Here is a 144,179-nt window from a genome sequence, read left to right on the forward strand (position 1 = left end):
CTGTCTCTCCCCCGATTTTACGAAATGGAACCCGTCCCCAGGCTCTCACCCACAGTACACCCTATACTGCTTCCTCCCACAGAGGTCGACGGTAGCTAAAGCACGGTTTCTCTACCGTGTTGTTTCTCCGAGTTACAACGCTAGCGATTAGACTTCCATGCAAAAGTGGGGCCGCAGTGCTAACTTCATGAAACAAGTGGGGAGGCGTGTCCTCCCTTCTCCCGGGGCCTGAGTCTCACACGGAAAATGGTTGGGGACTCCATTGCACTTCTCTCACGCAGGCACACAGCAAAATGCTTCCAGCCTCAGGAATGCCTATGTTCGCTGAAGCAGGAATTCTCTACAGAGTTGTTCCTTCGACTTAGGTGCTTGGCTTTAGGCCTGCAGGCACACCCGGGGCAACTGCACTAGCCTCGTAAACACGAGGTGAGTTGACAGCTGCCTTCTGCACTGGCCTGTCTCTCCCTCGATTTTACCTATGGAACCTGTCCCCAGGCTCTCACCCACAGTGCAGCGTAAACTGCTTTCTCACACAGAGAGGTCGACGGTAGCTAAAGCACGCTTTCTCTGCACTGTTGTTTCTTCGAGTTTGAACGCTAGCGATGAGACTTCCAGGCAAAAGTGGGGCCGCAGTGCTAGCTTGACGAAACACATGGCGAGTCGTGTTCTGCCTTCTGCTGGGGCCTGAGTCTCACTCGCAAAAAGCTTTGGACTCCCTTGCAGGGCTCTCACGCACGCACACAACAAAACGCTTCCCCACCCTCTGGAGTGGCTGTTTTAGCTGAAGCATGGATTCTCTCCCAAGGTTTTCCTTCGAGTTAGGTGGTTGTCTTTAAGCCTGCACGCACACCCGGGGCAACGGTACTAGCCCCATAACCATGGTGTGAGCGGAGAGCTGCCTTGTGTACCGGCCTGTCCCTCCCCCGATTTTCCGAAATGGAACCCGTCCTCAGGCTCTCACCCACAGTACACCCTAAACCGCTTCCTCCCACACAGAGGTCGACGGTACCTAAAGCACGGGTTCTCTAGTGTTGTTTCTCCGAGTTAGAACGCTAGCGATTAGACTTCCATGCAAAAGTGGGGCCGCAGTGCTAGCTTCATGAAACAAGTGGGGAGTCGTGTTCTGCTTTCCTCCGGGGCCTGAGTCTCACACAGAAAATGGTTTGGGACTCAGCTGCAGGGCGCTCACCCTTGCACGCAGCAAAATGCGTCCACCCTCAGGCATGGCTCTTTTAGCCGAAGCAGGAGTTCTCTAAAGAGTTGTTCCCTTGAGTTAGGTGGTTGGCTTTAGGCCTGCAGGCACCCCCGGGGCAAGGGTACTAGCATCAGAAACAAGAGGTGAGTTTAGAGCTCCCTTCCACACCGGCCCGTTTCTCACTCCATTTCACGTATGGGACCCTTTCCCGGTCTCTCCTACAGGAGCACTGTAAAATTCCTCCGACTTCAGGAACGGCAATGTTACCTAAAGGGCAGTAAGTATACACCATGGCTTCGTGGCCTTAGTAGCCTGGTAGGCGAATGAGCTGCAGCTGGGATTCTTTACAGGCTTGTTCCTTCCAAGGCAGTGTTGAGCACGGAGCATTCCAAGCACACATGGAGCAGTAGTGTTAGCTTCAGGTAGCAAGAGCTGAGTCCAGAGGTGCCTTCTGCCCGGAACGGTTTCTCCCTCGGTTTCACGTATGGAAACCGTTCCCCAGGCTCTCACCCACGGTACCCTGTATACTGCTTCCTCCGCCTGGAGGTCGACAGTAACTAAAGCACGATTTCTCTACACTGTTGTTTCTTTGAGTTAGAACGCTAGTGATGAGACTTCCATGCAAAAGTGGGGCCGCAGTGCTAGCTTGATGAAACACAGGGGGAGTCGTGTTCTGCCTTCTGCTGGGGCCTGAGTCTCACTCGCAAAAAGCTTTGGACTCCCTTGCAGGGCTCTCATGCACGCACACAACAAAATGCTTCCACCCTCAGGAGCGGCTGTTTTAGCTGAAGCATGGATTCTCCACCGAGTTTTTCCTTCGAGTTAGGCGGTTTTCATTAAGCCTGCACACACACCCGGGGCAACGGTACTAGCCCCATAGCCATGGTGTGAGTTGAGAGCTGCCTTCTCTCCGGCCTGTCTCTCCCTCGATTTTACGAAACGGAACCCGTCCCCAGGCTCTCACCCACAGTACACCCTAAACTGCTTCCTCCCACACAGAGGTCGTCGGTAGCTAAAGCACGGTTTCTCTTCAGTGTTGTTTCTCCGAGGTAGAACGCTTGCTATTAATGTCCACCATAGCCAAACTGTGGAAAGAGCCAAGATGTCCATCAACAGATGAATGGATAAAGAAGTTTGGTATATATATATGTGTGTGTATATATATATATATATATATATATATATATACACACAAAGGAATATTATGCAGCCATCAAAAGGAATGAGATCTTGCCATTTGCAACGACGTGGATGGAACTGGAGGGTATTATGCTGAGCGAAATAAGTCAAACAGAGAAAGACATGTATCATATGACCTCACTGATATGAGGAATTCTTAAACTCAGGAAACAACCTGAGGGTTGCTGGAGTGGGGGGTGGTGTGGGAGGGATGGGGTGACTGGGTGATGGACACTGGGGAGGGTATGTGTTCTGGTAAGCGCTGTGAATTGTGCAAGACTGTTGAATCTCAGATCTGTACCTCTGAAAGAAATAATGCAATATATGTTAAGAAAGAAAAAAAGAAGAAGAAGAATGTAGCAGGAGGGGAAGAATGAAGGGGGAGAAATCGGAGGGGGAGAAGAACCATGAGAGACGATGGACTCTGAAAAACAAACTGAGGGTTCTAGAGGGGAGGGGGGTGGGAGGATGGGTTAGCCTGGTGATGGGTATTGAGGAGGGCACGTTCTGCGTGGAGCACTGGGTGTTATGCACAAACAATGAATCATGGAACACTATATCTAAAACTACCGATGTAATGTATGGGGATTAACATAACAATAAAAAAATTTAATAAAAAAAAAAAAAAGAACGCTTGCTATTAGACTTCCATGCAAAAGTGGGGCCGCAGTGCTAGCCTCAGGAAACAAGTGGGGAGTCGTGTTCTGCCTTCTGCCGGGGCCTGAGTCCCACACGGAAAATGGTTGTGGACTCACTTGCAGTGCGCTCACGCATGCACACAGCAAAATGCGTCCACCCTCCGGCATGGCTACTTTAGCCGAAGCAGGAATTCTCTACAGAGTTGTTCCTTTGAGTTAGGTGGTTGGCTTTAGGCCTGCAGGCACACCCGGGGCAAGGGTACCAGCCTCATCAACAAGAGGTGAGTTGAGAGCTGCCTTCCGCTCCGGCCTGTTTCTCACTCCATTTCACGTATGGGACCCTTTCCCCGGGCTCTCAACCACGAGCACTGTCAAATTCCCCTGGCTTCAGGAACGGCAATGTTAACTAAAGCGCAGTAACTCTATAGCATTGATTCTTGGTGTTAGTAGCCTGGTAACTAGGCATCCAGGCACACAGGGTACAGCAGTGCTAATCTCCTCAAACAAGAGGTGAGTCCACAGCAGCCTTCCTTACAGGCCTGCTTCTCACTCCGAGTTACGTTTAGGTTCCATTTCTCATGCTCTCACAAAAACACACAATAGATGAAGTGCACGCTCAGGAAGGGCGATCTTTGCTGAGGCACGGGTCCTCTGCGCTTTTGTTCCTTTGCGTTGGGTGGATGGCACTTAGGACTACACGCACACACGGGAGAGCCGATCTAGTTTCCCGAAACAAGAGTTGAGTCGATAGCTGCCTCCTGCCCATGCTTATTTCTCCCTCGGAATTCTGCTGGGACTCATTCCCCAGGTTTGCACTCAAGCAGAGTTGAAAATGCTGCCACCCTGTGGAGAGGCGAATGAGCTGAAGCTGGGATTCTTGACCGGCTTCTTTCTGCCAAATCAGTGTGGAGCACTTGGCATTCCTATGCACACACGGAGCGGTAGTGTTAGCTTCAGGTAACAAGAGCTGAGTCGAGAGGTGCCTTCTGGCCCGGACTTCTTCTCCCTCGGTCTCACGTAAGGAACCCGTTCCCCAGGCTCTCACCCACGGTAGCCTGGAAACTGCTTCCTCCCTCAGAGACGTGGATGGTAGCTAAAGCACGGTTTCTCTACCGTGTTGTTTCTCCGAGTTAGAACGCTAGCGATTAGACTTCCATGCGAAAGTGGGGCCGCAGTGCTAGCTTGATGAAACACATGGCGAGTCGTGTTCTGCCTTCTGCTGGGGCCTGAGTCTCACTCGCAAAAAGCTTTGGACTCCCTTGCAGGGCTCTCACGCACGCACACAACAAAACGCTTCCCCACCCTCTGGAGTGGCTGTTTTAGCTGAAGCATGGATTCTCTCCCAAGTTTTTCCTTCGAGTTAGGTGGTTGTCTTTAAGCCTGCACGCACAGCCGGGGTAACGGTACTAGCCCCATAGCCATGGTATGAGTGGAGGGCTGCCTTGTGTACCGGCCTGTCTCTCCCCCGATTTTACGAAATGGAACCCGTCCCCAGGCTCTCACCCACAGTACACCCTATACTGCTTCCTCCCACAGAGGTCGACGGTAGCTAAAGCACGGTTTCTCTACCGTGTTGTTTCTCCGAGTTACAACGCTAGCGATTAGACTTCCATGCAAAAGTGGGGCCGCAGTGCTAACTTCATGAAACAAGTGGGGAGGCGTGTCCTCCCTTCTCCCGGGGCCTGAGTCTCACACGGAAAATGGTTGGGGACTCCATTGCACTTCTCTCACGCAGGCACACAGCAAAATGCTTCCAGCCTCAGGAATGCCTATGTTCGCTGAAGCAGGAATTCTCTACAGAGTTGTTCCTTCGACTTAGGTGCTTGGCTTTAGGCCTGCAGGCACACCCGGGGCAACTGCACTAGCCTCGTAAACACGAGGTGAGTTGACAGCTGCCTTCTGCACTGGCCTGTCTCTCCCTCGATTTTACCTATGGAACCTGTCCCCAGGCTCTCACCCACAGTGCAGCGTAAACTGCTTTCTCACACAGAGAGGTCGACGGTAGCTAAAGCACGCTTTCTCTGCACTGTTGTTTCTTCGAGTTTGAACGCTAGCGATGAGACTTCCAGGCAAAAGTGGGGCCGCAGTGCTAGCTTGACGAAACACATGGCGAGTCGTGTTCTGCCTTCTGCTGGGGCCTGAGTCTCACTCGCAAAAAGCTTTGGACTCCCTTGCAGGGCTCTCACGCACGCACACAACAAAATGCTTCCCCACCCTCTGGAGTGGCTGTTTTAGCTGAAGCATGGATTCTCTCCCAAGGTTTTCCTTCGAGTGAGGTGGTTGTCTTTAAGCCTGCACGCACACCCGGGGCAACGGTACTAGCCCCATAACCATGGTGTGAGCGGAGAGCTGCCTTGTGTACCGGCCTGTCCCTCCCCCGATTTTCCGAAATGGAACCCGTCCTCAGGCTCTCACCCACAGTACACCCTAAACCGCTTCCTCCCACACAGAGGTCGACGGTACCTAAAGCACGGGTTCTCTAGTGTTGTTTCTCCGAGTTAGAACGCTAGCGATTAGACTTCCATGCAAAAGTGGGGCCGCAGTGATAGCTTCATGAAACAAGTGGGGAGTCGTGTTCTGCTTTCCTCCGGGGCCTGAGTCTCACACAGAAAATGGTTTGGGACTCAGCTGCAGGGCGCTCACCCTTGCACACAGCAAAATGCGTCCACCCTCAGGCATGGCTCTTTTAGCCGAAGCAGGAGTTCTCTAAAGAGTTGTTCCCTTGAGTTAGGTGGTTGGCTTTAGGCCTGCAGGCACCCCCGGGGCAAGGGTACTAGCATCAGAAACAAGAGGTGAGTTTAGAGCTCCCTTCCACACCGGCCCGTTTCTCACTCCATTTCACGTATGGGACCCTTTCCCGGTCTCTCCTACAGGAGCAGTGTAAAAGTCCTCCGACTTCAGGAACGGCAATGTTACCTAAAGGGCAGTAAGTATACACCATGGCTTCGTGGCCTTAGTAGCCTGGTAGGCGAATGAGCTGCAGCTGGGATTCTTTACAGGCTTGTTCCTTCCAAGGCAGTGTTGAGCACGGAGCATTCCAAGCACACATGGAGCAGTAGTGTTAGCTTCAGGTAGCAAGAGCTGAGTCCAGAGGTGCCTTCTGCCCGGAACGGTTTCTCCCTCGGTTTCACGTATGGAAACCGTTCCCCAGGCTCTCACCCACGGTACCCTGTATACTGCTTCCTCCGCCTGGAGGTCGACAGTAACTAAAGCACGATTTCTCTACACTGTTGTTTCTTTGAGTTAGAACGCTAGTGATGAGACTTCCATGCAAAAGTGGGGCCGCAGTGCTAGCTTGATGAAACACAGGGGGAGTCGTGTTCTGCCTTCTGCTGGGGCCTGAGTCTCACTCGCAAAAAGCTTTGGACTCCCTTGCAGGGCTCTCATGCACGCACACAACAAAATGCTTCCACCCTCAGGAGCGGCTGTTTTAGCTGAAGCATGGATTCTCCACCGAGTTTTTCCTTCGAGTTAGGCGGTTTTCATTAAGCCTGCACACACACCCGGGGCAACGGTACTAGCCCCATAGCCATGGTGTGAGTTGAGAGCTGCCTTCTCTCCGGCCTGTCTCTCCCTCGATTTTACGAAACGGAACCCGTCCCCAGGCTCTCACCCACAGTACACCCTAAACTGCTTCCTCCCACACAGAGGTCGTCGGTAGCTAAAGCACGGTTTCTCTTCAGTGTTGTTTCTCCGAGGTAGAACGCTTGCTATTAATGTCCACCATAGCCAAACTGTGGAAAGAGCCAAGATGTCCATCAACAGATGAATGGATAAAGAAGTTTGGTATATATATATATATATATATATATATATATATATATATATATATATACAATGGATTATTATGCAGCCATCAAAAGGAATGAGATCTTGCCATTTGCAACGACGTGGATGGAACTGGAGGGTATTATGCTGAGCGAAATAAGTCAAACAGAGAAAGACATGTATCATATGACCTCACTGATATGAGGAATTCTTAATCTCAGGAAACAAACTGAGGGCTGCTGGAGTGGGGGGTGGGGTGGGAGGGATGGGGTGACTGGGTGATGGACACTGGGGAGGGTATGTGTTCTGGTAAGCGCTGTGAATTGTGCAAGACTGTTGAATCTCAGATCTGTACCTCTGAAAGAAATAATGCAATATATGTTAAGAAAGAAAAAAAGAAGAAGAAGAATGTAGCAGGAGGGGAAGAATGAAGGGGGAGAAATCGGAGGGGGAGAAGAACCATGAGAGACGATGGACTCTGAAAAACAAACTGAGGGTTCTAGAGGGGAGGGGGGTGGGAGGATGGGTTAGCCTGGTGATGGGTATTGAGGAGGGCACGTTCTGCATGGAGCACTGGGTGTTATGCACAAACAATGAATCATGGAACACTATATCTAAAACTACCGATGTAATGTATGGGGATTAACATAACAATAAAAAAATTTAATAAAAAAAAAAAAAGAACGCTTGCTATTAGACTTCCATGCAAAAGTGGGGCCGCAGTGCTAGCCTCAGGAAACAAGTGGGGAGTCGTGTTCTGCCTTCTGCCGGGGCCTGAGTCCCACACGGAAAATGGTTGTGGACTCACTTGCAGTGCGCTCACGCATGCACACAGCAAAATGCGTCCACCCTCCGGCATGGCTACTTTAGCCGAAGCAGGAATTCTCTACAGAGTTGTTCCTTTGAGTTAGGTGGTTGGCTTTAGGCCTGCAGGCACACCCGGGGCAAGGGTACCAGCCTCATCAACAAGAGGTGAGTTGAGAGCTGCCTTCCGCTCCGGCCTGTTTCTCACTCCATTTCACGTATGGGACCCTTTCCCCGGGCTCTCAACCACGAGCACTGTCAAATTCCCCTGGCTTCAGGAACGGCAATGTTAACTAAAGCGCAGTAACTCTATAGCATTGATTCTTGGTGTTAGTAGCCTGGTAACTAGGCATCCAGGCACACAGGGTACAGCAGTGCTAATCTCCTCAAACAAGAGGTGAGTCCACAGCAGCCTTCCTTACAGGCCTGCTTCTCACTCCGAGTTACGTTTAGGTTCCATTTCTCATGCTCTCACAAAAACACACAATAGATGAAGTGCACGCTCAGGAAGGGCGATCTTTGCTGAGGCACGGGTCCTCTGCGCTTTTGTTCCTTTGCGTTGGGTGGATGGCACTTAGGACTACACGCACACACGGGAGAGCCGATCTAGTTTCCCGAAACAAGAGTTGAGTCGATAGCTGCCTCCTGCCCATGCTTATTTCTCCCTCGGAATTCTGCTGGGACTCATTCCCCAGGTTTGCACTCAAGCAGAGTTGAAAATGCTGCCACCCTGTGGAGAGGCGAATGAGCTGAAGCTGGGATTCTTGACCGGCTTCTTTCTGCCAAATCAGTGTGGAGCACTTGGCATTCCTATGCACACACGGAGCGGTAGTGTTAGCTTCAGGTAACAAGAGCTGAGTCGAGAGGTGCCTTCTGGCCCGGACTTCTTCTCCCTCGGTCTCACGTAAGGAACCCGTTCCCCAGGCTCTCACCCACGGTAGCCTGGAAACTGCTTCCTCCCTCAGAGACGTGGATGGTAGCTAAAGCACGGTTTCTCTACCGTGTTGTTTCTCCGAGTTAGAACGCTAGCGATTAGACTTCCATGCGAAAGTGGGGCCGCAGTGCTAGCTTGATGAAACACATGGCGAGTCGTGTTCTGCCTTCTGCTGGGGCCTGAGTCTCACTCGCAAAAAGCTTTGGACTCCCTTGCAGGGCTCTCACGCACGCACACAACAAAACGCTTCCCCACCCTCTGGAGTGGCTGTTTTAGCTGAAGCATGGATTCTCTCCCAAGTTTTTCCTTCGAGTTAGGTGGTTGTCTTTAAGCCTGCACGCACACCCGGGGTAACGGTACTAGCCCCATAGCCATGGTATGAGTGGAGGGCTGCCTTGTGTACCGGCCTGTCTCTCCCCCGATTTTACGAAATGGAACCCGTCCCCAGGCTCTCACCCACAGTACACCCTATACTGCTTCCTCCCACAGAGGTCGACGGTAGCTAAAGCACGGTTTCTCTACCGTGTTGTTTCTCCGAGTTACAACGCTAGTGATTAGACTTCCATGCAAAAGTGGGGCCGCAGTGCTAACTTCATGAAACAAGTGGGGAGGCGTGTCCTCCCTTCTCCCGGGGCCTGAGTCTCACACGGAAAATGGTTGGGGACTCCATTGCACTTCTCTCACGCAGGCACACAGCAAAATGCTTCCAGCCTCAGGAATGCCTATGTTCGCTGAAGCAGGAATTCTCTACAGAGTTGTTCCTTCGACTTAGGTGCTTGGCTTTAGGCCTGCAGGCACACCCGGGGCAACTGCACTAGCCTCGTAAACACGAGGTGAGTTGACAGCTGCCTTCTGCACTGGCCTGTCTCTCCCTCGATTTTACCTATGGAACCTGTCCCCAGGCTCTCACCCACAGTGCAGCGTAAACTGCTTTCTCACACAGAGAGGTCGACGGTAGCTAAAGCACGCTTTCTCTGCACTGTTGTTTCTTCGAGTTTGAACGCTAGCGATGAGACTTCCAGGCAAAAGTGGGGCCGCAGTGCTAGCTTGACGAAACACATGGCGAGTCGTGTTCTGCCTTCTGCTGGGGCCTGAGTCTCACTCGCAAAAAGCTTTGGACTCCCTTGCAGGGCTCTCACGCACGCACACAACAAAATGCTTCCCCACCCTCTGGAGTGGCTGTTTTAGCTGAAGCATGGATTCTCTCCCAAGGTTTTCCTTCGAGTTAGGTGGTTGTCTTTAAGCCTGCACGCACACCCGGGGCAACGGTACTAGCCCCATAACCATGGTGTGAGCGGAGAGCTGCCTTGTGTACCGGCCTGTCCCTCCCCCGATTTTCCGAAATGGAACCCGTCCTCAGGCTCTCACCCACAGTACACCCTAAACCGCTTCCTCCCACACAGAGGTCGACGGTACCTAAAGCACGGGTTCTCTAGTGTTGTTTCTCCGAGTTAGAACGCTAGCGATTAGACTTCCATGCAAAAGTGGGGCCGCAGTGCTAGCTTCATGAAACAAGTGGGGAGTCGTGTTCTGCTTTCCTCCGGGGCCTGAGTCTCACACAGAAAATGGTTTGGGACTCAGCTGCAGGGCGCTCACCCTTGCACACAGCAAAATGCGTCCACCCTCAGGCATGGCTCTTTTAGCCGAAGCAGGAGTTCTCTAAAGAGTTGTTCCCTTGAGTTAGGTGGTTGGCTTTAGGCCTGCAGGCACCCCCGGGGCAAGGGTACTAGCATCAGAAACAAGAGGTGAGTTTAGAGCTCCCTTCCACACCGGACCGTTTCTCACTCCATTTCACGTATGGGACCCTTTCCCGGTCTCTCCTACAGGAGCACTGTAAAATTCCTCCGACTTCAGGAACGGCAATGTTACCTAAAGGGCAGTAAGTACACACCATGGCTTCGTGGCCTTAGTAGCCTGGTAGGCGAATGAGCTGCAGCTGGGATTCTTTACAGGCTTGTTCCTTCCAAGGCAGTGTTGAGCACGGAGCATTCCAAGCACACATGGAGCAGTAGTGTTAGCTTCAGGTAGCAAGAGCTGAGTCCAGAGGTGCCTTCTGCCCGGAACGGTTTCTCCCTCGGTTTCACGTATGGAAACCGTTCCCCAGGCTCTCACCCACGGTACCCTGTATACTGCTTCCTCCGCCTGGAGGTCGACAGTAACTAAAGCACGATTTCTCTACACTGTTGTTTCTTTGAGTTAGAACGCTAGTGATGAGACTTCCATGCAAAAGTGGGGCCGCAGTGCTAGCTTGATGAAACACAGGGGGAGTCGTGTTCTGCCTTCTGCTGGGGCCTGAGTCTCACTCGCAAAAAGCTTTGGACTCCCTTGCAGGGCTCTCATGCACGCACACAACAAAATGCTTCCACCCTCAGGAGCGGCTGTTTTAGCTGAAGCATGGATTCTCCACCGAGTTTTTCCTTCGAGTTAGGCGGTTTTCATTAAGCCTGCACACACACCCGGGGCAACGGTACTAGCCCCATAGCCATGGTGTGAGTTGAGAGCTGCCTTCTCTCCGGCCTGTCTCTCCCTCGATTTTACGAAACGGAACCCGTCCCCAGGCTCTCACCCACAGTACACCCTAAACTGCTTCCTCCCACACAGAGGTCGTCGGTAGCTAAAGCACGGTTTCTCTTCAGTGTTGTTTCTCCGAGGTAGAACGCTTGCTATTAATGTCCACCATAGCCAAACTGTGGAAAGAGCCAAGATGTCCATCAACAGATGAATGGATAAAGAAGTTTGGTATATATATATGTGTGTGTATATATATATATATATATATATATATATATATACACAAAGGAATATTATGCAGCCATCAAAAGGAATGAGATCTTGCCATTTGCAACGACGTGGATGGAACTGGAGGGTATTATGCTGAGCGAAATAAGTCAAACAGAGAAAGACATGTATCATATGACCTCACTGATATGAGGAATTCTTAAACTCAGGAAACAACCTGAGGGTTGCTGGAGTGGGGGGTGGGGTGGGAGGGATGGGGTGACTGGGTGATGGACACTGGGGAGGGTATGTGTTCTGGTAAGCGCTGTGAATTGTGCAAGACTGTTGAATCTCAGATCTGTACCTCTGAAAGAAATAATGCAATATATGTTAAGAAAGAAAAAAAGAAGAAGAAGAATGTAGCAGGAGGGGAAGAATGAAGGGGGAGAAATCGGAGGGGGAGAAGAACCATGAGAGACGATGGACTCTGAAAAACAAACTGAGGGTTCTAGAGGGGAGGGGGGTGGGAGGATGGGTTAGCCTGGTGATGGGTATTGAGGAGGGCACGTTCTGCATGGAGCACTGGGTGTTATGCACAAACAATGAATCATGGAACACTATATCTAAAACTACCGATGTAATGTATGGGGATTAACATAACAATAAAAAAATTTAATAAAAAAAAAAAAAAGAACGCTTGCTATTAGACTTCCATGCAAAAGTGGGGCCGCAGTGCTAGCCTCAGGAAACAAGTGGGGAGTCGTGTTCTGCCTTCTGCCGGGGCCTGAGTCCCACACGGAAAATGGTTGTGGACTCACTTGCAGTGCGCTCACGCATGCACACAGCAAAATGCGTGCACCCTCCGGCATGGCTACTTTAGCCGAAGCAGGAATTCTCTACAGAGTTGTTCCTTTGAGTTAGGTGGTTGGCTTTAGGCCTGCAGGCACACCCGGGGCAAGGGTACCAGCCTCATCAACAAGAGGTGAGTTGAGAGCTGCCTTCCGCTCCGGCCTGTTTCTCACTCCATTTCACGTATGGGACCCTTTCCCCGGGCTCTCAACCACGAGCACTGTCAAATTCCCCTGGCTTCAGGAACGGCAATGTTAACTAAAGCGCAGTAACTCTATAGCATTGATTCTTGGTGTTAGTAGCCTGGTAACTAGGCATCCAGGCACACAGGGTACAGCAGTGCTAATCTCCTCAAACAAGAGGTGAGTCCACAGCAGCCTTCCTTACAGGCCTGCTTCTCACTCCGAGTTACGTTTAGGTTCCATTTCTCATGCTCTCACAAAAACACACAATAGATGAAGTGCACGCTCAGGAAGGGCGATCTTTGCTGAGGCACGGGTCCTCTGCGCTTTTGTTCCTTTGCGTTGGGTGGATGGCACTTAGGACTACACGCACACACGGGAGAGCCGATCTAGTTTCCCGAAACAAGAGTTGAGTCGATAGCTGCCTCCTGCCCATGCTTATTTCTCCCTCGGAATTCTGCTGGGACTCATTCCCCAGGTTTGCACTCAAGCAGAGTTGAAAATGCTGCCACCCTGTGGAGAGGCGAATGAGCTGAAGCTGGGATTCTTGACCGGCTTCTTTCTGCCAAATCAGTGTGGAGCACTTGGCATTCCTATGCACACACGGAGCGGTAGTGTTAGCTTCAGGTAACAAGAGCTGAGTCGAGAGGTGCCTTCTGGCCCGGACTTCTTCTCCCTCGGTCTCACGTAAGGAACCCGTTCCCCAGGCTCTCACCCACGGTAGCCTGGAAACTGCTTCCTCCCTCAGAGACGTGGATGGTAGCTAAAGCACGGTTTCTCTACCGTGTTGTTTCTCCGAGTTAGAACGCTAGCGATTAGACTTCCATGCGAAAGTGGGGCCGCAGTGCTAGCTTGATGAAACACATGGCGAGTCGTGTTCTGCCTTCTGCTGGGGCCTGAGTCTCACTCGCAAAAAGCTTTGGACTCCCTTGCAGGGCTCTCACGCACGCACACAACAAAACGCTTCCCCACCCTCTGGAGTGGCTGTTTTAGCTGAAGCATGGATTCTCTCCCAAGTTTTTCCTTCGAGTTAGGTGGTTGTCTTTAAGCCTGCACGCACACCCGGGGTAACGGTACTAGCCCCATAGCCATGGTATGAGTGGAGGGCTGCCTTGTGTACCGGCCTGTCTCTCCCCCGATTTTACGAAATGGAACCCGTCCCCAGGCTCTCACCCACAGTACACCCTATACTGCTTCCTCCCACAGAGGTCGACGGTAGCTAAAGCACGGTTTCTCTACCGTGTTGTTTCTCCGAGTTACAACGCTAGCGATTAGACTTCCATGCAAAAGTGGGGCCGCAGTGCTAACTTCATGAAACAAGTGGGGAGGCGTGTCCTCCCTTCTCCCGGGGCCTGAGTCTCACACGGAAAATGGTTGGGGACTCCATTGCACTTCTCTCACGCAGGCACACAGCAAAATGCTTCCAGCCTCAGGAATGCCTATGTTCGCTGAAGCAGGAATTCTCTACAGAGTTGTTCCTTCGACTTAGGTGCTTGGCTTTAGGCCTGCAGGCACACCCGGGGCAACTGCACTAGCCTCGTAAACACGAGGTGAGTTGACAGCTGCCTTCTGCACTGGCCTGTCTCTCCCTCGATTTTACCTATGGAACCTGTCCCCAGGCTCTCACCCACAGTGCAGCGTAAACTGCTTTCTCACACAGAGAGGTCGACGGTAGCTAAAGCACGCTTTCTCTGCACTGTTGTTTCTTCGAGTTTGAACGCTAGCGATGAGACTTCCAGGCAAAAGTGGGGCCGCAGTGCTAGCTTGACGAAACACATGGCGAGTCGTGTTCTGCCTTCTGCTGGGGCCTGAGTCTCACTCGCAAAAAGCTTTGGACTCCCTTGCAGGGCTCTCACGCACGCACACAACAAAATGCTTCCCCACCCTCTGGAGTGGCTGTTTTAGCTGAAGCATGGATTCTCTCCCAAGGTTTTCCTTCGAGTGAGGTGGTTGTCTTTAAGCCTGCACGCACACCCGGGGCAACGGTACTAGCCCCATAACCATGGTGTGAGCGGAGAGCTGCCTTGTGTACCGGCCTGTCCCTCCCCCGATTTTCCGAAATGGAACCCGTCCTCAGGCTCTCACCCACAGTACACCCTAAACCGCTTCCTCCCACACAGAGGTCGACGGTACCTAAAGCACGGGTTCTCTAGTGTTGTTTCTCCGAGTTAGAACGCTAGCGATTAGACTTCCATGCAAAAGTGGGGCCGCAGTGCTAGCTTCATGAAACAAGTGGGGAGTCGTGTTCTGCTTTCCTCCGGGGCCTGAGTCTCACACAGAAAATGGTTTGGGACTCAGCTGCAGGGCGCTCACCCTTGCACACAGCAAAATGCGTCCACCCTCAGGCATGGCTCTTTTAGCCGAAGCAGGAGTTCTCTAAAGAGTTGTTCCCTTGAGTTAGGTGGTTGGCTTTAGGCCTGCAGGCACCCCCGGGGCAAGGGTACTAGCATCAGAAACAAGAGGTGAGTTTAGAGCTCCCTTCCACACCGGCCCGTTTCTCACTCCATTTCACGTATGGGACCCTTTCCCGGTCTCTCCTACAGGAGCAGTGTAAAAGTCCTCCGACTTCAGGAACGGCAATGTTACCTAAAGGGCAGTAAGTATACACCATGGCTTCGTGGCCTTAGTAGCCTGGTAGGCGAATGAGCTGCAGCTGGGATTCTTTACAGGCTTGTTCCTTCCAAGGCAGTGTTGAGCACGGAGCATTCCAAGCACACATGGAGCAGTAGTGTTAGCTTCAGGTAGCAAGAGCTGAGTCCAGAGGTGCCTTCTGCCCGGAACGGTTTCTCCCTCGGTTTCACGTATGGAAACCGTTCCCCAGGCTCTCACCCACGGTACCCTGTATACTGCTTCCTCCGCCTGGAGGTCGACAGTAACTAAAGCACGATTTCTCTACACTGTTGTTTCTTTGAGTTAGAACGCTAGTGATGAGACTTCCATGCAAAAGTGGGGCCGCAGTGCTAGCTTGATGAAACACAGGGGGAGTCGTGTTCTGCCTTCTGCTGGGGCCTGAGTCTCACTCGCAAAAAGCTTTGGACTCCCTTGCAGGGCTCTCATGCACGCACACAACAAAATGCTTCCACCCTCAGGAGCGGCTGTTTTAGCTGAAGCATGGATTCTCCACCGAGTTTTTCCTTCGAGTTAGGCGGTTTTCATTAAGCCTGCACACACACCCGGGGCAACGGTACTAGCCCCATAGCCATGGTGTGAGTTGAGAGCTGCCTTCTCTCCGGCCTGTCTCTCCCTCGATTTTACGAAACGGAACCCGTCCCCAGGCTCTCACCCACAGTACACCCTAAACTGCTTCCTCCCACACAGAGGTCGTCGGTAGCTAAAGCACGGTTTCTCTTCAGTGTTGTTTCTCCGAGGTAGAACGCTTGCTATTAATGTCCACCATAGCCAAACTGTGGAAAGAGCCAAGATGTCCATCAACAGATGAATGGATAAAGAAGTTTGGTATATATATATATGTGTGTATATATATATATATATATATATATATATATATATATATATACACAAAGGAATATTATGCAGCCATCAAAAGGAATGAGATCTTGCCATTTGCAACGACGTGGATGGAACTGGAGGGTATTATGCTGAGCGAAATAAGTCAAACAGAGAAAGACATGTATCATATGACCTCACTGATATGAGGAATTCTTAAACTCAGGAAACAAACTAAGGGCTGCTGGAGTGGGGGGTGGGGTGGGAGGGATGGGGTGACTGGGTGATGGACACTGGGGAGGGTATGTGTTCTGGTAAGCGCTGTGAATTGTGCAAGACTGTTGAATCTCAGATCTGTACCTCTGAAAGAAATAATGCAATATATGTTAAGAAAGAAAAAAAGAAGAAGAAGAATGTAGCAGGAGGGGAAGAATGAAGGGGGAGAAATCGGAGGGGGAGAAGAACCATGAGAGACGATGGACTCTGAAAAACAAACTGAGGGTTCTAGAGGGGAGGGGGGTGGGAGGATGGGTTAGCCTGGTGATGGGTATTGAGGAGGGCACGTTCTGCATGGAGCACTGGGTGTTATGCACAAACAATGAATCATGGAACACTATATCTAAAACTACCGATGTAATGTATGGGGATTAACATAACAATAAAAAAATTTAATAAAAAAAAAAAAAGAACGCTTGCTATTAGACTTCCATGCAAAAGTGGGGCCGCACTGCTAGCCTCAGGAAACAAGTGGGGAGTTGTGTTCTGCCTTCTGCCGGGGCCTGAGTCCCACACGGAAAATGGTTGTGGACTCACTTGCAGTGCGCTCACGCATGCACACAGCAAAATGCGTCCACCCTCCGGCATGGCTACTTTAGCCGAAGCAGGAATTCTCTACAGAGTTGTTCCTTTGAGTTAGGTGGTTGGCTTTAGGCCTGCAGGCACACCCGGGGCAAGGGTACCAGCCTCATCAACAAGAGGTGAGTTGAGAGCTGCCTTCCGCTCCGGCCTGTTTCTCACTCCATTTCACGTATGGGACCCTTTCCCCGGGCTCTCAACCACGAGCACTGTCAAATTCCCCTGGCTTCAGGAACGGCAATGTTAACTAAAGCGCAGTAACTCTATAGCATTGATTCTTGGTGTTAGTAGCCTGGTAACTAGGCATCCAGGCACACAGGGTACAGCAGTGCTAATCTCCTCAAACAAGAGGTGAGTCCACAGCAGCCTTCCTTACAGGCCTGCTTCTCACTCCGAGTTACGTTTAGGTTCCATTTCTCATGCTGTCACAAAAACACACAATAGATGAAGTGCACGCTCAGGAAGGGCGATCTTTGCTGAGGCACGGGTCCTCTGCGCTTTTGTTCCTTTGCGTTGGGTGGATGGCACTTAGGACTACACGCACACACGGGAGAGCCGATCTAGTTTCCCGAAACAAGAGTTGAGTCGATAGCTGCCTCCTGCCCATGCTTATTTCTCCCTCGGAATTCTGCTGGGACTCATTCCCCAGGTTTGCACTCAAGCAGAGTTGAAAATGCTGCCACCCTGTGGAGAGGCGAATGAGCTGAAGCTGGGATTCTTGACCGGCTTCTTTCTGCCAAATCAGTGTGGAGCACTTGGCATTCCTATGCACACACGGAGCGGTAGTGTTAGCTTCAGGTAACAAGAGCTGAGTCGAGAGGTGCCTTCTGGCCCGGACTTCTTCTCCCTCGGTCTCACGTAAGGAACCCGTTCCCCAGGCTCTCACCCACGGTAGCCTGGAAACTGCTTCCTCCCTCAGAGACGTGGATGGTAGCTAAAGCACGGTTTCTCTACCGTGTTGTTTCTCCGAGTTAGAACGCTAGCGATTAGACTTCCATGCGAAAGTGGGGCCGCAGTGCTAGCTTGATGAAACACATGGCGAGTCGTGTTCTGCCTTCTGCTGGGGCCTGAGTCTCACTCGCAAAAAGCTTTGGACTCCCTTGCAGGGCTCTCACGCACGCACACAACAAAACGCTTCCCCACCCTCTGGAGTGGCTGTTTTAGCTGAAGCATGGATTCTCTCCCAAGTTTTTCCTTCGAGTTAGGTGGTTGTCTTTAAGCCTGCACGCACACCCGGGGTAACGGTACTAGCCCCATAGCCATGGTATGAGTGGAGGGCTGCCTTGTGTACCGGCCTGTCTCTCCCCCGATTTTACGAAATGGAACCCGTCCCCAGGCTCTCACCCACAGTACACCCTATACTGCTTCCTCCCACAGAGGTCGACGGTAGCTAAAGCACGGTTTCTCTACCGTGTTGTTTCTCCGAGTTACAACGCTAGCGATTAGACTTCCATGCAAAAGTGGGGCCGCAGTGCTAACTTCATGAAACAAGTGGGGAGGCGTGTCCTCCCTTCTCCCGGGGCCTGAGTCTCACACGGAAAATGGTTGGGGACTCCATTGCACTTCTCTCACGCAGGCACACAGCAAAATGCTTCCAGCCTCAGGAATGCCTATGTTCGCTGAAGCAGGAATTCTCTACAGAGTTGTTCCTTCGACTTAGGTGCTTGGCTTTAGGCCTGCAGGCACACCCGGGGCAACTGCACTAGCCTCGTAAACACGAGGTGAGTTGACAGCTGCCTTCTGCACTGGCCTGTCTCTCCCTCGATTTTACCTATGGAACCTGTCCCCAGGCTCTCACCCACAGTGCAGCGTAAACTGCTTTCTCACACAGAGAAGTCGACGGTAGCTAAAGCACGCTTTCTCTGCACTGTTGTTTCTTCGAGTTTGAACGCTAGCGATGAGACTTCCAGGCAAAAGTGGGGCCGCAGTGCTAGCTTGACGAAACACATGGCGAGTCGTGTTCTGCCTTCTGCTGGGGCCTGAGTCTCACTCGCAAAAAGCTTTGGACTCCCTTGCAGGGCTCTCACGCACGCACACAACAAAATGCTTCCCCACCCTCTGGAGTGGCTGTTTTAGCTGAAGCATGGATTCTCTCCCAAGGTTTTCCTTCGAGTTAGGTGGTTGTCTTTAAGCCTGCACGCACACCCGGGGCAACGGTACTAGCCCCATAACCATGGTGTGAGCGGAGAGCTGCCTTGTGTACCGGCCTGTCCCTCCCCCGATTTTCCGAAATGGAACCCGTCCTCAGGCTCTCACCCACAGTACACCCTAAACCGCTTCCTCCCACACAGAGGTCGACGGTACCTAAAGCACGGGTTCTCTAGTGTTGTTTCTCCGAGTTAGAACGCTAGCGATTAGACTTCCATGCAAAAGTGGGGCCGCAGTGCTAGCTTCATGAAACAAGTGGGGAGTCGTGTTCTGCTTTCCTCCGGGGCCTGAGTCTCACACAGAAAATGGTTTGGGACTCAGCTGCAGGGCGCTCACCCTTGCACACAGCAAAATGCGTCCACCCTCAGGCATGGCTCTTTTAGCCGAAGCAGGAATTCTCTAAAGAGTTGTTCCCTTGAGTTAGGTGGTTGGCTTTAGGCCTGCAGGCACCCCCGGGGCAAGGGTACTAGCATCAGAAACAAGAGGTGAGTTTAGAGCTCCCTTCCACACCGGACCGTTTCTCACTCCATTTCACGTATGGGACCCTTTCCCGGTCTCTCCTACAGGAGCACGGTAAAATTCCTCCGACTTCAGGAACGGCAATGTTACCTAAAGTGCAGTAACTATACACCATGGCTTCGTGGCCTTAGTAGCCTGGTAGGCGAATGAGCTGCAGCTGGGATTCTTTACAGGCTTGTTCCTTCCAAGGCTGTGTTGAGCACGGAGCATTCCAAGCACACATGGAGCAGTAGTGTTAGCTTCAGGTAGCAAGAGCTGAGTCCAGAGGTGCCTTCTGCCCGGAACGGTTTCTCCCTCGGTTTCACGTATGGAAACCGTTCCCCAGGCTCTCACCCACGGTACCCTGTATACTGCTTCCTCCGCCTGGAGGTCGACAGTAACTAAAGCACGATTTCTCTACACTGTTGTTTCTTTGAGTTAGAACGCTAGTGATGAGACTTCCATGCAAAAGTGGGGCCGCAGTGCTAGCTTGATGAAACACAGGGGGAGTCGTGTTCTGCCTTCTGCTGGGGCCTGAGTCTCACTCGCAAAAAGCTTTGGACTCCCTTGCAGGGCTCTCATGCACGCACACAACAAAATGCTTCCACCCTCAGGAGCGGCTGTTTTAGCTGAAGCATGGATTCTCCACCGAGTTTTTCCTTCGAGTTAGGCGGTTTTCATTAAGCCTGCACACACACCCGGGGCAACGGTACTAGCCCCATAGCCATGGTGTGAGTTGAGAGCTGCCTTCTCTCCGGCCTGTCTCTCCCTCGATTTTACGAAACGGAACCCGTCCCCAGGCTCTCACCCACAGTACACCCTAAACTGCTTCCTCCCACACAGAGGTCGTCGGTAGCTAAAGCACGGTTTCTCTTCAGTGTTGTTTCTCCGAGGTAGAACGCTTGCTATTAATGAACACCATAGCCAAACTGTGGAAAGAGCCAAGATGTCCATCAACAGATGAATGGATAAAGAAGTTTGGTATATATATATATATATATATATATATATATATATATATATATACACAATGGAATATTATGCAGCCATCAAAAGGAATGAGATCTTGCCATTTGCAACGACGTGGATGGAACTGGAGGGTATTATGCTGAGCGAAATAAGTCAAACAGAGAAAGACATGTATCATATGACCTCACTGATATGAGGAATTCTTAAACTCAGGAAACAAACTGAGGGTTGCTGGAGTGGGGGGTGGGGTGGGAGGGATGGGGTGACTGGGTGATGGACACTGGGGAGGGTATGTGTTCTGGTAAGCGCTGTGAATTGTGCAAGACTGTTGAATCTCAGATCTGTACCTCTGAAAGAAATAATGCAATATATGTTAAGAAAGAAAAAAAGAAGAAGAAGAATGTAGCAGGAGGGGAAGAAGGAAGGGGGAGAAATCGGAGGGGGAGAAGAACCATGAGAGACGATGGACTCTGAAAAACAAACTGAGGGTTCTAGAGGGGAGGGGGGTGGGAGGATGGGTTAGCCTGGTGATGGGTATTGAGGAGGGCACGTTCTGCGTGGAGCACTGGGTGTTATGCGCAAACAATGAATCATGGAACACTATATCTAAAACTACCGATGTAATGCATGGGGATTAACATAACAATAAAAAAATTTAATAAAAAAAAAAAAAGAACGCTTGCTATTAGACTTCCATGCAAAAGTGGGGTCGCAGTGCTAGCCTCAGGAAACAAGTGGGGAGTCGTGTTCTGCCTTCTGCCGGGGCCTGAGTCCCACACGGAAAATGGTTGTGGACTCACTTGCAGTGCGCTCACGCATGCACACAGCAAAATGCGTCCACCCTCCGGCATGTCTACTTTAGCCGAAGCAGGAATTCTCTACAGAGTTGTTCCTTTGAGTTAGGTGGTTGGCTTTAGGCCTGCAGGCACACCCGGGGCAAGGGTACCAGCCTCATCAACAAGAGGTGAGTTGAGAGCTGCCTTCCGCTCCGGCCTGTTTCTCACTCCATTTCACGTATGGGACCCTTTCCCCGGGCTCTCATCCACGAGCACTGTCAAATTCCCCTGGCTTCAGGAACGGCAATGTTAACTAAAGCGCAGTAACTCTATAGCATTGATTCTTGGTGTTAGTAGCCTGGTAACTAGGCATCCAGGCACACAGGGTACAGCAGTGCTAATCTCCTCAAACAAGAGGTGAGTCCACAGCAGCCTTCCTTACAGGCCTGCTTCTCACTCCGAGTTACGTTTAGGTTCCATTTCTCATGCTGTCACAAAAACACACAATAGATGAAGTGCACGCTCAGGAAGGGCGATCTTTGCTGAGGCACGGGTCCTCTGCGCTTTTGTTCCTTTGCGTTGGGTGGATGGCACTTAGGACTACACGCACACACGGGAGAGCCGATCTAGTTTCCCGAAACAAGAGTTGAGTCGATAGCTGCCTCCTGCCCATGCTTATTTCTCCCTCGGAATTCTGCTGGGACTCATTCCCCAGGTTTGCACTCAAGCAGAGTTGAAAATGCTGCCACCCTGTGGAGAGGCGAATGAGCTGAAGCTGGGATTCTTGACCGGCTTCTTTCTGCCAAATCAGTGTGGAGCACGTGGCATTCCTATGCACACACGGAGCGGTAGTGTTAGCTTCAGGTAACAAGAGCTGAGTCGAGAGGTGCCTTCTGGCCCGGACTTCTGCTCCCTCGGTCTCACGTGAGGAACCCGTTCCCCAGGCTCTCACCCACGGTAGCCTGGAAACTGCTTCCTCCCTCAGAGACGTGGATGGTAGCTAAAGCACGGTTTCTCTACCGTGTTGTTTCTTCGAGTTAGAACGCTAGCGATTAGACTTCCATGCGAAAGTGGGGCCGCAGTGCTAGCTTGAGGAAACACATGGCGAGTCGTGTTCTGCCTTCTGCTGGGGCCTGAGTCTCACTCGCAAAAAGCTTTGGACTCCCTTGCAGGGCTCTCACGCACGCACACAACAAAACGCTTCCCCACCCTCTGGAGTGGCTGTTTTAGCTGAAGCATGGATTCTCTCCCAAGTTTTTCCTTCGAGTTAGGTGGTTGTCTTTAAGCCTGCACGCACACCCGGGGTAACGGTACTAGCCCCATAGCCATGGTATGAGTGGAGGGCTGCCTTGTGTACCGGCCTGTCTCTCCCCCGATTTTACGAAATGGAACCCGTCCCCAGGCTCTCACCCACAGTACACCCTATACTGCTTCCTCCCACAGAGGTCGACGGTAGCTAAAGCACGGTTTCTCTACCGTGTTGTTTCTCCGAGTTACAACGCTAGCGATTAGACTTCCATGCAAAAGTGGGGCCGCAGTGCTAACTTCATGAAACAAGTGGGGAGGCGTGTCCTCCCTTCTCCCGGGGCCTGAGTCTCACACGGAAAATGGTTGGGGACTCCATTGCACTTCTCTCACGCAGGCACACAGCAAAATGCTTCCAGCCTCAGGAATGCCTATGTTCGCTGAAGCAGGAATTCTCTACAGAGTTGTTCCTTCGACTTAGGTGCTTGGCTTTAGGCCTGCAGGCACACCCGGGGCAACTGCACTAGCCTCGTAAACACGAGGTGAGTTGACAGCTGCCTTCTGCACTGGCCTGTCTCTCCCTCGATTTTACCTATGGAACCTGTCCCCAGGCTCTCACCCACAGTGCAGCGTAAACTGCTTTCTCACACAGAGAGGTCGACGGTAGCTAAAGCACGCTTTCTCTACACTGTTGTTTCTTCGAGTTTGAACGCTAGCGATTAGACTTCCAGGCAAAAGTGGGGCCGCAGTGCTAGCTTGACGAAACACATGGCGAGTCGTGTTCTGCCTTCTGCTGGGGCCTGAGTCTCACTCGCAAAAAGCTTTGGACTCCCTTGCAGGGCTCTCACGCACGCACACAACAAAACGCTTCCCCACCCTCTGGAGTGGCTGTTTTAGCTGAAGCATGGATTCTCTCCCAAGGTTTTCCTTCGAGTTAGGTGGTTGTCTTTAAGCTTGCACGCACACCCGGGGCAACGGTACTAGCCCCATAACCATGGTGTGAGCGGAGAGCTGCCTTGGGTACCGGCCTGTCCCTCCCCCGATTTTCCGAAATGGAACCCGTCCTCAGGCTCTCACCCACAGTACACCCTAAACCGCTTCCTCCCACACAGAGGTCGACGGTACCTAAAGCACGGGTTCTCTAGTGTTGTTTCTCCGAGTTAGAACGCTAGCGATTAGACTTCCATGCAAAAGTGGGGCCGCAGTGCTAGCTTCATGAAACAAGTGGGGAGTCGTGTTCTGCTTTCCTCCGGGGCCTGAGGCTCACACAGAAAATGGTTTGGGACTCAGCTGCAGGGCGCTCACCCTTGCACACAGCAAAATGCGTCCACCCTCAGGCATGGCTCTTTTAGCCGAAGCAGGAATTCTCTAAAGAGTTGTTCCCTTGAGTTAGGTGGTTGGCTTTAGGCCTGCAGGCACCCCCGGGGCAAGGGTACTAGCATCAGAAACAAGAGGTGAGTTTAGAGCTCCCTTCCACACCGGCCCGTTTCTCACTCCATTTCACGTATGGGACCCTTTCCCGGTCTCTCCTACAGGAGCACGGTAAAATTCCTCCGACTTCAGGAACGGCAATGTTACATAAAGGGCAGTAACTATACACCATTGCTTCGTGGCCTTAGTAGCCTGGTAGGCGAATGAGCTGCAGCTGGGATTCTTTACAGGCTTGTTCCTTCCAAGGCAGTGTTGAGCACGGAGCATTCCAAGCACACATGGAGCAGTAGTGTTAGCTTCAGGTAGCAAGAGCTGAGTCCAGAGGTGCCTTCTGCCCGGAACGGTTTCTCCCTCGGTTTCACGTATGGAAACCGTTCCCCAGGCTCTCACCCACGGTACCCTGTATACTGCTTCCTCCGCCTGGAGGTCGACTGTAACTAAAGCACGATTTCTCTACACTGTTGTTTCTTTGAGTTAGAACGCTAGTGATGAGACTTCCATGCAAAAGTGGGGCCGCAGTGCTAGCTTGATGAAACACAGGGGGAGTCGTGTTCTGCCTTCTGCTGGGGCCTGAGTCTCACTCGCAAAAAGCTTTGGACTCCCTTGCAGGGCTCTCATGCACGCACACAACAAAATGCTTCCACCCTCAGGAGCGGCTGTTTTAGCTGAAGCATGGATTCTCCACCGAGTTTTTCCTTCGAGTTAGGCGGTTTTCATGAAGCCTGCACACACACCCGGGGCAACGGTACTAGCCCCATAGCCATGGTGTGAGTTGAGAGCTGCCTTCTCTCCGGCCTGTCTCTCCCTCGATTTTACGAAACGGAACCCGTCCCCAGGCTCTCACCCACAGTACACCCTAAACTGCTTCCTCCCACACAGAGGTCGTCGGTAGCTAAAGCACGGTTTCTCTTCAGTGTTGTTTCTCCGAGGTAGAACGCTTGCTATTAATGTCCACCATAGCCAAACTGTGGAAAGAGCCAAGACGTCCATCAACAGATGAATGGATAAAGAAGTTTGGTGTATATATATATATGTATATATATATATATATATACACAATGGAATATTATGCAGCCATCAAAAGGAATGAGATCTTGCCATTTGCAACGACGTGGATGGAACTGGAGGGTATTATGCTGAGCAAAATAAGTCAAACAGAGAAAGACATGTATCATATGACCTCACTGATATGAGGAATTCTTAAACTCAGGAAACAAACTGAGGGTTGCTGGAGTGGGGGGTGGGGTGGGAGGGATGGGGTGACTGGGTGATGGACACTGGGGAGGGTATGTGTTCTGGTAAGCGCTGTGAATTGTGCAAGACTGTTGAATCTCAGATCTGTACCTCTGAAAGAAATAATGCAATATATGTTAAGAAAGAAAAAAAGAAGAAGAAGAATGTAGCAGGAGGGGAAGAATGAAGGGGGAGAAATCAGAGGGGGAGAAGAACCATGAGAGACGATGGACTCTGAAAAACAAACTGAGGGTTCTAGAGGGGAGGGGGGTGGGAGGATGGGTTAGCCTGGTGATGGGTATTGAGGAGGGCACGTTCTGCATGGAGCACTGGGTGTTATGCACAAACAATGAATCATGGAACACTATATCTAAAACTACCGATGTAATGCATGGGGATTAACATAACAATAAAAAAATTTAATAAAAAAAAAAAAGAACGCTTGCTATTAGACTTCCATGCAAAAGTGGGGCTGCAGTGCTAGCCTCAGGAAACAAGTGGGGAGTCGTGTTCTGCCTTCTGCCGGGGCCTGAGTCCCACACGGAAAATGGTTGTGGACTCACTTGCAGTGCGCTCACGCATGCACACAGCAAAATGCGTCCACCCTCCGGCATGGCTACTTTAGCCGAAGCAGGAATTCTCTACAGAGTTGTTCCTTTGAGTTAGGTGGTTGGCTTTAGGCCTGCAGGCACACCCGGGGCAAGGGTACCAGCCTCATCAACAAGAGGTGAGTTGAGAGCTGCCTTCCGCTCCGGCCTGTTTCTCACTCCATTTCACGTATGGGACCCTTTCCCCGGGCTCTCAACCACGAGCACTGTCAAATTCCCCTGGCTTCAGGAACGGCAATGTTAACTAAAGCGCAGTAACTCTATAGCATTGATTCTTGGTGTTAGTAGCCTGGTAACTAGGCATCCAGGCACACAGGGTACAGCAGTGCTAATCTCCTCAAACAAGAGGTGAGTCCACAGCAGCCTTCCTTACAGGCCTGCTTCTCACTCCGAGTTACGTTTAGGTTCCATTTCTCATGCTTTCACAAAAACACACAATAGATGAAGTGCACGCTCAGGAAGGGCGATCTTTGCTGAGGCACGGGTCCTCTGCGCTTTTGTTCCTTTGCGTTGGGTGGATGGCACTTAGGACTACACGCACACACGGGAGAGCCGATCTAGTTTCCCGAAACAAGAGTTGAGTCGATAGCTGCCTCCTGCCCATGCTTATTTCTCCCTCGGAATTCTGCTGGGACTCATTCCCCAGGTTTGCACTCAAGCAGAGTTGAAAATGCTGCCACCCTGTGGAGAGGCGAATGAGCTGAAGCTGGGATTCTTGACCGGCTTCTTTCTGCCAAATCAGTGTGGAGCACTTGGCATTCCTATGCACACACGGAGCGGTAGTGTTAGCTTCAGGTAACAAGAGCTGAGTCGAGAAGTGCCTTCTGGCCCGGACTTCTGCTCCCTCGGTCTCACGTGAGGAACCCGTTCCCCAGGCTCTCACCCACGGTAGCCTGGAAACTGCTTCCTCCCTCAGAGACGTGGATGGTAGCTAAAGCACGGTTTCTCTACCGTGTTGTTTCTTCGAGTTAGAACGCTAGCGATTAGACTTCCATGCGAAAGTGGGGCCGCAGTGCTAGCTTGAGGAAACACATGGCGAGTCGTGTTCTGCCTTCTGCTGGGGCCTGAGTCTCACTCGCAAAAAGCTTTGGACTCCCTTGCAGGGCTCTCACGCACGCACACAACAAAACGCTTCCCCACCCTCTGGAGTGGCTGTTTTAGCTGAAGCATGGATTCTCTCCCAAGTTTTTCCTTCGAGTTAGGTGGTTGTCTTTAAGCCTGCACGCACACCCGGGGTAACGGTACTAGCCCCATAGCCATGGTATGAGTGGAGGGCTGCCTTGTGTACCGGCCTGTCTCTCCCCCGATTTTACAAAATGGAACCCGTCCCCAGGCTCTCACCCACAGTACACCCTATACTGCTTCCTCCCACAGAGGTCGACGGTAGCTAAAGCACGGTTTCTCTACCGTGTTGTTTCTCCGAGTTACAACGCTAGCGATTAGACTTCCATGCAAAAGTGGGGCCGCAGTGCTAACTTCATGAAACAAGTGGGGAGGCGTGTCCTCCCTTCTCCCGGGGCCTGAGTCTCACACGGAAAATGGTTGGGGACTCCATTGCACTTCTCTCACGCAGGCACACAGCAAAATGCTTCCAGCCTCAGGAATGCCTATGTTCGCTGAAGCAGGAATTCTCTACAGAGTTGTTCCTTCGACTTAGGTGCTTGGCTTTAGGCCTGCAGGCACACCCGGGGCAACTGCACTAGCCTCGTAAACACGAGGTGAGTTGACAGCTGCCTTCTGCACTGGCCTGTCTCTCCCTCGATTTTACCTATGGAACCTGTCCCCAGGCTCTCACCCACAGTGCAGCGTAAACTGCTTTCTCACACAGAGAGGTCGACGGTAGCTAAAGCACGCTTTCTCTACACTGTTGTTTCTTCGAGTTTGAACGCTAGCGATTAGACTTCCAGGCAAAAGTGGGGCCGCAGTGCTAGCTTGACGAAACACATGGCGAGTCGTGTTCTGCCTTCTGCTGGGGCCTGAGTCTCACTCGCAAAAAGCTTTGGACTCCCTTGCAGGGCTCTCACGCACGCACACAACAAAACGCTTCCCCACCCTCTGGAGTGGCTGTTTTAGCTGAAGCATGGATTCTCTCCCAAGGTTTTCCTTCGAGTTAGGTGGTTGTCTTTAAGCCTGCACGCACACCCGGGGCAACGGTACTAGCCCCATAACCATGGTGTGAGCGGAGAGCTGCCTTGGGTACCGGCCTGTCCCTCCCCCGATTTTCCGAAATGGAACCCGTCCTCAGGCTCTCACCCACAGTACACCCTAAACTGCTTCCTCCCACACAGAGGTCGACGGTACCTAAAGCACGGGTTCTCTAGTGTTGTTTCTCCGAGTTAGAACGCTAGCGATTAGACTTCCATGCAAAAGTGGGGCCGCAGTGCTAGCTTCATGAAACAAGTGGGGAGTCGTGTTCTGCTTTCCTCCGGGGCCTGAGGCTCACACAGAAAATGGTTTGGGACTCAGCTGCAGGGCGCTCACCCTTGCACACAGCAAAATGCGTCCACCCTCAGGCATGGCTCTTTTAGCCGAAGCAGGAATTCTCTAAAGAGTTGTTCCCTTGAGTTAGGTGGTTGGCTTTAGGCCTGCAGGCACCCCCGGGGCAAGGGTACTAGCATCAGAAACAAGAGGTGAGTTTAGAGCTCCCTTCCACACCGGCCCGTTTCTCACTCCATTTCACGTATGGGACCCTTTCCCGGTCTCTCCTACAGGAGCACGGTAAAATTCCTCCGACTTCAGGAACGGCAATGTTACATAAAGGGCAGTAACTATACACCATTGCTTCGTGGCCTTAGTAGCCTGGTAGGCGAATGAGCTGCAGCTGGGATTCTTTACAGGCTTGTTCCTTCCAAGGCAGTGTTGAGCACGGAGCATTCCAAGCACACATGGAGCAGTAGTGTTAGCTTCAGGTAGCAAGAGCTGAGTCCAGAGGTGCCTTCTGCCCGGAACGGTTTCTCCCTCGGTTTCACGTATGGAAACCGTTCCCCAGGCTCTCACCCACGGTACCCTGTATACTGCTTCCTCCGCCTGGAGGTCGACAGTAACTAAAGCACGATTTCTCTACACTGTTGTTTCTTTGAGTTAGAACGCTAGTGATGAGACTTCCATGCAAAAGTGGGGCCGCAGTGCTAGCTTGATGAAACACAGGGGGAGTCGTGTTCTGCCTTCTGCTGGGGCCTGAGTCTCACTCGCAAAAAGCTTTGGACTCCCTTGCAGGGCTCTCATGCACGCACACAACAAAATGCTTCCACCCTCAGGAGCGGCTGTTTTAGCTGAAGCATGGATTCTCCACCGAGTTTTTCCTTCGAGTTAGGCGGTTTTCATGAAGCCTGCACACACACCCGGGGCAACGGTACTAGCCCCATAGCCATGGTGTGAGTTGAGAGCTGCCTTCTCTCCGGCCTGTCTCTCCCTCGATTTTACGAAACGGAACCCGTCCCCAGGCTCTCACCCACAGTACACCCTAAACTGCTTCCTCCCACACAGAGGTCGTCGGTAGCTAAAGCACGGTTTCTCTTCAGTGTTGTTTCTCCGAGGTAGAACGCTTGCTATTAATGTCCACCATAGCCAAACTGTGGAAAGAGCCAAGATGTCCATCAACAGATGAATGGATAAAGAAGTTTGGTGTATATATATATATATATATATATATATATACACAATGGAATATTATGCAGCCATCAAAAGGAATGAGATCTTGCCATTTGCAACGACGTGGATGGAACTGGAGGGTATTATGCTGAGCGAAATAAGTCAAACAGAGAAAGACATGTATCATATGACCTCACTGATATGAGGAATTCTTAAACTCAGGAAACAAACTGAGGGTTGCTGGAGTGGGGGGTGGGGTGGGAGGGATGGGGTGACTGGGTGATGGACACTGGGGAGGGTATGTGTTCTGGTAAGCGCTGTGAATTGTGCAAGACTGTTGAATCTCAGATCTGTACCTCTGAAAGAAATAATGCAATATATGTTAAGAAAGAAAAAAAGAAGAAGAAGAATGTAGCAGGAGGGGAAGAATGAAGGGGGAGAAATCGGAGGGGGAGAAGAACCGTGAGAGACGATGGACTCTGAAAAACAAACTGAGGGTTCTAGAGGGGAGGGGGGTGGGAGGATGGGTTAGCCTGGTGATGGATATTGAGGAGGGCACGTTCTGCGTGGAGCACTGGGTGTTATGCACAAACAATGAATCATGGAACACTATATCTAAAACTACCGATGTAATGTATGGGATTAACATAACAATAAAAAAATTTAATAAAAAAAAAAAAAGAATGCTTGCTATTAGACTTCCATGCAAAAGTGGGGCCGCAGTGCTAGCCTCAGGAAACACGTGGGGAGTCGTGTTCTGCCCTCTGCCGGGGCCTGAGTCCCACACGGAAAATGGTTGTGGACTCACTTGCAGTGCGCTCACGCATGCACACAGCAAAATGCGTCCACCCTCCGGCATGGCTACTTTAGCCGAAGCAGGAATTCTCTACAGAGTTGTTCCTTTGAGTTAGGTGGTTGGCTTTAGGCCTGCAGGCACACCCGGGGCAAGGGTACCAGCCTCATCAACAAGAGGTGAGTTGAGAGCTGCCTTCCGCTCCGGCCTGTTTCTCACTCCATTTCACGTATGGGACCCTTTCCCCGGGCTCTCAACCACGAGCACTGTCAAATTCCCCTGGCTTCAGGAACGGCAATGTTAACTAAAGCGCAGTAACTCTATAGCATTGATTCTTGGTGTTAGTAGCCTGGTAACTAGGCATCCAGGCACACAGGGTACAGCAGTGCTAATCTCCTCAAACAAGAGGTGAGTCCACAGCAGCCTTCCTTACAGGCCTGCTTCTCACTCCGAGTTACGTTTAGGTTCCATTTCTCATGCTCTCACAAAAACACACAATAGATGAAGTGCACGCTCAGGAAGGGCGATCTTTGCTGAGGCACGGGTCCTCTGCGCTTTTGTTCCTTTGCGTTGGGTGGATGGCACTTAGGACTACACGCACACACGGGAGAGCCGATCTAGTTTCCCGAAACAAGAGTTGAGTCGATAGCTGCCTCCTGCCCATGCTTATTTCTCCCTCGGAATTCTGCTGGGACTCATTCCCCAGGTTTGCACTCAAGCAGAGTTGAAAATGCTGCCACCCTGTGGAGAGGTCCGTCAGATATAAATTTTACTGTCGCAGAATCAAAACATAATTCCAAATAATAAATAACCCCAGTTTATATCAAAGTATTTTCAAAATTAAGCCTTAAAGACCTCAATTTTAAAACAATTACCTTAGAATAAGAGTAAAATTTTTCAGTGACTATACCTCATCTTTGATTTTCAAAAACTTGAAAGGTTCACAAGCACTGGCCAAGCTTGTCTATGCACCAAACTTCCATTTCTTGACATTTTGTTAACATTGTTAACATAGGATTTAAAATTCCTAAACCATAACTGTATTTTAGGAACAAAAGCACTGAAATTCCAAAAAAAAAAAAAATGCTTTTCAGAAATTTTAACAGAGAACTCTTCTTAATCATTACTATAAATAGGAATTCTTTTGACAGAAAAATAATTTTATTTTTAGACCTTTAATATCAATTTTTTAAATGATCAGGTTAAAAGAATTCTCCTGGAAAAAAATATAATTATACCTAGGTTTTTATTTCTATGCTCAACAGTGTCAGGCTAAAACATCTCTAAGAAATGGTAGCTTTAAAGTATACTAAACAAAACTCGAAAAGGCAAATCCACTACAAAGGCATACTTGCTGCCAACATTTTTCCATATTACCTGCAACTATCTATAGGGCAAAAGGGAACAGAGAGGATGACTACTGTTGGTCAATTTCATTTCAGTATTTAGGGTAATGAAGTTTAAATGTCACTTCATACTGAGAGGCTGAAAAATTCCAATTAGCACAAAAGCTAATGTTATATAAAAGAACAGTAGTTCACATGATTCAACCAATACATTGTAATACCAGTCTCCCATCCTCCTCCTCTCTCACCACCAGTGGGATGGAAAAATGTCTACATTCCTGCTAAGTTCCAAAGGTCAGGTTTGTATCTTCCAGAGAGCAGCCTTCTTTTTTAGAAAAAAACTGAATTACTATGAAGAAACATTCATTAATTTACCTGAAACTATTTAACACCTGGTTAAAACATGAAAATTAAATTGTCTGACCAATCAGCATAAATTACCATGCATTTGCTTAACTGAAACTGCCCAGTATATGTTTAATGCATGAAGTGTTCACACTTTATCTTGCCATTAATAATCTTAACAATATTAATCTAAAGATTCAAGGATCACACTCCTGTTCAATCTTTCCATGCTATTTTCAAGAGATCCATTCATCCTTCCATCCATTCACCCTTTCACGTATTCAGAAAACATTCACTGAAGGCCTCTCATGTGCCAACCACTACACTAGATGCTGGGGACAGAGTGGTCAAGAGGACACAAAGTTTTTGCCTTCATGGAGCTTCACGCTCATTAGAGAAAGAGCAAATAAGTAAGTACATAAAATAATTACAGATTACAGTTAAGTGTTGTGCAGGAAATAAGACTCTAGGAGGCAAATAAGAGGCAGCCGATATTAAATTAGGTGGTAAGGGAAAGTGAAAGAGGATGTGACATTTAAAGAGAAAAGAGAAGGAGCTAGCATGAGAAAAACATTTCAGATAGCTTGGGCAGAAAGCACAAAGACAAAACAGAGATTGGCACTTACGAGGAACCAACAAAAAGTATGAATGGAGCATAGTGAGCTGCAGGGAAGGCTAATTCATACGAATATTTACTCAGGGATGTGATTTAACATGTGGTATAACTGAGCTGTTAGGATAATGAGGTGCACTGTCAAAGTATTTTACTATATTTGTAGCGTAAATTCCTCACCTACAGGTCTCCAAATAATTTTACATTCATGGACAATATTCCAATTTATACATAAATTGCCAAGTTTATAGGACTGGTACACATTTTGATACAATGACTAGATGTTTTCCTTCCTCAGTAATTCTCCTTTTCTCATATAATTTTTTTTTAAATATCACTTGCCCTCTTTCCAAACTTTCTCAAATACCTCCGATTTAATCAGAATAGTTCTCTTAGTTCCCCTCCTGAAGTCTCCCCTTAAATCAGAATTACGTCCATTTGGAGGGCGTAACTCCTGCCTGGGAGCTGGCAGATCTTGAGGGCTGCCAGCAACATTGCTGCCCGCCCCCCCGCCATTGTACAAGTGGGGCAGGAAATCAGATTTGGAAGGAGTGTTTCAGAAACCACTGCACAAATGAAAAAATACTGCTTTAACCTCTGCTCATATCTTCAGGGACTCTAAGGTAAGTGTTAGCTTGGGTATATGCCACCATCAATATTAGACCACAGGCATTCACATTCAGAAGCAAAATGTGATACAGTCCCTCTTCCTCAGAGTGACTGCTGGGAGGCTGTCTTTTGGGGGTGCTGTACAACTTTCCATCACCAACTGAGTGGGGATCAGATACTATAAAGGAAGAACATAAACTTTTTAAAGCATCAGGATTGTGACAGACAAAACTAGAGAATTTGTGGCAGGTGGTGCCACCTGCACCAGACTAACTGCAATGAAAATGACTTCCTCCCCAGAGATGGTGGTGATGGAGGATGGAAGGACGGCAGGCACAGAACGGGGGACGGGTGTGAGCAGAGACATTCTAGTACACAAATATACTAGGGAGGGAGGAATTTCTGCCAGTGGGCACAGCTAACTTCCTTCATGTAGAGTAACTGTTGAACATGCTCCAGTAACCTCCATGCCTTCAAAAATGTAACAGCTTTACAAGTCCAACACCAAATGCCACTGTATCAGATTGCGCACAGGGTATGTGTATGACTGCTGATCCACTAGTAGACAGCATACCCCAGGGACCTTGTTCTAGCACGCATTCTAATGAGAACACATTACAACATATAAATTTTAATAACTTTATTTTTCTGTCTTTTTTGCTGTTGTTGCTTCACCTTCTCTTCTACTTTAAAAGTTTTACACTGATTTTTTTATACAATTTTATTTATTTGAGACAGAAAGAGAGAACATGAGCAGGGGAGGGGGCAGAGGGAGAGGAAGAGCAAGAAGCAGACTCCCCCTGAGCAGGGAGCCCGAAACGGGGCTTGATCCCAGGACCCTGGGATCATGACCTGAGCTGAAGGCAGACACTTAACCGACTGAGTCACACAGGCACCCCTTCACTAACTTTTAAATAAGCGAATTTTAAAATTAATTAACCAAGGATCTGGTAAATGAATACTAAAAGCTAAATTGTTATCTATTTTTCACAAATTTCTCATTCTTCAAGTCAAATGCAAAGAATGATAGCAATTACTGTCTATTTTTCCATTTACTTTGAAATCATGCTTTAATTCAAAAGTTATTTCTATATGGGGCACGCCTGGGTGGCTCAGCCAGTTGAGTGTCTGACTTTGGCTCAGATCATGATCTCAGGTCCTGGATTAAGCCCAGCATCTGGCTCTGTGCTCAGTGGGGAGTCTACTTGTCCCTCTCCCTCTGCCCCTCCCCCCACTCATGTTTTTTCTCTCTCTCAAATAAATACAATCTTTAAAAAGTTATTTCTATATATATTCCCCATGGCTAACAGTGATACTTTTATATACTTACTTTAATGCAATAAGAGATGCAATTATCTTCATAGTGTTTGCAACACCTATGCCTTGGTCCATGCTTACATCTGAAATAAGACAAAAATAATAAATGATGTGTATGTGTGTAGATGTGCTTAACATTCTCTAACCAAAAAAGCAGAAAACATTACCTACTTGTTTCTAAATGCATGCATCTTTTGGTTTCTTAGGACATAAAAAAGCAAAGATAACAGATTTTTTTTTCTTTTCAGTTCACCATTTGACACAGTGCATAAAATATGTGACTGCAGTCAAAATACTTAAATGCAGAACAGAAAAAACATTGGTAAATATTTGTGACTAAATATGAAAAATATGTAATATATTATCTCTATACTCTGCCAAATCTTTTGGAAGCTTTAAGTTGCTTACTGTAGAGTATAATGGTCATAAGTCACCCATGAAGTCAGTACTTGAGCAACAATCATAATGAGAAAGTGCTCAGGTTACAGGAATTTATACTTAATTATATTTGAGAGAAAACATCTGGAAAAGAAACATGATACGGTATTAGATTTCAAAATTCAGTTTTTAAAATAAATAGAGTAATAGATCATGTGGGAATTCAAAAGTAGGTTATTTGTGATTTAAATGCAAACCACTTGGTCCTCTGGTGTTTAGTAAATGTTTCTGCTGGGGGGGCTACTGTTCAAGACACATAGATTTTTAATTATTTGGTATGCTGACTCCAGGACTATATTGAGGCGTAAAAAAGTAAGTAAAATATCTAACAGGGGTCTGGCTCTCCCCCTTTCTCTATGAAGTGTTCATGTTCCAAAATAAGTAGTCTTTGTAATTCTTGCAGACTGCAGTTAATTAATTATCTCATGGTTGGAACACATTAAGTTTCTTGTTTGTAACAATAATGTGTAGAGTGATATTCTGGCTCCACACCTCTTTAATTCCATTTGCAAACTGATTAGCAAAACCCTTTCAGAAATCCAATTCTGCACCACAGCTGGCATATACGTGTAGCCCTTCACAGACAAGGGGGACGGCAGGGATTCCTGCTGCCCGTAGCCCTTATGTCATCAGGATGATGGGACATATCTGGCCATGTGAAGTTGAGGGATTAAAGCTGGGACCTAAAAGAGGTAAATCAGAGAGGGGTGGCCATGTGTAAACCATCACTCTTCATACTTCTAAGTGTCCTCTTCAAAGGCATTCCTCAGCCAGTGCTACTGGAACTACACAGAAATCGTTAAACTCTCTTTGCTAGTGAAGTTCAATTCTGGTATCAGCTATACTGTCATTTAATCTTCCCTCAGTCTGTTATTAAAACTTCTCAAAACCTGGACTCCCCATCTCCTGTCTTATCTGCTCTGCTTATGTATTACCCTGCATCTGCTTCCACAGCAGTGGACTCACGGAGGCAAGTCTGACAAGTTCTGCCATGACCTGATTAGTTCTGATACCCAAGGCATCATTCACCCACATAATACATTCTCTGCATTCCCGTCTCCGCATTCCCCTCTGATTCATGGTGACATGATTTCCATGAATAGGGATTCCTTGTCTCTTTTCTTCACTCAGGTGATCAGTAACTATTTTGAACTTGCTTAAGAATTAAGAAGTTCATTACCAATCTCACTAGTGGCTATTTACCCAAAAATTACAAAACACTAATTCAAACGGACATATGCATCTCTATGTTTATTGCAACATTATTTACAATAGCCAAATTATGGAAGCAGCCCATTTCAATCAATGAATGGATAAAGAAGAGGTGGTATACACACACACACACACACACACACACACACACACACAGTAATATTCAACCGTATTACTCATATGTGGAATTTAGGAAACAAATGAGCAAAGGGAAAAAAAAAGAGAGAAACTAATCAAGAAACAGACTCTTAACTACAGAGAACAAACTGCTGATTATCAGAGGGGAGGTAGTTAGGGATATGGGTGAAACAGGTGATGGGGATTAAGGAGTGCACTTATCATGATAAAAAAAAGGATATACATAAATTTTTTTTAAAAGTTTACTACCACAATTATTCCTGCCATCTGTTATTCCTTCCCTCCCTCTTACCTTCTGTATGTGCTGTATACTAAAATGAAGACAAAGTCTTTAAATACAGTAAAAATTTTGAGCACCTACTCTGTGCTCATGTACGTGAGGCAACTCACATGTTATTTCATTTAATGGACGCAACACTCCATAACAGAGATCATTAACCCAAGTTAACAGATGAGGACTTTAGGGTCCAGAGTGGTTAAATCACTTGCCCAAAGTCACAAAGCCAGCAGGGGTGAAATGAGAGTCTAAGGTCTGATTTATTGGCTTCAGCTTCCCATAACTGATCCCTAACTTTCTATATTGGCTATTCATTCAACACTCTCTAAAATATCACTACAAAGATTATTTTTATTAACTGATGTTCTAATTTTAAATCACTAAATTTTCTATTAATTATAGATGTATTTTAATATTATATAGAAGTATAATTCCTATACTTGAAATAGCCCAGTGATGGGTATTAAGGAGGGCACATATTGCGTGGAGCTCTGGATGTTATACGAAAACAATGGATCGTGGATCACTACATCAAAAACTAATGATGTATTGTATGGTGACTAACATAACAACAACAAAAAAAGGACAAAGTTAAAAAAAAAAACCAAAAAAACCAAATACTATTTGTATGAAATTCAGACTTCTTTGTATAATATACAAATAAAGATGTTTTATTCCATTTCCAAAGCCCTGAAAATTTCTACTCTTACAAAAAACATTTATGTAAGGTTTGCTCCTTATTATTCCTCTATCTTCTTGAATGTGCCCCAGAACTTTTCTTTCTCCTTTCCACATTTGGAATATTTGATTAGCACATATTAACCTGTTTCCTAAAGTTCCCCATTCTAGCCTCCTACAACTGTGTCTAGTTTGACATAGAAAACTATTACAAGTTCATATAAATCTATTCTAAAGGCATATGTTGGTCTATAGTCCAGACAAAAATAATAAATAACACTGACTTGCCATTATGTGCCTTTTATAAAACTCTATGCACTGTTTCTGATAAAAAAAAAAAAGATAGATATGATATATATGTATATCATTACTGAAAAGAAAATAAAACACCTTGGCAAAGTACAAATATCATATAAAACAGTAACACAGTGTGCTAAATATCAAGATAAAAAACTTACACTGAATCCACAAGTTTCCTGATTAGAGCAATTATATTCAATCTTCTTGGCTTTTCTTCATGTTTCTCTGTCTTTTGTTCCACTTTTGCATATGCTGCTTCTGGTGAATAAGAATGTGTGGGAATTTCTTCCTTCCCTACAATAAACCTAAAGAAAAGAGCACAATGTGAGGCATTTTCACCTTTAAAAAATAAAAGGAAAAAGACAATAAGGAAAAAAAACCCATCCTGATTCTGTTAATATACAAATACATTTTGGAGAGTACCTTATCATTTGAAATAATGTTTTTCAAAATTTAAATAAAATCTTATCCTTTATAAGAAAATGCTGACAGCCATTTCTTTAATAATGCAATAAATTCTTCTATTAAGTTTTCTATTTTAGTTCCAGCATAGTTAACATACAGTGTTATATTAGTTTCAGGTGCATAATACACTGACTCAACATTATTCAGTGTTTATCAAGATAAGTGTACTATTAATCTCCTTCACCTATTTCACCCATCCCCCACCCACCTACCCTCTGGTAACCATCAGTGTGTTCTCTGTAGTTAAGAGTCTATTTCTTCGTTTGTCTCTCTCTCTCATTTTTTTTCCTTTGCTCATTTGTTTTGTTTCCTAAATTCCACATATGAGTAAAATAATACGGTATTTGTCCTTCTCTAGCTGGCTTATTTTGCTTAGCATTATACTCTTTAGCTCATCCATGTTGTTGCAAATGGCAAGATTTTATTCTTTTTTGTGGCTCAATATTCCATTGTGTGTATATGTGTATGTGTGTGTGTGTATAAAACCTCTTCTTTATCCTATTGATGGACACTTGGGCTGCTTCCATAATTTAGCTATTGTAAATAATGCTGCAATAAACAGAGGGTACACGTAGTGTCTCTGTGAATTAGTGTTTCTGTATTTTTTGGGTAAATACCCAGTACTGTGAGTACTAGGTTGTAGGGTAGTTCCATTTTCAACTTTCTGGGGAATCCCCATACTGTTTTCCAGCATGGCTGCGTCAGTTTGCATTCCCACAAATAGTGCAAGAGGGTTCCTATTTCTCCACATCCTTGCCAACACCTGTTGTTTCCTGTGTTGTTGATTTTAGCCATTCTGCCAGGTGTGAGGTGATAGCTCATTGCAGTTTTGCTTTGCAGTTCCCTGATGATCACTGATGGTGAGTATCTTTTCATGTGTCCGTTGGACATCTGGATGTCTTCTTTGGAGAAATGTTCGTTCATCTTGTCTGCTCATTTTTAAATTGAATTAGTTGTTTTTCAGGCATCGAGTTATAGAAGTTCTTTATAATTCTGGATACTAACCCTTTATCAGATATGTCATTTGCAAATATCTTTTCCCATCCCATAGGCCGTCTTTTAGTTTTGTTGATTATTACCTTTGCTGTGCAGAAGCTTTTTATTTGATGTAGTCCCAATAGTTTTATTTTTGCTTTTGCTTCCCTTGCCTCAGGAGACATATCTAGAAAAAAGTTGCTATGTCCGATATCAGAGAAGTTACTGCCTGTGCTCTCTTCTAGGATTTTTACGGTTTTATGTCTCACATTTAGGTCCTTAATCCATTTGGAATTTAGCTTTGTGTATGGTGTAAGCCAGTGGGCCAGTTTCATTCTTTTGCATGTTGCTGTCCACTTTTCTCAACACCATTTGTTGAAGAGGCTGTCTTTTTCCCACTGGATATTCTTTCCTGCTTTGTCGAAGATTAACTGACCATATAATTGTGAGTTTACCTCTGGTTTTCTATTCTGTTCCATTGATCTATGTGCCTATTTTTGTGCTAGTACCATGCTTGTTTTGATTACTAAAGCTTTGTAGTATAAGTTGAAGTCTGGAATTGTGACATCTCCAACTTTGCTTTTCTTTTTCAAAATTGCTCTGGCTATTCGGGGTCTTTGTGGTTCCATACAAATTTTAGGATTCTTTGTTCCAGTTCTGTGAAAAATGTTGTTGGTATTTCGATAGGGATAACATTAAATCTGTAGATTGTATACATTTGTGTAGTATGGACACTTTTACAATATTTGTTCTTCCAATCCATGAGCACAGATTATCTTTCCACTTGTTTGTGTAGAAACAGCAACATCTTTTATCAATGTTTATGAATACTGTTTATAAATATATAAACTATATATAATATATATATAAAATATAAACTATAAAACATTGATAAAAGATAATTTATATATTTTTACACAAGTCTTTCACCTCCTTGGTTAAGTTTATTCCTAGATATTTTATTACCTTTGGTGCAATTGTAAATGGAATTGCTTTCTTAATTTCTCTTTCTGTTGCTTATTAGTATATAAAAATACCATGAATTTCTATATGTTGATTTGGTATCATGCAATCTTACTGAATTCATTTATCAGTTCTAATAGCTTTTTGGTGGAGTCTTTAAGGTTTTCCATATATAGTATCATGTCATCTGCACATAGAAAAAGTTTTACTTCTTCCTTCCTCTTTTCTGATCACTGTGGCTAGGACTTCCAGTACTACGTTAAATATGAGTGGTGAGAGTGGACATCCTTGTCTTGTTCCTGACCTTAGGGGAAATGCTCTCGGTTTTTCACCATTGAATATTATGTTAGCTGTGGGTTTTTCATTTATGGCTTTTATTATGTTGAGATGTTCCCTCTAATCCCACTTTGCTGAGGGTTTTTATCATGAATGGATGTTTTATATTCTAAAATGCTTTTTCTGCATCCATTAAAATGATCATTTGGTTTTTATTCCTTCTTTTATTGATGTGATGAATCACATTGATTGACTTGTGAATACTGAACCACCCTTGCACCCCAGGAATAAATTCCACTTGATTCTGGTGAATGAATTTTTAATGTATTGTTGGGTTCAGTTTGCTAGTATTTTGTTGAAAATTTTTGCATCTATGTTCAGAAAGAGATATTGGCCTGTATTTCTCTTTTTTTGTAGTGTCTTTATCTAGCTTTGGTATCAGGGTAATGTTGACTTCATAGAATAAATTAAGAAGTTTTCCTTTTCTATTTTTTGGAATAGTTTGAGAACAGGTGTTAACTCTTCTTTAAATGTTTGGTAGAATCCCCTTGTGAAACCATCTGGTCCTGGACTTTTGTTTGCTGGGACATAGGTTAACATTCTCCTACAATCTTTTTGATTTCTGTGCTTCGGTTGTTACTTCTCCCCTTTCATTTCTAATTTTATTTACTTGAGTCCTCTCTGTCTTTTTATGAATCTGGCTAAAGGCTTATGATTTTGTTGATTTTTCAAAGAACTGGCTCCTGGTTTCACTGATTTGTTCTATTGTTTTTTTAGTTTCTACTTTATTTCTGCTCTAATCTTTATTATTTCCTACCTTCTACTGGCTTGTGGCTTTGTTTGTTGTTCTTTCTCTAGTTCCTTTAGATGTAAGGTTAGATTGGTTGTTTATTTAGGATTTTTCTTGCTTCTTGAGGTAGGCCTATATTGCTATAAACTTCCCTCTTAGAACAGCTTTTGCTATATCCCAGATTTTGGACTATTGTGTTTGCATTTTCATTTCTCTCCATGTATTTTTTATTTCCTCTTTGATTTCTTGATTTACTCATTCATTGTTTAGTAGTATGTTATTTAACCTCCATGTATTTATGTGCTTTTCATGTTTTTTCTTGTGCTTGATTTCTAGTTTCATACCATTGTGGTCAGAAAAGATGTATTTTTATAACTTCAAGTTTTCTGAATTTGTTGAGACTTGTTTTGTGGCCTAATATGTGATCTATTCTGGAGAATGCTCCATGTACATTTGAAAAGAATGTGTATTCTGCTGTCTTAGGATGGAATGTTCTGACTATATCTGTTAGATCCATCTGGGCCAATATGTCATTCAAAACCACTGTTTCTTTGTTGATTTTGTTTGAATGATCTGTCTATTGATGTAAGTGAAGTGTTGAAGTACCCTACTATTATTGTATTACTATTGATCATTTTCTTTATGTTTGTTATTAACTGCTTTATGTATTTATTTGGGTGCTCCCAAGTTGGATTCATAAATATTTACAATTTTTATATCTTCTTGTTGGATTGTATTGTTCATACAGTGTCCTTTGTCCCTTTTTACAGTCCTTGTATGAAAGTCTATTTTGTCGATATAACTTGCTACTCAGGCTACCTTTTCACTTCCATTTGCATGATAGATGTTTCTCTATCCCTTCACTTTCAGTCTGCATATGTCCTTAGGTCTGAAATGAGTCTCTGGCAGGCAGCATGTAGATGGGTCTTGCTTTTTTATCCATTCTGTCATCATGTGCCATGATTGGAGCATTTAGTCCATGTACATTCAAAGTAATTATTGATATGTATGTATTTATTGCCATTTTGTTACTTGACTTATGGTTATTTTGATAGTTCCTCTCTGTTCCTTTCTTCTCTTGCTCTCTTCTTTCATGATTTGTTGGCTTTCTTTAGCAAAATATTTGGATTCCTTATTGTTTTTTTTTTAATTTATTACTGTTTTTTTTTAATTTTTTTATTGTTATGTTAATCCCCATACATTACATCATTAGTTTTAGATATAGTGTTCCATGATTCATTGTTTGTGCATAACACCCAGTGCTCCATGCAGAACGTGCCCTCCTCAATATCCATCACCAGGCTAACCCATCCTCCCACCCCCCTCCCCTCTAGAACCCTCAGTTTGTTTTTCAGAGTCCATCGTCTCTCATGGTTCTTCTCCCCCTCCGATTTCTCCCCCTTCATTCTTCCCCTCCTGCTACATTCTTCTTCTTCTTTTTTTCTTTCTTAACATATATTGCATTATTTGTTTCAGAGGTACAGATCTGAGATTCAACAGTCTTGCACAATTCACAGCGCTTACCAGAGCACATACCCTCCCCAGTGTCCATCACCCAGTCACCCCATCCCTCCCACCCCCCCCCCACTCCAGCAACCCTCAGTTTGTTTCCTGAGATTAAGAATTCCTCATATCAGTGAGGTCATATGATACATGTCTTTCTCTGTTTGACTTATTTCGCTCAGCATAATACCCTCCAGTTCCATCCACGTTGTTGCAAATGGCAAGATCTCATTCAATTTATTACTGTTTTTGACTTGTAGTTACCGTTAGGTTTATATATAACATCTTCCGCATATAGCAGTCTATGTTCAGCTAATGGTTGCTTAATTTTACTCCTCTCCTCTCCACATTTCAGATATTTGGTATCATATTTTACATCCTTTTATTTTGTGCTTCTCTTGACTGATTTTTATAGATATACTTATTTTTTTGTTGTTTTTGTACTTCCTGTTTTTTCTTACTCTTACTTATGATTTTTGTTTTCCTCTTACAAAGCCCCCCTTAGCATTTCTTGTAGGGCTGGTTTAGTGGTCATGAATTCTTTTAACTTTTGTTTGTCTGGGAAATTCCTTCTAATCTGAATGACAGCCTTGCTGGATAGAATATTCTTGGCTTCCAATTTTTCCCTTTGAGCACTTTCAATATATCATACCAGTCCCTTCTGGTCTGCAACGTTTCTGCTGAAAAATCAACTGATAGCCTTATGGGGTTTCCTGTATATGTAACCATCTTTTTTTTTTTTACAATCTTTAAAATTCTTTCCTGGCGCACCTGGGTGGCTCGGTCGTTAAGTGTCAGCCTTTGGCTCAGGTCATGATCCCAGGATCCTGGGATTGAGCCCTGCATCGGGCTCCCTGCCTGGTGGGAAGCCTGCTTCTCCCTCTCCTACTCCCCCTGCTTGTGTTCCTGCTCTCGCTATCTCTCTCTCTGTGTCAAATAAATAAAATCTTTAAATAAAATAAAATAAAATTCTTCGTTTATCACTATTTTTTACCATTTTAATTACTATGTGTCTTGGTGTGTACCTCCTTAGGTTGAATCCTAACAGGGGGATTTCTGTGCCCCTGAATCAGGATCTCTGTTTCCCTCCCATGATGTGGGAAGTTTTCAGCTCTTACTTCTTCAAATACATTTTCTGTCCCCCTTTCTCTCTTATGCTTGATGGAGTCACTGAATTTTCTAAGTCTATTCTCATTACGTAGTATTTATTTGTCTCTCACCTGTTCAGCTTGATTGCTTTCCATTACTCTATCCTCCAGGTCACTTACAGACTCCTCTGCTTCCTGTAGCCTACTGTTTATTTATTCCATCTATTGTATTTTTAATTTCATTTATCGAGTTCTTCACCTCTGATACGTTATTTTTTATCTCTCTCTTTTTTTTAAAGAGTTTATTTATTTATTTGTTTGACAGAGAGAGACACAGCAAGAGAGGGAACACAAGCAGGGGGAGTGGGAGAGGGAGAAGCAGGCTTCCTGCCAAGCAGGGAGCCCGATGCAGGGCTCAATCCCAGGACCCTGGGATCATGACCTGAGCTGAAGGCAGGCACTTAATGACTGAGCCATCCAGGCACCCATTTTTTATCTCTTTGTCAAGAGTTTCACTGATGTCCTCCACCCTTTTCTGAAGTCCACTATCTTTATGAGCATTACTTTAAATTCTTTATCAAACATCTTACTTTTTTCTGTTTCACTTAATCTCCTGCTGTGATTTTGTCCTGTTTTTTCATTTGGGACATATTCCTCTGTTTCCTCATTTTGTCTATCTGTGTCAGTTTCTCTTTGTTAGGAAAGTCAGCTACACCTTCTGCTCTTGAAAGTAATGGCTTCATGAAGAAGAGGTCCTGTACTGCTCTGCAGTATAGTGTCCCCTGTTCACCAGAACCTGGCACTTCAGGGGAATCTCCTGTTTGTGTTGCTTGTGTTGTGTCTGAGTCGCTTTTTCTTTCAGTCCAGACATCTTCATTGACTCTGTATCTGTTGTGGGCTTTGCTTGCTTTCTGTGGTGTTAGTGAGACACAGGCTGCGAGCTCTGAGAAGACATCAGGTGAGCTAAGGGCTGAGGTCAGCATGCTTGGAGTGTGCCAGTCCTCAGGAGAACACATGGGCAAGGCACACTGCTAGCAGGTTAGGTAGCAAGTGTCTGCACAGTGCTGCCCACAGGTGGCCCTGTGTTTATGCTGGGCAGCAGGGGAGGAAAATGGTGCCTGCCACCTCCTTTGTTCCCAGAGAAGTTCCCTAACACACTCAAAATCAGTATAAACATATCTTCCTCTTGTTTGTCCCAGGCACTATGCAAACTGTCATTTCTATGTTGCCTCTCTATGGGCTGCTGTATCTTTAAAGGCAGGATCCAGCTATCACTCACTCTTCCATCTTGCCCGGTGCTGAGTCAGCTGACTTTTTAAGCTCCAGACTCCAAATCCTGTGATTTATACAAACTCATGGAATTCAGCCCCTCTGGTTTTCAAAGCCAGATGTTATGGTTTGGGATCCCTAGTGTGAGAGACTGTTTTCTTTCCCCTCTCTACACCCGTAGCTCCCTCCCTCCTGTGGGCAGCTCCCAACCACTGTTTCTACCCTTGGTAACCTCTCAGATGCAGCTTTTTTTTTCTTTAAAGAGTTCATTTATTTATTTGAGAGAGAAAAAGAGAGAGGGAAAGCACAGAGGGAGAATGAGAGGGAGAAGCAAACTCCCCACTGAGCAGAGAGCCCGACATGGCACTTGATCCCAGGACCCTGAGATCATGACCTGAGCTGAAGGCAGACACTTAACTGACTGAGCCACCCAGGCACCCCCTCAGATGCAGCTTCTTTACATTTAGTTGTGGAGTTTGTTCTGCCCATCTTTGGATTGCCCTCTAGCGTATTTACATCGATGTGAGTGATATCTAGTTGTCAACATGGGATGGGGTGAACTTAGGGTCCTGCTACTCCACCATCTTCCCAAGCTTCCCAACAATGCACGTATTTTAAAATCAAATTAACCAAGTAAAATACAGCATAACACTTTTATGATGCACCTTTTTAATTTAAGTTACCACTTTTTAAAGATATTACACACCTTGAAGTTTTTTCAAACAAAAAAGCAGGTGAAATATTTACTTGGGTCTACTAGTTGATCAAAAAATTCTATTTTTTTGTCTAAATTCTACTAATAGTTACAATTGAATGAGGTTCTCATTTTTCAGTATAAAGTTATATCTCATGTCACTTTGAGTCATAAAATAGCTGCAATGCAATATTAGGTCATATAAAGATATTCAGGGAAATGGAGGAAACTAAAGACTGAGAATCATAAAATGGTCAAGATTCCATGCATTCTCACATAATTTCATTAGAAAACCTTAAACTCAATATTATTCTAATCTAGTTATTTCTCTTCTGAAAAACCTAATATCTGGGAGAAGACACTATTCTTATCTCATCAAAACTGGAGTATTTTTTTCCCAGACAATGCGAAAGAAAAGAAAGAAAAGAAAAGAAAAGAAAAGAAAAGAAAAAAAGAGTTGCTACCATTAGATATCATTCAATCAGTATCCTTTACTAGTTTTCCATTTTTGCTGTTTGTACCTTCACTATGAGTCATTGCTCTTATAAAGAATAACTAAGCTTTCTTAAGAGAACTCTACTTGCTGAACTTTCAGAAAATACCATAAAATGCAGACAAAAACAAGGGATCAGTAATACTACACTAAGGTTCTGGAACATGGGACCTATGACAAATAGAATAAGAAAATGTAAACACTCAGAAAAGAGAGGTGAAACAAGCTATTACTATCAACAACTGTATCCCATCTCATTCGGACAAACTTGGTAAAATATCTAGCTTATTAAATCATAAAGGGCATGTAATGAGATTGTCACAAGGTGGCAGCTGTGCAGTCTCAGTAGCTGTTATTCCAAAAGAATTTGGTTCTTAATCATGGGTGTGCATGGAGAGTTCAAGGTCTGTACTACTGTTCTTTATAAACAAGACAAAAACTATGTTAGAACAGATAAAATCATCTCTCTCACACTGTTCATAACACTGTTTCTCTTTTGGCCAGGACTGACCATCTCAGATTAGAGGTCACTTCCTTGGAGAAACTGTCCCCGCCCAAGCTGCAGTGAGTTAGCAATCCTTCCCTTGTGCTATCAAAGCCCAATGAGTCCCCAATAGCAGAAGCACCTTATTAGTAGTTTGCATCCCCCATTAAACTGTGGGTCTGTGAGACTCTATACATCTTTTGCTATTACACCCCAGGGACTGGCACATAGTAAAAATTTAATTAATACATACTGAATGATCAAATATAGTAATAATGAGCATTTTCTGAACATTTACTATATGACAGGACAGTACAGAGGATTAAATCATTTAATCCTCATAGCAACACTACGAAGTAAGTAGGTGCCATCATTTCCGTGAGAGTTAGCATGAAAAAGCATTTGACCACATCCAAAAACAATTACTTGGACCCAAAAAACTGTCTGACTCTAAAGCCTGGGCTCTTAATCACTAAGCTGCCTATACACTTCTAAGTATTAAACTATGTTGATGCAGGTTTGGTATACCATAAGGCTCCTGAACTGGTTCCCAGCCTTTGACTCTATCCTTGACTCTACCTGTTCTCATAACTTCTACTAACTTAGCAAGAATTAATAACCATTTTTTTCCAGAATATTTTCCTATAATACAGAGTAAATTCTAAGTGCAAATAGTTATCCAGCCCCTTATTTTGAGTGGATTTGACGAAGAGACACAAAAATATCGGATACATTTTGAGTTTCTGTAAGGATTCTGGGAGCCTATGGAGAGACACGGGAAAAGGCAAAGTTTTCTCTTTAGGAAAACCAACTTTTGGTTTTGTTATAAACTTTTGACATAACATAGAATCTTCACATTCAATGCAACAACAACAAAAAGTTATTTTCTGAAATGTTTCATGATCTTTCAATGAAAAATATAATATGAAAAAATTACCGCTGTGTATTATGACTTAGTTACTGTTACCACAGAGTTTCCACAACCAAAGATACTCTTATTCACACAGGGGACTCAATTTGTCCCCTCCCAAACTAGCTTCCTTGCACACCATCTGATTTTCTGTTAATAGCACCTTTTTTCATGTACTTAGGTTTTCAAAACTTGGCTCGTAGCAAGGATTGGAGGGAAAGAGGAAGAAGGAAAATATCAATCAGTAGGTCTTCATTTCCTTCGACACCAGTCTCAACTTTGCCTCTTTCTCTTTAATCCTCCACTGTCGCCAAATCCCAGTCCTTATCACTTCATCTTTCTTCCTTCTGATTCTCTCTTTCACAATGTCTGTCCCAAATACTGTGGCCAGACTAATCTTTCTGAAACAATGTCAACTACCCTGCTCAAAACCCTTTAGTGGCTCTCTACTGCCCATCTTATCAAATTCAAATTTGTCTTCTTTTTTTTCTGTTTAGGTCTTCCAAAATCTGGCCCTGCTCTGACCATCATTTAAAAAATCAAAAAACCCCACAAAACCTTATGATCCCTAAAATAAGCTTTTCATACCAATTAAGTTGATTTTCCCACTCTTACCTCATATTTCATGTTTATAATTTTCATACTTTTGCTAACATTATTCACTTCTACCCAGAAGGTTCCTCCTCTTCCCTTCTAGTTCTCTAAAGCTATCCTTCAAGTGCAGTTTAAGGCTTATCCCCATAAGAATAATAATAACAGTAATAGCCAACATTTCTTGAGCACTATGTGCCATGCACAGTTCTAAACACTTTTCATGCATTAACTCATTTGATCCTCAAAATAACCTAAAAAAGACAGTCATATGAAATCTTCTAGCATACCGAAGGCTACCCTAATTTTTCCCTCCTATATTTATAATAAATACTCCACACCTAATCTTCACTAAGCATCTACTATATGTACTTAGGAGAATAAAAGAGGCAACATTTATAATACAAACTGGAAGAGCATTAGGTTTCAAGTAAGTATATGCAGTCACTGTGTGACATTAAATTAGTTAAGTATTCTAAGCCTCACGTCACATGGGCATAAAAATACCCATCTCACAGAACTGCTGTGAAAATTTTCTAATCTATGTGAAAATGCTTGGTGAACTGTAAAATACAATGGAAGTGCTGCCAACCAACTTTTCTACACTATCTACTACTATCGGCCAATAACTATGGCAAGAGATGGCATACAGGGTGAAAAGCAGATTCTAGTGACTCTAGTGAAGCTTATGATTCAAAATGTGTCTGACATGAGCCCTGTCCTAATGAAGCCCATAATGTGGTACCACACAATTCAGTATTTAATTTTGCAGTAATTATTCACATGTAGCTTTGTTTTTCCAATGCTCCTTGAAGAGAGAGTTCTTCTAATTCTTTCCTAACACCCAGTGATATGAGGCACACAATAGGTCCCAAAAGCAGTTGTTGATCTTTTTTTTTTCAAAGATTTCACTTATTCATTTGACAGAGAGAGACACAGTGAGAGAGGAAACACAAGCAGGGGGAGTGGGAGAGGGAGAAGCAGGCTTCCCGCTGAGCAGGGAGCCCAATGTGGGGCTTGATCCCAGAACCCTGGGATCACGACCTGAGCCGAAGGCAGACGCTTAACGACTGAGCCACCCAGGCACCTCCAAAAACAGTAGTTGATTGACTGATTTTTAGGGGGAAAGAAATCCAATAAATTAGACTCTTTTAATAAAATATCGTAAAAGTGACTGTGACTCCTGCAATTATTTTGGGCTAGAAAACTGAGTCGATAAACATCTATTGTAATTATGCGCAATAATATTACTTTTTGAAAAAGTTAACTTGCAAATTCTCTCTTAACATAAGGTAAATAAACTACTTACCTAAGAGCAGAGAATGTAAATCCTTTCAAACCATCTTTGCACCTAAAACAATAAAAATTATGATAAAGTAACAATTTTTGAGATATAAAGTAGTATATTAAGTAGCTATTAAAATTTATTCTGAAACACATGACTTTTATTTTTAAAATTTTTTTATTTTTTTAAAGATTTTATTTATTTATTTGACAGAGAGAGAGAGACAGCGAGAGAGGGAACACAAGCAGGGGGAGAGGGAGAGGGAGAAGCAGGCTTCCCGCCGAGCAGGGAGCCCGATGTGGGGCTCAATCCCAGGACCCTGGGATCGACCTGAGCCGAAGGCAGATGCTTAACGACTGAGCCACCCAGGCGCCCCTGAAACAGATTACTTTTAAAAGGTGAAACTTTTAGGACAGTGATCTGAGCAGTACAAATGCAACAAACAAGCAAGCCATCTTACACAGGATGATTAAAATTTCCTATGTCAAATTAACATAATTTAAGGCTCAACTCTCCTATTTGCAGGTGGAAGAGAGATTTAAGTATATCTTCTAAGTATATCTCCATGTGGACTTAAAATGAAGGCTCAGAGTGGAATATTCATTTTACCCAATCCCTGGGGGAGCAAATTGTTGAGAAGAAAAGGCCACATACACCTGCTGGGTATTATGAATAGATCAATTCAAGGTCCTGACTTCTCCCTACTTATTAATTCAGTGAATGCAGAGCAATGTAGAGCTGGCAGGCACAAAAAGGCTTCAAGTTTAGTTCAACAGTTTTAACTTTTGAGTAAGCCCAATCAGAATGGATAACATAGCAACGGGAACAGAGTGGGGGTAAGGGGAGGGCACAGAGGCAGGAGTTCAAATAATATTTATTGAGTATTTACTATTGCTGGGCATTGTTTTGGGCACTTTATATGTGTTGTCTCATTTAATTATATCACACCTCTATGAATAAGTATTTCTCTATTCTATAGCTGGGCAGAGGCCCCCTCCCCCAAAACGGGCAACTTCCAAGAGGTCACAAAATAAATAATAGTCGGAATTCAGGAAAAAAAAGTTCCTCTGACTTAAAAACTGTGGTTTTCTCTTATACCTCCTTCTGAAATAGTGTATTCCTTTTAACTGGGGGAAGGTTCAAACTGCATGACAATTAAAAAAAGATTCTCAGATCTGCAAAAAATATTTAAACAAGATTTTAAAATGGGGACATTACTATACTAGTCTTAATGGCCTGCTTTATAAGTATGATCAAGTTACTAAAGAATTGTTGTATATCTAGTATCAGAATCCTTTGGAGAAACTATAGAGATTGGTGATACAATGATGCTCAAATGTATGTTAATTTTAGACACTGGATATTCTTGGATAAAAAGTACAGCCTCAAATCTAATTGGGCAACTCTCTCAGTATACCTTTTATATGAAAGGTCACAAAGGAAATGCATAAAAATATAAGAAGTCCTTCTGAACAAGTCTAAATGTAGATATTTTTACTGGGGGACACACAGAATCTCAGAAAAGAATTTAATTCGTGTGCATAGATCTTTTAAAACACTTAAGAATTCATTTTAATTAAGAAACATGATCTACTTTGCGATCATGTTAACAGTGAGAAATGTAATCACAGAATTTAGCTAACATACTACATAATTACTCACCCCACACAGAATGAGGGTAAAGGCAAAAGAATTCATATGTTAAGCTAAAAATATGCATGAGAAAATTATAGCATTAACATTCTTAAACTTATCTTTTTTCCATCTGAAGTGTGTCTCAGTAATTTAAAACCCATAATTGGGCAATTTCTAGATAGGTGGGGTGGTGAGCGGGTTAGGCTAGGCGTCTACTGACTGGAAAACAGAAAGCAGCAGATTGATTAAGATTATATACAAGTGGGAACAAATTTTGGCTTTGGTATGCTATTGTTAAGAGATAGCCATTTATCTTTGTGCAATGCTGAATAGATAAAGGATTCTGACAACTTGGTCTAGTCAGGATTGCATATTTGTGACCTTAAACAATAAATCTAATTGCAGACCAAACATCAAAAAGTAGCTTCAAATAAAAAAGGGCATGTACAAATGAATTTGCAATTTCATTATGATGGAAGTTTGGTTCTTTCAGCAGAACCCTGTGGGAAGCACTTCATATTGATAAAGTCTTAGCCTGAATTCAAAAGGGGCTATTCTTCTTTCCATTCATGTGAATAAGGTCTGTTAATGTAATTGAGGGTCAGATGTCTATGTCAAAAGAACAAAAAAGTAATTATTCCCCTAAAAAGAATCTTTAAAATAATAATATCGCCCTGCATTTTGATACCAAGAGTATTGTCTGAGCCTTAGCCTAACTATGAAACACTATCGTAATCTGACTTAAATGTAAAAAGTATGGTATGCATAGAAAGATTTATACAGAACAGACCCCATTAGAAGGGGCCTCACTATTTAACAGATCCAGTTATTATAATGCAAATCAAATTACTTTCTACATTCACGTCTTAAGGCTCACTGATTTCCTCAACAAATACTGACTGAATGCCTACTATGTGTAAACACTAGTTTCAGATCTAAGGAGGTAACAGCGGACAATACAGAATCTCTGTTTCCATACAGGTGACATTCTGGGCCAGGGAAAGGTACGAGGAAAACAAGTAAATATATCTGGTGGTGATAAGTGCTATGGCAAAACACGACGCAGGGGAAGAGGAGAAACAGATGTGGTCGGGCCTTCTTATCTTAGGTAGTGTAATCCAGAAGGGCCTCTCCAAGAAGGTGAAATTTGATAATGTGATCAGAAGCCTTACAGGATGGAGGGAAGAGTATCTGATTGAAGGAAGAGCAAGCACAAAGCTCCTGACTAGGAGTTTTCGTGGCACTGAAGGAGAACAGCAAAGTAGATTACTGTAGCTGGAACAAAAGAGGGGAGGGAAGCCGTGGTAGGAAAGGAGGTCACAGTCACAGTGGAGGAGGGAAGGAGTGGTCCAAAGTTCTTGGTAGGGCCCTTTAGGCATGGTAAAAAAAAAACCAAAACAAAACCTCAGCAGAAGAGTGACAAAGACCTGTCTTAAATTTTAAGATAATCTTTGGTTGCTCATTGGAAAACAAACCACAGGAAGGCAAGGTTAACAGCAAAGAGGCGAGGGGTGCCTGGGTGGCTCAGGCGGTTAAGCGTCTGCCTTCAGCTCAGGTCATGATCTCAGGTCCTGGGATGGAGCCCCAGCTCCCAGCTCAGCGGGGAGTCTGCTTCTCCCTCTCCCTCTGCCTCTCCCTCTGTTTGTGCTCTGTCTCTCTCTGTCTCTCAAATGAATAAAATCTTTAAAAAAAAAAAACAACCAGCAAAGAGGTGAATTAGGAGGGGAAAGACGATTGTGGCTTGACTAGGTCATTAAGTGGTAGAGGTAGAGAAAAGTGGTTAAGACTCCAAAGGTATTTCAAAAATAGAGTTGGTGGAATTCCTTGATGGTACAAGAGAAAGAGAAAATTTACAAATTATTAAAATATTTTTGATTTGAGCAAGCAAAAGGATAAAACGTCCGTTTACTGAAGTGAGGAAGACTACGGGAAGAACAGGTTTGAGGAGAAAATCAGTTTTATTTCGGACATGGTAAATTTGAGATGACTGTTACCTACAAATGGAAATGTTAATGAAACAAGTGGCTGCTGTACAGGTTTGGGGGTCAAGGAAGAGGGGTGATTCATCTATAAGTAGAACTTAAACCCACAGTACAATCATCTAGGAAATAAGTGCCAATAGAGAAAATACCCAGGGACTGAGTGTATTTTATTTCTCTATTATTTTATAGTGCAGAAAATCTGTTCCATAGGAAAAAAACAAAAAACAAAGTCATTTCTCTTCCTAAAGAAATTGTTCTCTAATACAAAGTCTCATTTTTATTTTTGAGCGTGCATAAATATAATGCCTATAACTCATGTACACACAGACTTTTCTATTAGTTAGCCTATAAATGGCATAAATATCTAGTAAGAGTCAGTCGTAGTTACTGAATCTCTACATTTGCAAGGTTATGTGCAAGGTTCAGGAAAGAGGAGGAGGAAAAAGTGCAGCACCATATCAAACAACTTAGGTGATACACAACTTATTAGAGAGGTTCAGGCTGGAATTATACACTGTGGAGAAGAAAGTATAAAGTTTAATACTGTTATTAGAATAATATACTTGGTCAAATGCCAATGAGAGGGGGAACCCACAAACACAATTTTTTTTTAAATTGTAAGTGTAAATGATAGTTAAAAAAAACAAAACAATTTGCCCACAAAGATTCTTTGTCTCACGCTTAATTTCCATGAAATTATTTCCAGGAGATACTTTTATTTTTATTACCAAATTACACCAGCAGATGTCACTAGTAAACCATTTTTTGAAGAGTTTGTAGCTCTGTGAGGTGATTTATCATTTTTTGCATGTTTTCCCTTAAAAACACATTTACTGACATTTGAAATGTTGTTAATCTTAGCTACATTGCATTAAATTCCCACAAGTAAATATCGTCATATTAGACTTTTAATTACAGCTGATGTTCATTCCTATCATTCTATACAGTTATGAAATCTTTAAGAACACCCCACCATTTGACACCAACATAAAATCTGATATGTACATGTGCTATATCATTATGGTCTCTATTAAGCTGAAAACAATGAAAACTATTTTGTTTCCCACTTTTTTTATTTGGTAAACATAACGGAATATAAAAGATGTAGTACTCAATAAATCTTTAAAATATTTCTTGAAGGCAGTGCATGCTACAGTGGAAAAGACTCTTGATTTGAATGATTCACAGTCATAACTTCACTACCAACCTGGAGTAAATCATTTAACTTTAGGGTTCAATTTTGTTGTCTGTTAAACAAGAGCCTGGGGGGCGCCTGGGTGGCTCAGTCGTTAAGCGTCTGCCTTCGGCTCAGGTCGTGATCCCAGGGTCCTGGGATCGAGCCCCGCATCGGGCTCCCTGCTCGGCGGGAAGCCTGCTTCTCCCTCTCCCACTCCCCCTGCTTGTGTTCCCCTCTCTCACTGTGTCTCTCTCTGTCAAATAAATAAATAAAATCTTTAAAAAAAAAAATAAATAAATAAACAAGAGCCTGGAAGTAAATTACCTTCATAATTGACTGACTGAATGTCTTCTAATTCTGAAATTCTACCAATTATTTTATCATTTTATTTACTGCTAGTGTTATTAGAAATCACAATAGAAAAATAGAATGAATTATTCTGTCACTAGTAACATAAAAAATTGATCTCACCATCGAGAATAAAAAAATTTTTTAAAAACCATACAAAAAACCCCCCTGAATTTGCCTTGAGATTACTGGCCTGCTACTAATATTATTACATTTGCTTATTGTTTTGTAATACTTACTGATGTGCAACTTATTCCTGCAAAGGTTCAAAGGGAACCTTTTCTTTTTTAACTTTAAGATTACAAGACCAACTATTGGATTAGTCTGCTATAGAAAGACCTGATAAGAAACACCATCAAATAAAAGAAGGAATTCTATAGATATAATCTCAATAATGATTAAATGTTACATTATTATCTATATTAAATATCAATGCTGAAATATAATTAATGAGAAAACGTAAAAATGTTGTTTATATACATATGAAAAAGTGGTCAAAAAGAAATATCTGAAACCCTTGATAGTAGGCTACCTAATGAAGTCGAATGGGTTAAGATGCATGAAAAGAACATAACCTTTTACTCTCTATTTATATACTACTAAAAAAATTTTTACAAGTATATATTTATATATTGTGTAGTTTCATTTAAAACATCAATACTTGAGTACTTAGGAACAGATTAAACAGTGCAAATTATTCATCTCTATTTCACCCCCACAATGGCAGAGAATGTAAACTCAAAGTAGTCAACTTCACTGTTGTAAAAGTTTTGTAAAATTACTAACTAAAGTAGATAGTTTAGATTAAGATTTTCAGAAACTATATCCCCAATCAACATGGATAATTAGGTGACTACAAGGATTAAAAAAAGAAAGAAAGAAAGAAACATGCATTAAGTATCAATTTCAGAGTTCTGTCCATTTTTAACCACTGAATTGATTAAAAGGAAACTCAAATATTGATTAAATATTACATCATCTATCTTTATTCGCTCAACAGTCATTTCTTTATTGGGCAGCTAATACACAGAAAACACTGTATTGCTTATTTCTTGAGGAAGGGAAAGATAAATTATATGCCATCTCTGACCATTAAAAAAAAGGTATATGCAAAGCTCTGTGTTTGTTTCTCATAAGAATAAAAATAACCTTGACTAAAATGTTATAAGGTATAAACCTTGACTACAAGTTATGACACAAAATTTCTTGTATCAGTAGTGCTTCTCAAGAGTTTAATTACTCTACCCTGCTTTATATTTATAATTCAGCTTCAAATTTCTTTGTCCAGTCTTTTTCTTCATTTATCTTCTTAAATTATTTGATTTGAGAAAAGCAGTACATGCAAAACCATAATTAACGATGCTAAAAGACTGGCAATAAATAGAGATGAATTAGATTTAAAATAGTTGAGTACATTGATAAGCCTTAAAATATTCTATTCTGTTGATTATATTGTAATCACCTAAGTCACTCAGTATCAAAAACAAGTTACATTATTATATGTGAACAAAATTATTTAAAACAGAAAATGCTTAAAGTTCAGGCATATAGAAGGTATAAAAAGAATGACATATAAAGTTAATTATAAATAATAGTTACAGATAATAGCTGAATCAAAATCAAAGTTTTGATTTGTCTAATTATTACTGGTATTAAAAACATAAATATATTTGGAGTGAATATGACTGAAAAGTTTAATGTGAAAGTTAAAAAAGGAACCAGAATGCCTATTTAAATGCTTCAAATTTGTGACTCATTGTTGTATTTATTATAAAGAAAACTCATGCAATTTTATATAGTTTTTTTTTTAAAATGAAAGAAAAAGTCCATGATTTTACTGAAATGTTTTAATACACTTGGGCACCCTGGGTGGCTCAGTGGGTTAAGCATCCAACTCTTGATTTCAGCTTGGGTCATCAGGGTCATCATGGAGCCTGCTTAAAATTCTCTCTGGCCCTCTGCCCCTCCCAGCCACCCCACCCCCGCCCCCGCTCATGCACACTCGCATGCGTTCTCTCTCTCTCTCTCTCTCAAAAAAAAAAAAAGTTTTAGTACAGCATTGGAAGATCTTAAAATCATATATCCTAAACCAATACAGCATTGAAAATGACATATTCCTGAATCTAGTTGACTTCTAAAAAAAGAAGGTTATAGTATATCCATAAGTTGATTAATATATTTATGTTAGAGACTGAGCAGCCCTGGTATATTCTTATTTCTCTGGCTCCCTTTTCTGGCTAGATATATGCCAAGTCTAGCCCATTCAGCAGAGTTGGACAGGATTAATGTATTTGGTGGTTTCCTAATGTTAATGAAAATGTCAATGTTTCCACAAGGGATGTGCAAGTTCTGGGATTAGGCTGCTCTTGAGGCCATCTGCATCATCTTTGTTGAACTCAACTTAAAGTTAAATTTTTCTTATTTTGTTTTGAAAACTCACATAAAAGAATAAACCACTTTTTCTAATTAATTTTCCTAATCCATTTTCAAGTGTAGAAACTCATCTAAGTACTCAGTTATAAATTAGTAACTGAAACTTGATCAACAACTATAGAATTTTGGTTGACACCTGTTTATCATAAGAATAACAAAAAAAGATCGACATGGAATTAATTCCAGCTTTTTGTTTTCGTTTTGTTTAAAAAAACAAACAAACAAAAAAAACACTTCACTGTCTTAATCACATAGCATGCTCCAATAGCTTAAATCAACAATTTCAATTTACTACTCAGAACTTGGGGTGCTCAATTAAAATACATTCATTGCTTACATACACACAAGAGACTTTTTCTCTTAGATCTAATATTATTTGACTAATAGACTGAGAGAGCTCAGTTTCAGTCTGCATATGGCACTGTATATGAGAAAGCAAAATAACTAATGTTATGTTCCTATCTTAAGAACCTCATACAAAAATCTGAAGTCGGAATAGCAACAAATCAAGAAATTTGAGGACGATTATTTTCTTTGCTTCATGAACACATTATATATCTTCAAACTAATTTTCAATTGGATTTCTTTAAATATAAGTGAATTCTCCAAGAGCATCAAAAATGTTATTTTTGATTCTGGCAAATATTTTACAGTACTTTATTTCATATGGAATGGAACATTGGTGTTTAGCTTTGTTCTCAAGAACCTAAGGGATGTTACTGAAGCAGGCAGCAGTTACGGGTAATCAAGTGTGTTTGTAAGTCCCCAGATGATTATTGTGCACTTTTTCTGGTGTGTCCTAAATATGAACCAAGAATCACCTACAGAATGTTTCTAAAAGAAATGCTAATTAGGATGAATTTCCCTCCCAAAATGAAACAGTAATAGCAATACTAGTCAAGCTTTAAAATACTTGTAAAAGGAGTAGATTTGAGTTGTATTGGACCTAACATGAAAGGCCTGTTTGCAGTTGCTGAGGAAATGGCATGTGTTTAGACCTGACAAATTAACTAGAGGCAAAAGGCAAATTTAAGATCAAAATGGTGTTTTATGTAAATCCAAGGAAAAACTTTGCAAGTTCCTTAAGATCATGGCATTGCAATAGCCACAAATTATTTACATTAAACAGAATTATAACCACAATTCTGAACCAATCCATTTTTTAAAGACTTCAAGACTGGCAAGTATTTTCATTTTTTCTCCCTCCCATAATGGTTGTAAAAGATTAAAACAAATGTTTTCAATTATACAGAATCTTTGAATTAACATTAATTTGTTTTCAAATGCATGTTGGTATCTATGTCATTAAAATAATAATGGCAATTGGTTTTCATACTGAACAAAATAAGCAGCTATTTGAAACTATAACATTAGGCCATGCTTTTTCATAAGTTTATGCTTATTCAGTATCAAAGTTCAAATCTAAAAATAAAATACGCCATCTATAGGTAATGGAGTAAAAACAAAATTTTGGAAGCTTTTAGAAAACTATTTTCTGATTGAGCACTACAGAGTATCCTAACTCTAAAAGAAATACATTTATTTCAAATACTGCAGCGTACTTCATGCATCTCAAAGATTATGAACTTAATTTGTGGTATGTATAATAGAAATTGGGCAAGTTAACACATACCGGAATTTTGTTGGCCGAAAGTATTAGAAAAATGGAATACTGGAACCTGAGAGAATTATATTTTACAAATTAAGAAACCAAGGCCCAAAGAGGTTAAGTGATCTCCCTGAAAACAGTTTGTTCCTAGACACCCTCACACAACACTAAAATTATTCTACATCCCAGTCAACTCCCTTTCTGCCTGCTGAGGTCTCCCTGTGGAGGAGAAATACCACAGAGAAGCAGTGGGACCTTGGGCCATAGAAAAGAAACCACAAAACATGTGAACACAGAGAGCAATGCTCTTCCAACTAGTTCTATGCAAAGACTTTACACAGGACTGAAGCGCATGGAACCAATTTCCATTTCCTCACTTCCACATGTCTCCTAGCTAAACCTGACGTACTGGGGAGTGTCCTTTGGTCAAGACTCCATGCTGGCCTCTCTCACCCACTTCCTCTTCGACAATAGCTATTATTCACAGCAGTCTCTCCAGGACTTCCTGGACAATCATAAGGCCTACCCTTGGTATTAATTTGCCACCTTTAGCAACAAAAACTCCCAAAGCACCTCAATGTAAACATGAATACAAAAAACAGTACTGAACTGAAGCTTCACTGTGTTTCATTACAGACCAAGTTAGAAACTGGACTTCTGAAAGAGACTCTCCTTTATCTGTCTCTCAGTAGCGAACTCTATTAGTGTTACGTTCAGATGCATTTCACACTTTCTCACCTCTCTCATTTTGGTCATCCGTGGTCCTTCCATATGCAATGACCTCTTTAACTACCCTCCTTTTTTGAGAGAATTCCTACTAAGTCCATCAGGATGGCATTTTCTCCCACAATCAGATGTGACTGTTTCTTTCTCAAATTCCCTTTGCTCTTTGTATATTTTTAGCACCTTTTATTTGAATCTGACTAATATGATAGTAATTTCCATGGTTATCTAATCCACTCTACCAAATTTAGGGTTTCTTACGACATTTTGTGTGTCCATATTCCACAAATCAAAGGAGCATTTTACAGAGTTTACTTCTTTATTAATGAAGTTGGGAAATATTCCGCATTTTGTTGCTGTAATATTTATTAAGTAATTAGAGTATCCAGGAATATGAATTCACGGGCTGTATCAGGAAAGGTGAGTTCTCAAAGTGCGGGCTCTGAAGCACCTCAGCATCTGATGGTAACTTGTGAGAAATGCAAATTCTTGGTCCCCACCCCAGACCTACTGAATTCAGAAACTCTAAGGGGCCCAACAGTGTAAAACCTGTACAATCGCCTTTTAACAGAATCTTCACGTGATTCTAATGCATGCTCAAGTTGGACAACCACTGGGTGAGGTTATGTTGCCGTAATAAAATTTCAATGGCTTTCAACATTTTTTTTTCTTGCTCATGTTACATGTCAAACAAGGGTTGGCAATGGCTCGTCTTATAGGTCATTTTTATTTCAGACGTTAGGGTGAGGAAGAAGCATCTATCAGATCTGCTGGTTGTCAGAGCAGAGAAGAAAAGAGAATATAGGACACTATGTTCTGACTCAAAACTTCTGCTCATAAGTAAACATAAATCATTTCCACTCTTATTTTATTAGTCAAGGCAAAGCTAAGGCCTGGCATGAGGCCAATAGGATAGGGAGGAACAGCAAAGGTTTCTGAACAATAACACAGTCTACCATACGGGCCAGGTATATTATTCTTGAAGATCAATTGTATTTGTTTATTACATTTAAGGAAATTCAAAGCACAATTCCTCCTTTCCTCCCAAATCCTACCATCATTTAGTTTTTTTCACAGTAACTTTAATATCTCACTTTAAATAATCCTAAAATCTTTTGGTATTGGTTTCAGAAAAAGGCTTATCTAAAACATACTAATTAGTATTTTACATATATGCATAAACGTGTGTGTGTGTATGTGTTCTAGGCTCCATTTTTTCCTATTTATTAAAGCATTCAGGAAGTTAACATTGTTCAATTATGTATCCCAAGTGCCTACAGCAATGCATAACATATTAGTCACTCAAAAGACATATGTTGAAAGAGAGAAATTTTTATCTGTGTAGTAACTGATAACATCACACTTCATATATTTCTAATTGGGTACCAACTTTTTTGGATTCTTTTTTTTAACAGCAATTCTAGAGTTTGGGGGTTTTTCACATTCAGTTTCTAAAGAAATTTGTGTATATTTTTTGAGAAACTTTTTAAAAAAGATTTTATTTATTTTGAGAGAAAGAGAGAGAGAGAGCATGAGCAATGGAGAGGGGCAGAGGGGGAGGGAGAAGCAGACTCCCCGCTGAGGAGGGAGCCTGACCTGGGGCTCGATTCCATGACTCCAGGATCAACACCTGAGCCAAAGGCAGATGCATAGCTGACTGAGCCACCCAGGTGCCCAGAAATTTGTATATGTTTAAATTAGCTACCCTGACACTTATTAACAACTTCCAATGATTGTCCTTAATATCAATTTGTATTAATTTTTTATACTGATAATTTGGCATGAATTTATATAGACATAAATATGCATAAGTAAGTCTAAAATATGAGTTGCTCATCTTTTTTTAATGTTTTTTTTTTTTAAGTAGGCTCAATACCCAACATGGGGTTTGAAATCATGACCCTGAGATCAAGAGTTGCATGCTCTATAGATTGAACCAGCCAGGTCCCCCTAGAGCTATTTTAAATACCTCAAATGCAATGTAAGTGACTGTAATGTAAAACTATCAAGTCTAAAAGGCAGGACTGGGACGCTGATATAGTTAGCTTGTTAATTGACTAGGATCTGTACCTGAGTAAAAAAAGTAAGACCATAAAGTTTGTAGATTGGGGCATTATTCACACTCATTCATCATTCATTCACTTATTCACACATTCAATATTTCACAAATATTTACTCTGAGTTGACTATGTACCAGGCAGGTTGCCAAGTGCTGGGAATAGCTATTTTCCCTGTTTTCCAGAAGTTCACCATCCAGTGGGGTATACATATAAGTGAAAAGTGCTACAATATTACAGAAAGTGTATCAATATAAGGGACACAGTGTTTATAGGAGCACAAAGGAAGGGTGCCTGACCTTGGCTTTGTCATGGAAGGCTAGCCAGAAAAATGACATATTTAAGGTGGTATGTAAAGGAAGAAGGGGAAGAAGAAAGCAGGGAGAGACAGTATCTATAAGATTTAGAGAAAAGAGAACATTGAGTATTTTGGGAACTGAGGAAGTTTAATGTAACTGGAGCCTGGAGACAAGGAAGCAGAGTGGAGGGAGACTGGCACAGGCCAGACCACCCCAAATTGAGTTTGAAATTTACCTATAAGGCAAAAGGCCCTATGCTCCACAAGAATGACATGACCAGATTTGTGTTTAACAATGATATTCCAAGTGGAGTTTTCAGGACCTACTACTGAATCTCATCTCATTATTTACTTCTAAATTAATCTAATTTAGTAATATTTGTTTAAACTTTGTAACATGTCAACTTACAAACTGAATTCTGTTGAAAGCAACAGATATTAAAGCCATCTAAAAACTTATATTGTTCTTTAAGATAATAGATTAAACCACACATCAACTTTAAGACAGATTTTTAATATCTTTTGATAGATTAACAAATTAGTTTAAAAATAATAACTCCTTTCAAAACCACAACTAAATACAGACATAAAGTATGAAACTTAATGACACTATAAAATCAAGGTCATGGGGCACCTGGGTGGCTCAGTCAGTTGCGCGTCTGCCTTCGGCTCAGGTCATGATCCCAGAGTCCTGGGATCGAGCCTCGCATCGGGCTCTGTGCTTAGCAGGGAGCCTGCTTCTCCCTCTCCCTCTGCCTGCCTGTCTGCCTGCTTGTGATCTCTTTCTCTCTCTCTCTGTCAAATAAATAAATAAAATCTTTAAAAAAATAAATAAATAAAATCAAGGTCATTAACACTAGCTGTTGCAGTAAACAAGCCAAAAAATCTCAGTGCTTTAACATAATGAAGACCGATTACTTGCTTGTCACCATCCAAGTAGGAATTCATCTAGACTGTCTCTGCCTCAGAGAGTAACCTCATTTCTGGCAACCATAATGGAGTTCTAGATATTGCTCTGTGTGTATATGATTAATAAAGTCACATCATTTATTGTGGGAACAGGGAAGGATGATGAAAACTAAGACTACCAATGAGTCATTTCAGACGAAGTTATATACTTTTGTGTAACTAACACCATATCCAGAGAACTATGAAGCAATCCTTATTCTTCTACACATTCATTTGTTTGTCCCACAATTATTAAGCACTGAGGCAGCAGAGTTAAAAGGGGAGGGCTACAGAATCAGACAAGCAAGTTGTATAAATCCTGTGTCTGTTTACAGGTAAAATGCAAAAAATAGCACCAACTTCATATAATTATTATACTAAGTGCTCAATATCACCTATTACTACTGCTTCTGTTATTACTGTGAAGTTACAAACTACAAAGGTGAGTGTATGGTAGTTCCTGTCCTCAGTAGTGGGAGGACTATAAAGAAAATGTAATAATCCCTACCCATGTCAAACTCATCAGCTTAAACCCTAAGTTGAAAGATCGAGCCACGAATAGCAAGAGGAAATTGGACAGCATCTGCCAGGACATTAACACCATTATCTAAAAGGTCCAACATTACAGCCCTCCCTCCAAAGATACAAAGATATAATCACGTTATAACCTAATTATTTACAAATCTGGGACAATACATATGACATAAACTGTCAAATGAAAAGTTGACTGGACCTGGAAAGGATTCCACAGACATATGAATGCGTAAACTGTGGCATATAAGGGAACATTACTCAGCAGTGAAAAAAAACGAACTGGTGATATACTCAACAGAACAGATGAATCTCAAAAAAATGTGGAGGAGAAGCCAGACCCAACACTGTATACTGTGTGATTCTACTTATATGAAATTCTAGGGAAAGAATCTCATTTATAGTGACAGGAAGCAGATCGGCATTTCCCTGGTACCAGGGATGGGGTAAGGGTAGGAAGTGACTGCAAAACTGAATGCACAAGAGAACTTGTAGAGACTAATGATTAAATCACTTGACCTCAGAGGGCTTCCGTTTCCTCAAATGTAAAATCACATAGTATGACTTCCCGTAAGAGCACTGCTGTAGGACATAGAGTTAGGTCTGAAACAGAGAAGGTGCTCAATACATTGTTACTGCCTGGGGTTCTGTTGGTGGTCTTTTGGGAGGAGACGGGGAAAGCGCCAGAGGGTTTGAGCATCGTAACACATAGCTTTCTAAACACAGGATTAAATGCCTGCAATTAAAGAGTTATAAAAATCTCAAAACTACTCACTGAACACAGAATTTATCATCCTTTAGGCATTATAATTTTAAGATGACAAAACCAGCAAATCAACCTCAGGGAGGGAAATGAGTGACAAAAGACAGAAAAGATGGAGCACTAGGGGAGGGTGTGGAGGAGAAGGGGCTCCTGAAGTCTTCTTAATCCCTTCTAAGAGGATCTCATGGGAAATCCTAAGTTTGATGGCTCTTACCAGCCTTAGAACTCCACTTCTGCAAATATTTTGGGGGGATTGAGTTGAGTAATGGAGGGAAGAAAAAGGGACTGTTTGCAGGGATACCCTGATATTTTTTGAGAAACTTTAGAAAGGGATGTTTTACTTTCCCCCAAGCTTTATTAAAAGTAAAATTCTACACAGATAAAAAACTAAAATAAAAAGGTTTTAATTCATCAAACTACTTGGAAAAATGAAGTTTTTTTTTTAACACACACACAAAACACAATGAATTTATATGCAAACAGTCTTCTTTACCTCAAAAACAAAAACCAACCCTATCTGACCAGCCTGAATGAGTAACAAGCAGTTTTGCAACACAGTTCAGTAAACAAACAGTAAAGCCATCTGGAAGGTATTTCTGAGATATCAATCATGTGGCATTGATAATTTAGAAATGCAAGAGAAAGGAAAGACAGCTATTCTTACTTGAGCAGTGTTTCACTTACTGGAGCCAACAACATTAATGACTTAGAATGGTCTTAAGGTTATCATGAATTTCGACAGAAATGACTGGTTCATCTACAAATAGGTCGAGAGATATATATGTTCTGCTATAGTGAGAGGTTAACTCTTTTCTTTCTAGTGAACATTCTTCTCCCAGTTTAGACTCCATAATTAATTTATGATAAGCCAGAGTCTGAGATTCTCATTTTTAGTTCTGGTTCTTTGACTAAACAGTTACAAAACCTTAAACAGAAACATACTGAGATTCTCAGCCTTAGTTTCTCCAAGTATAAAATGAAAGGACTGAATTGAACGGTCCTTCAGATTCTGCAAAACTTAAAAATTCTGATGCAAATTATCCACAAATTTTTATGATTTGCTCAAACCTGATACAGTCCCAGTTTGATTCTAGGTTTTGAAGTAAAACCAAAGTAAAAAATCAAATCAATACCAAATTTGTATGAGGTGCACTGGAACATATTCTAGAGACCACTGAAGATACCTTCTTTGTTCTAAGTAGAAAAAATATTGTATAATTAACACTCTACCCAAAGTAAAAAAACTTCTAATACCAACTAAATAGTCAAATGGTCAAAATCATATTTTACCTTCAAGGGCTTATCTATTTCTGTATTAGTCCATCATATTTCCATATGTGGAAATTATCTGAGCTCTGTTGAATTAAGTACTATAGCAAATAACCAGGGTATACCGCTTACAGTACCATCTACATTTTTTATAAGCTGACTTTCTGCAACATACTCTTGCTTTTACCAGTTTTGAAAGGTGAAACATTCATGTGCAACATTTTACAGGAAAATATTGTAGAGTATTTAATGTGTATATAATCTAATATTTAGCAAGAAAATATCTCAGAACATTTAACAAACCTCCACTGGGAAATGTTTAAGAATATATTAAAAAGCTGACAAGATTTATATACACACACAGTTTTAGGATTACCTATGTTCTGCTTTAAAGATGGCAAAACTGATGTATGGGCACACCTAAGTAATTCTAATTACATCTTAATTCCCTCCTAAATACCATCCTAGCTAATGTCTGTTCCTTATAGTTTTTTTATTTTCCTTCGCATATGTAAACTGAGATGCTGGGGAGTCAAAAGCAGTAACAGTATTTAAAAATGCAGAAAGTACTTTCTTTTCAGTGCTACATGATTAGGGGGCCCTGTGGAGCTTGGTAGTAGGGGAAAATGGGAGGAAAACTTTAAAATCCAAATTAGCTTGGCTTTTCTCACTATGAGACTCTAACTTGGTGAAAAATGTATTTTGTCTTCCAACAAGTTTGTATGTGTGGGCTATATTTTAGGTTTTCAGTATCCTGCCAGACAAATACTTAATACACAGAGTGGTTTTTTTTTTTTTTAAATTTTTGGTAACAGTATATCAACACTCCACATTCTTAGAGTTAGTCCAGTACCCTTTCCTAGAACATATAGTCACCCAACAGCCAAGTGGCTAATAGGCAGGCTTTGGCCTTAAGGAGCCTGTATCGGTTGCTAGAACTTAAAGATGGGAATTTACTTTGACTTCAAGCCATGCCTTGTTCTGCATCTCATTTTTGTAGAAGAAAGGGAAGGAAATTCAAGCTTCAGAGGCAAAATTCCAAGAGGCTAAAGAGGAGGGAGAATTAAGTGAAAGTACAAAAGACAATCACACAGTAGGATAAAAGAATTATAATATTCTGGTATTTAGTTTGAAATAAAATTACCCAATGTAATAATAACACTTCACATAACTTTCTTTTTTAAGTAGAAAAATTGTAGAGGTCTGAACGTGGAGATAAGAGCTTCTCAAATATTCATTCATGTAAATGAAAGAGAAAATGAAGAAGAAAGAGGTTAAGGGTTATTTGTTCTAGAAATACAACAGATGCCTCTTTTCTCCTTAAGGGAAAAAAGATTTCTTTAGAAACCTGTGCACTTAGAAATCATATTTTATAAATGTCTTGTCCGGCCTTCTTTAGTATGAGAACATGGACTTGAAAATACGGTATTTCTTTCTCAAGAGTCCATTCATTCCTGCCACAAATTCTACACTGGAGTCCATAGAGCACATTTGCCATAAGACTTCGAAAGCACAAAGTATCCGGCATCTTTTGGCTGTTCCAAAAACGAAGTCAGCAAGTCAGGAGGGAAGAATGGATTGGTGGAACCTAAGAGACATGTATGGGGTAGAACACGAGGGAGCTAATAAGCAGAAAAGCATGGACAGAGAGGAAAGCTTTGAGGGAAGCACGCAGATTGTTATAAGCCACATTTGTGAAGACATTTCAAGTGAGTCTGGAGTTAGCCCTGAAAGGCACAGCATAATTCACAAATTTACAATTACCATTTTAGCTTTGCCTACCCGTAACGGAAGTAGCTGGCTGAAGAGTGAGAGCCAGGTCCTAAGGGAATGTGGGAAAGAAAACCAGACACTGAGAGGGTTTCACTTTGAGTGTTGAGCAGCTTTCAGACCTGAAAGTTCTGTTGGCATTTTTAGCTCGGGAAAGGAAGGCCTTCTGAATTACCACCACCCTCCTTCCACCCACTCTAAAGACCGGTCTAGAGATCTATGTTTCCCAAAACAGTACAAAATTCATTTCATAAATATCGTATCTGGTATCCTTGTTTAAAAACACTCAAATTTCATTTAGTTTCACTAGTACACTGGAGACCAACTCTATCTACATTGTTAGCATAGAACTCAAGCACCCAAAGTAAATAGTGCTTACCAAACAATGGTCTGGGGTGGGGGGGAATGCAGATAAACAATAAGGAGAGACTTGAATTACTTGAAAGCAAGTTACTTAATGGCCTGGCCCGAAGTTCCTTTCTCTATAAGATAGGAGGAAAAAACAAAACTCCCTTAAAAAATTGTAGTGAACATGAAATAAAATGAGGTAACATAAAATCATCTATCAAGAGCAGTGCCTGGCACATGATAAGTATTCAGTATGTGTTGGGTTCTCCCTTCACCTAGGGTCTTGTATTCTTCAATATGTGGTGCTCTCCCTTCCCCCACTCTTGGTATTTGGAACTTTTCTCTCAATCTATGATCTCAGCTATTAAAAATCTACATGCAAATCCCAAGTGATGCTTTCATTTTGTGAGCAATAAGATATTTGCTCTATTTTTCCTTTATAACCATAGTTTCTTAGAAGGACTAAAGATCGTGGAAACACAAATATCAATGGATGAGAGAAAGAGAAGACCTAAAATAATAATAGGAGTAAATAGCAAGGAATAAAGGACACTAGGAAAGGACAGTACCCTTGAAGTCGAATGCTGTCAAGAAGGTTAAAAGGAAAATATTTCCGAATAAGAACATGGGTAAGTGGTAACAATATTTACATAATGTTTTATTTGAGCCTCATAATATCCATTTTACAGATAAAAAGATTGAGGTTTAGGAAGACAATTGTCTTGTCTAGGATTGTTAAGTTAGTAAGTTATTAGATGAGGAACCAGAATTAGAATCTAAGACTTTTCACTCTAAATCCTATATTCATTCATTCTATTATCCATTCTAGACCTAATGAAGACAGAACTCAAACTCTGAGAAGTCAAAAGTTTTGGATGGAAAAATGCGATCACTAGATAAAATCAATAAATGTGAGGTTTTTAACAATAAAATGATGAGGAAAGGCATGATAACAGCTTACCAGGTAGAAAGATCCAACTTCAGAAATGAGAAAATTTAGGCATAATAAAAAGTTTAAAGGTGAAATTCTCCAAAGCGAAGAAGTTTGGTTTATGCCCTGAGAAACAGAAAGGATTTTCCAAGAGCTCTACATTCCAAAGTAACATACTGTAAAAGTCCTCAATAGAGACAGCAATATCATAACAATCAAAAATAAAATGACGGCTCCATAGTCAATCAGGACATCAATCAGAATCACCACAATGCTGGGAACAGAAGGATCCATAGAGATCATCTCTAGTCTTATATCTGCTAAAGTATCACTGTCCAACAGAAATATAATGCAAGCTATGTGTATATAATTTTAAATCTGCTAATGGCCATATATTAAAAAGAAAAGTGAAAGATGAGAAATTAATTTCAATAATATATTTTACATAACCCAATATATCTAAGATATATCATATCAACAAATAATCAACATAAAAGAATTATTAGTGAGATATTTACACCTTTTTCTGCACTAAGTCTTCAAAATCTAGTGTGTGCTTTATACTTATAGCACACTAAATTTGGACTAGCCCCATTTCAAGTGCTCAAGAGCTGTATGTGGCTGGTGGCTACCATACAGAACAATGAACTTCTACATAATCACAAAAGTAACGACAGCCTGCATATGTTAAGTGACTTTCTAAAGATTAAAATTAATACTGTGATAATAGAATGTGAGATACAACTTTCTTCTCTTCATTGATATTAGAACCATGAAAACCTCATAGAAATCCATACTAAGTTAATGTGACCATACGGTAGTTCACGGGGTGGTTATTGATCAATTGAACCCAGTAAGATTATGATTACAGACATATATTTTTAGTGCTGGTATATAATTTTCAAGGGGGGCTTTTCTTCTAAGGATTATAGTCAACAAGGAAACAATCACAAATGACCTTTCTAAAAAGTAAGCTGATAAGTAACCTGATATAGTGTCATGAGAAGTATATTATAACTGGGACTTCACATAAAAACAGAATTGAGATTTTTACAGATGCTCTCTCAGGTATGTATGATCTGAATATGATAAAACTGAAAGCTTATCTAAAAAAAACCAACAACTTTTGAAAGTCAACAGAAATCTGTAGTCTTAAGAATAATGATGGCCAATACCTTTCCAGAAAATGTTATTGTGTAGAACTTTTAACATTTGTAGCATTATGAAGGAAGATATGCAACTCTGCTTTAATAATAAACAGAAGAGTCTGACAAGTCATGTAAGTCAAAACTATATGTTTGAAACTGCTTACATTTTGGTGAAAAAAATAAGAAGGCAAGAATTCATGCAAAAAATTCGGGTATGATAAATCATATGGTAAATATGAATAGAAGTTTGTCTCTTCACATTATTAGAGGTTATAATTTCTGAATCAGAAGCACTAAGGAAATGTTCTTTTGATATATACTGTGGCACTTTTCTTGGAGTGAATTCTGATTTGATTAATTGAAATTAGAAAAGCACAAGTAATTTAAAAAAACCCTTCCTTCCTTAAAACTAGCCATTTTTTGGCTGGGTGATAGACATTGGGGAGGGTATGTGCTATGGTGAGTGCTGTGAATTGTGTAAGACTGTTGAATCACAGACCTGTACCTCTGAAACAAATAATACATTACATGTTAAAAAAAAGAAGAAGATAGTAGGAAGGGAAAAATGAAGGGGGGAAAATCAGAGGGGGAGACGAACCATGAGAGACTATGGACTCTGAGAAACAAACTGAGGGTTCAAGAGGGGAGGGGGGTGGAGGGATGGGTTAGCCTGGTGATGGGTATTAAAGAGGGCACGTACTGAATGGAGCACTGGGTGTTATATGCAAACAATGAATCATGGAACACTACATCAAAAACTAATGACATAATGGTGATTAACATAACATAACAAAATAAAAAACTAGCCATTTTTACAAGCAAATTTTGGAATCTATAATTCTATCAGTGTAACAAATTGAAGCTTAAATACCGATTTTTAACATGAAAATCTAAGTAAAATTCTTCGAAACTTAGAAAAACAAAGAATTTAAACTGCTTAAGAAAGACTAGGAAAGGGGGGCCTGGGTGGCTCTGTTGTTAAGCATCTGCCTTTGGCTCAAGTCATGGTCCCAGGGTCCTGGGATCGAGCCCCACATCGGTCTCCCTGCTCGGCGGGAAGCCTGTTTCTCCCTCTCCCACTCCCCTTCCTTGTGTTCCCTCTCTCGCTGTGTCTCTCTCTCTGTCAAATAAATAAAATCTTAAAAAAAAAAAAAAAGAAAGACTAGGAGAGGCATCTAACCAGAACTGCCTTTTCAATCTAGATGCTCTATGAAACCTAGACTTCTAAGAGAAAAACCTCAAACAGCTGGAATCCAGCTTAGATACACAAAATAAATCATTTCTGACTGAAAATTCACTCTCAAAAGCTCTAATCAGGTTTCCACAAGCAACAAAACAAAACAAAGAACATCAATAACACTAGTAAACTGGGTTTACTAATTGTGCAGCAACAAAAAAAACACAATAGAAAAGAGGAGACAGAAAAGAATTCCTTGTTAAATCCATGATCATCCATCCAGTACCTTTGACCCTTAAGGTCAGAATTTGTTCCTAATACACTCTTGAAATAAAGATGTAGAAGGTTTTCTCATTCTAATTCAAATCCTCAGGTCACTTATTGAAAACTTAAGTCATCTAAAATGTGATAGTTGATAGAGTGTGTATAAATGACAAAGTCATATAAATATTCATACTTAGACCATCTTTAGAAAAAAGTAGGTGTACTTAATCTCCCCTGAAAATAAATAAGACTTTACTATAGCTACCCTGTATTCCAAAGCACACTGTCTTACAGGGAAATAAGAATATGGATCATGACATTTAGTTTCATATATTGTTTTTTTAAATGTATATCATGCAAAATATTCTCTACTTTCATGAAAACTTTTTATGTATTACCAAAAGCAATAAAGAGATCCAAGCTGTAAATAAAACAAGAAATAAACTTAAGTAACGATCAGAAGCTTACTACTACCTTCAGTTGGGGGGGGGGAAACAAAACTTTTCCAATGAAATGTTTTTCCTCCAAAATACTTTGTTTTTCTTTTTCTGTATAATAAAACTCCCATAACTCCATGTGAAATCAGACATAGCATGTCTTCCACTCTTTAAAGGGGTGTGGACAAGAGAGAGGGAGAATTAGAAAGGAACTTCCCTCTGATCATTTAGAACTCTCTCAGTTCAATAATCAATCTTCTCTTACATACCTAAATAAATGACACAAAGTGATAATTTTTTCATCCACTCCCTTCCCATGTAGGGACAAGAAGCCCAATTAAAAAACACTGCTTAGCAATGTCCACAATAGCTAAACTATGGAAAGAGCCAAGATGTCCATCAACAGATGAATGGATAAAGAAGATGTGGTATATACACACACACACACACACACACACACACACACACACACACACACACACAATGGAATATTATGCAGCCATCAAAAGGAATGAAATCTTGCCATTTGCAACAACGTGGATGGAACTGGAAGGTATTATGCTGAGTGAAACAAGTCAATCAGAGAAAGACATGTATCGTATGACCTCACTGATATGAGGAATTCTTAATCTCAGGAAACAAACTGAGGGTTGCTGGAGTGGTGGGGGGTGGGAGGGATGGGGCGGCTGGGTGATAGACATTGGGGAGGGTATGTGCTATGGTGAGTGCTGTGAAGTGTGTAAGACTGTTGAATCACAGACCTGTACCTCCGAAACAAATAACACAATATATGTTAAAAAAAAAAAAAAAAAAGAAGAAGATAGCAGGAAGGGAAAAATGAAGAGGGGGAAATCGGAGGGTGGACGAACCATGAGAGACAATGGACTCTGAGAAACAAACTGAGGGTTCTAGAGGGGAGGGGGGTAGGAGGATGGGTTAGCCTGGTGTTGGGTATTAAAGAGGGCATGTGTTGAATGGAGCACTGGGTATTAACCACACACAATGAATCATGGAACACTACATCAAAAACTAATGATGTAATGTATGGTGATTAACATAACAGTACAAAAAAAAAGTACTGCTTTTTATTAACCTGTTAATAACATATTTTATGTGAATATATAATCAGACTTCACTAGTCACTTTATGGAAGAGTTTTACTCTAAAGGAAAACTACAGCAATATGACTTGTGCCCGCCACAATTTGCTTTTTGTGTTACTCTCACCATATGCTATGAGTGCCCCCAAAATCCCCATTCTACTCTTTTTCCAATCCTTCTCCTCACCTGTGTCTGTTATTTAAATTTTCAGTCCAGGGCACCTGGGTGGCTCAGTCAGTTAAGCATCTGCCTTCGGCTCAGGTCATGATCCCAGGGTCCTGGGATGGAGCTCCAGCATTGGGTTCCCAGCTCAGTGGAGAGTCCGCTTCTCCCTTTCCCTCCGCCCCTCCCCCACTCATGCTCCCACTCTCTCCCTTTCCCTCCATCTCTGGCCCTCCCAAATAGATAAATATTTTTAAAAAAATGAATTTTCAGTCCAAAATGTTCTGATAAAATTAGTGTAAAAGACCAGTAGGAAAGGATGTGGATACCAAGGATGGTGTCTCGCAGGCTGCTGGATACTTACCCAATATCCATTCTCCCTTTCTACGTAACAGAAATCATTGTCTAGTTATGCTGTTATCCAGAACAAAAGACCACAATTCCCAGCCTGTATGGCCATATGACTGAATTCTAAATAATGAAATGAGAGCAAAAGTATTAGTGGGGCTTTGTTTAAAGAAAGCTGAATCTGATAGAAGTGGTCCATTTTTTTCTTTTTTCACTATTCATCTCCCTTCTGGCCTGTAAGACAGACACAGTGGCTGGAGTTCCAGCTGCCATCCTAGTATAGGAAGTGATCTCAGGAATGAAATACACTCACAAGGCTGATGAAACAGATAGTGGGTCCAGACACAATGACTATGGCGTTGCCATATCAGCCCTGCACTGCCCACCTCGTGTCCTCTTTTATGTAAGAAATAAATTTCTCTCACAAAGTTTAAGCCACTGTATTTTGGGTTCTTCAGTCTTAAACACTGAATCCTAAGTAATCCACAGGGACTAAAAAATAAGAAAGAAAATGTAAAAGTTTTATTTTTTCATGGGCCATATTCTTCACATAAAGTGATTTAGCATAATGGTTAATATCACAGACTGGATTCAAACAGCTGGGTCCAGGTCCTGGCTCTGCCACTTACCAACAGGTTAGTTTATCCTCTCTGTACCTCAGTTTACCCATCTGTAAAAGTGGGATGATGATAATAATGGGACTACCCCCATAGGATTGTTTTGAGTATCAATTAATACATGTAAAGTACTTTAACAACACTTGGCACAATATAAGTGTTATATCTATGTTAGCTACATGATTACCTCTGTAGATACTTTTAATAACAACAAATAGCCTTGATTATAAATTTATATTTCAATACTAAATGGATTTGAGGAAATTGCTCAACACAAGGAGATTTTCTCAAACATATACCAAGTCCAACACTGGAAGATGGGTGCAGCCAAATATATCTGCTTAGTAAGAGAAGATTTATTTCACTGGGAAATTTTTAAAAAGTATTTCCAAGAAAGGATAATGACATCATTCAATGAGAAAACAATTTTTTAATTTTACCACTTAGTAGGTTAAATGAATCATTAAAGAAAAAGCAATTTTTATTGTATCTTGGTAATTTATAAGCATGATCATATGATCATTAACTCAAAGAATATTAAACCTAGAAGCATTTTCTTTAAACAGCATGAGGCACTGAGGAAAATTTAATTCCAACAGGTGCATAATCAGTTTACCACATTTACAAATAGAATACTACAGTCCTTAAACAGTAGATATTTCATTTGATTTATAAATTTTGCACTGACATCACCCATCGTTCTGATAATTTCTCTTACCCATCCTAGTACTCTTGACCTCATCTCTTTAATGGTGAGATTATTAAAGTCCATCTGTATAGGCATACTCCATTCCAAACACCAATACACATGAAAACCAAAAGGAGTAAGCACGTAATATTGGTGTTTCAATCAACTTTATTACTAAATCACCTTTCACTGAGTACCGACTACCTGTGTTTTGTCCTATAATATTAACTCCATCTTGAAAAGGTTCGGTGTGTATGTGTATTTTTGGTTTTTTGCCTCCTCCAGTGAAAAGTAGCTGTTCCTTAGAGACATATATGCCCTGTAGCCATCTCAGATGAAGGCTATTTGTTTACTAATCACATTCTTCCTTGTTCTCTATTTCTAGCTTTACACCATTTATCTCTGATTCTTTAGTAAAGACCCTGATCACTTGAGGCTCATGCCATTCAGTCATACCACCCCCTCTGCCTCTGCATCACTGTTGTATCTACTAATCTCTTGTCATTCTTCCATATTCATCAAAGGCTTTGGAACTTAACTCAGTCTTCTCTGCATTCCAAATCTTTCCATTATTCTGAGTGACTTCCGTATCCACATGTGTGATCCATGTAGTCCTCTGGCCTTCTCGATTCCATTAAGTAACTCCACGTCAGCTCAGCCATTTACTTCCACAATTATCATAATCTTGCCATCCTAACTGTTCTTGAATCGTTTATTCAAGCAGTCCATCTTATTACTTCCAATTGTCTTGATGAACTACTCTCACCATGAAGATCCGTCTCTTAAGAGACTTCCAGTTCATTAGCTGCGTAGTGCTTCCCACCTATCAATGCTTTCTTCTTCACTATCCTCCTAATCTAGTTTAAATTCCATGATCCCAGGAAACATTCTATTACTCTAAACTCCTTTCCCATTCAGTCTTTGCATCGCCTCCATTGGCAAAACTGCAACCATCGTGAAACTAACTACTTTCTCCGTAAATATAATGAAGCTGGTATGTGCTGCTAGGGAAAACCACAAAGCAAAATATAATCACCATGCTCAACGGATCCTGAATATGGCCCAGCAATCCTATCATTTTTTCTCTGATCTATACAAAACAAGTATTTCAAATCCTCCAAATTCTGACCCTACCTTCTACTTTACTGAGAAACACAGAGGTTCACAGACATGACTTTTCAATGAAAAGTGGAAGACATTCATGCCTGACAGTTTCTGCTTTGCACCATTTTCTTTTCCTTCCCTCCTACCATTAGACAGCAGTTAAAGCTATGAACATGAGATAGCTATTTATAGTGAGAATTCAGAGAGAGATAAGAAGAGAGTTTAGAACCAGTCTTTGAAGAATTCTAAGATTTGATGGCTGAGTAGAGGAGAATGAAGCTTCAAATCAAGGTATAAATTTTGCACTAAAAACAAGTCAGCTACATTTTGTGTCTTTGTTTATGCAGTCATACATACATACACACACTCATATTTATACAAGAAACTGGTTTTGAAGGCAAATATAACTCTAGTGTTTTCCAACAATATTAAACATTAGCCCTTTGGCAGATGAAATTTGGAAATGTTATCATTGCTGAGGTCCAAAAAAATCTTTTCCCCTGTGGAAATGAAATAATCTCCTTGACAGAATTTTACTAGCCAAGGGTGGTGGGGAGAAACATGAAATTATTACCCTTTGTAGACATAAAACTTTCTAGCTGGAATAAAGATAGCTCTTGCTCATCAAGAGCATATGTAGATTTAAGATCCTTAACTATAAACAGTAGGCTTCAGGCCTGGGTGGTCTGTGTTATTTCCAATAATATATAAATTGGCTTATCCTCAAAATAAATATTTCCTTTTTCATTACTGAGTCATGGAAGAGATTCAATCTTTGTTTAAAAAAGAAAGGTTTTCAATAAAGTCTTTTAGATATAAGTCCATATATTCAATAGATAGTTCAGGATACTATTCTTCATTAAATGCATATGAAAAGATCTTAACTGATTTTCTCAGTACCTCAAGAACACTCAGTAAACTGGGAAGATGCTTAATGATAAATGAATCCTCCCCATGCATTTAATGATCACTGATATTTTTTGCATAGTGTTTAATAATAAGCTATGATTCGGGGGATGAAATGAACATCAAAATACCCCGTATTCCTGTTTTTATCTCAGAGATAACTTATTACTATATTATTTGGCATAACATACAAGCCCCCTAAAGACTATTTTTAAACGAACATGTCTTTCATTTTCTTTAAATTTTATATCAAAATGACAGCTGATTAGGTTAAATGTGTCTTTAAGAGAATATTTAAATATTTTATAAATGATGCATATGAATTATTTTAAAGCCTTCAGATCCTTATCAAACTTTGGTCTAAAAATAAGGAAAAGTAGCATATAAATGAAAGGAAGTACATTTCCTTTTTCTTTTTTTTTGAAAAAGAGTAGAAGAGGGGAAAACACTGAGGAGTAACATACTCCATTTATGTACAATATGGCAAAATGGCTCCATGAAACCATCCACAGAATTGTTTTTCTCTTTCACAATGAAAAGAGTCCAGTATTCTTCATGCATGATAGGAACTCGGTCTGACTCATTCAGGATTTGTTTCCATACCTGCCTAATGAGTTGGCCAGAATATATTCTAAAGTCATAACAAAGACATATCATCAGTGTGTAAAGATTCCAAAATCATCATGACCAGATGTGTAGGACTGAAAATCTTGGCTTCTGGCTGGGTTTCTCACAGTTGGTCTATAAAATGAGAATTAAATACTATTTGTTCTAGCTCTAAATTTCCTCCTTCTAAAAGAGCTGATCTAAGTGTGAAACACTTTCTCTATGAAAAGTTAATGAACATTATGAGGAAATGTGTGAGCTGCAACTGGCTGTTTTCCAGATGGGTACACATATACTCAGATGTTCACTCAGCTCTTATATAACCCAATACTCAGACCTGCAGCTGTGGAATACTAACACTACTTTATAACAGTAATTATATAGTACCCTATATAATTAATATGATACTTTTTATTTTATTATCTAAATGATAAAAAATTTCACCTTCGATTCTCTTAGTTTTTCTAATAACTGAAAATTTGTGACAAACACCATAGCCATCTTTTAATTATAAAAATCTTTATTGTATTGGGATAACATAGGCAGAAAAAAGCTACACATTTTTAATAATGAGGAAGCTAAGATTCATCTTGAGTTTGAATCCAAACATTCATTATGCTAGTATTACTGGATGCATTAAACTAAGTCTAAATAAATAGAAATCTAATATGTTGGGGGAGGAAGGCACATTTTAAATAAAAACGATACTATTTTGTAAAAAGAATAATGGGAGGGACACCTGGGTGGCTCAGATGGTTAAGCATCTGCCTTCGGCTCAGGTCACGATCCCGGAGTCCTGGGATCGAGTCCCGCATCGGGCTCCCTGTTAGGCAGGGAGCCTGCTTCTCCCTCTGCTGCTGCCTCTCTCTATCTCTCTCTCTGACTCTCATGAATAAATAAATAAAACAAACAAAAATTAAAGAATTAAAAAAAAAGAATAATGGGAAATAAAGAATACATGCCATCTTTAAATTATTCTAGTTAAAATATGAAAACAGGATTTTCTTTTCTTCCCTGTTGTAAGACAGTACTAGCCAGGAGCCAGGAGCGTGTAATACAGGAAACTTTTCATGTACTTGTGGAAAACTTCACTTCAGAGTTGTAATTTAAACATTAGTAATTGTGCTTTATAAAACAAATATTTTATCAACCCAGGGACGTGTCCACTCAGGAAGAGTGTGTGATTTCTATCATAAACTTCATAAAGGATGGTCCTTTTTCATACTTGTGTCACTCCTTATTCTGCTTATTATTGAACAAAATTCTGGGGTGTAACATACCTTTAAAACAATGAAATGAGGAGGAGGAGCAAGATGGTGGAGGAGTAGGAGACCTAAATTTCGTCTGGACCCAGGAATTCAGCTAGATAGGGATCAAACCATTCTGAACACCTAGAACTCAACAGGAGACCGAAAAGAATAGCAGCAACTCTCTGAACAGAAAAGCAGCCACTTTCTGGAAGGTAGGACATGCGGAGAAGTGAATCCGAGGTGATATTGGGGAAGATAGATGGCGGGGAGGGGGCCTCCGTTGGCCGCTACTGGCAAATGATAGAGCAGCAGAGCATAAATCGGAACTTCTAGAAGTCGGCTCCGCTGACAGATGTCGCTCCAGTGGCTAAGCGGGGGGTGGAACCCTCACTGGGACAGTGTGGTCTCAGGACCTTTGGGGTCACAGAAAGACCGGGGGTGCCTGAGTGTGGCAGAGCTCCCAGGTGTCAGAACAGGGAAGCTGGCTGCAGAGACAGAGCCGAGGAGCGGGCTCTCAGCTCGGGGTTGCCATAAACGGTGATCCGCAGCACAGTCGGGCCACTGCTCCTCCAGCACGGACCCAACAAGCAGCAGATCTGGGGAGACTCCCTAGCGTGCTGCAGGGATCTGCTGGGTTTGGAGACTCCAGATGGGGTCATGTGCCAGCAGAGATAGAAACACTCGGTCACAGGCCGGGTGAGCATGGAGTGCGGCGGGAGACCGGGGAGACGGGAGTGATTGACTGCTTTTCTCTGGGGGCTCACTGAGGAGTGGGCCCTGAGTTCTCAGCTCCTCCGGGGCAGAGATTGGGAGGCCGCCATTTTCACTCTCGTCCTCCAAAGCTGCACAGAAAGCTTGCAGGGAACAAAAGCTCCCGAGAGTAAACCCAAGCAGATTACTTAGCCCGGACCCGGCAAGGGCGGGGCAATTCTGCCTCAGGCAAAGACATTTGGGAACCACAGCAACAGGCCCCTCCCCCAGAAGATTAGCAAGAACAGCCAGCCAAGACCAAGTTTACCATCAATGAAAACGGCAGAACTCCAGGGCTAGGGGAATACTGCACATAGAATGCATGGCTTTTTTCCCATGATTCTTCAGTCTGAATTTCAAAGTTAATTTTTTTCTTAACTTTTTCTTTTTTTTTTTTGAATTTTTCTTCTTCCCTTTTTCAACCAACATCTTATCAATGCCTTTTTAAAAAATCTTTTTTATTTTTCATTTTTAAGTCATATTCTATCCCTTCATAGTAGTTAACTTATTTTTGGTGTATATATATATATATATATATATATATATATATATATATGTAAGTTGTTCTCTTTTTAAAATTTTGGGATACAGTCTCTTCTAACAGACCAAAATATACCCTAAATCTCTAGTGTATGGCTTTGTGCTAGTCTCCTGCCTGATGACATTCTCTCCTTTTTTTTTTTTTAAAGATCCTCTTCTTTCTTTTTTCAACCAACTTCTTATCTTATCAATTCCTTTTATAAAATTTGTGATAATTTTCATCTTTACAGTCATATTCCATCCCTTCATTGTATTTACCCTTATTTTTGTACATATATAAGGTTTTCTTTCGTTAAAATTTTGGTACGCACTTTCTTCTAACAGACCAAAATACGCCCAAAATCTAGTGTGTGGCACTGATCTATGTACCAGCCTGATCATATTTGATCATATTCTGTTTTTTTTTTTGTTTCTTTGTTGGTTGGTTGGTTTATATCTTTTTCTTTTTTCTTTCTTTCCCTTTTTTCCCCCCGGTTTCAGGTCCCTTCCGATTTGTTTAGCGTGTATTTTTCTGGGGTCGTTGTTACCCTGTTAGCATAGTGTTCTCTCATTCATCTATTCTCCTCTGGACAAAATGACAAGACAGAAAAAATCACCTCAAAAAAAAAAAACAAGAGGCAGTACTGACTGCCAGGGACCTAATCAATACGGACATTAGTAAGATGTCAGAACTAGAGTTCAGAATGACGATTTTAAAGATACTAGCTGGGCTTGAAAAAAGCATGGAAGATATTAGAGAAAACCCTTTCTGGAGAAATAAAAGAACTAAAATCTAACCAAGTTGAAATCAAAAAGGCTATTAATGAGGTGCAATGAAAAATGGAGGCTCTAACTGCTAGGATAAAGGAGGCAGAAGAGAAAATTAGTGATATAGAAGACCAAATGATGGAAAATAAAGAAGCTGAGAAAAAGATAAACAACTACTGGATCACAAGGGCAGAATTCAAGAGGTAAGTGATACCATAAGACAAAACAATATTAGAATAATTGGGATCCCAGAAGAAGAAGAAAGAGACAGAGGGGCAGAAGGTATATTGGAGCAAATTATAGCAGAGAACTTCCCTAATTTGGGGAAGGAAACAGGCATCAAAATCCAGGAGGCTCAGAGAACTCCCCTCAAAATCAATAAAAATAGGTCAACACCCTGACATCTAATAGTAAAACTTATGAGTCTCAGAGACAAAGAGAAAATCCTGAAAGCAGCTCAAGAGAAGAGATCTGTAACCTATAATGGTAGAAACATTAGATTGGCAACAGACCTATCCACAGAGACCTGGCAGGCCACAAAGGACTGGCATGATATATTCAGAGCACTAAATGAGAAAAATATGCAGCCAAGAATACTATATCCAGCTAGGCTGTCATTGAAAATAGAAGGAGAGATAAAAAGCTTCCAGGACAAACAAAAACTAAAGGAATTTGCAAACACGAAACCAACCCTACAAGAAATATTGAAAGGGGTCCCCTAAGCAAAGAGAGAGCCTAAAAGTAACATAGACCAGAAAGGAACACAAACAATATACAGTAACAGTCACCTTAGAGGCAATACAATGGCACTAAATTCATATCTTTCAATACTTACCCTGAATGTATATGGGCTAAATGACCCAATCAAAACACACACGGTATGAGACTGGATAAAAAAACAAGACCCATCGATATGCTGTCTGCAAGAGACTCATTTTAGACCCAAAGACACCCCCCAGATTGAAAGTGAGGGGGTGGAAAACCATTTACCATGCTAATGGACACCAAAAGAAAGCTGGGGTGGCAATCCTTATACCAGACAAATTAGATTTTAAACCAAAGCCTGTAATAAGAGATGAGGAAGGACACTATATCCTACTTAAAGGGTCTATCCAACAAGTAGATCTAACAATTGTAAATATCTATGCCCCTAACATGGGAGCAGCCAATTATATAAGCCAATTAATAACAAAAGCAAAGAAACACATCGACAACAATACAATAATAGTGGGGGACTTTAACACCCCCCTCACTGAAATGGACAGATCATCTAAGCAAAAGATCAACAAGGAAATAAAGACTTTAAATGACACACTGGACCAAATGGACTTCACAGACATATTCAGAACATTCCATCCCAAAGCAACGGAATACACATTCTTCTCTAGTGCCCATGGAACATTCTCCAGAACAGATCACATCCTAGGTCACAAATCAGGTCTCAACTGGTACCAAAAGATTGGGATCATTCCCTGCTATTTTCAGACCACAATGCTTTGAAACTAGAACTCAATCACAAAAGGAAAGTCGGAAAGAACTCAAATACATGGAGGCTAAAGAGCATCCTACTAAAGAATGAATGGGTCAACCAGGAAATTAAAGAAGAATTAAAAAAATTCATGGAAACCAATGAAAATGAAAACACAACTGTTCAAAATCTTTGGGATGCAGCAAAGGCAGGCCTAAGAGGAAAGTATATAGCAATACGAGCCTTTCTCAAGAAACAAGGTCTCAAATATACAACTTAACCCTACACCTAAAGGAGCTGGAGAAAGAACAGCAAATAAAGCTTAAAATCAGCAGAAGAAGAGAAATAATAAAGATCAGAGCAGAAATCAATGAAATAGAAACCAAAAGAACAGGAGAACAGATCAACGAAACTAGGAGCTGGTTCTTTGAAAGAATTAACAAGATTGATAAACCCCTGGCCAGACTTTCAAAAAGAAAAGAGAAATGACCCAAATCAACAAAATCATGAATGAAAGCAGAGAGATTATTATAAGAATATATTATGAGAACATATTATAAGAACATATTATTATAAGAACATATTATGAGCAACTATATGCCAGCAAATTAGATAATCTAGAAGAAATGAATGCATTCCTAGAGATGTATCAACTACCCAAACTGAAGCAGTAAGAAATAGAAAACCTGAACAGACCTATAACCACTAAGGAAATTGAAGCAGTCCTCAAAAATCTCCCAACAAACAAAGCCCAGAGCCAGATGGCTTCCCAGGGAAATTCTACCAAACATTTAAAGAAGAATTAATACCTATTCTTCTGAAACTGTTCCAAAAAATAGAAATGGAAGGAAAACTTCCAAACTCGTTTTATGAGGCCACTGTTACCTTGATCCCAAAACCAGACAACGACCCCATCAAAAAAGAGAATTACAGACCAATATCCTTGATGAATATGGATGCAAAAATTCTCACCAAAATACTAACCAATAGGATCCAACAGTACATTTAAAGGATTATTCACCACAACCAAGTGGGATTTATCCCTGGGCTGCAAGGTTGGTTCAACATCTGCAAATCAATCAGTGTGATACCATGCATTAATAAAAGAAAGAACAAGAACCATATGATCCTCTCAGTAGATGCAGAAAAAGCATTTGACAAAGTACAACATCCTTTCTTGATCAAAACTCTTCAGAGTATAGGGATAGAAGGTACATAACTCAAAATCATAAAATCCATCTATGAAAAACCCACAGCCAATATCATTCTAAATGGGGAAAAACTGAGAGCTTTCCCCCTAAGGTCAGGAACACAGCAGGATGTCCACTATCACCACTGCTATTCAACATAGTATTAGAAGTCCTAGCCACAGCAATCAGACAACAAGAAGAAATCAAAGGCATCCGAATCGGCAAAGAAGTCAAACTCTCACTCTTTGCAGATGATATGATACTTTATGTGGAAAACCCAAAAGACTCCACCCCAAAACTGCTAGAACTCATACAGGAATTCAGTCAAGTGGCAGGATAGAAAATCAATGCACAGAAATCAGTGGCATTCCTATACACCATCAACAAGAAAGAAAGAGAAATTAAGGAGTCGATCCCATTTACAATTGCACCCAAAACCATAAGATACCTAGGAATAAATCTAACCAAAGAGGCAAAGGATCTGTACTCAGAAAACTGTAAAATACTCATGAAAGAAATCGGGGAAGACATAAAGTAATGGAAAAACGTTCCATGCTCATGGATTGGAAGAACAAATATTGTGAAGATGTCAATGCTACCTAGAGCAATCTACACATTCAATGCAATCCCTATCAAAATACCATCCACTTTTTTCAAAGAAATGGAACAAATAATCCTAAAATTTGTATGGAACCAGAAAAGACCCCAAATAGCCAGAGGAATGTTGAAAAGCAAAGCAAAGCTGGTGGCATCACAATTCCGGACTTCAAGCTCTATTACAAAGCTGTCATCATCAAGACAGTATGGTACTGGCACAAAAACAGACACATAGATCAATGGAACAGAATAGAGAGCCCAGAAATGGACCCTCAACTCTATGGTCAACTAATCTTTGACAAAGCAGGGAAGAATGTCCAATGGCAAAAAGACAGTCTCTTCAACAAATGGTGTTGGGAAAATTGGATAGCCACATGCAGAAGAATGAAACTGGACCATTTCCTTACACCACACACAAAAATAGACTCCAAATGGTTGAAAGACCTCAATGTGAGACAGGAGTCCATCAAAATCCTAAAGGAGAACACAGGCAGCAACCTCTTCGACCTCAGCCGCAGTAACTTCTTCCTAGAAACATCGCCAAAGGCAAGGGAAGCAAGGGCAAAAATGAGCTTTGGGACTTCATCAAGATGAAAACCTTTTGCACAGCAAAAGAAACAGTCAACAAAACCAAAAGACAACCGACAGAATGGGAGAAGATATTTGCAAATGACATATCAGATCAAGGGCTAGTATCCAAAATCTATAAAGAACTTATCAAACTCAACACCCAAAGAACAAAGAATCCAATCAAGAAATGGGCAGAAGACATGAACAGACATTTTTCCAAAGAAGACATCCAAATGGCCAACAGACACATGAAAAAGTGCTCAACATCGCTTGGCATCAGGGAAATCCAAATCAAAACTTCAATGAGATACCACCTCACACCAGTCAGAATGGCTAAAATTAACAAGTCAGGAAACGACAGATGCTGGCGGGGATGCGGAGAAAGCGGAACCCTCCTACACTGTTGGTGGGAATGCAAGCTGGTGCAGCCACTCTGGAAAACCGTATGGAGGTTCCTCAAAAAGTTGAAAATAGAGCTACCAAAGACCCAGCAATTGCACTACTGGGTATTTACCCCAAAGATACAAATGTAGGGATGCGAAGGGGTATGTGCACCCCGATGTTTATAGCAGCAATGTCCACAATAGCCAAACTATGGAAAGAGCCAAGATGTCCATCAACAGATGAATGGATAAAGAAGATATGGTGTATGTGTGTATATATATATATATATATATATATACAATGGAATATTATGCAGCCATCAAAAGGAATGAAATCTTGCCATTTGGAACGATGTGGATGGACGTGGAGGGTATTATGCTGAGCATTTCAAAATAAGTCAATCAGGGAAAGACATGTATCATATGACCTCACTGATATGAGGAATTCTTAATCTCAGGAAATAAACTGAGGGTTGCTGGAGTGGTTGGGGGTGGGAGGGATGGGGTGGCTGGGTGATAGACACTGGGGAGGGTATGTGTTATGGTGAGTGCTGTGAATTGTGTAAGACTGTTGAATCACAGACCTGTACCTCTGAAACAAATAATACATTATATGTTAAAAAAAAAAAAAGAAGATAGCAGGAGGGGAAGAATGAAGGGGGGGAAATCGGATGGGGAGATGAACCATGAGAGACAATGGACTCTGAAAAACAAACTGAGGGTTCTAGAGGGGAGGGGGGTGGGAGGATGGGTTAGCCTGGTGATGGGTATTGAGGAGGGCACGTTCTGCATGGAGCACTGGGTGTTATACACAAACAATGAATCATGGAACACTATATCAAAAATTAATGATGCAATGTACGGTGATTAACATAACATAATAAAGAAAAACAGAAAAAAAAAAAGAAGATAGCAGGAAGGGAAAATTGAAGAGGGGGAAATCGGAGGGGGAGACAAACCATAAGAGACTATGGACTCTGAGAAACAAACTGAGGGTTCTAGAGGGGAGGGGGTGGAGGGATGGATTAGCCTGGTGATTGGTATTAAAGAGGGCACATACTGAATGGAGCACTGGGTGTTATACACAAACAATGAATCATGGAACACTACATCAAAAACTAATGATGCAATGTATGGTGATTAACATAATAAAAAACCCAATGAATTGATATTTAGCATTTTTTTATAGTATTTCAAATGAATGAAAATTCTGGATACTACACTGTCATATAGTATACTAATCAAAAGTAGCGTTAGTTACGAACTACACATTTTGAAGGAAATTCAATTCTTAGGTGGTATGAAATGATAATGAAGAATATAATAAGACTACTCAAACATAAAGCAAGACTATTCCTAAAACTAAACTAGAATTTTTTTTTTAAAGATTTTATTTATTTATTTGAGAGAAAGAGAGAGTGAGAGAGAGCACAAGCAGGGGGAGCGGCAGGCAGCGGGAGAAGCAGGCTCCCTGCTGAACTTCAGAGAGCCCGATGCGGGGCTCGATCCCAGGACCCTGGGATCATGACCTGAGCTGAAGGCAGCTGCTCAACCGACTGAGCCATCCAGGCGCCCCTCATCAACAACCTTTTATTATCAGACGGGCACAAAGCAAACAGCGTTCTGACGATTTAATTTAATAGAAAGTTTCTAGACTAACACCTGTTCATATAGGCAAGTCAAGAAATAATATTTCTATATTCAATATGCAGTCTATATGTATAAGTATGAGCATGATAAATACGCTGCTGGATAATTAAAGAATAAATTGAATCTAACCTACCATTTACTGAGGGCCTATACTATACACAGAAATGAAGACCTATTTTAACAGGTATTTGGTAGTCCTCTAGAATTAAAAAAAGAGTTCATGCCCCTCAAGAAACTCATAGTCTAGTGAGTTTTATGTGATATTACAGAAAATAAAAGGATTTTATAAACGCTACTACTCACAAGAAAAGGAATAGTATCACTCCTTTCTAAAAACATGTAGAAAAAGGAAGGTCTTAATAATGCATCAGCACCACCTTTCACAACAAATGCAGTTAACAGGAGAGCATAGGAACTCCCATATTTTTAGCACCTTCTAAATTACAGTCACAGAGCTAAATATTGAATATGCTATTCCATAATACATTAGCTCATATCTTTACATCATCAGGCGGCATTACCCTGCCCATTTCATGGGTAAGAAAACAAAACCAAAAGAATTATAGAACTTGCTCGAGATGAAGCAGCCAGAACAAGTGGTGCACATTCTCACTCAACCCCCAAAGCATGTAAAGCAGATGCTTAAATAGGCAATCATGCTAGCAATGCAAGTGGCAGCAACTATTATGAAATACCATTAATCTGAATCTCCAGTTCCTAACCTTTTATCTTTCGCTCAGGACCTGTGGTGTTCAGTGGTGTTAAACAGCTACTCTTGCTGCTATCAGGCATGGGGTCCTCCACACTAAATGAAACCCAGAGGCTTTCTACTGCCTAACAATGTACCCCACCCCCATGTTATACTTATTAAGAATGTAACTTCTAGGGACGCCTGGGTGGCTCAGTTGGTTAAGCGACTGCCTTCGGCTCAGGTCATGATCCTGGAGTCCCGGGATCGAGTCCCGCATCAGGCTCCCTGCTCGGCAGGGAGTCTGCTTCTCCCTCTGACCCTCCTCCCTCTCATGCTCTCTGTCTCTCATTCTCTCTCTCTCAAATAAATAAATAAAATCTTTAAAAAAAAAAAAAAAAAAAAAAAAGAATGTAACTTCTAGATTCCAACGTGCCTTTTAAGCACTACATTCTTATAAAATATAGTCTGTGTTTTCAAAGGCCACGATGTTCAAGATCAATTTTGCATTAATGAACAATCATAAACAATTTGTGTTTTCTAAAGGTCAAATCTTCATTTACAACAAGTAAAGATTTTGCTTCATTCACATAAAAACTACACACGATTTCTGAGTAGTTCTGTATCATTCGGGACATGGTTTGACAGCAGTAAGGAACTATGCCCCAATCTCAGTGGCATAATACAGTAAGTTTATTTCTAGCTCATGCTGCAAGCTCAGCAGGAGGAGCTCTGTTCAATGTAGTCAGAAACCCAGGCTGATGGGTCCTCTCTATCTTGACATGTATTTCTTCTATCAGAAAGATAGGAATAGGGGCGCCTGGGTGGCTCAGCCAGTTGAGCAGCTGCCTTCGGCTTGGGTCATGGTCCTGGGGTCCTGGGATCGAGCCCCCGTCTGGCTCTCTGCTCGGCGGAGAGCCTGCTTCTCCCTCTCCCTCTGCCTGCCACTCTGCCTACTTGTGCTCTCTCTCTGTCGAATAAATAAATAAAATCTTAAAAAAAAAAAAAAGGAAAGACAGGAATGGGGATATGGCAACTGATACATGAATTCTTAAAGCTTCTGCCTGGAAGTGACATACATAAATCACATTCATTCACATCCATTTGGCCCAATCTAGTCACATTTAGCTTCAAGGGTCAGTAAAGTACATGCCTACCATGTAACCCAAGGTCGGGGGAGAAATTTGGAAATATTTAGTGATTAGCACTAACAACTATTACAAAATTTAACAGATATTTTCTCAAACTAAAATATCTTTTTCCTTCACAGAAGTGGCACAATCCCCACAAATTTACTGAGTATTTACTATGTGTCAGGCACTGAACGAGGCCTTATCAGAACTATCTCTAATCTTCAGTACAATCAGCAAAGAAGAAATTATTGGTATTTTATGAATAAATAAATAGGCTCCAGGAGATTAAGTAAATTATTCAAGGTTGCACACAACCAGTGAATGGTAAAAGTGGAATCTGAATCCAGAGTAGTCTAATTCTAAAGCCTGCTCATTCCACTACGAAATTGCCAACTGTATGTTCAAAAGGCAGTCAAAAAGAGAGAGAGAGGGAGAAAGAGAGTTTAAGGTTACATTTTCCCCCATCCTAACTCAAACTAAAACATCAGGATGGATGATCTAAAATCACTGATAGAAATATAAACAGTGGAAAAGAGAAGCCAATTGCCAAGACTTCATTTCCAAGATGTTTTCTTTAAAGGGGGAAAAAATCAGAAGTCACTTGGCATACAAATGCACTAATACAAATAAATATGTCTGTGAGAAATTTCAAAGAAAAAAACCTTCTTTCATCTGGTATTAGTGAAAAGCAGTAAGTCATATTCTTTTCATAAAGAGCTCAATTAACTTGTGAATTGTTGTCTACATCCCTACATCCTGACAGTTGAAAAAAGAGTTGATAATCTCTTTATCAAAGAAACAGAAAGAACAAAAGACTAAATAACATTCTGAAAAGTGAAAAATGTTCATAGTTTTGGCCTGCTAGGGCAAGCTATCAAAAAAAAAAATCAAAATTAACTTTTAGATATTTTAAAAGAAAGAACAAAAAGCAAACCATGCAATAGGTATGCATAATACCAAATTAAATCTGGGATGAACGACAATAATTGTTGGATAATCTTTTCCAATGAAATGAAAGAAAAAGGTATTACCACATAGGTGGCAACCAAAGCCAATCTATCCTCACAAGAGAATCTAATGTGTTTGGTGTTCGAAAATATAGTACTTGTTGTAACACCATTTAAAGTCTATTGCAAATAAAATAAAAACCCAATATAAACATCCCAAATCTTCAGACAAAAGCTCTGTAACAAATGCTCTCCTTTCATGAAATGTACTAAGCCTACAGAGTCAGATTAAATCAAGCCTGAACAGAACTTCTCTACTGTCAATAGGATATTAGTTCTTTTTTAACATTTGCAAAAGTACAAAAGGCTAAAGCGACAGACATATTTAACATAAGCTCCTCTAAACTTAACTCGGAATGTTTCACTTAAAAGCCTGAGGTAGGGCGCCTGGGTGGCTCGGTCGGGTGGCTCGGTCGTTGGGCGTCTGCCTTCGGCTCAGGTCATGATCCTGGGGTCCTGGGATCGAGCCCCGCGTCGGGCTCCCTGCTCCGCGGGAAGCCTGCTTCTCCCTCCCACTCCCCCTGCTTGTGTTCCCTCTCGTGCTGTGTCTCTCTCTGTCAAATAAATAAAATCTTTAAAAAATAAAAAAAAAAAGCCTGAGGTAACACAACATGTCAAATATTTATTTATTTGTTTTGTGCATTTGAACACTGACTCCCGAAACCTTTCATGTTACAAGGCTGATGTTTGGAATTTTTTTTCTTTCTACATGCTGAGACTATAATTTACTTGAAGAATGTATTTTATGCATGAGGAGTTTGGATAAATATGCCATATTTTATATACATTTAAAATAATGTCAGGATGAAGAAACTAAATTGTTTTTCAACACCACTAGAGAGACAAAGAGATTGTGTGTGTGCATGCATTGCCTCAAAAGACTTGTGACAGATAAGGAAAAACATTTGAAAACATGAATAATTGGAAGACTTCTTGGTCATCTCTCTGGATTTGAATTCCAGCTCTACATTTGATAGGACTGCCTCATTTTTGTTGATTCAGTTTCCTATCTGTAAAACAGGGCTACAAATAACATTTCTGAAAGCTCTTTTGAGGAAAATAATGTACATAAAATGTTTAACATAGTCCCTGGCACATAGCAGGGGCTCAGTAAATGTTAGCTACTGCAGCTACCACTGTACTGATTATCTTTTTAAAGGACAGATCAAATTTTCACAAAACATCTTCTTCCTCTTTTGAAATCTGATGGTGTTCAAATGTCTATTCTCTCATTTGGCACCTAACATATAAACCATTTACTTTCTGCTAGTACATATCTGCAACAATCACCAATTACCTCATGCTCCCCACGTATGCTGAAATCACAGAAATCCTTGTGCTCTAACCAGTGAATGACCATATTAAGTGATGCCCTAAGATTGGATTTAATAATGGATTTGGGTAAGGTAACAATTGCAATAATAAGAGTTAACATTTACTGACTAATTACTACATACAAGGTATTGTTCTAACAACTCATTCAATCCTAGCAATAATCCTAATCCCATTTTAACAAAGCAAAGAAATGAGGCAAAAGAAAGATAATCGGTCCAACATCACACAAAGTGGTATCCAAATCCAAGCAACAGACTCCAATTCCTGAGCAGGATCCTAGTCTCTCAGGTGATACCAGACCATTATAAAAAGACTTATAAATACCTGAGTTTAGACTTTACTCTAAGGGCAAAAAATTCACTGAATGGCTTTAAACTGGAAGCACAGGATCAGAATACTCTCTGGTTATAGTTCGGAAATGAACTGGACAGGTGAGACAAGAGACGCGTGGAAACCTATAAGAAGGCAGTTGTGGTACCAAGGCAAAGGAAGCCTTGATCAAGGAGGAGAGCAGCAACAGTGGGCATGGAGAGAGTCTCAGGGATTCGACATTTATTAAAGACGCAAAATAGATAATTCTTGGTGACTGCCGATATCGTAGTAATTGAAAAGGAGAAGTTTGGGATGGTGGCCAAATTTCCAACTGGGGCCAACGGGGTAGGTGGCATTTCCGTTTATTGCAATCAACACTTGATGAAAAACAGAGTTTAGGGTAGAAGAGGTTAGGGGAGGGGTTGAGACAGTGACAATATGTTCAATTTGGGAAAAATTTATTTTGAGGGGCAGTGAGATAACTAAGCAAGCAGTTCAGGAGAGATCTGAGACACAGATATAGATTAGGGGGTCGTCAGTATATACATGGTAACTGAACCCAGAGAAATGTGTAAGAGTACCCACAGAGAGTATGAAGAGTAAGAAAAGGTGAGGTCCTAGAAAAGAATATTGAATACAAGAACACTTAAGGATGGTAGAAGTAAGAGAGGGACAAAAAGAGGATGGAGGAGTGACTAGACAGAGAGGAAAAACATGATTTCAGGGAAACTAAGGAGAATGTTTTAAGGGATGACACATGGACAACAATGTTGTAACCAGTTGAGAGACCTGATAAGAACATAAACGTGCCTGGGAGATTTAGTTACAGGGTGTCTTTGATGATCTCAGCGAAATGAATCTCAGAAGCATAGTATGTGGAAATCAGATTACAGCGGCACAGAAGAAGGCCAAACAGCAAGTATGGGCAAATGATTTGAGAAATTTGGCTATACAAAGGAAGAAAGAAATAAGGTACTAACTGGAAGAAACAAGGGGCAAGAAAGGGTTCTTTTCCTCTCCTTGTCCCTCCCTTTCTTTTTAACAGGTAAACACTGTTCTAAGCATTCCAACTTTTCCAACTTTAGTCTAAGTCTTTCCTGATACTATCAACTCTATCTGCATTACTGTCCTCATCACCAACCTCTTAACCTCCTGTGTTTAAATTCCACTAATCTTTCAAGGCCTGGATAAGATGCTACCTGTTAGTGAAACATTCACTACACTTACTAACTGAAACTAATCACAGTACCCTTCCTGTTTGTTGCACTTTGTTTATGACACGGGTAGGATACTGTACACGCTATAGTAAAGTAATTGATGTACAAATGTCTTTGTCCATTTGAGCTGCTTCAACAAAATGCCATAGTCTTAGTAGCTTATAAACAATAGAAACTTACTGCTCATAGTTCTAGAGGCTAAGAAGTCCAAGATCAAGGCACCAGTGTCTGGTAAGATTCAGTGTGTGGTGAGAACCAGTTTCCTGGTGTGTGGGATGGCACTTTCTTGCAGTGTCTTCACATGGCAAAAGGACCAAAGTATCTCTCTTGGGCCTGTTTTATAAGGACACTGATCCCATTCATGAGGGTTCCACCTGCATAGCCTAATCACCACCAAAAGGCCCCTCCTTCTATACCGTCACCTGGAAGGTTAGAATTTTAATATATGAATCTGAAGGGGGACACAAACATCCAGACCATGGCAACAAGTATCATCTCTGCTGGCAAACCGTGAATCTTTTTTAACTACCAAAGTGCTGCACATAGAAATATTCAATAAATATTTCTTGAATGAACAAAACTCAACCATCAATAATATATGTTGTTATTACTTCAGCAGATGATGGGGGCGAGGGAGGAAGAGAGGAATATAACAGATCTGAGAACACATCACCAATCCAAACTCCCACCACCTGGTCTGTGATGATAAGGGGAGCCGGAGGCATTGTGAACTTAGGAAAAAAAAACCTCTCACGTCCTATTTTCTAAAGGGACACTGTAGTGTAGCGCAGAGCTTCCCAATGGGTGGGCCTGCCACAAATAACTGACCAGTATCACTAGGTACTAAATCCTTCTTTACTCTGACTTGACTCAGTGGGATCCAGGGAGAGACCTCTAGGTTATCCATCATCTCCAGGTCAGTTGCCTCCAGTTGTAAGCAGCCTAGCCGTTTCCCCCACCATGCTGTAAACACACGCACATTTTCTAGGTATGACATGATGTGGAAAAGACTGGAAGTACTGGTGTGGTCAGATAGGTAAGAAAATGAGAACAGGCTCTGAGATTAAAGAGACCTTAAAGCAAACCTCATCTCTGTTTATTTCTAGTTCTATAATCCTTGGCAAGTTACTTGGCCTCTCAAAGCCTCAGTTCCCTCACGTGGAATATGGAGAAGATAATAGTACCTACCCTGGTGTATAGTGGGTACTAGGAAGGATTAACCCAATACTGTTTAAACACAATGCCTGACACATAATAAGCATTCAGTAAATACTAGCTAGCTATAATTATTTCATCTTTCATCAGAGTGTCACCATCCACAGCCCTCTCCAACTGCCAAAGAGGGACAAAATGGCTCAGATGCTCTGGCGGACACTGACTAGTAGGGTGGATTTTTTAAGTCACGGGAACTTTGTATACTATTTACATGTAAAGTTCCTATTAATATATGACTCCTTCAAAGCTGATAAAACTTAAATATCTGTTCCTCAGATTCACAATATTTGTCTCTTTCACTAGTGTGTTGATAGCCCTTGCCATAAACATTTAAAATTTCTTCCACTCATGTTGCAGGCCAAGAAATCAGACTTTCTGCACTATTTCCTATATGAGAATATAGAAGGTTCTACTTAGGGTACATTAGTCACACGCCACAAAACTGGGCACTGAAATAAGGCATGCTGTGCCCAAAGTGTGACCTGTATAATGACTCCCACCTTGTAGATGACCACTCACAGGGTAGACTTCACTGACAGGCGGAAAAAAAAAAAAAGAAAAAGAAGGGAAATTATGCTGAAAAGAAGAGATAGGCTGAATTTAAACAAAAAGTTCACAGCCAAAAAAAAGAGGGGGAGGGCCCCTGGGTGGTTCAGTTGGTTAAGTGTCTACCTTGGGCTCACTCAGGTCATGATCCCAGGGTGCTGGGATCCCTGCTCAGCAGGGGAAGGGGTCTTCTTCTCCCTCTACCCCTCCCTCTGCTCATGTTCTCTCTCTCGCACTCTCTCTCAAATAAATAAATAAAATCTTAAAAAAAAAGTTCAACAGCCAAGAGAGGGAATCTAGTCAGATTTGCAGGGTTAGAAATGGGGCAGGAGGTCAAGATCTAAATATTATTAACCCATAAAAACAGTTAAACCCAAAGGAATTATGATTTGGAAAGAATAGTTTTAGACAAGACAGAACATTTTACAAGGTGGGTGTGATCAGTTTTAGACATGACAGAACGTTTTACAAGGTGGGTGTGATCAGCCTAATATCCATTTAATTCATTTCTGGAGAGGAAACATTTGGTTCTTGAAGAGAAATGAAGCAGAGCAGAATTAGAACTAAATTCAGTAAGCTAAAAGATGAGACTTGTGAGATGTTCTATACACACAATAAAATTCTAGCCACTCTCTTTTATGACAACAGCTGTTAGTAACATTCCAATTTCTGCTTTACGTCAAAGTTTCATATTTCAATTGTAGCTTATTATTACTGTAGCCAATTTGATCTGAAAACCAAGAATGTAAAACCTGTCTTCTACAACCTAGTTTCAGACTTATGAAATTTCAAGTAGTTCAGAGCTTTAAAAAATAACAATCTCTTTTTATAAATCTCTTTGGAAATCTAGTCAGTCATTTTTCAACAAAATAAACTTTAATGCTACAAGTAAAATAATGTTCTCAAAGGTAATAAATGCAGAATAAAGTTTAATATGTTTCTGAGTTCCTACATGAAATTAATATAACTTACCTTTAGAAGATTAAATGTAAGTGACAACTGACTATATGCACTGGCCTTAAGGCTGCAACTATATTGCAGAAATTAAAACTGAAGTCCTTAAAATGTACCAACTGCTGTTTAATACATATCTCTTTACATTTCATAAAAACATATTCATGATAAAATTTCAGAGATGATTATAAATATATACTAATGTATAGTTTCTTCGTTTTAAGAAATTAGTAATAAGGCATAAGGAGGAGTAACATAAATTTAATTCCATTCTAAAATGCCATTCACAGACACATTTGTCACACTTAAAATGACATGATGGATATTTAATGGTAAGTGCCATAAAGCAATTCTAGTTATTTCCTTGACAATATATAATAAAGCAAAAAACAAAAAGATTGAAAGAGAAACGGTGGAGATGGGGAGGGTCAGAGGCAGGGAGGAAGATAGGGAAAGGGAGAGAGGCTGAAACACAAAGACAGAAAGCATAGCCATCTGACTACAAAGGAGCTTTTCTCCTTTCTGGTTTAAAATCTAGTCACAAGAAAGGAGTTCCAAGGATTTCTAATGGCAATTATCAGAAATATTATTTCAAACAGAAAGATGAATAATCCCATGAGATGGTATTTCTGTTATAGTTAAAACTATTTCATACACAAACCCAAAATACGCATTAAGAAAATTGTGACCAAACTTTTACCTTCCTTAATTTCTAGGTCTTTCCGTTTAATTTCAGCTTTCCTCTCAAAAAGTGCTTTCCATTACATTGTACATTTAAGAGTACAAAAACAGCTGAATCTTTTGCCATGTTTCTCACATAAATTTCTAAATATTCAACTGTTTTGAAATGATTTATGGTATTTAAAGCAAATTTTTCAAAATTCTACTTCTACCTCTGCCCTAATTGCTGACTGAGCTAAGACAAGTCACAAAAATCCTCAGAGATTCTGTTTCCTCAACAGAAAAGGGACAATGCTATATTACATAATCTCTAATTTGCTCCCTACTCTAAAAATCTATGATCCTCTGAAACATTAAGTATTGGTATTATTCACTTTAAAGGAAAATACTTTTGTTTATGGAATTTTGCAACATATCAAATGAACTTAAAATAACACTGAATCAGCATATAATCCATGAATTCTTAAATTCAGTTATTTTTAGGCTAAATAAGCATCAAGATCTATGTCAAATATATAAATTGATTCCTACAGTGAAAGTATGACTGAAGTTTGGCTCTACTAGGATAAATAACAAGCCCCCCGCCCCCACCACCACCACCAACAAAAAAAAAAGGGTAACGGCCAAATTTTGAGGGCTTTAAAGCATAGAAAAAAAATCCTGAAAGAATGGAAAAGAAGCCAGGATGATGATATTGCAGAGGTAAAAGGTGTAGGATCAGAAGTTAGTATGTTTTAAATGTGCTCTTTACTGTAAAAAATTATCTAACCTCCATTTAGGAGACTACATTAAATAAGACAAATTTATCTTGGCGTCTCTATTTTCTCTCTGTAAAACATTCTAATATTCACATTGATTGCTCAGAAATAAAAACACCACTCTCAAATATGACTGCATACACCTCTGTTCACACTAGCTGAGTTATATGCCTGTCAAAAATCGGTTGTGTTTGTCCCCAGATGTGTTGATGTCATTTATATTTATTAATGTAATTATGTAACTGACCTACACATTACATAAACCAAAAAGGATTAAATTTTTTTTTCCATGGAAACTGAGTTGAATGCTTTGGAAAGACAACACCTTATAAGTATGGTTTATACAACAAAAACAACTCAGGACCCCAGCTAGGGAACTCATACTCGAAGAAAATGCCTTGGTAAATGAGCGAATATAGATGTGTGCTAATAAAGCACTTAAGATATACACGTACAAACATTTTGGAGAATGCGTTAGTGAAAACAAACCTCATTCCACTGCCCTGAGGATGGCTTTCCTTGCATAGCTTTTGTCTCTTCAGCGTGGGCATCAGAATGAACACATGAGGAGAAGAACTGCCCTAACTGACCCACAGACCTGCAGCATGACACAGAGCTGGCCCAGTCAACTTGCTTATTACATGCTATGCTCCGTAGATGCCAGCTAAAACTGGGATAATAAATTAAAGTAAAATACACAATGAATGCTAAAAGAAGTTGATATTGAGAAAAATGTAAGAGAGAGAAAAAGAAACTTAATAATCGCTAAGCATCCAAAGTGAGTATATGAATACCTGTTTTCTATTTCATCTAAGAAAAGGACTTGGGTAAGCCCATTCCCCCTTGTTAGAGACATTTAGGATATTTGGGGAAAATGTCCTGACTCTATATATTGTCAACTACTAGAATGGGTTGCCAAGAGAGGCAGTGAGATTATAAAGTCTTGGATTTTTTTTTTTTCATTTTAATTTTATAATTTGTTTCTTGAGGTGACTTACAGATGTGCCGCTCAAGATGTGATCCCAGGGCCAGCAGCACTAGCATCACCTGGGAACTTCCTGGAAATGCAGAAGCTAAGATCCCACCCCAGACCAACTGAATCATCATCTGCATTTCAATAATATCTCCCAGTGATCTGTATGCACATACAAGTTTGAGAATTTCCTTATAGCTTTTACATCAGACATCTGAATTTGTAATAATTCATTTTATACCTCTTGAGCATTAGTAAGTGTGTACTTCGGAATCAATAAAAAGGAATACCTCATTTAACAACAAAACCTTTCTTTTTCATCCTTATTGGAACTATTTTATTTCTGCTCTTCTAAAGAATAATTTAAAAGAACACTATTTCACCAGGTCAATATTCTTTTAAGGTGAAAGCCATATCAGTCCAACTCATATCCATTCACACAGTTGTTCCTATCATTAGAATGTAATAGAAAATTATAAGGGATATAAGCTAAAATCCAAAAGAAAGAGTCAATAACTTTAGTTAAGCGATCAAAAACTTTAATGACTGTAAGTCTTAGGACTCAAGTAATTTCAACAAGGTTGGCTTGCTATAACAAATTTCCCTACATGTTTCATACCAGAAGTTGCTAGTGATTTTAAAAGGTGAGGGGAGTCTCCTCTTCTATAAGAATCCCTGAAAATATCTTAAAATGACACCCTGCAAGAAGGGTTTGTACAAAATATTACAATTGGTACAATTACAATTGGTACAATTGAGAATTATCGAATTCCAAAAGCATCTTTTTAACACTCAAGCAAGAAACATAAGATAAAATAGCAATTGTGCTCCTATTACTAGAGCTTGATGTTTCTGTGATAGAAGACATTAACTCTGATAAGCTCAACTGCTTTCCATTATCAGATTCTGAATATTATTCTTGTTCTGAATGTGCTTTAAGGAGCTTAAAACTGTAAGAATTACATACTCCATTTTAGTGAACAAACAAATCACCTCAGAAAGCATTCCAAGGTAGCTTGGATTCAGAGGACCCGGGCTGCCACAAGCAACTTAATTCTCTAAGGCCTGGGAACCCAAAGTTATGTTTTCCTCCTCCTTTTATTTTGCGTTTTAGGATGACGGGAACACGATAAACAGCCAGCCCTCAGTCACCATCCAGGCCCCACCAGTACAAAGAGGCTTTGTGATTGACAAGAGCATATAAAAAAGGGAGGAGGAGACCCACTTTTTTCTTCCTCTAGGGAAGACTATGGCTGAAATTTTAGAACTTAAAAGCTTCTCCCGTTTCGACCAGCTCACCTTGCAGGTAAACACCTTCCTGGTTCAGTGACTCAATCACAAATTAGAGACAGAATCTGTGCTGAAAACTGATAATGGTGGAAAAATATTCTTTTACTGTAACTTTCAGCTCAGTGCAGCTGTAACGTACTTCCTCCCCCAGGAAGCCCTGTCACTAAACCTGTGCAGCACGAAAAATAAGCCTTCATGAGTGGAGATTTTATTTGACATTTTAAGGATACAGATTGGAATAAATCCAAATATTTCCAATTTTTGCTGTGACTTAAAAAATGTCTAGAATAGATCATGAAAGAAAAAGAATTGATGATACATGACATAAATACTAATATAATTTCCTTCTATGCCCTTCCATTCAATTCAATAATTTTCTATGGCAAGGACAGCGATTTAAAACATCTCCCTCAAAATAAAAGGACACTACAGCAAAATTCTTCTTCAATATATAATCAGATATAATCTGTGAAATACATATTCAAAATATAATCAAGTCATGAACTAATAATTTCTTTTGCCAAAGACTATAATTTAATTTTCATTCAAACTAAATTGGGATGTATTAGCAATGCACTTTCTAGGTATTTAAAGAACATCCTCGTGATCAGTCTTTAAATGGCAATCCATGACTTTTCACTTTGATAAGCAAGACTTATATATAGAGTCAGGACATTTTCCCCAAATATCCTAAATGTCTCTAACAAGGGGAAATGGGCTTACCCAAGTCCTTTTCTTAGATGAAATAGAAAACAGGTATTCATATACTCACTTTGGATGCTTAGCGATTATTAAGTTTCTTTTTCTCTCTCTTACATTTTTCTCAATATCAACTTCTTTTAGCATTCATTGTGTATTTTACTTTAATTTATTATCCCAGTTTTAGCTGGCATCTACGGAGCATAGCATGTAATAAGCAAGTTGACTGGGCCAGCTCTGTGTCATGCTGCAGGTCTGTGGGTCAGTTAGGGCAGTTCTTCTCCTCATGTGTTCATTCTGATGCCTATAAGTCATCAGACTTATATTTAAGAATATTTTCACTAAACGCCTGTTTCATATAAATAACTTTATCTCATCCTTCATCTTGTTTTCCTCCAATTAATAAGTACTTTTGATATTGTACCATATCTGCATGTATTTCTGAAATTAGTCTTTGTTGGCAAGCCTATAAACCTTTTTTTAAACTGCACTTTTCAAACGCTACTACCAAGTAAAAAATTTAACATCCTAACTCAGAAATATCAAAAAACGAATTTCAGCACAATGTTGTATTAACAATCTTATATACACTTGAGACTTCTATGGCAGCTTCCTCTTTTGTTTTCCTTCTAATTCCAAAGTGTAGTGTCTCATAACCAAGAGCATACATATCCTAAACTGCAGTTCTGACAATTCTGGAAAGAGAGCTGATAAGCCCTACAGGGCACGTGCATGTTCTTCATTCTGTCATTCTCCAAGGGAACACTCCTTCAAATACACCTGAGAAAAAGAGAAGTCTCCTGATGTTCTGTTTCAGTGTACGCCTATGTGCCCACAAAAACGAGTAGCATCCCTGAGAGGCAGCAACCAGTGGGATATCTGATGGTGGTAACACAAGAAACACCATGCCTCTGTGCAACAAAGGTTTGTTTCCAGTTCAGATTTTTTAATAACATGCTAATTGATATAATTTACATAATATACAAATCACTATTTAAAATGCAACATTCAGTGATTTTTATAGTCCCAGCCTTGTGTACCCATCATCACAATTACTTTAAGAACATTTTCATCACCACTAAAAAAATACTCATTTGTAGTCATTCCCCATTCCCTGCAAGTCCCCTAGTCATAGGCAATGCAAATCTACTTTCTATCTCTATGGATTTGCCTATTCTGGACATATCATATAAATGGAATCATAGACTACATGAATGATCTTTACAGCTCAGACTTAAATAATAAAAATAGCTAACATTTATTGAGTGTGTAAAATATGACAGTCATTTAATTCTTTTATTTGACAGAGAGACAGAGACAGTGAGAGAGGTAACACAAGCAGGGGGAGAGAGAGAGGGAGAAGCAGGCTTCCTGCAGAGCAGGGAGCCCGATGCGGGGCTTGATCCCTGAGCTGAAGGCAGACGCTTAAGGACTGAACCACCCAGGCGCCTCAACAGTCATTTAATTCTTATAATAATCCCATGAGGTAAGTACTATTACTATTCCCACTTTAAGATGAGAAAGCTGATGCACAGAGAGGCTAAGTAGCTTAGCCAAGATCACAAAACAAGTTAGATGAAGTGAAGATTTGAACGTAACGCAGCCTGGCTCCACAGTTCACGCTCTTAACCAACTCTGCTACACTACAGTGCCCCTTGCTTACCTCTAAGCAAACTCACACGGTTGAAAACAACAGAAACAAAGTCAGGCTTGAAAAAAACATAGTGAGTTACAGCATTCCTCATAACCAATAAAATAAGCAATTAACTGCTTCAAATTTGTACATCTGTATCAGCAAAGTCTAAGAACTTTCTGTGATTAGTAGTAATTCTCCTTAAACAAGAAGAAGATAGCACACAGAAGAGGATTCCCCGGACTTGAAAGAATAGATGCTTGGAATCATTATTTTAGTCATGTTCAGATTATTAAGAGTTATCACCAGTTTCTTTTAGTGAAGAACTGAAGACTGGTGTCAGAATCCTTTCTACCGCTTCTAATAATTTGTTGTGTGCACCTGGGCAAGTGGATGTGAGTATAAGTGTGTGTAATTCAAGAGAAGGCTTGCTGCTTAGACTAATCACAGAAAGTTCCTAGTCTTTTCTAATGCAGATATGCCAACAAAAGGCATTTCATCATCCAGCAACATGATATGATCTCATTTGAGAAGTATATCTATGTAGAAGATGTGGAAGGAGAGAGGAAATGAGGAGGGGGGAAGAAAAGGAATAAGGAAGGAAGGGAAAGCGGAAGGCAGAGGGAGAGAAGGCAGGCAGGTGGAGAGGAAAGACAGACAAAGACATAGCAAATGGCCAATAAGGATATACACAAAGGTAGCAGTTATTCTCTGAAAGATTTTGTTTGGTATTTTTCTACAATGAACAAAATATATACATATATGTATTTTACAAAAAAATCAATATAATCTTAATTTGAGGCTATTTGTCCTCTAATGTGTTTTACAAAATTCTGGCTATTTTTCTAATTCACAAGGCATCAGTTCTCATTATAGAGTTAGTTTTATCATTCTTCTTTACTCATCATAATTCCCAAATTTAAAAATCTCTCTAGGCATTATATCATAACTCAACCAAATAAAGCCAAAAGGTAATTCTTAAAAGTATCTGCAATTACTTCTGTATCGTCTCTTCACAGCTAAATCGCTTCAAGCTTCTATATTTATCATTTATAAATTATATTCAATTCCAAATAATTTTAATCTCATATTTTCAAAACCATTATATTTATATCTCAAGCCCAAATGAAATGGAGTAAGTTATAATTACGACTATGGTGTATAGGTGTGTAAGTTTGCATAGCTGGAATCCCTGGTTTTGGCTAATACTATAGATCTTCTATTGTATACAGTAGAGTGGTGTTTGGGTTAAGAATGAATAATAAATTTAATTCAAAGGAGTTTATAATTTCAGACTTCATTTAAAAGACTCCTATTAAAAGACTTTCCTTTAAGGGAAAGGAAGCTTACATGGAGACAGTAGTTGGCCTACACCTCAGGGTAGCAAGCAGGTCTGCAAGCCAATTTTTGTAATGGACACCTGAAATATTAACGCATTACATTAGAAAGTGGAAAAGCCCTTCCCAGTTGTCTTAGTTCAAGCTAGTATAACAAAATACTAGACACTGGATGGCTTACAAACAACGGAAATCTGTTTCTCACGGCTCTTGGGGCTGGGAAGTCCAAGGCCATGGGTGCCAGCCTACTCAGTGCCTGGTGCAGCCCACCTCCTCATGGACAGAGGCTTCTCCCTGTAACCTCCTATGGCAGAGGAGAGCACGGGCGCTCTCCTCAGCCCCTTTTATACAAGAAGATGATATACCAGCAAATTCTGGGAAAATACTGGCTTTTAACTACACGGAAGATACACAAAAATGAATGTAGATTCTTCCAATACAAATGGCCACTCTAGCAACATAACTTAGGCCTCCTCTTAACCTACTGCTTCTAGCAATTGTTTCCTCTTCCTTATTCCTCCCCTTCTCTATCATTCCCACCTCTACAGGCAAGAGATGAAATAGTCAACTGTGTGAAAACAGGGTCAAGTGCATGGTAGCTGTTTGAAAAATGACCAAAAAAGTGCTGCAGACACTTTCAGGAATCACCTATGGCTTTATTCTGTTGAGTTATGATAGAATATGATGCAATATGATGCCCAGAGAGATTTGGAACGTGGAGTGAAAAGGATACCCTATTTGGCTCCATTCTTTTTTTTTAAGTTTTTATTTTAATTCCAGTTAGTTAACATACAGTGTTGCATTACTTTTAGGTGTATGTGTAGTGATTCAACAATTCCATACATCACCGGGTGCTCATCACAACAAGTTGCACTCCTTAATCCCCATAACCTTGGTTGGTTCCATTCTTTAGATTTTTTTTAAACCAATTTCCAATGGATGGACTAGCAACTAGTTAAGAGTAAGGCTGGCAACAGAAAGACACAGCCAAATCTTGCTGCTCTGGGAATCTGGGGCCAGTACACTTCCTTCCTCCTCACTCTCCTCCCTACCCACCTACCCCAACACCCACAGCGCCCATCTACCCTATACTTCCAAGACCCCTTCTTCTCTAGCCCCACTTACTGTGCTGCCCCAACACCCCTCCAGTCAGATGGCATCAGAGTAGGGAATAGGGAGGAGAAGAAAGAAAAAGGAAGACAAGTAAAAGGAAAGCCCCAGGTTAAACCATAATCCCACTCTTTTGGCTCTTAAATTTGCGGTATTAGCCTGTTTTTGTTTGTTTGTTTGTTTTAAGATTATTTATTTCGGGGTGGGAGGGAGAGAATCTTTAGCAGACTCCTCACAGAGCACGAGCCCAATGCGGGGCTCTATCTCACGACCCTGAAATCATGACCTGAGCCAAAACCAAGAGTCGGATGCTTAACCACCTGAGCCACCCAGGCGCCACTGTTTCATTTTGCTTTTAACCACTCTCTTCCTGGGAGGTCTAATTCTGTTCTTCTATCCCCTCATTTCCCATCTCCTATGCTCTGAGCTCTTGCTCTGACAGGGGACACTGTGGAATAGCTCAAGAACTGGGTAATTTCCAATCCTTTTGCTTTAGCTCTAACATATTGGAAATAAATATATTTTCCCAAAAATATATTATCATAAATATTATTTGTTTCTATAGTACTACTGGCACTATACTCCAAGTACATTTTATGGATTCATTTATAGGTTAATTTTAAAGGATTAGCTTGGAAACTTAAATATCATTTAAAAAATATTTTCTTGGGGATATCTGTTCTAAATTCTCATAACTATAGGGATACTTTTATGGATGAAAAATTTAAAAAGAAACCAAAGAAATAATTTACCAAAGCCACAGAATTAGTAAGTGGTAAGAGCCAAAACCTAAAGAGAGGTCTGTTCGAACGTGAGGCACTGAAGACTATACAATTTCCATTATACCATGGAACCTCCAAAAACACATCTATGTTTTTCATTAAGTAAATGAAAATTCTGAAAAGCTAAAAATTTTACTCAATCATTAGATATTTTAAACTCAGTATCATTTATTCAAACATTTACCAGGTACTCTTTTACTCAAACCATCTCCAGCAATAATCACCAATGCTAATAAACTATGACTGACATCATCAGGGAAAAAAAAATGTATCTACATTATTTCAAGAATTCACCACTAATGTTAGAACTTTATCATATTATTTCTCTTACTTATGAATATTTGATTTGCTGAGACTTCTGTTAAGGTAACAGATTCTTACACCCAAGAGTGATTTTTTGTTGCTCAAAACAGAAATGCTTTATTAAAATCTTCTGTGAATTGTCATTTCCAAAACAAAACCATTTTCATTTCTCCTAAATACTTAAGAAGAATTATTTATAAGAATTATTCTTCTGTTAATAAAATAAATACAAGTGTAGAACTTGGAACAAATGACTTCTTATGCATGACATAGCTATTAACTACTATTAAATTCTAGCTACATTGTATCTTACAGATTCAATAAAAAATAAATACAACTATATAGTGCCAACTTGATTTAGGTGAAAAGTGCTAACATAAGTTAAAATTGTTTTAGTAAAAAAAAAAAGATAAGCATAATTATGGTTTATCCTTTATTGTAACTGCAAACTGCCATCTTGATTCACAGAGGCTCCAACATCCAGTGGAACCTGAGAACTACTAGAACAAGCCTACTGGCATGTTAACAGTGTAAACTCTTCACTGACTTAGTAACATGTCATCACTTCTTGAACTTCGACATCAATAAAAATAAATAAAATATTTACATTTAGAAAACCACCCAAAAATGCATTTTTATTCTTGAAAATAAAACTGCAAAGACAACTGACCACTTCTAATGTGATTGTGTGCCACGAAGTCTGTAAGAAATTGCATTTTAAGTTGATAGTATTTCTCCAAACAATATTTCTCTTTGCTTTCTACTAAAAAACAACAAACATTTATATTAGATATAAAATGTTTGAGCAATTTCTTTATTGAGGCACAGTATTTCAAAGGCTGATAGGCAAAAAGTGAAAACAGATTTGCCACAACTTCCATCCATAGATGGAGTATATTCACCACATGGGCAGACTAATTCTCTACCTCCCCCAAAAAGAAAGTCAGATTACAGTCATTTGACTTGATAATAAGCTCTGCATTGTCAGACACAGTGATTTACAAAATTTTGAACCTATGTTTTCTCACCTTTTCAACTTGCTTTGAGGAAAGCAACAGTCCTGAGGATCTCTACCTTTATCTTTGCATAGGACAGATTTTGCATTCTTGGTAAGCTCCCTAGTTAGTTGCCATTTATGAAAGTACCTCAGTTCACCTGCATATATCTTCTGAGGAATGTTGGTTTCCCAAGCCCATGTCAATTTTTATCAACAAGTTAATTAACTTGTAATTAATACCTTTTAAGAATGACAATGAATTTAGGAAGCCAAAGACCTAAGATTTTTCTATTTACTACCTCTTCTATATTTATCAATCCTCTTCCACTTAAACAGTATGTTCAAGGCTTTTAAAAGGAACTTCAATTTCCTCATAATTATCTAACATGATCTCTATCAGACAAATAGGTTTAACAATCTAGCTATCTCTGTTGACATTCTGGACTGCATTTTAGACCATTTCTCTTCTCTTTCCTATTTCCCCAACTTGTTAATCTCTCCTGCTTGTGCAACCTTCTTTTACTCACTTAAACTTTCCCATAGTCTAGTCTCTCTTGCCTAAAAAAAAATAAACTAAGAAGGAATCCAAAAGAAAACCTTACTCCTATAACAACTTGCCCTTTCTCCGCTCAAACTTTGAGTTTATTATATTCATTCCGCTTCCTCAGCTCACACCTTTTTTGCATTTATTAAAAAAAATTTTCCTAACTTTCCTCAAAAAATAATTGACAAAATTAATTGTATATATTTAAAGTGAACATCATGTCACATTTCTCAATCTACTATCCCAATTCAGCAACAAAAATTTCTCTAGCTGGTTACTACTGACAACCAGGTTGCTAGAGCAAATGAACATTTTTAGCCCTTACCTTAATGAATATATTTACAGCATTAACACTAAAGATAATGCCCTCATTCTTGAAATCCTCCATTTTAATTAACTTTCTTTCCTAGTTTACAGACAATAATCACTACTCATAACTCTACTTCTGCTAAAATAATAATCACTGAGCAAGGTGCTCACCTGTATTAGCTCAGTGTTTTTTCACACTGCTGGTAGTTCAAAGCAGCTTTTTAAATAAAACAAATTAGAATAAAAAATATCCAAATGTATTCCATGTAGTAAGGTTAAGTATTATTCTGGAAAATTTATGTGTGTGTGTGTGTAGTTCTTATTTTGGGTCATATTCAAAAAAGTTTGAAAGACACTGTGCTAATTTAATCACCAGAAGCCAACCTATGAGGTCCATATAATAATTTATACTTTTTAATAAAGAAAAAGCTAAGCATACAGAAGTTGTATAATTTGTCTGTACTCAACCAATTGGTGTGACAATCAAGCATAGCCTCTATTTATGTCCTAATCTCCAAATACCCAAGTGATATACATTTATATCTCTTAATGTGAGTGTCTTAAATGCACTTCAATCTCAGTAATTGCAAAATCTGTACTCAATTTCCATACATTTTCTAATTTGCTAATTTTCTAATTTCCAGTGTTTTTCTCTTCTTCATCCAAGCATCAATACTCATATCTCATATAGATCCACTCTTTACTATGTTTATTATTTATTATTACCATAATAACCTTCAGTCACGCCCCCACTTTTCTTCCAGGATAACTGCAACAGTATCCTCCCATTAACTGCCATTATGCCCCCTACAAGCCCCCAATTCACTCTCTGCTTTGCTGGAAGAAATCTCTTCAAAATACAAACCTCATTAGGGCAAACTCTCCTAATCCTGAAGTAAAACTTTTAAAGTTCAAATGCTATATATAATTTTCTAGACTGAATTTCTGTGTAGTTTTAGGCAGTACTTTAAAAAATAGAACCTAATTGATATTTAAAGGGCTTTTGTTAAAATCAATAATTGTCGAAAGACCCAGATAAAAAGTTCTTTACTTGCTGTTAAAGTCACTTCAAAGATACTAGGTTCCATTTACATTAGGAGATTCAAGGACAATCACAAATGTCTTTCACTCAAAAATGCAGACAGCCAATGAATAGTGTCATTTCATTTTCTTAAAAACAAAATACATCCATTATCTTGAGACTAATGAAACAGTTTATTATTTGTACCTTCACAGAGACTTGACCAGAATTCATCCATGGCAGGCATCAATACTATTTCTAAATAATGTTTTAAACACAACAACAATCAACTTTAATTTGCACTAGATTCTAAATAAAAATACGTTTTTCAATGTTTATAGCAGATTAAGTTATGTCTCCTGTGAATCAGTCATACACAGTCCATAGATTATCTGCTATGACAACAAGTCTGAGTCTTTCAATCTACATGTTTAAACAAACTGTTGGATTTGTTGCTGCCTTTGCAAAGGCAGGTGGAAAGAATTTCTAGCTAGGTACTCACCAGGATGGGATCAAAGCTGTCATGATATGCTTTATGATACTATTTTAAATTAAATTATTAAAGAAAAGTGAAACTGAATTATTTCACTTTTCTAAACTATGTGTTCTCCATACACAGATACCTAATGTTGAAATAAAACCAATAAATAAATTGTTTAAAAGTATAGCATGTTTCATTGTTTTTTGTTAGCAGGATTATGTGTATTAGTTTTGGCATGCTGTTTGTGTTGTTGTTGATTCTCTCCTTTGCTTTTCAGTTAAAAAAATGAAAGAGCTAATGGTTCAAAAGAGAGTCATTTCTTCTCTCCACATGACTGTTGGAAAGATCCTAATAAAGCCTGAATCAACAACTATAATAAATCCTTGACTTAAAAAAAAAAAAAAAAAAGTTGCTTTACCCATAAGTATACATTTAGAAGTTAAAAAAAAAATGTGCTTTAAAGGTATGCATGAGAAGAAATATTCTACCAAATTTTCAACTATGATTTCTGCTTCATAGTGACAGACATGCTCTAAGACGAAGTTATGACAACAACATACAAAATAATAACATGATTGAACAATGGAAGCAGAATCATTATGAAGAATGCCCACTGGGGGGTTGTACAGAAAGACTTCTTTCAAAATATCTTCAAAATATTGTACCCCAGTTCTTAACAGAATCCACAGCATATGTTGGTATCAACAGACACCTGGATGGATGGATGGCCAGCTGGCTAAGAACTAGAACTCTCTTCACGTTCCTTAACCCAAGCCTCTGAAGTTTTCTTAGAATTCTATCTGAATGTAAGCCTTATTTCTGATGTACAGATTGAAAATCAAGATCACTGTGTATGAGAAAATGCATGTGAAAAGAAAACTGTACCTATTAAAAAATAACAAAAGAACTACTCAAAAGTAAGATGTTTTCATTACACATTTTAATAGCCATGATTTTAATACTAAGAACACTGCATTACTTTTTAAGTAAATTCATACTATAACCATCATATCCTATATGTCACTTTTAGAAAATACTTATAGAACTACTTCCTCAAGTTCCTACTCTAAATAAATAAAATTGGCACATTTCCTCTCTATTGAAAGGGGGTCTCATTTCCCTTTTTCCCACTTATAGGTTAGGATAAAAACACAAGCTTATTAATTTCTAACATAAAATGATTCCCTTATCCTCTCTTCTCAAAGGAAATTAGTATAAATGGAAACCTAGGGACAATATCATTTGATATTTACCTATTTTAAGCAATTAGAATTAAAATTGTTAATAAATGGAAAAAATATGACCTCAAATATCTGTATATTAAACTGAGTTTTAAGAATAAAATATTTTAATGCAATTAGACTCGCTAACTGCTATGTACAATGTTGTTTGTTCATTCCAAACACAAGCCAGAGTTCAGACAAACATGTAACATTGTTTTGTTTGATTGTAGTACTTTATAAATGGTTTTATTTTACCATTTGCCAAACCTCTTTTGTTGAGTTATTCAAACTAACTTCTGCCAAGAACACTAGGAATTTGGTGATAGTGCTTCTTTTAGGAGAAAACAAGCCCTTTCCTCAGAAAACTGAAAATGTTTATCTTGGCACTAAAACCTTGTATTGAGCCTTCTGGAAAGTATTTTAAAATGTTGTTTTTAACCTAGACTTTGTGACTGAAACAGGAAAAGGCTTCATAGCTCTACACCAAAATACATATTTATAGGGCTGATTTTCTTTCTACACCAAAAATACTACGTTGATGGCAGCAGTTTTCAAAGTATGATTTCTGAGGACCAAGCTAAAACTTGGGCATTATCACGATATTCAACATACAATTTGTTTTTTAAACCTCAAAAACTGACGACTAAGAAATGCTAACTCTTGATCAAATACACTGTCTTTAAGTGTCAGACTGGAAGGACTGTTGCATTTAACTATCTGCTTTTGGGAATTTTCACAAAAAGAAAATTTACTTGATATTGTATTTTCCTCCTGTACATGTCAACAGAAGATAGGTTTCTAAGTTTTTCTCTTTTTTATATTTTCCCCACTAGGTAAGCTTTACCTTCAGACTAGATAGACATAAAGATCAACCATGTGAACTTTTTACATATTGTCCTAATAATGTATCTGAATACAATATACAATTTTTGGAAATTGATGAAATGATATAGTCATTGTCCCTAACTCCTATACCTGACCCATAAATTGTTAAAATATAAGAAAGAGACCATATGGTAGACACCCCTAAATTGTTAAAATATAAGAAAGACCATATGGTAGCTCAAACAATTTCACAAAGACCCCCGGAGAGCTGCAATGATTTTTCAGTCATTAATAACTGACAAAAAATATTATGCACCCATTACCAATCCTTTACAAATCAAGTTCTCCCTACCTTGAAATCTGATCCATTTTTCCCTTCTAATGGCCTGGCTGTCCCTTGACAAGAATAACAGCAGCAGCATCACTTTAAATGTGCATGTAAAATTTTGGATAAAGTCATAGTAAGTTAAAATCCTATCATTGTGCTTATCAAATATTTATTAGGATGTTCTGGCAGGAAATTGTTTTAAAATTCTGGTATGGTTGAATTGTCTGATTTAGGTAAAAAGAAAAAAATTAAGATATCTATCAAATATATCTTATTAAAATCTGTAACTGCTTTGGTCAATCAAGTACAAATTTTAATTTTAAAAGTTTGGTCCTTCCTATTGTGATTGAATTCTGCCTATATCCAGAAAAATCAAGAAAAGTCTATTCAAATTAGTGTAATAAGACTGAAATAAATGGGAATTACTGGTATCACTGACAATAAAGGTTAGGAAGGAATGGACTCTTCCCAATCCAAAATCCTCTTCCTGTACTGCTATGGCTATAGAACGATGGTATCCTTTTCATTGGCCTTGAAATCTTGAGCCATCCTAACACTGCTCCACAGGCCTCACAGTTTCAATGTCAATGAGAAATACAACTCTGACATTATGGACTAATTTAATATTTTAAAGACAATTATTAATGTGCTAGGTTACCTTGGCAGAAGATTTAGATTAAGCCCTACCATCACTTTTTTCTTATTTAAATTTATTTAAATTTCTTATTTAAATTTAAAATGTTGACTTAAATTGATTTAAAATGTTGGAGAGTGGAGAATATCTAAAATCAGGTCCACAAAAAACAAAAACTCACTTATCAGTATTTAAGATTATTAATTTATATATTCAGCTTTCCAAGATGAACCTGTAAGGAGAATATGAAAAACAAACAAACAAACAAAACAAATCTTTTTTCCCTCTCTTCTATCCACTAAGAAGCAGTGATTTATCTCTAACAATCCTAGAGGAAGGAAACAAAAACAAAACAAAACCTCGTGCTACTTGTGAGAAATAATTATTTAGGGAACAACATTAGTTACATGGCTGATTTAAAAAACACAAAGGAACCCTATTTTTTCTATTAAAATAAATAGGTATAACAGGACATACCTGAAAAAGAACATGTACATGGCAGCTGTGATGCAGAACAAAAGGACCTACAACAAGGAGAAAATATATTACTTGCAAAAGAACACTGACATCATTTGTGTATCTTTCTTTTTCTAAATTTTAATTCCAGTATAGTTACCATACAGTGTTATATTAGTTTCAAGAGTACAAGATAATGATTCACCAATTCCATACATCGTGGGGTACTTATCAGGACAAGTGTACTCTTTAATCCACATCCCCCCACGCACCTCCCCTCTGGTAACCATCAGTTTGTTTTCTATAGTTAAGAGTCTGTTTCTTGGTTTGTCTCTCCTCTCTTTTTTTTCCCCTTTACTTGTTTTGTTTCTTAAATCCCACATGTGAGTGAAATCATATGGTATTTGTCTTTCTCTGACTGACTTATTTCACTTAGCATTATACTCTCTAGCTCCACCCATGTTGTTGCATCATTGTGTCTTATAAAAGCAAAATACCCACTATTAAATCTTGTGCCTGATTTAAAGATGTGAAAACTAGTCATACACGTGTCATATTCTCTACCTTTCATATAAACCATATTAAGGCAATAATGAGTCTGTACACACACATATAAATAAAATTACATACATTTTACATTATGTAGTATAAAATATGTATATATATTACTATATGTATATATGTATACAGATTAGGTAGAAGGGTAACATGGTTCAAAAAGGATCAATTTTTTAAATAATCTAAAAATGCCTGAAAAAGCAAGTAACTTAAGAACAAAGACAATGGCTCTTATATAATGAAGTCAGCAAATAAATCATAAGCATATTAACTGTTATACCAAGATGACCAGATTTTTTTCAAACCTAAAATACAGTTCAGTTGTCAACCAATTCTAATCAATAAGAAAAACTCCTAAAAATATAATCATCCTTTGTGGGATATGGACTAGCTATAAAAAAATCCTCTAAAAACAGGCATCCGAATATAGTAAACCTAACTTTAAAAGCTCCCCTCAAACATATCACACTAAATACAACAAAATAAAATGTATATGGAGGGGTGCTCAGTCAGTTAAGCATCTGACTTGATTTTGGCTCAGGTCATGATCTCAGTGTTGCGAGATCAAGCCCCACGTCCAGCTCCACACTGGGTATGGAGCCCGCCTAACATTCTCCCTCTCCCTCTGCCCCTTCCCCGCTACTCTCCTAAAAAAAAAAAAAAAAAGGTATATATGGAAAGAATCCAGAATCCAAGTCCTGACCAAAAGCTTAGTTGTGCCAACAAAGTGGATCTCCATAAGTTGTTTTAAATCACTGAAAAACAAGTTGTAAAATGTGTTCTTATGTTAACAACAGTGTAAACTAAACATGACTGTCAATGGCCTCACATCATAGACAAATGACAAATGGACAATCTTTAACTGTAAATGGCTGACCGCAAAGCGCACCAAAAATGAATATTGTGCAAAACAGTGTTTTGTTACTTCCAACACAAATAATTTCTAGTCAACTTAAGGGAAGTCTAATAGTTTTGCTATTACAAATTAAGTTTGACAAGTTTGCCACCTTGGCTTAAGATAAGCACTATAAACATAACCTGAATGGCTTAGAAATCTATAAACCTACAAACCAAAAGAAAGTATCAATTACTACAAAACAAATATTTTTATTACTTATTATACAGAAAATATATAAAATCTTTTTCTATATGTAAAGTATATAAAATTTTTTCTAATAAGCACACACAATCTTCTGTCCTCCTCGCTCCTTCCTTTCCATTACCTTTAAAAATACCCTATCAATGATGTGTAAGGTTCATATCACTGCTTTTGACAACATAACTTAAAGCATATGGAATAATTTTCAATTATTGATTAACCAATTAAAAATTAGAGTCCAATTGAGTTTATTTACTGGTTATAATTTGCCAGCCAATGACCCAGATCACGAACCTCAATTTGTATTTCCCTATCATTTTATCCCTTTGGGCAAAGCCATCCTTCCTAGATGTTCAATGTTTCATTCCTTCCCTGACCTAGTCATTTTCCCCTTTGCAGACCTATTCACAAACCTCTCTAGAAGTGTCCCACAAATCTTTCCCACACCCTCTAACTTCTCTAAGGAAAATTTCCTTAGTCTCTTTCCCTCAAAATGTTGCTATGCTCTAACCTAATATGCTAAACCTATCGATACTCATGTTAAACTAACATTTATTTCTGCAAATAATACATCTGAAACTGGGAAAAAGTACAATGTTTAAGATCTCAATCTTTACAGTATGGCAGATCTGGGTTTGAATCTAGTTGTATGTGACTTTCAAAGCCTTACTTAATTTCCTAAGCCTTAGATCCCTTGTCTGTAAAGTGAGAATTTCATCTCACTTTGAACTGCTGGGAAGATTTAATGAGACGATAATTGTTAGAGGTGTTCAGCAAACTGTTTTAACTTTGTTTTGTTACTTACAGAAGTGATCTAGATACGAAAAACGTCACCTAGACACCTAAGTCTGGAAAGTTTCTATTAAACAGACAGACCTTTCAAAATCTCTCAAATTCAAGAGATGAAAATCTGTACAAATGGGGTGGGGGGGAGGAGAATCTAAAGGATATTAATGTATAATTGATCATTTCATTTAACAGGTATTTACTGACTGCCTATTATGTGCTGGGCACTGTTCGAGAACTTACAACAGTACACAAAATGCACAAACTCCTTGCCCTAAAGAAAGCTATCTTTTAGTTAGGTAAAAGAAGATATTAAAGGAAAAGATAGTGATTGCAGTTTTGGAGAAAAACAAAGCAGGATAAGGAAATAAATGCAGGAGAATAGGGGTTGTTGTTTTATACAAAGTAGTCAAGGATGCAGAGACTTGGTACAGACATTGAGGAAATGAGAGATAAGTGAGGGGACTATATCAACAGAACCATGGGAAGGTTCTGATTCTTATTATGAAAGGTATTCAGTATTGTGTTAAAGATGCTAAAGAAAGGATTGAAATTTGAGTGACCTAGTGTTTCAAATTTTTTTTAATTGTGCTAATTTACTATACATCTTGACTTTCAAAAAAATGTTTTTTCAAATAAATGTAAATCTGTAGGTAAATAAAGAAGAGTATTTTCTCTGTGTTTCAAATTACAAAATTTTAAAGCTAAAAAGAATTTAGGTCCACCTAAGTTTCACTTTTGGTTTCATTAATGTTCTCTATCGTTTTTCTGTTTTCTATTTCATTGATTTCAACTTGATCTTTATTAGTTCCTTTTTCTGTTTGCTTTGGATTTCATTTGCTTTTGTTTTCCTATTTTTTTAAAGACAAAAATTTAGGCCATTGATCTAGATTTTTTTTTTAAATATAGGTATATAATTAATATCTTCCTAAGATCTGCTGTACCTGTATCCTGATAATTTTGATAAGTTCGTTATTCATTTTTATTCATTCAAAATACTTTCAAATTTTGCTTTTGCTTACCTCTGTGATACATGACTTACTTAGAAGTATGTTTAGTTTCCAAATATTTGGGGATTTTAAGTGACCTTTCTGTTGTTACTGACTTCTTATTTGATTCCATTATGGTCAGAAAATACTTTATATGAGTTGATTATTTCTAAATTTATCAGGACTTATTTTGTGTCCCAAAACATATCAGAATATGTTCCATATACTTGGTAAATATCCATGTGTATTTTTTTTTTTTTTATGTAACCTCTATACTCAATATGGGGCTCAAACTCACAATGCTAAGATCAAGAGTTGCATGCTCCTCAGACTGAGCCAGCCAGGCAACCCCCCACCCCAATGTGCATTTTATTTTTTTAAGATTTTATTTATTTATTTGAGAGAGCACAAAAGTGAGAGAGATTACAGAGGAAGAGGGAGAAGCAGACTCCCTGCCGAGCAGAGCCAGATGTGGGATCATGACCTGAGCCGAAGGCAGACACTTAACCGACTGAGCCACACAAGCGCCCCCCAATGCGCATTTTAAAAGAATGTGCCTTCTACTGTTGCTGAGAGAGATACCTATCGATTAGGTTGTTCAAATCTTCTGTATCCCTAATTGTCTACTTGTTCAATCAATTATTGAGAAAAGTTATCAAAATGTCCTGCTATAATTGTGGAGTTGTCTCCACAATCTCTCCTTGCAGTTCTATCAGTTTTTCCTTGGTGTATTCTGAAGCTCTGTTTTTAGGAACATAAATATTTAGAATTATGTCCACTTTATCATGATGAAATTACCTTATCTCTGATAATATCCCTTGTTCTGAAATCTATTTTGTCTGTAACTCCAGATTTCTTTTGATACTATTAGTTGTCCATTCTTTTACTTTTAACTGATTGGGTCTTTATATTAGAAGTTCATGTGTGTAGGCATTCTTGTTGTTTCTTGTTTTACATGCTATCTGAAAACCTCCATCTCTTCATTGGCATTGAGTGTTCATATTTAACATGACTACTGGTAAGTTCAAAATTAAATCTATCATCTTGGTATTTATTTTTCTATTGTTTCTCATTTGTGTTCTTTTTCTGCCTTTTCTGGATTAACTATTTTTTATGATTCCATTTTCTCTCCTTTGTTGGCTTATTTTAGTGTTTGCTTTAGGGTTTATAGTATAGATTTTTAAATTGATAGTCTCCATTCAAGGGATATTATACTACTTAATATATAATATGGAACTTTACAATAGGATACTTCCATTCCTCCTCTTCTGCCCTTTGTGCTATTATTGTCATCTATCATACTTTAACCTATATTACAAAATGACTACATTTTAATATTTTTTCTTTAAAAACATAGATCTAAAATAATTTCCTTTATTTTTAAAGACTTTTGCAGGGTGTAGATTTCTAGGTTGATGGATTTTATTTCAGTAGTTAGCTCAACAAATGTCACTCCAATATCTTCGTACAATTTGATTATGATGTGCCTTGGAGTAGTCTTCTTCTTGTTTCTTCTACTATGGTTTCATTAAATTTCTTGGACCTGTGGGTTTACAATTTTCACCAAATTTGAAAAATTTTTCAGTCATAATTACATTAATTTTTTTCTTTCCCCCTTTTCTTCTTTAGGAACTCAAATTAATATACAGTAGGTCCCCTGAAGTTGTCCCACAACTAATGTTCTGTTTACTTTGTAAAAAAAAAAAAATCTCTTTACTCTCTCTGTTTTATTTTGGGTTGCTTCTATTATTATGTCTTCAAGTTCACCAATATTTTCTTCTGCAATGTGTGTCATTAATGCCATTCAGTAGATTTTCCATCTTACACTGTGTAATTATCATCTCTAGAAGTTTGATTTAGATTTTTTCCCTATTTTCCATATCTCTAACTTTTTGAAACTATGGAATTCAGTTATAATAACTCTTTTTAATGTCCTTGCCTACTAACTCTAACAGCTTTGTCAGTTTGGGTTTGGTATTGACATATTTATTGTCTCATTATGGGTCAAATTTTCTTGTTTCTTACTGCATGCCTGGTAATTTTGATTGGCTATCAGACATTCTGAATTTTACCTTGGTGAGTGCTCGATATTTCTGTATTCTCATAGATCTTGAGCTTTGTTCAGGGACACAGTTATTTGGAAACAGTTTGATCACTTAAGGACTTGCTCTTAAGATATTTTAGGAGGGAGCAGAGTAGTACTCAATTTAGAGCCAATTACTCCCCATTAACTGAGATAAGACCCTTATGTGTACTTTACCCAAAGCCACATGAATCTTGAGATTTTTCCAGTCTGGCTAGTAGAAACAAGACACTATTCCTGCTGCTATCTGAAAGGCAAGCACTCAAGTAAGGACCTCAAATCCTTTCAGGTTGTTCTTTCCTTGACCTGGGGCATTTCCCGCAGGTACTTGTCCTAATCATTAGGCAAGCAGCTAAGCACTTTTCTCTCTAGTCTTCTGTTCTATGAACTCTATCCAGCATTGTCTTCTCTCACTCTCCACTCTGTTTCTTCAACTCAGAAAGTCCTTGACCTTGTCTGAATGCCTCCTCTTTGATCCAAGCCTTGAAACTCCCGCAAGTGGGAAGCTAGCATACTCTACTCGTAGGGTTAATTTCATTTGTTTCCCTGCTCTCAGGGACCTCTCTGCCCTTTGGTGTCTTATAACCAAGACCTTGAAACCACTGTTTCATCTGTTGCACAGGGTTTGACTGTTACAGCTGTAGGAGTAAGGATTACTGTGATCAACCGGTAACTGTTACTACATCAAGGACAGAAGCAGAGTGTAGTTAAATTTAAATTATTTACAATTATATAACATTAAAATTTAGTTCCTCACTCACACTAGTCCTATTTCACGTAACCAACAGCCACATGTAGTTGTGGATACTATAACAGAAGAGATACAGACTAGATCTATAATTGCAAAAAATTCTATTAGAACTATCTGGCTAATGAGTGGTATTTCCACTGTGCATTGTGGTGTTATGTAGCATGTAAAATATTCTAACTTTGGCTGTAGATATCTGCATACATCTATTTTTATACTTTATGCTTTTATGTGTAAATTGACACAAAACTTATAATCATACCACTTAATTTACTCATTTGTAGAAACAATACAATACCATCTATTACATATATTGTAAGGATTAAATAAGATAACATACATAAAGCCTAAAAGAATTACTAGTACATCAAAGATGCTCAATAAATAGTAACTCTGACAACAAATACTTTCTCTGTAATTCTCTTCCATTTCACAACCATTACACAACATACTTAAAAAGGATAATTTTCCAATTGCTTTTTTTACTTTAATTTTAACATTTTTTAACTCAAAAAGTAATATAGGGCATGCTACAACATGGATGAACCTCAAAAATATTATTTAACTGAAAGAAGCTAGTTATAAATGACCACATGTTGTATGATACCATTTATATGAATTCCAGAAGAGACAAATCTATTTACAGAAAGTAGAGTAATGGATGTCTAGAGCTAGGGAAGTGAGGTGTGATAGCAACTGTTTGCTAATGGTACAAAGTTTCTTCTGAGGATGATGAAAAGTTTCTAAAATTAGATTGTATGGATAGATGCAGAACTCTATAAATACACTAAAAATCACATAATTAACTTTCAACTGGCAAATTTTACAGCATGTAAATTACATGTCAAAAACTATTCAAGCTGATTTTTACAAAGTAATGCATATACACAATAAAAACAAAACTGCAAACTGAATAACAAAAATACAGTGAAAAGAAAGTCCCCTCCTATTCCAGGTCTCTGATATCCTGTCTGTGCACACATTTGTATATATATACCTAATAAAGGCATTGTTTTATACTTTCCTTTCTAATTTTACACACACACACACACACACACACCCCATATGGAAATGCTGACATTTTTAAAAACAGTATATGAATAGATATTTAGAGTGGGTGGAGCCAGAAAATACTGAATACCAAAGTATATTTTGCAAACATGTGCACTTATATCTCTTGAGATAAATTCTTAGACCTGAATTCACTGCATTTAGGGCTAGGTGCATTTTTAATTTTGATTTATTCCCATCATCCACATATGAAAGCACTTATTTCCTGACACTACCTATTTTCCCATACCCAGTTTGTGTTTTATCAAACTATTTATTCTTGCCAATCTGGATGCATGAAAGAAGCGATAGCTCATATTATAGTTGCATTTTTCTTGTAAGTGAAACTGAGCCTCCCAGATTTATAAACATTTTTGTTTGTTTTTAGGTCATTTGGTTTAACTCTTTTTCATATTCTTTGCCTATTTTTGGATTGTTGATCTGTTAGAAACCATTTATATTTTTTGAAACTGCATATACTTACATGAAAACATAGAATTTATTTCATTATTATCGATTTGCACCAAGAATATGAATAACCGGTTAAATAAAAGTAATCATGGAAAGGAAATCTCATAATGTCCAATGCCAAAAGAACATTTTAAGCCAAGACTATACACAAAGTATAACAAATAATGTAAAAGTAAAGTTCATTCAGCTGAAAAGTAGTTTCTTCCAGAATGCCTTTTTAGGAAGTGATAGATTCACAATACACCATTTCCTGCTATCGAGCTTTACAAAACTTGCAGAAAAAAAATTGTACTATTACTCTTTTCACTATGTCATGTGGAATTATATGAAAACTATCCCTCTCAAGGCTCTAACAAAGAAAAAACAGTACCACAATATATGAATACTTTAAAATCCTAAAAATAACCAGGAATATTAAAAATGTGAATATAGCCCAATGTGAACATGTCCTGGAAAAGAAACCTCAAAATGGTTAAAACACATATCCTGAAGTCATTTTAGAGCCTACTAGAGACCTAAACAGATGGCACATTTAACTACTTCCTACCACAGAGCTCTCCTGCTTTTCTTTAACATACTCGATTAAAAGTTCTTTGTCCCTGATCACTCCTTCTTGAGTGTGTCCAAAGACAATGACGCCCTTTGCTGCCTGGCCTTCATTACTCATCAAGCCCATTTCCCCCATATTCATTGAGCCCTCTTCTTCCATGACACAAATAAATACTGAAATCTCACTTCTGTTTCTGTAAAAGAAGCAACAAACTCCCCTTGCCCATGTGTGCTTTAGTCATACTTCAGCCAAGCAGCCCATTCACAAAAGTTGATCTGGTGTGTCTATGTGTTTCTGAACACTTTGTGACTTAGCAAGTCTGTAAGAGAGAGCTATACAGAGGTAAGCTCCAGACGATCAGGAGCCCACATGATCTTTGGGTGAAAAAGAACAGATAAAGAAGCACACAGGTTCTCACCTTTATTTATATATTTATTCAGTACTTGCTATATTGCCAGCATATTATGGAAACAAAACTACATAATTATGGATACCTGTTGCCCTTATGAGGCCAGTCTAGTGGAAATGCAGGCACATTAACAAATCATTCCAATATGATACGTGAGGACAGAATATTTACACTTCACCCTTCAAGAGGTACTCACCAAAACATCTGATTATGTTATTATTGTAACTATTCGACATATTTAGGTAATGCTTTTTGGCCATCTATGTACCTTTTTTTATGTCTCCACCAGAACTTACTTAGAACACAAAGTCCCAAAGGACAGTCTCTATTTCACCTAATTCCATACATGGATAGATTTTTGATATATAAGGCTTTTGATAATGATATTAGTTTCTATTTATAGAATCCATCTTTCAAAAAACTAAATAGTACTTCTATTCATACACTTTTTAAAAGGCTGAACTTTAGACTCTAAGCATTTTTTCACTTTTCTGCAAACACAGATCACTGCATGGCCTCTTGGGAGAAACCACTCTTACTGGATGAATGAGTGTTATCATAACTTGCAGTGTATACATTTTGACTTTGAACACACAACTTATCATTATCACAATATTGATTGGCTTTAGACAATGCATAGTTTTAAACAGTGCTATTCTCAAGTTAAATAGCTATGTATTGCTTCATAATTTTTAAAAATCCTTATGTAATTAAAATCTCCCTTAACACACAGTCCACCTTTTTAATCTGTCCCTTTGTTTTAGATTGGCAGTTTTACTTAATGATTTTTTTAAAATTTCCCTTCCTTGATAAAACAAATACAGGAACAGTATAAAACACCCTATGGGGAGTTTTAGAGTCACAAATGCCAGAGTAGAGGTAAGAAAAAAGTCTTGGTTCTCCAGATTAAGACTAAAAACTTGATCAAATCACTTCAATTTTTTAAACCTTAACTTTTTCATCTTTAAAAGAAGTTAAACTCTAGGATTCTTCAGAACTCCAAAATTCCATGACTCCCTACGTCAATTTTTTTCACCATACAAGAAATTATTTCAAAGCAAACCATCACTAATATACTAGGAGACAAATCCCAGAATATTTATATATATTGGGCAATTTAAAGTATTTGCACTGAGTATAAGAAATTACACTAAAAATGACCAAATTTGGGCCTAGTCTCTTCCTTGCATTGCTGACTATTCTTTTTTTTTTTAATTTTTTTATTGTTATGTTAATCCCCATACATTACATCATTAGTTTTAGATATAGTGTTCCATGATTCATTGTTTGTGCATAACACCCAGTGCTCCATGCAGAACGTGCCCTCCTCAATACCCATCACCAGGCTAACCCATCCTCCCAACCCCCTCCCCTCTCCTCAGTTTGTTTTTCAGAGTCCATCGTCTCTCATGGTTCTTCTCCCCCTCCGATTTCCCCCCCTTCATTCTTCCCCTCCTGCTACATTCTTCTTCTTCTTTTTTTCTTTCTTAACATATATTGCATTATTTGTTTCAGAGGTACAGATCTGAGATTCAACAGTCTTGCACAATTCACAGCGCTTACCAGAACACATACCCTCCCCAGTGTCCAACACCCAGTCACCCCATCCCTCCCACCCCACCCCCCACTCCAGCAACCCTCAGTTTGTTTCCTGAGATTAAGAATTCCTCATATCAGTGAGGTCATATGATACATGTCTTTCTCTGTTTGACTTATTTCGCTCAGCATAATACCCTCCAGTTCCATCCACGTCGTTGCAAATGGGAAGATCTTATTCCTTTTGATGGCTGCATAATATTCCATTGTATATATATACCACATCTTCTTTATCTATTCATCTGTTGATGGACATCTTGGCTCTTTCCACAGTTTGGCTATTGTGGACATTGCTGCTATAAACATCGGGGTGCACGTAGCCTTTCGGGTCCCTACTTTTGTATCTTTGGGGTAAATACCCAGTAGTGCAATTGCTGGATCATATGGTAGCTCTATTTTCAACTTTTTGAGGAACCTCCATACTGTTTTCCAGAGTGGCTGCACCAGCTTGCATTCCCACCAACAGTGTAGGAGGGCTCTCCTTTCTCCGCATCCCCGCCAACATCTGTCATTTCCTGACTTGTTAATTTTAGCCATTCTGACTGGTGTGAGGTGGTATCTCATTGAGGTTTTGATTTGGATTTCCCTGATGCCGAGCGATATTGAACACTTTTTCATGTGTCTGTTGGCCATTTGGATGTCTTCTTTGGAAAAATGTCTGTTCATGTCTTCTGCCCATTTCTTGATTGGATTCTTTGTTCTTTTGGTGTTGAGTTTGATGAGTTCTTTATAGATTTTGGATACTAGCCCTTTATCTGATATGTCATTTGCAAATATCTTCTCCCATTCTGTCAGTTGTCTTTTGGTTTTGTTGACTGTTTCCTTTGCTTTGCAAAAGCTTTTTATCTTGATGAAGTCCCAATAGTTCATTTTTGCCCTTGCTTCCCTTGCCTTTGGCGATATTTCTAAGAAGAAGTTGCTGCGGCTGAGGTCGAAGAGGTTGCTGCCTGTGTTCTCCTTTAGGATTTTGATGGACTCCTGTCTCACATTGAGGTCTTTCAACCATTTGGAGTCTATTTTTGTGTGTGGTGTAAGGAAATGGTCCAGTTTCATTCTTCTGCATGTGGCTGTCCAATTTTCCCAACACCATTTGTTGAAGAGACTGTCTTTTTTCCATTGGACATTCTTTCCTGCGTTGTCAAAGATGAGTTGACCATATAGTTGAGGGTCCATTTCTGGGCTCTCTATTCTGTTCCATTGATCTATGTGTCTGTTTTTGTGCCAGTACCATACTGTCTTGATGATGACAGCTTTGTAGTAGAGCTGGAAGTCTGGAATTGTGATGCCGCCAGCTTTGCTTTTCTTTTTCAACATTCCTCTTGCTATGCGGGGTCTTTTCTGGTTCCATACAAATTTTAGGATTATTTGTTCCATTTCTTTGAAGAAAGTGGATGGTATTTTGATGGGGATTGCATTGAATGTGTAGATTGCTCTAGGTAGGATTGACATCTTCACAATATTTGTTCTTCCAATCCATGAGCATGGAACGTTTTTCCATTTCTTTGTGTCTTCCTCAGTTTCTTTCATGAGTATTTTATAGTTTTCTGAGTACAGATCCTTTGCCTCTTTGGTTAGATTTATTCCTAGGTATCTTATGGTTTTGGGTGCAATTGTAAATGGGATCGACTCCTTAATTTCTCTTTCTTCTGACTTGTTGTTGGTGTATAGGAATGCCACTGACTTCTGTGCATTGATTTTATATCCTGCCACTTTACTGAATTCCTGTATGAGTTCTAGCAGTTTTGGGGTGGAGTCTTTGGGATTTTCCACATAAAGTATCATATCATCTGCAAAGAGTGAGAGTTTGACTTCTTCTTTGCCAATTTGGATGCCTTTGATTTCTTTTTGTTGTCTGATTGCTGTGGCTAGGACTTCCAATACTATGTTGAATAGCAGTGGTGATAGTGGACATCCCTGCCGCGTTCCTGACCTTAGGGGGAAAGCTCTCAGTTTTTCCCCATTGAGAATGATATTCGCTATGGGTTTTTCATAGATGGCTTTTATGATATTGAGGTATGTACCCTCTATCCCTATATTCTGAAGAGTTTTGATCAAGAAAGGATGCTGTACTTTGTCAAATGCTTTTTCTGCATCTATTGAGAGGATCATATGATTCTTGTTCTTTCTTTTGTTAATGTATTGTATCACGTTGACTGATTTGCGGATGTTGAACCAACCTTGCAACCCAGGGATAAATCCCACTTGGTAGTGGTGAATAATCCTTTTAATGTACTGTTGGATCCTATTGGCTAGTATTTTGGTGAGAATTTTTGCATCCATGTTCATCAGGGATATTGGTCTATAATTCTCCTTTTTGATGGGGTCTTTGTCTGGTTTTGGGATCAAGGTAATGCTGGCTTCATAAAATGAGTTTGGAAGTTTTCCTTCCATTTCTATTTTTTGGAACAGTTTCAGAAGGATAGGTATTAATTCTTCTTGAAATGTTTGGTAGAATTCCCCTGGGAAGCCATCTGGCCCTGGGCTTTTGTGTTTTGGGAGATTTTTGATGACTGCTTCTATTTCCTTAGTGGTTATAGGTCTGTTCAGGTTTTCTATTTCTTCCTGGTTCAGTTTTGGTAGTTGATACATCTCTAGGAATGCATCCATTACTTCCAGGTTATCTAATTTGCTGGCATAGAGTTGCTCATAATATGTTCTTATAATTGTTTGTATTTCTTTGGTGTTGGTTGTGATTTCTCCTCTTTCATTCATGATTTTGTTGATTTGGGTCATTTCTCTTTTCTTTTTGATAAGTCTGGCCAGGGGCTTATCAATCTTGTTAATTCTTTCAAAGAACCAGCTCCTAGTTTCGTTGATCTGTTCTACTGTTCTTTTGGTTTCGATTTCATTGATTTCTGCTCTGATCTTTATTATTTCTCTTCTCCTGCTGGGTTTAGGCTTTATTTGCTGTTCTTTCTCCAGCTCCTTTAGGTGTAGGGTTAGGTTGTGTACTTGAGACCTTTCTTGTTTCTTGAGAAAGGCTTGTATTGCTATATACTTTCCTCTTAGGACTGCCTTTGCTGTATCCCAAAATTTTGAATAGTTGTGTTTTCATTTTCATTGGTTTCCATGAATTTTTTTAATTCTTCTTTAATTTCCTGGTTGACCCATTCATTCTTCAGTAGGATGCTCTTTAGCCTCCATGTATTTGAGTTCTTTCCGACTTTCCTCTTGTGATTGAGTTCTAGTTTCAAAGCATTGTGGTCTGAAAATAGGCAGGGGATGATCCCAATCTTCTGGTACCGGTTGAGACCTGATTTATGACCTAGGATGTGATCTGTTCTGGAGAATGTTCCATGAGCACTAGAGAAGAATGTGTATTCCATTGCTTTGGGATGGAATGTTCTGAATATGTCTGTGAAGTCCATTTGGTCCAGTGTGTCATTTAAAGTCTTTATTTCCTTGTTGATCTTTTGCTTAGACGATCTGTCCATTTCAGTGAGGGGGGTGTTAAAGTCCCCCACTATTATTGTATTGTTGTCGATGTGTTTCTTTGCTTTTGTTATTAATTGCCTTATATAATTGGCTGCTCCCATGTTAGGGGCATAGATATTTACAATTGTTAGATCTTCTTGTTGTATAGACCCTTTAAGTATGATATAGTGTCCTTCCTCATCTCTTATTACAGTCTTTGGTTTAAAATCTAATTTGTCTGATATAAGGATTGCCACCCCAGCTTTCTTTTGGTGTCCATTCGCATGGTAAATGGTTTTCCACCCCCTCACTTTCAATCTGGGGGTGTCTTTAGGTCTAAAATGAGTCTCTTGCAGACAGCATATCGATGGGTCTTGTTTTTTAATCCAATCTGATAGCCTGTGTCTTTTGATTGGGGCATTGAGCCCATTTACATTCAGGGTAACTATTGAAAGATAGGAATTCAGTGCCATTGTATTGCCTGTAAAGTGACTGTTACTGTATATTGTTTGTGTTCCTTTCTGGTCTATGTTGCTTTTAGGCTCTCTCTTTGCTTAGAGGACCCCTTTCAATATTTGTTGTAGGGCTGGTTTCGTGTTTGCAAATTCCTTTAGTTTTTGTTTGTCCTGGAAGCTTTTTATCTCTCCTTCAATTTTCAATGACAGCCTAGCTGGATATAGTATTCTTGGCTGCATATTTTTCTCATTTAGTGCTCTGAATATGTCCTGCCAGTCCTTTCTGGCCTGCCAGGTCTCTGTGGATAAGTCTGTTGCCAATCGAATGTTTCTACCATTGTAGGTTACATATCTCTTCTCCCGAGCTGCTTTCAGGATTTTCTCTTTGTCTCTGAGACTCGTAAGTTTTACTATTAGATGTCGGGGTGTTGACCTATTTTTATTGATTTTGAGAGGGGTTCTCTGTGCTTCCTGGATTTTGATGCTTGTTTCCTTCCCCAAATTAGGGAAGTTCTCTGCTATAATTTGCTCCATTATACCTTCTGCCCCTCTCTCTCTTTCTTCTTCTTCTGGGATCCCAATTATTCTAATGTTGTTTCGTCTTATGGTATCGTTTATTTCTCGAATTCTGCCCTCATGATCCAGTAGTTGTTTATCTCTCTTTTTCTCAGCTTCTTTATTTTCCATCATTTGGTCTTCTATCTCACTGATTCTTTCTTCTGCCTCATTTATCCTAGCAGTTAGCGCCCCCATATTTGATTGCACCTCATTGATAGCCTTTTTGATTTCTACTTGGTTAGATTTTAGTTCTTTTACTTCTCCAGAAAGGGTTTCTCTAATAACTTCCATGTTTTTTTCAAGCCCAGCTAGTATCTTTAAAGTGATGATTCTGAACTCTAGATCTGACATTGTACTAATGTCCGTATTGAGTAAGTCCCTGGCAGTTGGTACTACCTCTTGTCCTTTTTGTTGAGGTGATTTTTTCCGTCTTGTCATTTTGTGCAGAGGAGAATAGATTAATGAGAGAACAAAATGCTAGCAGGGTAACAACGTCCCCAGAAAATATACTCTAAACAAATCAGAAAAGACCTGAAGCAGTGGGAAAAGAAAGGGAAAGAGAGAAAAAAGAAAAGGAAAGAAAGAAAGAAAAAAGAAAAAGATAAAGATAAAAACAAACAAAAGCAGAACAAAACAAAACAAAACAAAAACAGAATGTGATCCAATATGATCAGGCTGGATTATAGATCAGTGCCACACACTAGATTTTGGGTGTATTTTGGTCTGTTAAAAGAAAGTCCCTCCCAAAATTTTAAAGAAAGAAAAACTTATATATGTACAAAAATAAGGGTTGATATGATGAAGGGATGGAATATGACTGTAAAGATGGAAATTATAAAAAATTTTAAAAAAGGATTTGATAAGTTGTTTGAAAAAAGAAAGAAGAGGATTAAAAAAAAAAAGAAAGAAAGAAAAAAGGGAGAGAATGTGATCAGGCAGGGGAGTAGAAAAAAACCATACACTAGAGATTTAGAGTATATTTTGATCTGTTAGAAGAAACTATCTCAAGATTTTAAAGAGAGAACAACTTATATATATATGCCAAAAATACGGGTAACTACTATGAAGGGATAGAATATGACTTCCAGAAAGTGGTTGCTTTTCTGTTCAGAGATTTGTTGCTATTCTTTTCTTCGATCTCCTGTTGAGTTTGTAGGTGTTCAGAATGGTTTGATCCCTATCCAGCTGAATTCCTGAGAGGAGACGAAATCCAGGTCTCCTACTCCTCCGCCATCTTGCTCCGCCCCCCATTGCTGACTATTCTTGATTTATACCTTCAAGGTCAGCAAACAAAGTCTGTCAACACATTAACCTTGAAATTTTTCAGTTGTGAACGAATTATGTTAGATAGTGGCTGGGAAGTATAGCCTATATGATATCCTCCTGTCCTTTTATGGCTAAGTGAGTAAACTGTACTTTGTTTTCCATAAAAATGAAACAATGTAAAGTATACAACTATAAAAAATTTCAGTACACAGTAATTACACAACTTGCAAGTTAATTCCTTATAACAACAAAATGTTAATTCTCCTAAAGTAAATAGCTTTAAACAACTATTTAAAAGACCAAAGATAAGATTTATACATAGAAACATTCAGTGTTTATTTAAAAAATTTTTTAAATGTAATGGTCAGGTAAAAGCCAAGATGTGAATTCATTCACTGAACAAAATATTCGTTGAAAGCATACTCTCTGGTCTATAAATACCAATTAGACATTATCGTTCATACACCCACAACACTTTATTCGCATCTCAATTATGATCAGATAAAGGAAATGCAGTTTATTGGAAGTAAAGTTTGGCCACTGACTTACATTTAAAAGTTATCAAGATACTCAGCTGCTTCTTTTTTTCCCCATACCCATTTCTCTATTGTATGGTCATTTCACTAGTCACTAACATTCATTAAAAATGCAATTCAAAACAAACAGGAAAAGAACTAAGTGTGAAAAGGAAGCCAAAAGAAATCATGGATGAGCTTAAAGATGCAAAGTTAGTAAAGGTAACTCAAGACAATCAAAAGGACCAGAAAACAAGGAGAAAGAAGAAAGGAGAGGAATAAAACAGATAATAAACTGCTATTGATTAACAGTGCCAGGTACTATAAAAGGTATTTTTAAAATATTATCTTTAATCCTAACAACAGCTCTTCAAGGTAGGTTTTTATTACTCCCCTTTTAAGTGGGCTCAGAAGATAAATTACTCACCTAAAATCACAGAATATTTAGTGGCTGAACTAAGACTCAAAGCCAAGACTATTCCGATTTCAAAGTCAAGGCTTTCAATTACACTCCTCTGCCTCTAGAAAATACTTTATTCTTATTAATGTTGATTGAGTGGTTACAGTGCTTCCATGGGAGGAATAACCCCCATAATGCTTCCAATGTATTATTTTTTTTAACCAGTGTCTGTCATTTTTTTTTACAAAGGGAGGGGAATTTTTTCATAGTTCCATATATTAATAATTACAATAACAATGCACCAACAACATCAATTGCTGATGTTACTGAGCTTGCTGCATGTCACAGGCAGTATTAGGTGCTTGACATATATTACCTTATGTAATCCTCAAAATAGCCCTGCAATGTAGGGATTATTATCCTTACTTCAGGGAAGATGTTTAGAGAGACATGGATAGTTATGAAATTGAGGCAGGTTTAGAAACCAAGTGTGATTCTAAAACCCCTGAGCTGTCATGGATTTCTCTCAAAGATTCCTTTAAAAAACCACCATTAAAGTATTACAGTTTATAAATTTCATTCAACTTAATTATGAAACATCTCTTCTTTTCATGCACAGCAAATAAAATAGAAAGTTAAGGTATAGGCTCTGTGTGAAAGAACTCACTATTTACATAATGAACCAGATTTAAGAAAAGCAAAGATGACAAGAATATTCCATAAGCCTCAAAATTTCTATGAAATATTTATTCTAGTAAAGAAAAACACATCTAAAAAATATATTTTCCAATTTCTAAAATAACTAATTTAAATATTATAATTAAAAAAAGAAAAAAAAACCTAAAACCTTCCTTGTTTATATATTAAGTGAGATGAGAAAAAAGTGACATGAGCCAGTTTTCCAGTATGTTTACATAGCTATGTAAGGAACCATTCTTTATCCTAATGCTGCCAAACATGTTACTTTTACAATTCAGAAAAAAACAACACAGAAAAGCTCACATGTCATTCAGCACATGGAGGAAAAAGATTTTATATGGACTCAGAGCAAAGTTAAAGCTGAAAAAATATTGTGTTTTCAGCATGGCAAAGTAGACAAGTCACCTAAGTGAAACCTCATTATTATAAGTAGACAATTTGTAGTACGTTAGTTATTTTCAACCAAATGGTGGTATTCCCATTAACCCCAAATAAGAAACAGGCTTGGGGTGATAAGGTGTTTTTCCCTCAGAGACATTACAAAAATAAGAGCTCCCAGATTAGAGAGGTCATAGCAAGGCCACATACAAATAGCACATGGCAATATGGCAATTCAGATTTTTATTATTTGATAAAGGTAGGAAAGACCATTAGAGTGAGGGTTATTATAATACTAAGGCAGCCAGTAAGATAGCACTCACTACTTCACCAAAAAACACTGTGCTGTGGACCAAAAGCCAACAGCTGCCCTCCAGCTGGGTTCCAAATATTTTAGGTGTCCACTGGGAACCAACTCAATCCCAAAGCATAATCCCCCCCAAAACAGCCATCAACAATAAGTAAAAGGATATGTAATCTCTTTACTCTTGTTTTAAACACAGCAGATGGGTAATTTTACTCATGCATTGGTATAATAAAATATCATTTACTTCTCCCAAATAGTATACCCCGTACCCATTCTTTGGGTATATGCTCATTCCAGAATTCATTTGAGAAAAACCTTCCTTGATTAAGCATGGCATTGCTCGTATCTGTCTTCGTTCTCACTATTTCTATCCAGCTGCTGATTCCTCTCTGCACACTACCATTTCTTCAGCAGGAAAGGTTCAGAACTAATGGGCTGTTTTGTTTTTTGTTTCCTAATGAACATTTAAAAAATCTTAAAGCACAATGTAGTGAGCATTACCTCTACAAAAAAAAAAAAAAAAAAAGGCGAGGGTGGGGTGGGGTATAGAATGTGCTTGAAATCTGAATCAGATGAACTGTAGAAGACTTTTCAATCATCTCCTCCAAACTGAATCTACACACAAGATTTTTCCTTTTGAGCTTCCTATGCTTATTTCATCATGGAAACACAACAGATCAAGGCCTCTCAGTTATGTTGGGTTAACTAACTTTAAGAAAACTTCATTTTCTGTGTTGTTTTTTTCCTCCCCAGTCAGCAAGACAGATTCAGTACCTAGTTTATCACTAAGAGACACAATAATATGGGAATGTATGCTTTAAAAAATACCTACAAAAGCATCTTAACAGTTTGAACAGAAAAGAGAATGATAAATGAATTAAAAAAAAAATCACTACCAATATCTTCTGAAATCCAAAGTCAACTTTGTTCAGTATTTATGGGTCTAGGGCAATGAGAAGAAATTTAAATGCTTATCTGCTCTTGTTCCAACAGTAAAAATGGATTAAGATTAAAGAGATAAAAATCTAGTACAAAATGAAGTTTACATCCAGTATTAGCTATTAGTTATGGATTGCAAAATGATTTTAAAAACAGAGATTTAAGAGAGAGAGGGGCAGAAGGTATACTGGAGCAAATTATAGCAGAGAACTTCCATAATTTGGGGAAGGAAACAGGCATCAAAATCCAGGAGGCACAGAGAACCCCTCTCAAAATCAATAAAAATAGGTAAACACCCCAACATCGAATAGTAAAACTTACGAGTCTCAGAGACAAAGAAAAAGTCCTGAAAGCAGCTCGGGAGAAGAGATCTGTAACCTACAATGGTAGAAACATTACATTGGCAACAGACCTATCCACAGAGACCTGGCAGGCCACAAAGGACTGGCATGATATATTCAGAGCACTAAACGAGAAAAATATGCAGCCAAGAATACTATATCCAGCTAGGCTGTCATTGAAAATAGAAGGAGAGATAAAAACCTTCCAGGACAAACAAAAACTAAAGGAATTTGCAAACACGAAACCAGCCCTACAACAAATATTGAAAGGGGTCCTCTAAGCAAAGAGAGAACCTAAAAACAACATAGACCAGAAAGGAACAGAGACAATATACAGTAACAGTCACCTTACAGCCAATACAATGGCACTAAATTCCTATCTTTCAATAGTTACCCTGAATGTAAATGAGCTAAATGCCCCAATCAAAAGACACAGGCTATCAGATTGGATTAAAAAACAAGACCCATCGATATGCTGTCTGCAAGAGACTCATTTTAGACCCAAAGACACCGCCAGATTGAAAGTGAGGGGGTGGAAAACCATTAACCATGCTAATGGACACCAAAAGAAAGCTGGGGTATTAGAAGTCCTAGCCACAGCAATCAGACAACAAAAAGAAATCAAAGGCATCCGAATCGGCAAAGAAGTCAAACTCTCACTCTTTGCAGATGATATGATACTTTATGTGGAAAACCCAAAAGACTCCACACCAAAACTGCTAGAACTCATACAGGAATTCAGTCAAGTGGCAGGATATAAAATCAATGCACAGAAATCAGTGGCATTCCTATACACCAACAACAAGTCAGAAGAAAGAGAAATTAAGGAGTCGATCCCATTTACAATTGCACCCAAAACCATAAGATACCTAGGAATAAATCTAACCAAAGAGGCAAAGGATCTGTACTCAGAAAACTATAAAATACTCATGAAAGAAACTGAGGAAGACACAAAGAAATGGAAAAATGTTCCATGCTCATGGATTGGAAGAACAAATATTGTGAAGATGTCAATGCTACCTAGAGCAATCTACACATTCAATGCAATCCCCATCAAAATACCATCCACTTTTTTCAAAGAAATGGAACAAATAATCCTAAAATTTGTATGGAACCAGAAAAGACCCCGCATAGCCAGAGGAATGTTGAAAAAGAAAAGCAAAGCTGGCGCATCACAATTCCGGACTTCTAGCTCTATTACAAAGCTGTCATCATCAAGACAGTATGGTACTGGCACAAAAACAGACACATAGATCAATGGAACAGAATAGAGAGTCCAGAAATGGACCTTCAACTCTGTGGTCAACTCATCTTTGACAAAGCAGGAAAGAATGTCCAATGGAAAAAAGACAGTCTCTTCAACAAATGGTGTTGGGAAAATTGGACAGCCACATGCAGAAGAATGAAACTGGACCATTTCCTTACACCACACAGAAAAATAGACTCCAAATGGTTGAAAGACCTCAATGTGAGACAGGAGTCCATCAGAATGCTAATGGAGAACACAGGCAGCAACCTCTTCGACCTCAGCCGCAGCAACTTCTTCCTAGAAACATCGCCAAAGGCAAGGGAAGCAAGGGCAAAAATGAGCTTTGGGACTTCATCAAGATGAAAACCTTTTGCACAGCAAAAGAAACAGTCAACAAAACCAAAAGACAACCGACAGAATGGGAGAAGATATTTGCAAATGACATATCAGATCAAGGGCTAGTATCCAAAATCTATAAAGAACTTATCAAACTCAACACCCAAAGAACAAAGAATCCAATCAAGAAATGGGCAGAAGACATGAACAGACATTTTTCCAAAGAAGACATCCAAATGGCCATCAGACACATGAAAAAGCGCTCAACATCGCTTGGCATCAGGGAAATCCAAATCAAAACCTCAATGAGATACCACCACACACCAGTCAGAATGGCTAAAATTAACAAGTCAGGAAACGACAGATGTTGGCGGGGATGCGGAGAAAGCGGAACCCTCCTACACTGTTGGTGGGAATGCAACCTGGTGCAACCACTCTGGAAAACAGTATGGAGGTTCCTCAGAAAGTTGAAAATAGAGCTACCATACGATCCAGCAATTGCAATACTGGGTATTTACCCCAAAGATACAAATGTAGGGATCCGAAGGGGTACGTGCACTCTGATGTTTATAGCAGCAATGTCCACAATAGCCAAACTGTGGAAAGAGCCAAGATGTCCATCGATAGATGAATGGATAAAGAAGATGTGGTATAATATACAATGGAATATTATGCAGCCATCAAAAGGAATGAGATCTTGCCATTTGCAACGATGTGGATGGAACTGGAGGGTGTTATGCTGAGCGAAATAAGTCAATCAGAGAAAGACATGTATCATATGACCTCACTGATATGAGGAATTCTTAATCTCAGGAAACAAACTGAGGGTTGCTGGAGTGGGGGGTGGGGTGGGAGGGATGGGGTGACTGGGTGATGGACACTGGGGAGGGTATGTGTTCTGGTAAGCGCTGTGAATTGTGCAAGACTGTTGAATCTCAGATCTGTACCTCTGAAACAAATAATGCAACATATGTTAAGAAAGAAAAAAAGAAGAAGAAGAATGTAGCAGGAGGGGAAGAATGAAGAGGGAGAAATCGGAGGGGGAGAAGAACCATGAGAGACGATGGACTCTGAAAAACAAACTGAGGGTTCTAGAGGGGAGGGGGGTGGGAGGATGGGTTAGCCTGGTGATGGGTATTGAGGAGGGCACGTTCTGCGTGGAGCACTGGGTGTTATGCACAAACAATGAATCATGGAACACTATATCTAAAACTACCGATGTAATGTATGGGGATTAACATAACAATAAAAACATTTAATAATAAAAAAAAAAAGAACGCTTGCTATTAGACTTCCATGCAAAAGTGGGGCTGCAGTGCTAGCCTCAGGAAACAAGTGGGGAGTCGTGTTCTGCCTTCTGCCGGGGCCTGAGTCCCACACGGAAAATGGTTGTGGACTCACTTGCAGTGCGCTCACGCATGCACACAGCAAAATGCGTCCACCCTCCGGCATGGCTACTTTAGCCGAAGCAGGAATTCTCTACAGAGTTGTTCCTTTGAGTTAGGTGGTTGGCTTTAGGCCTGCAGGCACACCCGGGGCAAGGGTACCAGCCTCATCAACAAGAGGTGAGTTGAGAGCTGCCTTCCGCTCCGGCCTGTTTCTCACTCCATTTCACGTATGGGACCCTTTCCCCGGGCTCTCAACCACGAGCACTGTCAAATTCCCCTGGCTTCAGGAACGGCAATGTTAACTAAAGCACAGTAACTCTATAGCATTGATTCTTGGTGTTAGTAGCCTGGTAACTAGGCATCCAGGCACACAGGGTACAGCAGTGCTAATCTCCTCAAACAAGAGGTGAGTCCACAGCAGCCTTCCTTACAGGCCTGCTTCTCACTCCGAGTTACGTTTAGGTTCCATTTCTCATGCTCTCACAAAAACACACAATAGATGAAGTGCACGCTCAGGAAGGGCGATCTTTGCTGAGGCACGGGTCCTCTGCGCTTTTGTTCCTTTGCGTTGGGTGGATGGCACTTAGGACTACACGCACACACGGGAGAGCCGATCTAGTTTCCCGAAACAAGAGTTGAGTCGATAGCTGCCTCCTGCCCATGCTTATTTCTCCCTCGGAATTCTGCGGGGACTCATTCCCCAGGTTTGCACTCAAGCAGAGTTGAAAATGCTGCCACCCTGTGGAGAGGCGAATGAGCTGAAGCTGGGATTCTTGACCGGCTTCTTTCTGCCAAATCAGTGTGGAGCACTTGGCATTCCTATGCACACACGGAGCGGTAGTGTTAGCTTCAGGTAACAAGAGCTGAGTCGAGAGGTGCCTTCTGGCCCGGACTTCTTCTCCCTCGGTCTCACGTGAGGAACCCGTTCCCCAGGCTCTCACCCATGGTAGCCTGGAAACTGCTTCCTCCCTCAGAGACGTGGATGGTAGCTAAAGCACGGTTTCTCTACCGTGTTGTTTCTTCGAGTTAGAACGCTAGCGATTAGACTTCCATGCGAAAGTGGGGCCGCAGTGCTAGCTTGATGACACACATGGCGAGTCGTGTTCTGCCTTCTGCTGGGGCCTGAGTCTCACTCGCAAAAAGCTTTGGACTCCCTTGCAGTGCTCTCTCGCATGCACACAACATACTGCTTCCACCTTCAGGAGCGGGTATTTTAGCTGAAGCACGGATTCTCTGCCAAGTTTTTCTTTCCAGTTAGGTGGTTGTCTTTAAGCCTGCACGCTCATATGGGGCAACGGTACTAGCCCCATAACCATGATGTGAGTTGAGAGCTGCCTTCTGTACCGGCCTGTCTCTCCCCCGATTTTACGAAATGGAAACCGTCCCCAGGCTCTCTTCCACAATACACCCTAAACTGCTTCCTGCTTCAGAGAGGTCGAAGGTAGCTAAAGCACCGTTTCTCTACACTGTTGTTTCTTCGACTTAAAACGCCAGCTATAAGACTTCATGCAAAAGTGGGGCTGCAGTGCTAGCTTGATGAAACACGTGGGGAGTCGTGTCCTGCCTTTTGCTGGGGCCTGAGTCTCACTTGCAAAAACCTTTGGACTCCCTTGCAGTGCTCTCATGCACACACACAACATACTGCTTCCACCTTCAGGAGTGGGTATTTTAGCTGAAGCACGGATTCTCTGCCACTTTTGCTTTCCAGTTAGGTGGTTGTCTTTAGGCCTGCACACACACACGGGGCAAAGGTACTAGCTGCATAACCAACTTGTGAGTTGAGAGCTGCCTTCTGTACTGGCCTGTCTCTCCCCCGATTTCAAGAAATGGAAACCGTCCCCAGGCTCTCTTCCACAATACACCCTCACCTGCTTCCTCCTTCAGAGAGGTCGAAGGTAGCTAAAGCACGGTTTCTCTACACTGTTGTTTCTTCGAGTTAAAACGCTAGTTATTAGACTTCATGCAAAAGTGGGGCTGCAGTGCTAGCTTGATGAAACACATGGGGAGTCTTGTCCTTCCTTTAGCTGGGGCCTGAGTCTCACTCGCAAAAAGCTTTGGATTCCCTTGCAGTGCTCTCAGGTATGCCTACAACATACTGCTTCCACCTTCAGGAGCGGGTATTTTAGCTGAAGCACGGATTCTCTGCCAAGTTTTTCTTTCCAGTTAGGTGGTTGTCTTAGCCTGCACGCACACACGGGGCAACGGTACTAGCCCCATAACCATGATGTGAGTTGAGACCTGCCTTTTGTACCGGCCTGTCTCTCCCCCGATTTCATGAAATGGAAACCGTCCCCATGCTCTCTTCCACAATACACCCTAACCTGCTTCCTCCTTCAGAGAGGTCGAAGGTAGCTAAAGCACGGTTTCTCTACACTGTTGTTTCTTCGAGTTAAAACGCTAGCTATTAGACTTCATGCAAAAGTGGGGCTGCTGTGCTACCTTGATGGAACACATGGGGGTCGTGTCCTTCCTTTTGCTGGTGCCTGAGTCTCACTCGCAATAAGCTTTGGACTACCTTGCAGTGCTCTCACGCACGCACACAACATACTGCTTGCACCTTCAGGAGCGGGTATTTTAGCTGAAGCACGGATTCTCTGCTAAGTTTTTCTTTCCAGTAGGTGGTTGCCTTTACGCCTGCTCACACTCACGGGGGAACGGTACTAGCTGCATAAGCATCATGTAAGTTGAGAGCTGCCTTCTGTACCGGCCTGTCTCTCCCCCGATTTCGAGAAATGGAAACCGTCCCCAGGCTCTCTTCCACAATACACCCTCACCTGCTTCCTCCTTCAGGGAGGTCGAAGGTTGCTAAAGCACGGTTTCTCTACACTGTTGTTTCTTCGAGTTAAAACGCTAGCTATTAGACTTCATGCAAAAGTGGGGCTGCAGTGCTAGCTTGATGGAACACATGGGGAGTCGTGTCCTGCCTTTTGCTGGGGCCTGAGTCTCACTCGCAAAAACTTTGGACTCCCTTGCAGTGCTCTCAAGCACGCACACAACAATCTGTTTCTACCCTCAAGAGCAGCTATTTTAGCTGAAGCACAGATTCTGTACTGAGTTTTTCTTTCAAGTTAGGTGGTTGTCTTTAAGCCTGCAAGCACACACGAGGCAACGGTACTAGCCCTACGTGCATGATGTGAGTTGAGAGCAGACTTCTCTACCGGCCTGTCTCTCCCCCGATTTTAGGAAATGGAAACCGTCCCCAGGCTCTCCTCCAGAGTGCACCCTAAGCTGCTTCCTCCCTCAGAGAGGTCCACGGTAGCTAAAGCACGGTTTCTCTCCAGTGTTGTTTCTTCGACTTAGAACGCTAGCTCTTAGACCTCCATGCAAAATTGGGGCCGCAGTACTAGCTTCATGAAGCAAGTGGGGAGTCGTGTTCTGCCTTCTTCTGGGGTCGGAGTCTCACCCGGAAAATGGTTTTGGACTCACTTACTGTGCGCTCACGCATGCACACAGCAAAATGCATCCACCCTGAGGCATGGCTATTTCAGCCGAAGCAGGAATTCTCTACAGAGTTGTTCCTTTGAGTTACGTGGTTGGCTTATGGCCTGCAGGCACACCCCGGGCAAGGGTACTAGCCCCATCAACAAGAGGTGAGTAGAGAGCTGCCTTCCGCTCGAGACTGTTTCTCACTCCATTTCACGTATGGGACCCTTTCCCCGGTCTCTCATACACAAGCAGTATACAACTCCTCCGGCTTCAGGAACGGCAATGTTAGGAGAGCGCAGTAATGCTACAGCATTGATTCTTGGTACCACTAGCCTGGTAGGCGAATGAGCTGCAGCTGGGAAGTCTAATAGCTAGCGTCTTATCTCGAAGAAACAACAGTGTAGAGAAACCGTGCTTTAGCTACCTTCGACCTCTTTGAAGGAGGAAGCAGGTTAGGGTGTATAGTGGAAGAGAGCCTGGGGATGGTTTCCTTTTCATGAAATCGGGGGAGAGACAGGCCGGTACAGAAGGCAGCTCTCAACTCACATCATGGTTATGGGGCGAGTACCGTTGCCCCGCGTGTGTGTGCAGGCTAAAAGATAACCACCTAACTGGAAAGAAAAACTTCGCAGAGAATCCGTGCTTCAGCTAAAATACCCACTCCTGAAGGTGGAAGCAGTATGTTGTGTCATGCGTGAGAGCACTGCAAGGGAGTCCAAAGTTTTTGCGAGTGAGACTCAGGCCCCAGCAAAAAGCAGGGCACGACTCCCCATGTATTTCATCAAGCTAGCCCTGTAGCCCCACTTTCGCATGAAGTCTTATAGCTGGCGTTTTAACTCGAAGAAACAATATTGTAGAGAAACCGTGCTTTAGCTACCTTCGACCTCTCTGAAGGAGGAAGCAGCTTAGGGTATATTGTGGAAGAGAGCCTGGGGACGGTTTCCATTTCATGAAATCGGGGGAGAGACAGGCCTGTACAGAAGGCAGCTCTCAACTCACAAGATGGTTATGGGGCTAGAACCGTTGCCCCGTGTGTGCGAGCAGGCTAAAAGACAACCACCTAACTGGAAAGAAAACCTTGGCAGAGAATCCGTGCTTCAGCTAAAATATCCGCTCCTGAAGGTTCAAGCAGTATTTTGTATGCATACGTGAGAGCATTGCAAGGCAGTCCAAAGCATTTTGCGAGTGAGACTCAGGCCGCATCAAAAGGCAGGACACAACTCTCCATGTGTTTCATCAAGCTAGCACTGCAGCCCCTCTTTTGCATGAAGTCTGAGAGCTGGCGTTTTAAGTCGAAGAAACAACAGTGAGGAGAAACCGTGCTTTAGCTAGTTCGACCTCTCTGACGGAGGAAGCAGGTTAGGGTGTTTTGTGAAAGAGAGCCTGGGGACGGTTTCCATTTCATGAAATCGGGGGACAGACAGGCCGGTACAGAAGACAGCTCTCAAATAACATGATGGTTATGGGGCTACTACCGTTGCCCCGTGTGAGCGAGCAGGCTTAAAGACAACCACCTAACTGGAAAGAAAAAAGTGTCAGAGAATCCGTGCTTCAGCTAAAATACCCGCTCCTGAAGGTTCAAGCAGTATGTTGTATGCATACGTGAGAGCATTGCAAGGCAGTCCAAAGCATTTTGCGAGTGAGACTCAGACCGCATCAAAAGGCAGGACACAACTCTCCATGTGTTTCATCAAGCTAGCACTGCAGCCCCACTTTCGCATGTGGTCTTATAGCTGGCGTTTTAACTCGAAGAAACAACAGTGTAGAGAAACCGTGCTTTAGCTACCTTGGACCTCTCTGAAGGAGGAAGCAGGTTAGGGTGTATTGTGGAAGAGAGCCTGGGGACGGTTTCCATTTCATGAAATCGGGGGAGAGACAGGCCGGTACAGAAGGCAGTTCTCAACTCACATCATGGTTATGGGGCGAGTACCGTTGCCCCATGTGTGTGTGCAGGCTTAAAGAAAACGACCTAACTGGAAAAAAAAACTTGGCAAAGAATCCATGCTTCAGCTAAAATACCCGCTCCTGAACGTGTAAGCAGTATGTTGTGTGCGTGCGTGAGAGCACTGCAAGGAAGACCAAAGCTTCTTGCGAGTGAGACTCAGGCCGCATCAAAAGGCAGGACACGACTCTCCATGTGTTTCATCAAGCTAGCACTGCAGCCCCACTTTTGCATGAAGTCTAAGAGCTGGCGTTTTAAGTCGAAGAAACAACAGTGTGGAGAAACCGTGCTTTAGCTAGTTCGACCTCTCTGAACGAGGAAGCAGGTTAGGGTGTTTTGTGAAAGAGAGCCTGGGGACGGTTTCCATTTCATGAAATCGGGGGACAGACAGGCCGGTACAGAAGGCAGCTCTCAACTCACATGATGGTTATGGGGCTACTACCGTTGCCCCGTGTGAGCGAGCAGGCTTAAAGACAACCACCTAACTGGAAAGGAAAACTTGGCAGAGAATCCGTGCTTCAGCTAAAATTCCTGGTCCTGAAGGTGGAAGCAGTATGTTGTATGCATACGTGAGAGCACTGCAAGGGAGTCCAAAGCTTTTTGCGAGTGAGACTCAGGCCGCATCAAAAGGCAGGACACAACTCTCCATGTGTTTCATCAAGCTAGACCTGCAGCCCCACTTTCGCATGTAGTCTTATAGCTGGCGTTTTAACTCGAAGAAACAACAGTGTAGAGAAACCGTGCTTTAGCTACCTTCGACCTCTCTGAAGGAGGAAGCAGCTTAGGGTGTATTGTGGAAGAGAGCCTGGGGACGGTTTCCATATCATGAAATCGGGGGAGAGACAGGCCGGTACAGAAGGCAGCTCTCAACTCACATCATGGTTATGGGGCGAGTACCGTTGCCCCGTGTGTATGTGCAGGCTTAAAGACAACCCACTAACTGGAAAGAAAAAAATGGCAGAGAATCCGTGCTTCAGCTAAAATACCCGCTCCTGAACGTGGAAGCAGTATGTTGTGTGCGTGCGTGAGAGCACTGCAAGGGAGTCCAAAGCTTTTTGCGAGTGAGACTCAGGCCCCAGCAAAAGGCAGGACAGGACTCTCCAAGTGTTTCATCAAGCTAGCACTGCAGTCGCACTTTTGCATGAAGAATAAGAGCTGGCGTTTTACCTCGAAGAAACAACAGTGTAGAGAAACCGTGCTTTAGCTACCTTCGACCTCTCTGAAGGAGGAAGCAGGTTAGGGTGTATTGTGGAAGAGAGCCTGGGGACGGTTTCCATTTCATGAAATCGGGGGAGAGACAGGCCGGTACAGAAGGCAGCTCTCAACTCACATCATGGTTATGGGGCGAGTACCGTTGCCCCATGTGTGTGTGCAGGCTTAAAGACAACCACCTAACTGGAAAGAAAAAAGTGGCAAAGAATCCGTGCTTCAGCTAAAATACCCGCTCCTGAACGTGTAAGCAGTATGTTGTGTGCGTGCGTGAGAGCACTGCAAGGGAGTCCAAAGCTTTTTGCGAGTGAGACTCAGGCCGCATCAAAAGGCAGGACACGACTCTCCATGTGTTTCATCAAGCTAGCACTGCAGCCCCACTTTTGCATGAAGTCTAAGTGCTGGCGTTTTACCTCGAAGAGACAACAGTGTAGAGAAACCGTGCTTTGGCTACCTTCGACCTCTCTGAAGGAGGAAGCAGGTTAGGGTGTATTGTGGAAGAGAGCCTGGAGACGGTTTCCATACCATGAAATCGGGGGAGAGACAGGCCGGTACAGAAGGCAGCTCTCAACTCACATCATGGTTATGGGGCTACTACCGTTGCCCCGTGTGTGTGTGCAGGATTAAAGACAAGCACCTAACTGGAAAGAAAAAAGTGTCAGAGAATCCGTGCTTCAGCTAAAATACCCGCTCCTGAAGGTTCAAGCAGTATGTTGTATGCATACGTGAGAGCATTGCAAGGCAGTCCAAAGCATTTTGCGAGTGAGACTCAGGCCGCATCAAAAGGCAGGACACAACTCTCCATGTGTTTCATCAAGCTAGAACTGCAGCCCCACTTTTGCATGAAGTCTAAGAGCTGGGGTTTTAAGTCGAAGAAACAGCAGTGTGGAGAAACCGTGCTTTAGCTAGTTCAACCTCTCTGAAGGAGGAAGCAGGTTAGGGTGTTTTGTGAAAGAGAGCCTGGGGACGGTTTCCATTTCATGAAATCGGGGGACAGACAGGCCGGTACAGAAGGCAGCTCTCAACTCACATCATGGTTATGTGGCTACTACCGTTGCCCCGTGTGAGCGAGCAGGCTTAAAGACAACCACCTAACTGGAAAGAAAAACTTGGCAGAGAATCCGTGCTTCAGCTAAAATTCCTGCTCCTGAAGGTGGAAGCAGTATGTTGTATGCATACGTGAGAGCACTTCAAGGGAGTCCAAAGCTTTTTGCGAGTGAGACTCAGGCCGCATCAAAAGGCAGGACACAACTCTCCATGTGTTTCATCAAGCTAGCCCCGCAGCCCCACTTTCGCATGTAGTCTTATAGCTGGCGTTTTAACTCGAAGAAACAACAGTGTAGAGAAACCGTGCTTTAGCTACCTTCGACCTCTCTGACGGAGGAAGCAGGTTAGGGTGTATTGTGGAAGAGAGCCTGGGGACGGTTTCCATATCATGAAATCGGGGGAGAGACAGGCCGGTACAGAAGGCAGCTCTCAACTCACATCATGGTTATGGGGCGAGTAAAGTTGCCCCATGTGTGTGTGCAGGCTTAAAGACAACCACCTAACTGGAAAGAAAAAAGTGGCAAAGAATCCGTGCTTCAGTTAAAATACCCGCTCCTGAACGTGTAAGCAGTATGTTGTGTGCGTGCGTGAGAGCACTGCAAGGGAGTCCAAAGCTTTTTGCGAGTGAGACTCAGGCCCCAGCAAAAGACAGGACAGGACTCTCCAAGTGTTTCATCAAGCTAGCACTGAAGCCGCACTTTTGCATGAAGTCTAAGAGCTGGCGTTTAAGTCGAAGAAACAAAAATGTAGAGAAACCGTGCTTTAGCTACCTTCGACCTCTCTGAAGGAGGAAGCAGGTTAGGGTGTATTGTGGAAGAGAGCCTGGGGACGGTTTCCATTTCATGAAATGGGGGGAGAGACAGGCCGGTACAGAAGGCAGCTCTCAACTCACATCATGGTTATGGGGAGAGTACCGTTGCCCCATGTGTGTGTGCAGGCTTAAAGACAACCACTTAACTGGAAAGAAAAAAGTGGCAAAGAATCCGTGCTTCAGCTAAAATACCCGCTCATGAACGTGTAAGCAGTATGTTGTGTGCGTGCGTGAGAGCACTGCAAGGAAGTCCAAAGCTTTTTGCGAGTGAGACTCAGGCCGCATCAAAAGGCGGGACACGACTCTCCATGTGTTTCATCAAGCTAGCACTGCAGCCCCACTTTTGCATGAAGTCTAAGTGCTGGCATTTTACCTCGAAGAGACAACAGTGTAGAGAAACCGTGCTTTGGCTACCTTTGACCTCTCTGAAGGAGGAAGCAGGTTAGGGTGTATTGTGGAAGAGAGCCTGGAGACGGTTTCCATATCATGAAATCGGGGAGAGAATGGCCGGTACAGAAGGCAGCTCTCAACTCACATCATGGTTATGGGGCTACTACCGTTGCCCCGTGTGTGTGTGCAGGATTAAAGACAAGCACCTAACTGGAAAGAAAAAAGTGTCAGAGAATCCGTGCTTCAGCTAAAATACCCGCTCCTGAAGGTTCAAGCAGTATGTTGTATGCATACGTGAGAGCATTGCAAGGCAGTCCAAAGCATTTTGCGAGTGAGACTCAGGCCGCATCAAAAGGCAGGACACAACTCTCCATGTCTTTCATCAAGCTAGCACTGCAGCCCCACTTTTGCATGAAGTCTAAGAGCTGGCGTTTTAAGTCGAAGAAACAACAGTGAGGAGAAACCGTGCTTTAGCTAGTTCGACCTCTCTGACGGAGGAAGCAGGTTAGGGTGTTTTGTGAAAGAGAGCCTGGGGACGGTTTCCATTTCATGAAATCGGGGGACAGACAGGCCGGTACAGAAGACAGCTCTCAAATAACATGATGGTTATGGGGCTACTACCGTTGCCCCGTGTGAGCGAGCAGGCTTAAAGACAACCACCTAACTGGAAAGAAAAAAGTGTCAGAGAATCCGTGCTTCAGCTAAAATACCCGCTCCTGAAGGTTCAAGCAGTATGTTGTATGCATACGTGAGAGCATTGCAAGGCAGTCCAAAGCATTTTGCGAGTGAGACTCAGACCGCATCAAAAGGCAGGACACAACTCTCCATGTGTTTCATCAAGCTAGCACTGCAGCCCCACTTTCGCATGTGGTCTTATAGCTGGCGTTTTAACTCGAAGAAACAACAGTGTAGAGAAACCGTGCTTTAGCTACCTTGGACCTCTCTGAAGGAGGAAGCAGGTTAGGGTGTATTGTGGAAGAGAGCCTGGGGACGGTTTCCATTTCATGAAATCGGGGGAGAGACAGGCCGGTACAGAAGGCAGTTCTCAACTCACATCATGGTTATGGGGCGAGTACCGTTGCCCCATGTGTGTGTGCAGGCTTAAAGACAACGACCTAACTGGAAAGAAAAACTTGGCAAAGAATCCATGCTTCAGCTAAAATACCCGCTCCTGAACGTGTAAGCAGTATGTTGTGTGCGTGCGTGAGAGCACTGCAAGGAAGACCAAAGCTTCTTGCGAGTGAGACTCAGGCCGCATCAAAAGGCAGGACACGACTCTCCATGTGTTTCATCAAGCTAGCACTGCAGCCCCACTTTTGCATAAAGTCTAAGAGCTGGCGTTTTAAGTCGAAGAAACAACAGTGTGGAGAAACCGTGCTTTAGCTAGTTCGACCTCTCTGAACGAGGAAGCAGGTTAGGGTGTTTTGTGAAAGAGAGCCTGGGGACGGTTTCCATTTCATGAAATCGGGGGACAGACAGGCCGGTACAGAAGGCAGCTCTCAACTCACATGATGGTTATGGGGCTACTACCGTTGCCCCGTGTGAGCGAGCAGGCTTAAAGACAACCACCTAACTGGAAAGGAAAACTTGGCAGAGAATCCGTGCTTCAGCTAAAATTCCTGGTCCTGAAGGTGGAAGCAGTATGTTGTATGCATACGTGAGAGCACTTCAAGGGAGTCCAAAGCTTTTTGCGAGTGAGACTCAGGCCGCATCAAAAGGCAGGACACAACTCTCCATGTGTTTCATCAAGCTAGCCCCGCAGCCCCACTTTCGCATGTAGTCTTATAGCTGGCGTTTTAACTCGAAGAAACAACAGTGTAGAGAAACCGTGCTTTAGCTACCTTCGACCTCTCTGACGGAGGAAGCAGGTTAGGGTGTATTGTGGAAGAGAGCCTGGGGACGGTTTCCATATCATGAAATCGGGGGAGAGACAGGCCGGTACAGAAGGCAGCTCTCAACTCACATCATGGTTATGGGGCGAGTACCGTTGCCCCATGTGTGTGTGCAGGCTTAAAGACAACCACCTAACTGGAAAGAAAAAAGTGGCAAAGAATCCGTGCTTCAGTTAAAATACCCGCTCCTGAACGTGTAAGCAGTATGTTGTGTGCGTGCGTGAGAGCACTGCAAGGGAGTCCAAAGCTTTTTGCGAGTGAGACTCAGGCCCCAGCAAAAGACAGGACAGGACTCTCCAAGTGTTTCATCAAGCTAGCACTGAAGCCGCACTTTTGCATGAAGTCTAAGAGCTGGCGTTTAAGTCGAAGAAACAACAATGTAGAGAAACCGTGCTTTAGCTACCTTCGACCTCTCTGAAGGAGGAAGCAGGTTAGGGTGTATTGTGGAAGAGAGCCTGGGGACGGTTTCCATTTCATGAAATGGGGGGAGAGACAGGCCGGTACAGAAGGCAGCTCTCAACTCACATCATGGTTATGGGGAGAGTACCGTTGCCCCATGTGTGTGTGCAGGCTTAAAGACAACCACTTAACTGGAAAGAAAAAAGTGGCAAAGAATCCGTGCTTCAGCTAAAATACCCGCTCA

The 144,179-nt window shown here is 40.6% G+C and overlaps 1 protein-coding gene across 1 annotated transcript; it reads right to left on the reverse strand.

Moving 5' to 3' along the window:
* Positions 1-34,032: 34,032 nt before the first annotated feature.
* LOC118547424 (transmembrane protein 135-like) lies at positions 34,033-110,561 on the reverse strand. Its single transcript, XM_078079023.1, has 4 exons — positions 110,257-110,561; positions 48,945-48,986; positions 37,293-37,439; positions 34,033-34,174 (listed from the first exon to the last, which is right to left on the reverse strand). Exons 1-4 carry the CDS (start codon positions 110,274-110,276, stop codon positions 34,093-34,095), a joined length of 291 nt encoding a protein of 96 aa, XP_077935149.1. The 5' UTR covers positions 110,277-110,561; the 3' UTR covers positions 34,033-34,092.
* Positions 110,562-144,179: the final 33,618 nt, after the last annotated feature.

This window comes from Halichoerus grypus, chromosome 8 (genome assembly GCF_964656455.1).
Source record: "Halichoerus grypus chromosome 8, mHalGry1.hap1.1, whole genome shotgun sequence".
NCBI classification, from domain to species: Eukaryota; Metazoa; Chordata; class Mammalia; order Carnivora; family Phocidae; genus Halichoerus; species Halichoerus grypus.

Coding starts and splice junctions, on each gene's coding strand:
- LOC118547424 (XM_078079023.1), bottom strand. CDS start 110,276: ATGTACATGTTCTTTTTCAG. Junction 37,440..48,944: donor TTTACATTCTCTGCTCTTAG/GTAAGTAGTTTA, acceptor TCTTTTCTTTAG/GTTTATTGTAGGGAAGGAAG. Junction 34,175..37,292: donor AGGAAACTTGTGGATTCAGT/GTAAGTTTTTTA, acceptor GTCTTATTTCAG/ATGTAAGCATGGACCAAGGC.